This window comes from Scaptodrosophila lebanonensis, unplaced genomic scaffold (assembly GCF_003285725.1).
Source record: "Scaptodrosophila lebanonensis strain 11010-0011.00,11010-0021.00 unplaced genomic scaffold, SlebRS2 tig00000043-arrow-pilon, whole genome shotgun sequence".
In the NCBI taxonomy this organism is placed as follows: Eukaryota; Metazoa; Arthropoda; class Insecta; order Diptera; family Drosophilidae; genus Scaptodrosophila; species Scaptodrosophila lebanonensis.
The window spans coordinates 7,472,453-7,616,631 of NW_022060545.1; the positions used below are offsets into that span (position 1 = coordinate 7,472,453).

Sequence of the window (144,179 nt, forward strand, 5' to 3'; positions counted from 1 at the left end):
TCACAGAGAAACAATGTTGTTTACATTCCGCCATGCTTACAAATTCAGATCGAGAACAGTTCCAAACCACCCAGAATCCATCACTGCTGTAAATATGGAGGAGTATAAACTCATTTTCTATTTTTACGCATCTCAAAATGTAGCTTTAACTGTAAAAACAAAAGAAAAGTATAGAAGTAAATGCATACACACACACACACACACACACACACATACATACGAGTACATACATATTCAAAGAACTCATGCAAGCAAACAATTGAAATTTATGAAAAGTAAATAAAAAAGTGTCTTAGTCGCTATTAACATAAACAACAACAACAACAACAAACAAAAAAGAAGCAAGAAAGCAAAAGCAAAATAAGCCCTTAATTAAATATAGTGAAAAAAATTAAAATATATAAATAAACTACTTTAAGTTGTTAACGCTTATGTTTGAGAGTAAATTTTAAATTTGATAAAACATAAAACACATAAAATAAATAGTTTGTATACATACATATGCAAAAGAATTCTACAAGCACACACACACACATACATAACACAACACTCACACACACACATTAAAGGTACCTAGTGTAAAAGTGCAAGCAGAGAGCGGAAAGTTAAACAAAATGAGATGGAAATGAAACATATTTAAACGCAAGCTATTATATTAATACAAATTTAACTTATATACGATATACATCTCTATATATATATATATTATAAAAAATATATATATGTATACATATATTATGTGCTGTATGTGCAGCGGAGCACAGTCGTCGAAATGCAGACAAAATAAATTACAATAAAGAATTATATTGCATATTGTACGAAACGATTCATTCAATTGATTTATATTATTATCTCTTAACGTTATTTCGTTGATTTATTGCCGCCTGCCGGCAACCGTAGCACCGTTGCCGGTATTGCTGGCTAATTATTATGCAATTATTATTTAGCCGCCGCACGCGTTCATTTGCATACAATTGTCTTGCCACGTTCGAGTGCAAAGTGAAATTACATTGTGGTGATAATGGTGGTGGGGAGCCATCGACAACGATCGTGCACAGTGGGCTGACCATTGCAATTTGAAAGCGACGCTTAAATTCTCAAAATAATTTCAGAAGGCATTATCAAATCAATACAATCCTTGAGAAAAACTAATTCGGCGACAAATTTCTTTAAATGTTCTGTTTTTTATGGAATTACGGCTACTGACTAAAGCGTTTACTAATGAGATTGTAGAACTAGTGCCTCAAACAGCCGACCATTCATCTTTCTCTGCTCACGACAACATCTAAAAAGTAAAGAAAATTGGTCGAAAAAAAACGTATTCGCATTACAGATTAATAAGAGGCTCTCAACATTTCTAATGAATAGACTTAATACATTTTTATGCATTCTTTAATACTATGAGCTTGATTGTGACTAAAATTTTGGTCAAATATAAAACAAAAGTAATCGTTCAGATTTGGTTTCCTGCGATTTCTTCCCGTTTCTCAATTTCACATATTCTCACAATGAGAGTTATTTCCTTGAGTAGTAACGTATGACGTTAAAACCATCATGAATGAAGTATGACTAAAAAATATTAAAGTTACCATAAAACAGAACTTAAGTAAAGTTTAAAAATTAAAAACAAAATATTTATATATTAGGAGAATTCGGCTTACAGTACAGTCGATTGAGACCATTCAAAATATTGCACTGAAGGAATTAAAGACCTTCTCGGTTGGGGGCTGTAACAACAGTATGGCATATTGCTTGAACCGCTAGTTTTAGAAGGCAATAATTAAGATTTTCATAAAAATAGAATAAAAAATTGTTCTTTTGCTTAACCACACCGAATCAAAATTTGATCAAATGGTAAATGCTCCGATTGGTAGGATTAAAGACTATTGAGAATCGTGTAGATCAGAATTTTTCATCCGTTTAATATGATCCCCTTCATCAGTATGAGTTAATAAGAGCACCTTTGTTGAACCTTGCTGTTTTTAGTACTTTTGGTTTGAAAGAACAAGAGCGAACAATTGATGCGTTTTATAGCTCATTAAAGTGTCCATATGATACAAAGATATTTGAATACAATTTTGAAGAGTTTTGTGCCATTATTATCTTAAATGTTATTTAAATAAATTATTTACAGATTGGAAGACAATTTGTTGAAAGCGTTGAGATATAGGATAATTGATTTGCTCAAAGCTGGAGTTAGGTGATAGTTTTGTTTATCAATTCCTCTTTCTCTGTACTAATGTACTTTAAGCATCTGTATGACATCAGTCTCCTTCACCACATCCAGCATTTCATCAATAAACATTTTACGTTTGAATTCTCCCATTTCCACGCAACATCAATAAATATTTTCTAAATGAATATATATTTTTATAGCCTATTATATCGATGTAACTAATCAACAAAATTGTAGTCGATTTCATGCCGATGTGAAAAGGATCTAAAACCCCACTGTGCGGCAATCACGATGACGGCGTGCCCTTCACCAAAGCCGGTGTGCGGGAGCGTGGATTTTGGTTCCCACACAATCACCGGGTACGGGTACGGCGGTCACAATTGCAGACGGCACATGCGCTAGCTAGCAGGAACACCTGTTTGGTTCTGGGGGCACGCTCGTCGCTCAGCTGTATTCCAGCCAAGCTGCTGCTTTCGCTTCTAGAACAACACGACGTTGGCTTTAATATCGGCAACGTGTTCCTAATGCTTGATTTTTCGTTCTATGTTCTAAGTGAGAGGAAACTTGGATGAGGTAAGGGTAGGCGATAAAAGCAATTTATCGGCTTTAATTATAGTGACAATACATATGTATATACACATATGTATATAGCTGCAAACACACGTTGTTCAGAGACAAATTGATGTGCTTTCGCTTTGTTGTGAGCTCAATGGAACTGAGCGTAGGAAATATAAAAGGAGCGGAATGGGTTTGGCAAATTACCCGTGTGTTCCTCCCACATCTGCTCATATGCATGCAGGGCCTTTTTTTTAATGATTATAATGGTATAATATTTTTAATGAATTTCATTTTCATAATCATAATCTAAATCTTACTAAACAAAAATCTCCACAGAATCGTTTAACTTTTTTAGCTGGAGCTGAATTTTATTTGTTTGTGAATTGAAGTTGTTCTAAAGTTGTATGAAATAAATATACATTTACCATATTTTGAGTTAAAATTATTAGTTTTAAAAAAAGTAAAGATGGAAATTCATTTCCAGAAGTTTTTGAAATAAATATATATTTACCATATTGTGAGTTAAAAATATTACTTTTAAAAAAAGTTCAGATGGAAATTCATTTCCAGAAGTTATTGAAATAAATATATATTTACCATATTTTGAGTTTAAAAAAAGTTCAGTTGGTTCATTTGCAGAAGTTATTGAAAAAGTTCTATGCTGCATTGTTTGAAAATATTTCGAGACTAAAATAAAACAGAAAGAGAAATCACATTAAATAGTTTTTAAAATTTTAAGAAATATAATTTAGTTTAATTAATTAAGTAATTAGAATTCTTATAAAAACGATCTATCGTACAATACACTACCGTATCTGGTATTATGTTTTATGACTAATACTTCCCTTATCTCATATTTAAACTTTTCCCCTTACGAGTATAATACAAAATAAAAACTAACTTAATTTCTCGGCCCCTTTTGACTTCATTTGAGGGTTCAAGGCCGAGTTATTAAAATTACACGTTTTGAGTGCGCAAATCAATAAGTTTCCAATTTGAAATAAAGACCGCGCTTACTAATTACATTGTTAACTATAAAGCATTATTGTTATAGACATAAACACAAAAAAGCTTCAACTTTGATTAATGGTTATGGTAGCAAACGGTTATGGTCGAATGACAGGGTGTGGGGACAGCGAGGTGTTCAGATATCATCCGGTTTAGAATTCGCCCGCAGCAACAAGCAATCGCTTATCGATTACATGTTAATTAGTTTATTCACCAGCAATTTGTTAAAAAAAAACCAACAACAACAACAACGAAAAAGAGCTCGAAACGAAGCGATTTCAATATTTAAATTTATGCAAATGAAACAGAACTGCAACAATTAAACGAAATCAAGTCAAGCCGGCGAATAATTTAAGCATATATTACGTGAAATTTAAATTCAAACATAATAAATTTCAATATTGTTAATTGAATGCCGGCAGTTGCGCATTGTTTGGACAGCGCGAATTTTTTATAATTTTTATTTTTGTTTAAAAATATATAAATAAAAATGTTTATATACCTAACTATTAGGCATGTTATTGACATTCAAACGTTTGCCAGATGAATTTAAAATATTTGCAATTTAATTAAAGAATAATAAGTTTAGTCATCAAGTATTTGAAATTCATTCTCTCAGGGCAGCAGCATTCTAAAATAATATTTACTTAGCCTCCGATTTAGATTTATGCGTTTTTAGTTGCATAATTTACGAGCTCGGCAACAAATCGGCACAACAAAACATAATAATCATGTATGGGAGTGAACAAAATAGTATTGTGCGTCGTCGTTACGTTTGTGACCAAAAAGGTCAGGCAATTGTAATTGTTGTTGCTGTTGTTGTTGTTGCTGTTGCTTTTGCTATTCTATATACATAGTTGTAGCTAATAATTATTGTTTTACAAACATTATAATGAGCACGTTAGGTTCGATTTTTATTGATTTCGTGTGGAGTTAATAGCGGCACAATTGTAAATCAAGGAAAATGTGTGCATGGCATGCAACGAGTTTGTTTCTTAAGTCTTTCGTATTAGTCAGCATTGCTTTTGCTGAGCTTTGCTTGGCCGACCGTGCTTTTACTTTCTAAATTTAAATTGCACACATATTACAAGAACTTTGACTCAGTTGACACATACGAGCGCAGTAATATGGCTTAGACTTCCGTTTGTGATTCAACCGCATATCTCCGTTCAATTAATGAGCAACAAATCAAATTAACGGCGCTTAAAAATAGCAAGCAACGGCAGAGGTAAAGTCTTTGGCAACTCCCTTGGCGCAAGTGCATTGAACCCGAATTGAAAGTATTGCGGCAAAGACAAGCAGCGCGTGACCTTAGGTGTCAATATTGGTCTTTTGTTTAATTGGATACATTACTCGTATACAAACATAAATTGATTTAATATATAGTATAGCGGGCGCGGCCTGAACTTGGCTCTGGTCAGCGGCATTTGATTGAGCGCAACAAATTTGTATAACTTCGAATAAATGTTTGCTCACAAGTACTTAACCCCCAATAGCAACCGACTAATTTGAATTGCAGTCGAATTGAAGATTAAGTAGCGCCTTCTGACAACATTTCTGCCATATTGAACAAAAGTATCCTTTTAGTCCTAAACTTAGTTGTAAAAGCTTATTATTTATTGCATGTTTTCAGTGCAATTCAATCTCAATTCTCGTCCACCTTAGATTGCACGTTGAAGTAGTAGTTGATTGAAAACATTATGTACCCGAATCAAGAACATTGATTGAAACATTAAAAAATATATTGTTTGGGTTAAATTTGTTGCTTGAGTTTTTAATTGTGTTTTAATACTTCTTGAAATGTAAAAAATAAATTTCAAACATCTAAATTTTTAAACGAATTTTCATCATTATAAGCTAATGAAAATTATAAAATATGAATACAAGCTTTAAGCTTAGATCCTGAATCTCAAAAATATATATAGGAAAAATGAAATATTGATATAATGCATTAAAGTTTGTGGTGAAATAGAAAAGTTATTAAAATTCCGTAATAGCAGTAATTATTATTAAGATTTCAGTTAAAAAACTAATTAAGATGAAATTGAGCACGGACTTATATTATTGTCCCAACTATAATACATATATATATATGACATAATCAATGGATACGATTGATTTCTAGAATTTCTGAATTACTTAAATTTATTTATATTTTCCCTTATAAAGTTTTTTCTTCTACCTGTCAATAAATCGAAAAATGTACTTACAATTTTTGTAAATTTTAAAGTGTATTTCTTGCTCATACTTTGTTCTTCTAATATACTTGTATAAACTTTAAATTGATGATGCTATAGAAGGATAAAAAACAGTATTGCATATATATATGAAAGAAAGTAATGCATGGTTGTTTTGGAAACTCCTTAATTACAAGCCGTTAGTTCGGTTTTTGTAGTGTTGAGTATTATATTTGTTGCGACGCAAGGCTAATTGCATGCCAACAAATTAAAGTAATTTTTTGTTAAGTTTATATTGTTATATTTGCAGTGAAATCGAAGGGAAAAAACCAAAAAGGTAGAAAGCGACTATGCGTAAGGTGATGATTTTATAACTGAGGAAAAAAGAGAGCAACGGAATATTTTTTTGCAATAATTAGAAGCGTCAATTCAAAACGACAGATTGTTTTCGACTTTTGGCAATTATAGAAAAATTGAATAGTATGATAAACCCGCCAGCGCTCATTGTTGTCTAAATATACTTCGTTTTTAATTAAAGTGCAACTAATTATCTTATTAGTTAGCTAAATTTAATAGCTAATTATTAACTTGTAAATCGAATGTGAGAAAATCTAAAATATTCATATACTATGCGTCTATGTACAATATCATGTAAAGAAATTTTACTTTTCAAGAGCCCAAAATGAATAGAAAAACGAGAACAATTCGACCAATCACAATTTCAATTTAAATAAATAAAATACAAATTAAGGACATGGTGGATGAAAAGTAGAAAGTTGTTAATTATTCGTTGCATTGTTAATTGCATTGCCATCTGCTTGGTTGCCCAACACATGTCGGTTTTACATAAGTCGCTGGTATGTTGTGCACTTTGTTTAATGAATGTAGTGCTTGAGTGCTATTCTAGATGGCATTATGATTATCATTAACTTTAAGAGACAAGCGCACAAACGGCACGTAGTCCAGTGAACGCTTTACAATGCCCTCAAGAATCAAGAACTTAGCATAACTACATAATCTACGAGAAGGCAATACAAGAGCTTTACAATAATTTGCTGAATAACACATTTATACTTATCATATTCGCTGCTGTTGCGTCGTTTCCGACTCCAACATACACATACATACATACATGAATATAAATATTTTTGTTTTCATAATTAAAAGACTTAAGCAACGAACTTGACTTCCTGCACGGAGCGCGCCGCGCGCTCAAGTTCATTGGAATTTTTGTTGTGGTTGGTGTTAAGTTTAAGCACAAATACACACACACACACACACACAAACACACACATACATACATACGCACGCACAAGTGTTGCGAGAACGACAAATTTAAATTTAGAATGCATTACATATTGCATTACATAAATGAAAAATTAATGAGCAGCACAAGTGGATCGCCGCCTCCGATCCGATGATCTCTCGTCCAAACGACGTCCATTCGATACTTGTGCTAATTAGCCGCACTTTCCACTTGGCCCAAGTCTAGTGTAAATAACGCAGCTGGTCTACCCTCTCAACGATGGCAACAGCAATCAGTCTATCGTTTTGTGCTAATGAAACTGTTAGCTGATCTTATGAGCAGCTGCACTATAAAATTTTAATTAATGATTATAATATCGCAACAGTAGCGGCGCGAAACGGCCCATAACGAAAATTGTTATGATGTTTATTATAACGCCTCTTAGAAAGTGCTTGACCTTGACGTCAATGTGTTGACTAAGCGCGTAATTAGACGGGCGATCGTTAATTTGCGAGCTTTGCTCTGCTCTGCTCTGCTCTGCTCATGCTAATATATTTTGATATTTTTTCAAATTTAAATTATAGAATATTTAACGCCAAACTTTGGTTCTTGTTTAATTTATGGTCAATAGCCAACATCTAGAAGTGACAACAAATTCTAAGATATAAATTATAAACAAATATTTACATATTCGTTTGCAAACAGTAGCTTATCAAGAAGTTGACGCGTTAAATGGAGCACGCTGACTATGCATATTATTGAGTTGCCAAATAAATAAATAAATAATAGAATTATAATAAAGTATATAAAATCGTTTAAGGGCAGATTAACACACATACTTTATAATCGCACATACGAACGTCATGGAAACCAGTTTGAAGAACATAAGATCAAAAATCCCAAATCTAAACACATTTAGCACGCACATCTCGTGGCCATTGAACGTGGACTAGGAAATAGTTACTTCAGAATTATGCTAATCACCATAGACCACAAAACACTACATGGAATGGCCCACAAAACAGAACCCAAGCCTCAACGCTGTAGCTGCCTGTACCAGTCGCATCTTTACAACAACAACCCTGCCTGTCCAGCAGGGTGACCGCTTTTAAGCATTTTTAATTTTTTTTTTTAATTTAGAGCAGATGTACGCAATCCTGGACAACGGGTTTTCAAAAGACAGTTCAAAGACCCGCAAAGGTTGCAAAAAATAACATTGCATTGAATTCAAATTAAATGTGTGGTTAGTAAGTGCTATGAAACATATGTATATGTATAAAGCCAACTGGTTCTGAATACCTCAATGCATTGATTTACGTATTTGCAAAAGTTTAAGTGAACTTAAATTCAAATTTGTAATGTTAGTAGCAAATAACATTAGAATATATATGCCTTTTTATGCCCTACCCTTCACTAAAATATTACTAAGAAGGATGTTAGTTTACATATCTGTCCGTTTGTTCATTCTGCATCAAACACTACTCTTCCCATGTTTATAAACCATTTTCACCGATGCTTTGTTCTGGTTTTAATTAAATATATATAGTTATAGTTATATATATATAGTTATTGAATTCTATATTATGTATAGAATATTGGATTATAAAAGTATATTGTGTTCTTTGTAAATAATCATTCCAATCTTTAACCAAATTTTTTCTTTATTTGCAACCAAAATTGGTTCAGGCCAAAATACATGTTCTATAATTATTCAAACGAAAAATGCATTATAATCCAAAGGAAACCCCAATAAGTTGAAAGGTAACTAAAGCTAAATAAATAAATTGATTGAAAGTAGCTTCAAATGCATTCCATCTGACAGATAACTCAAATTTATACAAAATAGTGTTAGGAAAATATCATTATTAATATATAAATGTGTTAAAGAGAAGAGCAATTTGAGTTTTTTCTAATTCTGTATATTTAATTTTACAAGTATCGTTCAGAAAACAACAATAAAAATGCTATGGTATTCAAGTATACGTATGTACAAGTATATTCATTTTTGATTCGAATATAATTTTATAGATGAAATTATTCAACCTTTCTTTTCACTTTTTTGGTTGCGTCACTAGTCTATAGATTCTGCCTAACATGTAAGTCGTCAATACTTCTTTAAGAACAGACCGCATACGAACAGGGACTTTGTCATCTTTCCTACCAGTGGAAATATTCCGACTACGTGAAGGTCCACAAATCTCAATGAGTTGAAGGGTACTAAATAAATCAAATGGTCAGCCATCGTACAACTCTAGTCAACCGCATGAAATTTTGGAATTAAAATGAATTATTCAAGATCCTTCTTTGTTCATCGATCATGACCAACAATCCACTTCTAAGCCCATCATTTGCACAAATAGAAGGACTTCTGTATAGTATAGCTCTGGCAGCTATCAGTTTTGACGCGACGCCTGCTGCTAGGGTGTGAATTAAAACCGCCTGCCTAAGTGCTTATGCTATTAAGTAAGCTATTAAATTAGCACAGCATTTATTTAAAAACAAATCTGTGTATTTGTGACAGAAATTGTTGGTCACCCTGCTGACAAGCCTAACCGCAGCATTTCCGATCTTAAAATTCTGTTGTAATTAGCGCCATAAGTCAAAATGTTCTGAATGATGACGCCAATGCGTGTCTTGAATGCAAATCAACGAAAAGGAGAGGTGGAGAGATCAAAGAGGTAACAGAAAAACCCCAATGTAAGTGGGAAACTTTTGAAAGTATAACGCAGCGCACGACCATGACTCAGTTCTCCAATTAGTCAGTTAGTTAGTCAACATGCCACTGCCACTATTTGACGCAAGTGCGTCGGGGAAGTCCCAAAGATGCAGCACTTCATGGGAGTGAACCACTTGTAGTCTGTATTCCGCGATATTTGGCAAGGCGTGGTGATGATATTAGCTTGGTTAACAGATATTAGCAAGAAATGAGATAATGTAGCCTTCCGTTAATTTGCGATATATATATTTTTAAAGCGCTTGTTTGGTCATAAATTAAAGCTGTGTGAAATACAAGCATTTTTATTGCTGTCACACGCATTAAAAGCCACTTGAAAAATGAAAAGCACACGACGATATGCGTATGTGTTTGTCTGTCTGTATATTTGCGTGTTTGATGGCGTGTGGTGGGTGCTGTTGGGGTTTGTTTATTTCAACTGTCAATTGCAGTTGCTGTCTAGTGATTTTTGATGGCACACACCCACAAACACGCACACACATACATGTACCTGGCTAATCAAATGGGGTCAAGTGCTTGTTTGGTTGGAAAAACGATGCTGGCCCTGCTCGTCTGTTGGCATCCAGGAAGACAACTACTTGAAACTTGAGGCATGTACAATTGTCGTTTGGCCTGTCATAAACACAAGGTTTATGCACAATTCGGTTGTGTTGTTTTTAGTAATTCGCTTGAATATTGGATTTAAAAATTTATAGCAAGTGCATTTAAAACATTTCGGCACTTTTTGCTTTTCATTTTTTGCAAGTTTTAATTTTAACTTTCTTTGTTTGTAGAGCTACAAACTGGTTTGAATTTGTTAACTGCAAACTGCAAAACGATTTTTATCTGGTGCTGGCTGTGCTTTTAATGACAATATGATAACAACACAAATACTTACATATATGTGTATGGTAGGTACGTACACACCTATACACTCGCACATATCCACACGGTACATTTTTCGGGGGCTCGCTTTACAACTGTTGGTGATTAAGGGGCTGGTTTATTTTTGGAGAGACACGCCTCGGAAATTTTTTGCTTAATGCATGCAAAGTAAGGCAAAAACATTAACAGAAAAGCAGCAAAGAAAAAAGAAAGGTAGAAAGGTATCAAGAAAAAAACGAACAAAATAAATAAAAATAAAATCCTTGCAATTTTGCAATGAAACATTTCTGGGTATTCAAAGAAAAAACCCCCCAAAAAGAAACAGATTGTTGTTATTTGTTTGTCCACTTGTTTGCTTGTTTGTTTTTCTCACCTGTGCAGTGTGACGCGCATGCGTGACATTGTTGTGATTTTTTGGGGTCGCGTTTGGCGCACGTGACGCAAAAGTCAAAACAAAAAGCACATTGCGCCGCTATTTGCATATTCAAATAAGTATACCCACATTTTTTACTACAGCAAATTAAAAGTAAGAAATAAAAAACACAAAAAACAAAACACACACAAAAAACAAAACAAAAAACCAACTGCGTCAGCTGGCATTTCATTCATCTTCGACCGCCAAGCTGCCAAGCTGCCAAGCCGCCAAGCCGCCAAGCCGCCGATCTCACAGATTCAGTGATTCAGTCATGAAACGAGTTCGCGCGCCACCTTAGTGGCGACTATGGAGGGGAGTGGGGCGGTTTTAGAAAGCGGCGAGCCGGCAGATACGTTCACAGCACAGCCTCGATGATGCGCCAACGCGTCACGTGTCTGCCTACCCAGTAATTCTGACTGAACAACATACATATATACTTGTAGTATGGGGTGGCTCCCCATTCTGGGGACGCCAACTCATCGCTGTTTCTACTGATGTTGGGAAAGCACTAATTAAATATTATAAAATAATTAGCACGAAATCGTTAAAACAAAAACGCTTATTATTATATTTTTTTTCTTGAACTTTTGTTGTAATTAATGCACATAATTGTTAGATTGTCTACGCCTAATTGCGTAGTTAATTGTAGAATGGAAAATATTTGCACTAAAAGCTTAAAAAATTGTATTATTAATTGCACTTAATTGAATTATGAATAATATTTGATTCATGGCAGTTCGCCCTACAATCCATCAATGCTCTGTCTCAGATGTTCTAGGAAACGATAGCCGAGGACAAGCCACAACTATAGATGTTAATACTCGTCAGTCAGCAGCGAAATGTGCAGGAAATAATTGCTGGAAAATTGTTGTTCTCCTATCGCAACAATGGGACTATAATAGGTGGATAAATGCTTGCAATATTTTATGAATGAATGTGAAAAGAAGCGCAAGGGTACGAGAGTTGAAATACGTGCATTAATAGAAAACTATAGATAATAGTTAAACGACTTACTATTTAACAAAACTTGATTGAAATGTTGAATTATTATATGTGTATATTCTAACCAAAATTATGGTTTGATTTTGAGTTGCTGAATGGGGGGGCTTTCTAAACTCATATACGAAACATTTTCAGATTAAATTTTAGTTTTTCTTTTAGCTATATCATCAACCATGAACAAAAAACTAAGCACTCTTAAAAAAAGTTCTTTGTCATGATATTAAAAAAATGATGTTTTCTAATTTAAAATTAAAGCACGCAATGATTGGTGCAATTGGTTGCAACAGAAAGAAGATTTGCCAGGCTGAACAAAAAGTTGCATTTGTTTGTCTGTATGAAAGCAAATATCACAGAAAATATTGCATCTGGAATAATTAAAATGGTACTGCATCCAAGGTAGAAAATTTCAAGTTTTTACTTATTCCTGTAAGTTAAATTATATATATGCATATTTTCAAAAATGTTAATGTTAGAATTATCAAATATATTAGCGAAGGAAAAATTTAGTTTTTCAAAATACAGAATTTCGTTTTCTTGCTATAAGCCTAACTTCACTTTTTCTTTCAAGTTTTCCCAACTTTTGCATTTGAATTTTGAAATTTAATTTGTTCTAGTAAAAGGAATATCAACAAACATTTTAAAAACTTTAAAAAATAACTGTTCTGTTAAGGTCATGAATTTCATTTTCTTGCTATAAGCTTAACTTACATTTTTCTTAAACATTTTTGAAATTAACGACCATATTTAAATTTTTTTCAAAATTGTTTGTTTCTTTCCAGAAACAAATGCCGAATTGGATAGAAAGTAAAAAGAATATCAATTTGAATTTAAAATAGCTCTAAAAAATAGATTTTTTGTTCAACTCATGAACTCACGATACACGTCCATGTGCTTTCCTTGGCATCCTAATTCGAAAAACGTGTACCTTTCAGTATAACTGCTGACCCCCCCAATTTGGCAAACCCAATAAATGCTGAATGCTCTAATGATTGATTGTGCCAAAAAGTTGCCATTAAACCTGTAACTGACCACAGATTGGACTACGTGACTGCTAGGTTGGCCTCTTTTTTGTCTGTCTATTTTGGATAGAACAAAGCGGTGTGGCACAGAAAACCCAAATCTAACAATTCAACCGAACTTCGTGTTACTGGAATTTTTTTTTTGTTCGTGAAATTTTTAATTATAGAACTTAATTTGTTGAAACGCTTTTTATCTTGATGATTGATCATTATTAGGTCTAAAAACCGAAAACTATAAAAACCTAATTCCGTCTTATGTAACCAAATTGAAAATTGCACAGCTCAGTGGCGAGCCGATAACCTTCAGGCCAAAATACGAGTAGATTCTCAAAGGAGTCATATAATTGTAGTTATTGTGGAGAACAATTAAACATTAAATGACGTTTTTTTGTCTTGTTCTATTTTTGTTGCTGCCTGCCCTGTTCATGAAACGTCAATAAAACACAATAAACAAACTGGTTGACCAAGTTGCAAGCGCCTAGTTGGCTGCTGGCCCATACAGAAGCTGCGATCAGTCAGCCGTTAAAGGTTCACGCCCAAGGACAAGGAAATCCCCTGGCACAGACCTAGAGCTTAGTGAATGGAATGGCCTGGTCCCGCATGCGTGCTATATGACATGAATCACGACTATAGCCAACATCGTGTCGATTGCTGCGGCCTAGTCTAAAACAATTTTGTGACTTCTAAAACCTTGGCTGTATGACTGTTTGCCTGTCTGGCTATCTGGCTATCTGGCTATCTTGCTGTCTGTCTCTCTGCTTGTGCCTCTGTCTTATATTTAATAACTTGAGTTTAGTATGTTTAAGCAAGCGACTCATACAATTAAATTTAAATAAAAAATAAAGAATTAAACAACAAATTATAAACGCTTTGCCTTAATTATGCAGCACACAAAGAACAATAATAGAAAATAATGTCGGAAGAAAAGTTGCACATATACGTGAAGGAACACGAAGTATGGAGATAAAGAATTGTAGACACAACATGCACGAATCAAACGATACTGGAAGTCCGTGTCTATGAGTGTGTGAAAAAAATAAAAAACAAATTCGAAGTCGATGGCTACACTTCCTAAACTGCGCGAAAATCGGAAGTAAAATTTACAGCAAAAGTGAATGTCACTTTTGGGCGTTAAGCATTTAAGAAGTATATATAGTATATGTATGTATATACAATTATGGCAATAATTGCACTTTTGAGTATTTGAGTCTATGTTTTGGGTAAACTTAAAAATTTCAAATACCTAAAATACTTGTCGGATATAAAAGAGCCTTTACCATATAGAAGTACATACATTTCAAGTGCCGAGTCCATCTGTAGTATTTAATTGTCTGTATAAAGCCATTATCTAGAAGCCGCCTAGTGTATAGGAATGTCTGTAAAAACAAGCTGACAAAACATTCCTTGATTTTACCTGACTGTTAATAAAAACAGTTCCCCATCTACTAACGTTTTATAAAGTATTTTAATTTTACAAGTAGGTTATGTTGCTTTGTATTTCTTGGTAGTTATTTCAAATTTTCATATTCTATACATTCCTCTTTAGCTAGTTTTAAATTTCAATTCTCGTGTTTCTTCCTATAATAATCTTATTAATTATTGCCTACCTATCTACCTACCTAATTATATCATTAGTCTCTACAAATTGGCAAAATTCCTCAAATTTAATTAGCTTAACTCTGACATTTCAAATGAACAATATCGGTCCCGTAAGATATTTTAAAACAATTTGTTTATATTATTGTATTATTATTGAAATGTGCTTCCTTTAGTTTTTAAATTACTATTATACTTTTGTTACTTTTATTCTAATGTCAGGAATTATGATGATGAAATGTTCTTTTTAAAAAATACTTATAGACTTTATAGTTAAAAATCCATAATATTACTTATGTGGCACAGAATTAGACCATTTAAATACAGGATTAAGCCCAATGCTAATAAGGTCTTTCGTTTGTCTCATTATAAAATAAGGTTGTAAATTGAAGCTTTTTATGAATTTGATTAAAAAGTACAATATTCTATTTTTGTTGTGCATTAGAATAAATGGTGTTTGCATAATTCTTTGAATACCAGTACCAGAATAAAACAGTTCAATTTTGAATTCAGCCAATGATGTGGCGTTTCATTTCCCATTCACCTAAGCTTTAAATACTTTTGTAATTCTATATAATATTAATATTATTAGAACGATTGTCAAAAAAACGTGTAAAATAACATTAGCGAGAAGCGTAGACTTACAAGTTCAAAGAATTTGTAAATGAAGTTAATTAAAAACTGAAATCATAACATTTAGAGGAAATTTTTAAGCAAATGTGAACATGCTTGTGAAAACCATTTTATAATTTGCTTTCAAATTAAAAATTTAATTCATATTTGTTTGTTGTTAACGAGAGTCGTGTTTGTGTGTAATTTTCCCTTTGTTGGGGTTATTCCTATGCCTTATGCCTTTATTATTATGCACTAAGGGTTATTACTACCTAAGTGCATAAAATATGGGTCTGCTGGATGCCAGACAGATGTATCGTGAATTTTATTATAGAATTTAATATCTTAATTCATATAACACTCACACACACACACTCATACAGATAAATGCATGCGCACACTGAGACAAACAAGCTACACGAGTAGCTCATTACGCGCCAAGTCTCGTTAATAGTTGTAGTTAGTAATAGTATCTTAAATTTGATCTACAAATTTGATCAATTGCATTACGAGCTGCTTTTTGCTGTTTCATTGCAAGGATGACCAGATTTTTTTCAGTTTTATTCTCTCGTGCAAGTACAAGTGCAATTTGCACGCTCCGTATGTAGATCAATGGCAAACGCTTGAGCGACTGCCATAGATGCTGAATTTGGTTAAAAAAAAACTAATCAAAGTGTCATTCAAATAATTGAATCGGCTAAGTAAGCAGCGGCAGCGGCAGCAGCCAAGAGCTCTAAATTGAGTGACTGAAGTCAACCTCGTTGCAGTTGTTATCAAATCACAGGAATATTTAATAAGTCGGCTTGCTAAATCAAAGTCGTACAGTTGCCAGCTGGCAAGTGAGTTATAAAATGCATATGAAAAATGCAAATACATAAATGCCTTTGGCCAGATGTGCTGCGCTGTGGGTTGTTAGGATGGAAGGCTATACTAAGTAGCTGGCTATGTATGTAACAGACAGTAGGGGTACATATACAATCAGCAGTGATGTCTGATAAGTCTGTCCATGCGACTGACTGTCCGCCTGTATGAGCCTCGACAATTTTTAATTCATAATGCCTAGGGATCCAAAACTTGGCAAATAGACTTTGACTTATCTACACGTAAACCAAGCTTATAAGTGTTAACATGCCTCTATATAGTTGCCAGAAAAACGATTTGAATACAAATAATTTGCTATAAAAAAATTTGATTGCTTATCATGAATTCAGGACCAAATTTTGTATTCATAAGTTTCGTGTAGTGCCCCACTATTTTCTATAGTTGCGCTAAAATCAATGCAATATAGCTGCCATAGAAGTTATGTTCTTAAGTAAGACTAATTTTTTTAATCACGAAATATTCTCTATATTCTCAAGAAGCAACTATTTGGGCTTTTCCTAATATTCATTTTGTTTTATAAAATTTATAGTGAAGGAAGGTGACTAATAATTAAAGTGTATACAAGAATCAAGCGCCACTATTTATGCATTCTACTAGATTTTTGTTTTGACTGCCAGACAATTATGCGAATCAGTTGCTCCATTTAATTTGTAACGCTTACGCATGCAAATGCATTTAATAAGCTTTTAATGTTAATTACCGAACGATATGTGCTGTTTATGGTGCTAATGCTAATGTTAGTAATAGCCTAGTAATGTTAGTAACGCCTACTTAACGCCCATTTCCTGTTTTTGCTAAACACATAACTCAAGGTATGCGATATCGTAATAGATCACACAGCATGCGTGGCTGACTTTCACTTAAGCACTTGATCAAGATCCTTCTAAGTTCTAAGCATCCGTCAGCGTATCCGTAATTGGAGCAAATACTCGTATGTGTTTGCAAACACAAATAGTTATACAATTCAAAATCTTTATGAATGACTAAATGTGCCGTACTGTCGATCAATCGGTCAAAAGGGGGAAAATCCGAAACAAAACAAATCAATTTACAAAGCAACTTAATAAAGACACATTAGCAGCACTTAAGGCAATGACAATGACAGCGGCTAACGCGCGCGCGCGCTCGAGTTCTCCATTGTTGTTATTGTTGTTGTATTTAAATACAGCGAACGTCACATGGGGCGTATGCGCAATGTTTGTGCTTTTTCCTCTATGTTTTGGTTTTTTCTCTTCATTTTTCTATAATGTTGCAAAGTTGCCTAAATTCATTTCACATCTGCGGCTTATGCTAAGCAAATTAAATAAATACCCAAATGGAGTGACGCGCATGCGCACGCGCAAAACTCCCAATAGCAGCAGCAATAACAATAACAATAACACGGCCAGCTGTACGATAATTCTAGCTCAGAGCAGAGCAGAGCAGAGGTGAGCAGAGCAGAGCAGCGCAGCCGCCGCCTCGTCACCGCGCCGCGCCACGCCGCACTTGAACTTGGTACGACTAAAACCCCACTACATTGCCCCCAAAGCGCTTGCGTCTGTGGTGAGAGGAAACCCCAGTGGGCAACAACAATATGTGCATGCATGTGTGTTGGTTTTTGCTCTCGCCGTCGTGGACCGGCCGGAGCAACTACGTCACATGCGAAAACCTGTCGTCGTCGCTGACGCTGACGTTGACGTCTCGGTTCGGCCGAAGCTCCGGCAACGGGTATTTAAGCGCTCGCCTCCGAACACAGAGCACTCATTGATTCGCTATCATTCGCTCCAAAGACTTGCCAGACATTTTGTTGGTTTAAGTAGTTGTGCTGCTGTTTGTTGTAATTAAATATTAGCTGAAGGATAATACTCTACTCCCAAGTTTGAATTCGAAAAGTTTAGTATTCAAAGAAAAAAGTTTATTTATCTTAACAACAAAGTTTCGAGTTCGTGGAAAGAAAAGGATAATTTAAAAAAAAAAATCTGTGCTTTTCCCTGCCGTGAGAAACAAGAGAGTAGTTCCAGTATTCCCCCGGAGCCAGCTAAATTCTAGACGCAAACAGCCGTTTCAGGAGCATTTCAGCACACATAAGCAGTGAAAGTGCATAACGTTCGAGTGCTTAGTGCAAAGTATTAAAGCGAAAAACAACAAGTAAACAAATAGTAAACAAGTGTTTAGTAAACACATTGTATAAATTTTTGATTTAAAAAACAACCACAAAACAAAACACACAAAACAAAATGATGGCCGTCGCTGCTGCCCAAAAGAACCGCGAGATGTTCGCTATCAAGAAATCCTACAGTATTGAGGTGAGTAAAGAAATGTTTGGAATTAAACTTTTTATCACGGTCTACGTGACTCTGTTGCCCACACCATATTTTCAAAACCAGTCCGCCCCTCCCCCCCACCAAAAAAAAAAAAAAAAAAAAAATAGTCAAACAATACAAATTCAAAAACATTGTCAACATCATCCAAACGATGAGATGGCAAAATTTTGTCGCTTTTATGTGTGGCCTTTTGCCAAAGATGACCCAAAATTGCCAATAATTCACACTTCATTTTCACACCCAAGAACAAAGTGGGTAGCAAACATAACAAGAGGTGTTACAACAACAACAATAGCAACAGCAGCAACAAAGTTAACAGACAGCAACTCAAATAAAACGGCTGTTATAAATTATTATTATTTAACAAATACACGTCGAGCGCCAGAGAGTGAAAGTGTTGTGCTTGCTGGCTGCCTTCATGCCTGCCTGCCTGCCTGTCTGTCTGTCCACCTGTCCACCTGTCTGCCTGCCTGCCCGCCCTGCTGGGTTGGCTGAGACCCTCTGGGTCTCTGGGTCTCTGGCTGCCTGCAACTTGCACAAAGACGCGCCTTATTGTTGACCCACACGGCTACCACGATTGTTTATGTTGTGTGTCTGAGGCCAAAAAAAAAAACAAAACAAAAACATATATGAATTCAATAAAAATGATTCAATGCGGCGCATATCTTTCATCAGACTACCACCACCAACAACAACAACAACAGTTTCACTTGTTGTTGCCGCTTATGCTGCAACAGGTGCCCAAGGCGATGGCATCTTCCATTGGTATTTGGAGCACCGTTAAATCTTCCCAGTTGCAACTCACAGATTCTACCCAACTCTGCCAAAGAAAACTTTCAACCTGTCTATGATATCATAAATTATACACACAATTAAAGCAAAATCATTCATTTATGTGCTGTTGACAATACCATCAAGTTTGTGAATAGAGGCAGCCGCCGCCAACTGATCTGAGCATTGTTCAGAGCTCAACGCTTTCACGCAACCAATAAATAATAGACAACAAAAAATAAATACAACAAATACATAAGTATATGCGAAGAAGTTGTAAAATTATGCAATTCAAATATTATGCAATAATCAGAGGCGGGGGCACGTGTAGCTCCTAGCAGCTTTAAAGCTGAAGGTCAAGGCAACAAGTCTTCTGTGTATGTCTGTTTCTAATATCCGGCGCATATCCTGCACATCCGCCTTTGTCGCTGGCAGTTGAACTGAACTTTGTCAACTTCTTTATTTTGTAGAATGGCTATCCATCCCGTCGCCGCTCGCTGGTCGATGATGCACGCTTCGAGACCCTCGTGGTCAAGCAGACCAAACAAACCGTGCTGGAGGAGGCGCGCAACAAGGCAAATGGTAAGCTTAGCGACTAAGAAAATAAATCCAACTATAGTATAGGAAAAATTGAAGTGAGATTTTAAAGGAAGGCCATTTAGGGCTTCCCAGTATTTTACGAAATTTAATTTGCATTTCCTTTGGTTTTTAATTTGCCTCATTTCGTGATCTATTATTTGCATTATTTTAAATTTTTATTTTGTTTTATTTTCATTTAATAGATGCCTCCTTGGAGGAATGCATTCAGCAAGCCAAGGGCGAGCACATTCCCGCCGAGCAAAATGTTGAGCTGCAGGATGAGCAGCCCAACTTTGAGAACTTGCCAGCCGAGGAAGAATATGTTGCAGGTGCTTATCATTTATAATTTACTATTTGTGTTGTATTATTATTGTCTTTATTTTATATTTTATTTATATATTCTTTGTTTGCTTCTTCTGTGTTTCGTTTGTTTTAGTTGATGAAATTGAAAGTGAAGTCGCTGTTGAGTCCGAAGCTCAGCAAAGTGGCGACGAGCAGCCACACAAGAACGGTAAGCCACTAAATATAAGCATAATAATCATACTTCTGTGAGTGGTTGGGTGGTGTGGCCTGCACTAAGTACCTACTTAAGTTTGAAGAGCTTTGAAAAGCGTGCGACATTGATTTAAGTGCTTAATATGATAAAGTGCCAGCACTCAAATGTGTGTGGGTGTAGCCTTTTAGGCGCACTGCCATCCACACGCACACACACACACGCAGGCACGCTACGAGCATAGCAAATGGCGCATTTCCCTTGCCACATTCATTTTTTACGCTCGACTTAAGCGCCACAATGAAATGAAATGCGTTTGCATGGCAACCCTAAGACTTTTCCCACATCACGACTTCAGATCTTGGCTGCAATTTTGCGCCTTATGGCTTACGTGACTGCACACACACATACGCACACATATAACTTATGGGTGACTTTATAAGCATCTTGAAATGATTTGACATTTGGCATGACAATCTCGCAAATATTTCGCTTACAGATTACGGCATCACCGAGGATGAAATTGTATTGGCCAATGCTGTCTCGGAATCCGCAGAGGCGGAGGCTGCCATGCAGAGCGCCGCCTTGGTGGTGCGTCTCAAGGAGGGCATCTCCTCGTTGGGTCGCATCCTCAAGGCCATCGAGACCTTCCACGGCACCGTTCAGCATGTGGAGTCGCGCCAATCGCGCGTTCAGGGCGTCGATCACGATGTGCTCATCAAGCTGGACATGACGCGTGGCAATCTGTTGCAGCTCATCCGTTCGCTGCGTCAAACGGGCTCCTTCAGCAGCATTAACTTGCTGGCCGATAACAACATTAGTGTGAAGGCACCATGGTTCCCCAAGCATGCCTCCGAGCTGGACAACTGCAACCATTTGATGACCAAGTATGAGCCCGATTTGGACATGAACCATCCCGGTTTTGCCGACAAGGTCTATCGTCAGCGTCGCAAGGAAATTGCCGAAATCGCTTTCGCCTACAAATACGGCGATCCCATCCCCTACATCACCTACTCTGACGTTGAAGTGAAGACCTGGCGTTCGGTGTTCCGCACTGTGCAGGATTTGGCGCCCAAGCATGCCTGTGCCGAGTATCGTGCTGCTTTCCAGAAGTTGCAGGATGAACAGATCTTTGTGGATAATCGCCTGCCGCAATTGCAGGAAATGTCCGACTTTTTGCGTCGCAACACGGGCTTCACTTTGCGCCCGGCAGCTGGTCTTTTGACCGCCCGCGACTTTCTCGCCTCTCTGGCCTTCCGCATCTTCCAGAGCACACAGTATGTGCGTCATGTGAACTCTCCATACCACACACCCGAACCGTAAGTAGTCGTCCCAGCCTATTATTCATATTTCAACTGTCACTTCAAAGCAAGGCTAATTTCATTTGCTGCCTCGCTCTCGGGTCTGCTTTGCTCCTGCCACTTCCTGTGCGACGTTCAACTTTGCGTAATTGGCCGCCCTTGACGCACTTCCGTGCCAAAAGGCAGAAAATGTGGCCAAAGGCAGCATCAACTTTTATTGTGCGCCAAATTAGTTTAACATCGTCCTGGGCACACAATGGCAGAGCGAAGTGGAGCTTCCTTTTTAGCAGCATGCTTTTGCCAATTACCGCGACTGTAATTGTTTTATTCTAACCTTTTTCCCCCTCCCCTCCCTCTTCTACTTGCAGTGATTGCATTCATGAGCTGTTGGGTCATATGCCACTGCTGGCCGATCCAAGCTTTGCACAATTCTCGCAGGAGATTGGTTTGGCCTCTCTGGGTGCCTCTGATGAAGAAATCGAAAAGCTATCCACGGTGAGTAGCGTGTTAGAGTTTAATTGAATTGTAGTTTCATTTAATGAGCTCTTAATGGCTTCCGTTCAGTGTTGGTCTGTTGGCCAGTTGGCTTGTTGGCCAGTTGGCTAGTTGGCTAGCAGCTGTTGGCCTCTAGTCGAGCCAAGTTTAAATGGCGTCAAGTTCGTGCAACGTGCATTGCATTTACTTGACTTGCTTGTGCAGTGAATTGTCACATTTTCATGGCCAGCAATTCACTTTGAATTGTACTCGCACTTAGAAAATGTCAAAGTCAAAGGCAGTATAACTCATTGTTCTTTGTTCTCTGTTCTCTCTCTCTCTCTCCCTCTGTATTTGAATTTAAAGGTCTACTGGTTCACTGTTGAGTTCGGTCTCTGCAAGGAACACGGTCAGATCAAGGCCTATGGTGCTGGTCTGCTCTCCTCATATGGCGAGCTCTTGCACGCCATTAGCGACAAGTGCGAGCATCGCGCCTTCGAGCCCGCCTCCACTGCTGTGCAACCGTATCAGGATCAGGAATATCAGCCCATTTATTATGTGGCCGAGAGCTTTGAGGATGCCAAAGACAAGTTCCGTCGCTGGGTCTCCACCATGTCGCGTCCATTTGAGGTGCGCTTCAATCCACACACCGAGCGCGTTGAGATACTCGACTCTGTCGACAAACTGGAGACTCTGGTGCAGCAAATGAACACGGAGATTTTGCATCTGACAAATGCCATCTCGAAATTGCGACGCCCGTTCTAAGAAGCAATTTCCAAAGCAAATCGAGAGAGAGCCAATCACAATCTACAGGAGCAACTACAGGTGCAACGGTCTCATTAAATACAAATTAATTTTAAATTGACATACCATACAAAAAAAAAAAAAACACACACATACAAACATAAAAAAAACACGACCTCCCCACCACTCACACACATATACAGCGAACCAGCAATCCAAAATTAAGGCACCGCATTGATAATTTTTGTTTCAATTTTTTTTTCGCTTTTTATTTGTTTTCTGTTTTTGGTTTATTTTTAAACAAAGTAGTTTCTTTTAATTCGATTCTCCTCATACAATTGGTAAAAAATATATATTTATTGTTTTCGTCTTTAGTTGATCTTAACTACTATGCCACACCATTATTTTCATTTATTTATCACCCCAACTATTATTGGACCAAAAAATCGTTAGACTCTAAGTGATGTGAAAACAAAGCGTAAGCAAAGCAAAGCAAACTTAAGTAAGAGCTGCAAAGTTCGAAAAAAATGCACGCAAAAAAAAAAAAAACTAAATGAAAAGAAATGGAAAATGGAAAGCACATTTTACACAATTTACATAACATAACCACTTGTATACTCAACCACAGATTGTTTTTGTATTATTTTTTCTAAATATTTGCCTAGATTATACATTCATGCGCGATACCTGGTTGTCGTTCGTTTTGTATATATGTTCGTAATCGTAAATAGCTATGTGAGAACCACTTTGTATTGCCTAACTAAATGTTTTAGAGAGAATTTATCGAAAGTTTTTTCTTGTACAATAACTGCAACGACAATATTATTATTGTGTACTATTATTATTATATTATTATATTATATAAAAATGCTTATGACTATTATGTATTGTATTGTAGGTATGTAGAGTTTAAATTCTATTATTTTATTTAAGTTTTGTGTATTAATAAAATATAAAATGCAATTAAAAACAATTTTTTCGTTTTCTCATTTACTTAACTTACAGCTTTTTTTTATGATTAAGAAAGATATTCAAAGCATGTTTTTGCTTAAATTACTTTCAATATCGTGATTATTCTTTCTCATCTTTTTGATTTTTCAAAAGGTTTAATATAAATTAATTTGCTTCATTTTTTTTTTTAAATCATTTTTGCGCTCTACAATTCAGGCACTTCAACTTTGTAATCGTTTGAAAATGTTTATTTCATGGCTCTTTTTGATCTTACAATTTTGCCATTTAAGCTTACATGCTATAATTATTCCAGTTTTTTTGGGAAATTTTTTAATTTAATTTAAAGGTTGCCTTTTTAGCAAACGTTAATCAAAGTTATTCAATTTTATTATTTTCCATTTGTATGAAATGCCTTTAAATTTTGTACAGATTAATTGTTTCAAGCTTAACTTGCAAGTTATTACATTTTAAGTCTGAATCTGTTTAATACTAGTAAAAATTGTGACATAACGAGGGAAAATAGTTGCTTTAAAAATAATATGAATATATCAAAAATGTGTAAAAGAAAATGTTGAATGCATTTTGTTAAAGCAATTGTGCATAAAAAATATCAAAAAGGTTAAAAAATGCAAATAAAACTTAACCAAAACCATTTAAATAAATGTACTCTATATATACATTCATTTATTTAATATTGTAGAAATCGTAAAGTGAGTTTAAGCAGAAGCTTTGATACTCTGGAAAATGCTATCCGAACCATTTTAAAAATATATTGATATCTCGAGTGGTTTGCTTCTCAGTCCGACCAAAACTACAAGTCTATAAAAAGTATGAATTGAATTGTGTGTATACATTTTCAAAGAATATGGTAAACGTTGGGATCAAAGAAAGAATATATATTGTGAATATAAGTATATGTAGTACCAATTTTATTGCTGTTGTTAATCACATGTTCTAAGCTAATCAAATGTTAACACACTTATGTCTTACTGAACAATTTTAACTCGCATATTGTATTCTTGTATTCGTATTATCGACTCTATTTATAAAGCGCTATAAATAGCCAGTTATGTGTGTGTGTTAAGGCAGCAATATGAATCAGTCCAACATCCGTTGTAGCTGCAAGAAATGTTAACAATTACAAAAAATATATATATGTATACATTTATTCTTAACTATGGGAACTACCACAAGCATTACTGCATAAATAAAGTTAACTTCGGTCTAAAAACAATAAAAAACAGAAGCCGTCGCTGACGTGTTCGCATTTCAATTTAACTGGCAATTACATTTTGTGCTTATGTTTAAGCCAAACTGCTACTAGAATTTATTGGCCACAAAGACAGCATTGACAATGAGCTTGACTGTGGCTGTGGACTGGGCTTAAGAGATCCTGTAAGTGTGTCTGTTATATTTTTTTTTTTTTTGCTTGTGATGGTGATTGAAATGCGATACTTTTTCTGATTTGGTTTTTTTTTTTGAATTATGTATTTCATATGGTAATTTATTTTAATTAGTGCTGCTTTAATTAGCCTTAATTACATTTGAGCTGGCGCTGTTACTGCTGCTATAATTAGTTTCTAACGAACTGTTTGAACGTTCTAAAGTACAGAATTTAGTTTCGTATTTAGCTGAAATGTGGAGAATAGTCGAAACGATGTATACTTGTATTATTTACAAGTATGTATATCTGTAGTTGGTTGATATTCATATTCGTACGAGTATCTTACAGCAGCTGTGCATTTACATGACCTACCTAAGACGGACTATTTTGCAATTAATATTATCGCATACACCTGAGCGCATTTATCATACACTAATCACAACAAAAGCAACAACAATTCTGATATAATAATTGTCTGTGAATTGAATGTGTTAAGCGTCTGGGCATAGACATGCACAGCTGATCGGAGCTGGCGAAGTGTGTGAATTTTTTGTTTGTAACATGTGTTTATGTCTATTTTTGTATAACGACGACTACGCCCACATTCGAGATCAATTAAAATGTTATTTATTAGAACTTAAATGCAGGCTTAATTGTTTGATGAATAAAACAGGCTTCTAAACAGCTGAGGCATTTACGGCCAACACTCGATCGCTCGATTGTTGCCGAGCCATTTCTTGGCCGATTTGGGTCAACTTTTTAAATAAACATGCCTAAGTGGTGCCTGTATAGTATGTACAATATTATGTGCTAATATTTGCACTTGATTTAATTGCGAACTGAGGCGTAGTACCGGCCCAGCCAATAATACTCATAATGGAGTACGTGCCGTCCGTCAGCGATGCGCAATATCTGCCTCTAATTAAAAGCTTAAGAATAATGTTGTCTTCATTTGTTTTTGTTGTTGTTGTTGTTGTTATTGTTGTTAACACATTAGCCAAGGCCATTGAGCAAGTGGGTTAGGGTTGGTGTTAAGTGCAGCAAAGCAGCGGAAATGCTGTTGTTGGCCATTTTTCGGAGTTTGTTGAACTGCTGACTGACATTTTTAATGGCCGGAAGCCAATTGCACTTTGCAATTAAACACTTTTTAATAATTGTTGAATGCTCTCATATTTTTTCGCAGCCCAAACAAGTTTCATTTACAACCAGAACTACACACACTCACACACACTTACACACATTAACAATAAACTTCAATGCACGTTGACTATTGTTTTTTTTTTTTTTTTGGCTAATTAAAAGCATATAAAAAGCCAAGGTTGGTTGGCCGGCTCGGCTTGGCTTGGCCTGGCTTAGCTCGGCCTGGCAGCAGCCTAAAAGACTTAACTAGAACACGTTCATTGGCGGCTGCTGGTATTTCTCTAATCGACAATATCAAAGTCAATGACTTACACTGCTCCGACTTTGGCCAATTTGCTTGGCATTTTGGCCAATTAATTGCATGTTTTAAACTTGTGCTTGAACTTTTCACGAAATTTGATCAAATTGTATATAGATTGGGCGTTTTTCCATTTGTAGTCTATTTGGGTTGCTCTTTTCAATTGAATTTTTTTTTATAAACGCGCGTTGGCCAAACCGTTGGTCGCACAGACTGGATCAGAGTGTGAACAGCCTGCGCACCTGTTGCAAATTCTAATTTAAATATTCCAAGTGCCCGGCGATTTTAATTGCATAGCTTTCGTTGTCTGTAATGTTTATGCTCGTTCGACTAATTAGACCATAAACTGGTTCGCTTTGGGGCGTTGGGGCAGGCTGATTAGCATGTCCATGTCAACCCACAGTTGTCTTAAATATTTGTTTTTTCCTCTTATTTTTACTTACTAGTATTTATTATAAATACATATTCATAAAGATTGTACAGCAGGTGTTTGTGAGTGGTGTTGTTTGGACATTAATATTTATTATCTAAGATGTTTGTTTGAAGAAAGGGCGAGCAATAGCAACCTGAGGGTGTGCTACTTTGTAATACTACAAGTATATATGTAAATGGACTTGACGCTCTCCAATTTAATTTAACTAGAAGGATATGTCAATATATTTCATATTTTTTATTGCCGGGGTGTTGAGAAAAGATGTCTTCTGTCGGGATAAGTTGTAAAAACTGCTACGCTCTATTCCTTGCAATAAACAAATACTGTTTTAAAAGGCTTCGAAACAAACAAATAAAATTTGGCTTATTAAAAGTATATACAATTTTTATTTAAATCAAACTTTTTGTTATTGCTGAAAATTTCTTTTATTTTTGAAAACCAAATTTCGCGTTTTTAAGAAATTTTTGGATTTTGTAGTTCGACTTTGTAGTATACGAGTATTTAGACCAAAAAGTACTCTAAATAGAAAAATCTTGGGATTTACTTTACTTATGCGTTTAAAAAGACGGTCAGTTATAGCTATTCTCCATTCATACTTAGTTCTACATAGCTCTTGAAAATTGTTCTAAAAGAACACGTTGTCCGCATTAATGTAATTATTTAAACACATTAGTTTAATTCAATTAGTTATTAAATAGCTCCTTTCAAATTCCAAATGGTATCTTGGAATTTTTGTAAGTGATTTTCTAGATCATTTGCAGACATCAATATTTCATTTTATTCAATTCGTATAAACTGATTTATTTATTTTTTGATCTGCAGGTAGACCTTTCTTTTGAGTTGACCTTCGGTAAATGAAATTGTATATTTGTGTCATTTAGTGGCATGTGCTGTTAAGTGCATTTCAGAGCATTTATAGTCGACCATAATTAAATGTTATTACCGTACCATTTTACTTGGACAATTACATAAAGGCATAGGCAGGCAGTCGGCCAGCTGCCGTATGCGGGTAATCAGTTCGGTTCAACAACTCGATCATCTGACACCTGGGCAGGCTAAGGGCATAAATTGCTGCTTAGTTGGATGGTGACGACTGCAACGACTTTCAATCATAAATATATTTTAGAATTTTAAATTGTGCGACTAATTAAACGTGGAGAAACCTGTGAGATTTCATGCCCAAGCTGTTGCTGTCTGTCCCAGTCGTGCATAATTAAAAAAAGTGTGCAAATATTTTCCCATTGATATCGTATATAGTACATTCTATATACTAGTACAATGTACAATTTGTTGCTTTGGCAACAGGTGAGCTGCTGGCACGCCGCACAGTCTAAGCGTCTGCTCAGCTGATGGCCTAATGGGGCGTATGAGTGCTGTTTGTGCAATAGGCAAGTCATTAATATTGCAGTTGTTTTTTCAATGCCTCTAGATATTTTAAAACAATAATAAGCTCATTATTTCTATTTGTATGTGGAACAGTTAAGTAGTCATCCAATGCAAATATTTTGATTTTAGTTCACCAAATAGTGGGACACGAGCAGCAACAAATTTTAAACCGTAATAGTAACAAGAGCTGATGCAATATCCTCAATACGAGTATACTGAGCCGATTTCATATGTTTTTCTTTAATTTTGTTCATTTTTGTTGTTGTCATGCTAGCCAACAAAGTGTTGGCGGAAAGTAAAGTACAAATATTTGAGAAATCTGCTAACTCTACTTTGAGTTTTAACAACATTTGCACGCCTCACTGGTTGCTCAGCCAGCAGGCCGACTGATTGACTGGCTAATTGACTGGCTGACGGGCTCGAACTTTGTTTACTTTGGCTAAATAAATGTCACTCCATACGCACGTGCAGGAAGTTAGTTGTCGTTTCTTCATTAATGGGGAAATAGTCTTAACTAATATTAAGAGGATTTTCAATTTATAGTTCCACACACAGAGCCGGAAAATAAAAGATAAATAAATACCATTACTTCTCTACTTTGATAAAATTGAACAATAATAATTAAATACAAATAGTTGCAAATTTTTGACATTTTACTTAGCCAGAAAACATAACCAAAGCTTGAACTATATTTCTCAGTCTAATAATAGCCACAAACGCTAACTAACATTCTAATTTCCGTATAACGAAAAGCTGTTATTCAATTAAAATTAAATTTCAATTGCGTGCCATTGCAAAACTATGACTTAGTGCAGACATTTAATATTCCTTTAAGTAATGTTAACAATAAATATTACTAATGTTGATTCTTACGCTAATCGTTACTATGATAAGGTCTGCTGATTTTGATAAATCGTAAGAAAATCTTGATGGATTATAGCTAACTTAAACCTATCAGAATGATAAGGGTTAAGCAAAAAACTCGTGGTACGAAAAGTAGGACTTCTAAATTTAAATTTTAATAAGATTCCTATATCAGCTTTTAAAAACAATATGTGGAGTTGTTTTTAATGAAAACTCAGATTATTTCAATTTTTTCACCGATCGATTCCTTGAAAGCTATTTTAAATAATGAGGCTACATAGAATTTGCAAATAATTTTATATGCATGTGGATAAGACGATTCTACGTACCGTGTTTGGTGTCTCTATACCTTTTGCGTTTATATCTTATTATGTGTCCTTTAACTTTTCGAGATCAGGGCACAAATAGCGAAATCATAAAATGATCAAATGTGGGAAAACCCATAAATTACAGAAAACATATTACACATTATAAGTGAGGGGAGAAGAATACACCCAAACAAGCGTTCTTAAACGCTAAAATAATTCGTTACAATGTCCACTGTAATTAATAAATTCTGTTAAAGTTATAATTAAAGTGTATGTCCAATTGCCGATAAAATTGCTGCCAACATAATTATTGAACACATCGTCAAAATAATGAAAAGTGGAATGAACACACCATACACACCTAATCCTAAGTCGATTTCGATTTGTATTTGTTATAGTTGCAAAAAATGAAATCTGCTGCCCTCCATTAGGTTCAAACATGAAACAAAATTATGTTAATACAACTATTATTAGTTTAATAGGAACTTAAAAACAAGAACTAACTATTTTAAATCGAAATGCTTGTTATCAATAAAGTCTCTTGTTGTATTACTTTCGAAAAGTTCAGTACGTACACATTGTCCCGACGCCACCTAGCGTTCATTTTTAAAAACAAACTTGCAAAAGCTCTACAAAAAGCGTTTGCGCTGCCAGACAGTACAGTGCCTGCAAAAATTATCATACCACCAACACGATTGAGAAATATTGAAATAACAACGCGAGAATCTTTGTCATAAAAAAATGTACATTTATTTATTAACACAAACACATCTCGTTTCAGTCTTTTGGCAAATTGCTGTCGCTCTTTCCCCTACTATAGGGTCGTGCTCCGCCCAGCATGCGCTCCAACAAGCTCTGCTTGGACTTGCGCTTTGAGGCGAGCACCTCCTTGCACAGCTCGTTGAACACATCGGCCACTTGGTCCACATGATCTGCCGCCGAGACTTCGCTGAACTTGCACTCAAAGTCTTTGGCCAATATTTCGCCCTCGTCGCGGCTCACCTGGCGCAGGTGCACCATGTCCACCTTATTGGCGCACAGCTGCACGGGCGTGTCTGACTGTAGATCGGATTTGGCACGGCGTATATAGTTAAAGCTTTTGCGATCCGTTATGGAGTAGACTAGCAGCAGGCCATCGGCCCACTGCACCAGCTCGGCAGCATTGGGATATTCATCGTCAGCCTGAAAGGGTCGGGGAAATGTAGAAAAGAAATTTATTATCAGCTGGAATTTTATGGAGCTACATTTAATTTTAATTTGTTATAAAATAATTCGAATTTACAGCTTTGCTTTGATTTGGGAATTTAAACAAATCTGTCGAAAACGCGTTGAGTAAATTGGAAAATAATAGCATTTATGGGAATATTTTCCAGAACAGTGATAGTAAAATAAATTCGTTATAATTAGTTGTTGAAAATTGGATAACTAAAAAGAAAGAAAATAGAAAAATACCATAAATCAATTATGAAAACCAAATATGTATATAAAAATAAAAGACATGTTCAATTTAATAAAAAAATGTTCAAATTAATAAAATTATTAAATTGAATTTAAATATAATAGTTGAACACACACAATCAATGTATAAAACAGTTCATCCTGTCAGATTGGCGATCAATGCTATGTGTTAGGAAGTTTTAATTTGGAGAAATTTATACATTGTAGTCTTAGCAAGATTCTTTAGCAAAAACAAAATTATAATTGTTATGTTATTAGTTCTTTACAAAATGAATAACGGTTTGAATACATCTCACAGATATGGCTTTCAAAAATTCTTCCCTAGGATTAGATTCTCTCAATGTTCTATTTATTTACTGATTATTATTTATTTATTTATATTATTTTTAAAATTTCACGATTAACTATTTTTATGGTGACAGTTATATTATTGTATTCATTTATTAATCAACCTTGAAATTTGTTCTGTTAGGTTCAACAAGTCGATTAGATATTGGGAAATTGGGAGAAATCTCTGAAAGTGTTTTGTTAATAACACATGCAAATACTTTTATGTAAGCACTAGCTAGATCAACATATATTCAGCGAAGAATATAGAAGACTATAGCCTGGGTTGATTTCATTTCAGCTGTTCCTAATATTAATATAAAATCGCTGTGTTTGTAAAATGTTCCCATCTCCTAATAACTAATTACTTTTTTAAAATGGTTGGGTAGACTCCCACGGTCGTGTTTGCTAAGCGACAGCGCTGAATTGTGTTTAATATTAAAAACGATCTAGCTATTAGTCTTACCTTTGGACATGTGTCGAGTATTTCGAAAAGGACTGGCTCACCATCCACCATAGCCTCATGCTTGTAGCGATTCTCTGTCTGATGATCGTACTCGCCAATGTAGCGTTTCGTTAAGAAACGGACAATTAAAGCTGCAATTAAATGAAGCACATTAAGAACGATAATTAATGTAAAGCCATTTGCCTAACATGGAGTTTAATTTTGCGTCTATCAGAGGCCGGCATCAGGTGTAAACTGAAAAACGCCCACGCTTAGGCCCAAAGCTAAAGGGCAGCTGCCAAACAACCCCGGGCTTCTGGCTCTCAATGCAAATGTGGGTCAGCACTTAAGCGAGCGTTAAGCGAGCGCTAGACCCGACAATCATATTTAGCGAAGGGGAGGGAAAAACTCATATGCAGTTGCCAGCGTTTGGCGCGACAGTTAAAAATGCAAAGGACAACAGGACCGAGCGCCGAGCACCGAGCACCGAGCATGCTACAACAGCTCTAGGCCGCGTGCAGGTGGAAAACTCGTGTGGGGTTAATAAACTCAAAAGCGGACGGACGACACAACTACAAAAACAACAACGTGCGTGTTTAAAACAAACAAAAAACAATACAAAAAAGGGCAAGCAGTGCGGGTGAAGGGGTAGTGAGTGGGATTGTAGGCCCGGTTGGGGGTGTGCTTTGGTCATTTCATATGCAAGTGCTTTGAACTCGCGTGCTGGGAAATGCGAAATGTGCGGACGTGTGTCTGTGTGTGTGTGTGTGTGTGTGTGTGTGTGTGTGGCCGCCGCCTCTTGGTTGCCTTGGCATTCTTGGCTTTGGTTTTTCCTTTTACGCGTAAATTGACATTTTCATCATTTATTTTCATAGCGCCACTTCTGTTTTTTGTTCCTTCATTTTTGTTTTGGCCGCATTTAATTTATGTTCTCGAAACTTTTTATATATTTTCACGAGGTCAGCGTTTAAATATTTCTTCAATTTGACGATGGCTGCCTGGTGGGCGTTTTAGTTATCTCACACATTTGGGCGAGATTGGCGGCTGCATGACATTAATATATATTGTACATAGCAACAAATATTTCATATGTCTGAATGTTTTTCAGAATGGTCTGTGGTTTTTTATATTCGTGAAATCTTGATCTCATTTTAATCGATCTTCTGCATTTATCTGAAGACATTGAATAAACACATTTTGATTATCGCAGCTGGATATTGATGGCTTTATAAAAAGAGTGCTTCAAGATAGGAATGGTCTGCCACTCACTACTTTCGACTATGGTTAGAATGGATCATGGGCTTCAGATATTTTAAAATTACTTAAACATTCAAAAAATATGGAGTGTCAACATAAGAAACGAGCTTTATATAATAATTTGTTAATTATGTCTCCTATATGTGGGCGAAATTAATTTGGCCGAATTTATAGCCCAGACCTAATAAACAAAAATTAAGAATTAACTGCTTTATTGAAGAACAAGAAAATAAGAAGTTCCCCAACATATTCGACAAATTATTTTTTCCGGACATATTTAGGGAAACTTTTACTAAGAGAAGATGCGACATATGTTTATACTCAGAACATACTTGTATGTGTATACTATAAGTATATAGTAATTATTACGATTGTGGAAATATTGGCCCATCGCCTTACAGTGCAGATATTGTGGCTAATACACAAGTCATTACTCTAAGCTTTAAGTTTGTCTTTACAAGGCAATATTAGCATTGATCTTAAGGTTCGGCATTCAAAAGTACGTATTCAAATCATTTAGATATTTAAAGAAATATGCATGGAATAGAAGCAATCAGATTAATAAATGTTAAAATATCAAAAGCTGATGGCAACTTTTTCCTCTCCTTTATATAATTAATTGTAGAATTCAATTCGGGTACATGGAAATTCTATATGTTCTGACTAATCGAAAACTACAAGTATGTTTTATAAAAAACAATTCTAAATGCATATAAACAAAGTAGTTCGTCTTACGAGTATACCCAATATTGTGTATCAAATATTATTTGTTTTTATGATATGAAAAGTGCAATTGAAATTTCTGAAAATCAAGTTCGAACACTTATGATTGTTTGAATTAACCATAGGAAGACTCAGCTTTTCAAATATATATATATTTTCAGTTTCGAAAAAAGTCTATAGACTTGGTCATTTCTTTCTATCATTACAAATCATTCTTTTAAATAACCACAGGCTTTCTCTGCATTTGTTGATGGATTGTTTTGATGACTTTCTATTTCTGACGTCACTGTTTTATAAGAATAATAATAAAAAAAATAATAAACACCTGCCAAGGCGTAACATAGTTTGTCTGAAATCTCTTTTTCAGCCCTTCGATCTAATTATAAGTTGCATTTATTTTATTCATGAGCCTGCCTGCAGAGGCATAAATGCAAATGTAGGTCATTGTCATGTCGTATAGGCTGCCATAACCCATCGGCCAGCTTCTCGGCATTTTCCACAATATTTTTTTTATTAGTCTAGCATATTTTCTAGTCATATTTCATGCGTTCTCTACCCCGATCGCTCTGGCGTGTGCTCACACAATTTTTTTGCTCCTCAAAAATATTCATTTTTTCTGCTTCTGCATACGGAAAATGGGTTTGTGTGGCCAGCGTTCACATGTGTAGTCGATTGCGGGGATATACGGCGGGCAGGTGACAATGCCATGCACTCTGAATTAATATCAACTTGATGGCCGAGCATCCGGGGTGCTTACAAAATACTACAAATTAAAATGGCCAAGTTGGGCCTCGACGTGGTACGTGATAGCTGACAGGGAACATCAATTTGCGTTAAGACCGCTGCCCTTTCTGTGTGTGTGTGTATCTTTCAGATGAAATGTGTGGGCTGGAAATTCCTTAATAGTTTCTCGATAAGTTCGAGTGCGTGATCTAGATGCTTTGGGATCTTTAGGTGCAGTCATAAATAGTATAAAGGCAACTTTTGGGGCTGTTATTTGCTTGTCAAATAGAATGTGTGTGGAATTTGACTTTCGATGCGTTGTGCGATTAAAACGCAAGGCAAGAGGCAAGTAGCTGAGTGGCAAAGTATGTAGATGCTTTTGGCAGCGGCATCTACAATATATGTACATACATACATACATATACATAGTACACAGATACGTATATGCCACTTTATAAACAAAACAAACAAAAGTCTAAATATATACACACGGCACGGCGCGTCGATTGCTCAACTAATTTGCTGTTGCTCATTGAAGTCATTGTCTGGGCATTGGTTGGGGCATTGTTTTATTTGGAGTACGTGCTGCTTACCGCTCTTTCCAACACTGGGCGCTCCAATCACCGCAATTTTCAACTCTGTCAGCGTCGATTTCTTACGCCGAATACCGCGCGTCGTCATCTTGCGAATTCAACGAATTTTCCACGGCAGGCTGTGGCCACTTTTTCTATATATGCAATATATTTATTTATTTTTTTCTATAGTCTATAGTCTATCGTATGTACTATATACTTGTGTATATTCATATGTTATACAAGTATGTATATATGTATATCTGCATATATCTGTAGTCTTTGCTGTTTATCTATTTCACTTTTAATTATATTCCTTTGAACGCTTTGTTTTGGTTTTTGTTTTTTTTTGGTCAGCAATTCATTTCAATGTCAAAACAAGCGTAAAGAATGCGTTTAAAATTACATATTCTAGTATTTTGTATTTGCCAGATACTTTAATTTGTTTCCCGTATCTAACATTCTGTCTTGTGTGTGCCTGTTTTTATAATTACTATTTGCTTTTTAATGTTTTGTTCACCATTTATTTGTGAACTAAATACTTTTTTATACTTTATTTCTTTTGCACTCTGGCATATATATGTATATATATGTATCTGTATATATGTATTTACGTAGATAGCAATTTAAACGCGCACTGCACTTTTGCCATGTGTACATTGGCTTTATTTATTTATTTCAACCATAACTTTTGGCGTATCTCTGGCTGTCTTCTTGTTGTTGTCTTTAATTTGTACACTGACCGGACCGAATCGCAACGAACCGCCCGCCCGCATGCTATTTGTGCGGCCAACAAATTTGTACTAAAAACAAATCTGTGCTACGAAATGCGGCGCACGATCCGTTTGCGCCGATCGTTCTCCTTTTAGCCATGCTGACAGAGCGTAAGGCGCGCCAACAACAAATATTTCAATATAAATAGCACAGAGTGTGCTCTCCAGACACACTGCGAGTAGTGTGAGAAAATTGGGAGCATTTTCCAAGGGTTAAAGTTAAGCCGCCAGCAATTGGATAGATGATGTCGGCATATCTTTTGAGCTAATCGGGCCAAAGTTGCCGTTGTCGTTGGGCATTAGACCGAAATAGCTGTACTGATTGATACATTTGACTGTTGCTGCACATCTGAGGTGGAAGTTGTTGGCTCATCACATAACTTAAGTGTACGTTGTCTGGCGGCTTTGGGGCAAATGGCTCCACATGACTTGCCGTGCCGAGCAACTGTAAATGCCGATTGAAATTTAATGGAAACAGCTGTGCAACTGTTTCTGGTCGGCCATCACAATTTTAATTACACAAATATTTAATGCAAATTCCCATTTGCAGCTGCGTCCATCAAAATATTTATTCAAAATAATGTAAATATGAAATGACCAAAACTAAATGGTGGGTGGTCATAAGTTCCGGTTTGCCTATCATAATAAAACATGTAATAATGTCAATGAAACTCTAGACAGCATATCAATCATTGAGTTACTATTGCAGTGCAACCCTCGACACGCATTTATTTTACTCGATGTACGTGTGTTTGCGTGTATGTGTCTGTGTATGTGTGTATCTGTGCTTAAGTGCCTGCGGGGGTGTGTCTGCGCTTAAGGGTTGAAAGGCGGTCGGCCTGCAAGCCGGAAAATCTTTTCACTTAAAGCACTACTGTATTTTCACGCAAGCACCTCAAAGTATGCAACGCAATTTTTGACAATGCTAAGTCACACTAGTGGCCAACATAATGCGCACAATGTCAAACAATCTACCGCCTGCACACTGGTACTAAATACAATTTTTGCTTTTATATAAATTTGCAAAAATATAAATATAGACCTGCAACATTTATAAAAATTGATTTAAACTGTACACGAGTCTCGCTCAATTATCAGAACGAAAAAATGAATAACATCGTTTTATTTATACAGTTAAGAAAAATGTATTAAAAATGTATTTTTTTTTCATTAAATACAACAACATTTGCTGTTTATTTTCAACATTTTCTAATTATTTTTTAAAGCAAATAATATGTGCTTCGTGTTAAAGTCGTTGAAATTCTAGAGCTTCTCAAGTAGGTACATATTTATAGTTGTTACTATTCTATTATCTGGGAGATATTATAAATTATTTATTTTAATTTTTTTTAAATCTTTAATAAATAAGTAATCTAATTTCTAACAAAAAAAATAAAATTCGATTTGGCACCAGTGTGGCCAGGCTGGCTGTCTGACTGAGTGGCTGACTGGTTGCTTTAGCCACTGCCGTCGTTGCTGTAGTCGCCGTCGATGTCTAGCCCTGCTGCTTGAAGCACACACTTCGTTTAGTTTTCATTCAGACGGCGAAGCGTTTGGTACGCGCACGCGGCAACGAATCCGAACCAAAACGTCCCACGAGCGACAGCGACCCGCGCGCCAACCAACAACAGTGAAGTTTTGTTAGTTGTTGTTGTTGTTGGCAGCTGCCGGCGACGGCGAAAAAAAGAGATACATATAAATATAAATAAAAACAAAAACAACAACGCTTTTGAAGAAGGCAGCGCGCGCGCGCTTTTCGGTCTGTTACTGTGTTTTATTCGAAATATATTTATACAAGTATTTTTGTAGAATTTACTTTTAGAAAACGTTTCTAAATATTTCTCTATTTGCTTGTTGTTTTTGCTATATCTGCTGCTATTGCTGTTATTGTTATTGCTCTTCTTATTGTGCTTGGCAGTGTTGAATTTAAATATATTCACTAATTTAACCGAAAATGAAGAAGAATTAGAAAATTCCATGTGACAGTTGTACGCAGGTTTCTCGAGTGTGGACGTTGTTGTACTTAGAAGAGGAAGCGGAAGAAGTAGAAGAAGAAGAAGAAGAGGAGGAAACAAGTGCGCGTGTGTTGTGCTGTGCGAGAATAATAAATAGAAGAAACGGGACCATATAAATAGATATACATAATGAACCAATTATGAAATGATGCCATGTAAATAATTGATGAATGGTGATTGAATTAGAAGAAATTTGTCTCTTAAATGGATCATTCATACAACGGAATCTGATCGAGCAGCTAAATGATGAACAAATTATTAAAGCAAACATTTACTATTTGTTCAAAATATACTATACATATATTAATAGAGTCATCAAAATGATGAAAATATGTACAATATTTTGGATTTGCACCGGTTCTATCAAGAATGTGGTGGTTTCAAACATTTAAAATATACATATCGAGTGAGCAAATGGAATTTTCTGGGCTTAACTGTTATTTGTTTTATATATATTTATATAAATATATTGATATATATAGTTTAACTTAAAAGTAATATTCATAATTAATAACTGCGCTACCAGCATGCTACAGATTTCAAGGAGTTTTCGAGTTGGGATCGTACTTGAAAAAAGATGAATTTCTTTCTACTTTTACATCCGAATTGTAGTTGTAGTAAAATTTGATCAAGTGTGGGATAGAGATCTAAATAAGCTATAAATTTCAAAATTCGAATATTCTAAATCAAAGAATTAGTGAAGACAGCGAATCTTTCTCAGTATATGATTTTATTAAAAAGTGTGAATCGAAATATTCAAGTAAAATATTCCTAAAATATCAGTTAATGAAAAACGAAGCATTTCAAATGTCTGATGTGGAACGAGTATAAAATCTGAGAATTCAATTAATATAATAATAAAGATTAATTATATAGTACTTGGTTCATTCCTAAGTTTTAAAATGAAAGAAATGCTCTGAGCTCTAAATACATAAATAGTAAGTCTAAAATGTTTAGTAAATAAATTCCATTTACTCCCAATCATTATTGCTCTTTAGAATGGCATTGAAAGTCCATTATAAGTAATTACCTCTAAGGGGTATAAGCTAACCGCTAAGTTTCAAAGAACTATAAAATAATGGCAGACACATTCAAAATGAATGCCACTCTCAAAATTGTGATGTCATCGGCGGTCAATCAACGGACGACGACGACGACGACGGCCAACGAAACTAAAAGCGAGCATGATGATGTGACTGGAAAAGGCCAGAGAGACGAAAAAAAGCGAGTCAAGTAGAAGAAACATCACTGACTTGGTGACTCAGTTTGGGTTTTCACTTTTGCGAGGGTCGGGCACGTGTTGCATCTGCTTGAAGGATGTACGCAGTATGTTTAGGGAGGTAGGAAGGGAGTTAGGGAGGTAGGTAGATGGTTACCTAAACAAACAGCAGCCAGCGTAATGCGAATGAAGTCATCAGTCAGTGTGGGAAGCAACAGAAAAGCATGAATAAACGAAATGTATATGTGTGGAAAAGCCGTTACGGGTTAAATTACGGAAAAATGCAATGCAGTTGGCGACACTCTGACGTCCTTCGTCTGTACATTTATAGCCTGCGAGCTAGTTCGCTTCATTTGTCCCTGGCATAATGCATTGCCCGCACCTCCCCAACCACGGCCACAATCGCAGCCACTTTCCGCTTATTTTTCCACACTATGCGCGGGTAATTTAATCATCCGGGCGCACAAATTAAACTATATTGACGCAGCGCTTAGTGATACAGTGCAAGGATACGCGTAACCTTGGTGACAGGCGCTCACAACTAAGCGCTGCGTGTGGCACTCCCCCAGCCAGTCCTCCTTCCTTGCATCAGAAAATGTGCACGAAAGCGACGTTAAACAAATTGTTGTAGTTTTGTTTTTATTGGCGTCCTTTTTTTTGCCGTTGACGTCGCCGTCTGTTGCGTGTGGCGCCCGTTCGTCGCGTCTGTTGCATGTGCCACTCAAGTGGCAACTTTGTGTTTATGTTGCATCATTGCCAAGTGGTTTTGCATGCGCCATTCTCGAGTTTCTGTTTCTATACGTATCTGTATCTGTGTCTGTGTGTGTGTGTGTTTGTTTGTTTGTGTATTTATGACACAGTTCTGTGCAGTTGCCATTTTGGTGACCCCGAGCATTGATTCGTCATTTATCTTCAAGACTCGCGGTTGCTTACAAATTAAGTAATTTATTTGCACACCGTAGCCGGCGCCTAGACAAAGGTGCCGGCATAAACAATGGGCCATAAAGTAGCATTAGAAATAATGGTAAGCCGACGCGTCTGCTACAATTCCATTGCATGCCCCGACAGGGTGGCAACAACATGCCAATACACAGCAGCATAAAAGCATAAAAGTAAAAGCAACCCCTTTTGCGGCACCCCTCGGATGGTGTTGCAATAAAAGAAAATTGGAATTAAAGCAAGCCACTATAGAGTATGCCCATCAATCAAATGGCCTAAAATAAAATCTACGCAGCACACGGCAAGACGTTAGAAGAATATTTGCTAAAAGAAATTGTAGAAACCACCCTGCCGCCGTGTCGCAATGTGTCAAAAACCACCCTTACAGACAATGGTGAATGAAACCACCCCGAAACAAAAGCCAAACAACAGACCTAACTTTAAGATACTTTTGATGTTGACGTGTATGGCTGCTGTCTACCTCGGTTTTTGGGGCAAAACTTAAATGTACACCCGCAATGTCTGAAGCTTGAACTTGAATTCGCAGAAAAAACGGTAGAAGCTGCCGATCCACATAAAAACTGGACAAACAACTTCAGGCATACGAGAATAGCAGGCAACATCGAAATTAAAAAAAAGACATTCTAATGGCAAACAATGGACCGGCACACACATACACACACACAGATACAAATACACAAAGGCTACAGAGAGTGGCGGACAAGGTTTCAAAGTATGAAGTAAGCATATGAAGTAAGCGAATCGATATGGTTGAGAGAGGTGTACAGTGGAGCAGATGATAATAAAAATGTTAGGCAGTCGGAACGAGCTTGCTTGCCGGAAAGCATTCGACTGTGGCCACTGTATGATGTCATCAGCGGCGTCATCATTATCATTAACAGCAACAACATCATCATCATCGTCATTATCATCATCACTAACATTGGATACATTAGCTCAACAGACGGTGGCAGTCAGCTCCGAAACGAACCAACGACAAAATCATATTAGATATATTTGTATATGTGCTGATTTTTCAAAGAAATGTTTACATTTCTATATGCTGGGGGTCGACAGTTTGTGCGCGTCTGTCCGCACATCTGTTAATGATTTTTCTTTTTTTATATTTTAATACTAAAGTATATATCCCCGTTTTTTCGTTCTTTATTTTCGAATTTTGAGAAACTTGGCATGTCTGGGACATAAACAGCATTAAACAACAGTCGAAATGTGCAAAAAGAAAATAAAAGGCGAATGGAGAAAAGGAAACGCAACAATGTCTTCACATAAAGCGTCCCATTGTTGCGATCCATAAATTATTATGCCCTTAGAACAGCTTTTTTGTAAACTTGCTATCAACGAAACTTTTTATAGAGCCGCTTTTTTCTATCATGGCTATGCGAAAAGCAACCTGTACAGTTTCTAGTTCTCCTTTGTTCAAGTCTCATGCTTCAGCATTTATTGGTGAGTTCAAGATCTGCACATGCTCGTTCAGGGCGATTCTGGGGGATAATGAATTCACCTCCAATGAATACTTGGGAAAAATATACGTCAAAAGGATTGCTCAGATAAAGTCTATGGAAAAAGTGCTTCAAATGTATTAACTGTAAAAAAATTTGAATAAAATGTTAAGAGAAGTTTGTTTTCCATTCCTGAATAGTACCTCAGATTTTCAACTGATTGAAAATCAAACTAAAGATGGTTGAAAACTTTGTTTAGTTTTAGGAATCGATGGCAACTAGTTTTGGTATTACAACATTTTCCAAAATTTGCAATCTAAGAACTTATAAAATCATTACACAAATAAACTTTCTGAATATAATAATTAATTGTAAGAAGATATCAAATTACTTGTTAGCACATTTCCTGACTACAACATTCTATTGAGTTTAAAAATAAGTCCAATTTATTGATGAAAATTTGGTGGTACCTTTTAGCACACTCCTTCGTGAAATTTGATAAGAAGCAAGTTTCTCACATTTCATAAATCATTTTAAATGGCGCACATATGCTTCTGAACTCTAGGTAAGACACCCACGCAATAGTTGGACCGCACCCTTATGTCATACATTAAATCAGTGATTTGCCCGGTGACTCGTACTGTGCGATGTTGTAATAATTTTTGCGTGCATTTTCATCTCCCCAAGAAATTTGTATAGTATTTATGTATTAATTTTTGTTTTTCTTTTGGGTATGTGTGTCAAAGCTTTCTGCGGTCTTTGCTCAAGAATTTGATGACTCAGTTGCGACGCCAACTCGCCTGCAGACACAACAAGCAGATATATGTATACTCGTACATACGACATGTATGTAGATGCCAGAGTTTTTGGCTATTTTGGTAACTGCCTTAGACACTCTTTTCTGCTCAGTACGTACGCTTCTCTGACACAGCGAGAAAAGTTAGGCGGCCTGAAACTAGGACAAACTTTTTTGGTTTCTGTTTTGATTATGCGAGACGCTGGCTGTTGGTGGGATTTAGGCAGCTTCGGCTATCGCATCTCATTGTCGACTGTGGCAGTTAAATTGGCAACGCATTGGCATAAAATTCAATGCCAAGTTGTCAGACAGCCGCCAAAAAAAAAAAACGAGCCTTTAAAGTTCATGGCGCCAGGCCGGAGCGCGTTGTCAATTTAATGTGACAGCAAAGTCAATGCTGGGTGTTAAACAAAAGCCCATAACACCAACAATGCCTGAGCGACCAGTATCGTGCAACAATGGATTTCTGCCTCTCGGTCTTTTATATTTGTAGTCAAAGCAAATCTCGGGCATTAAGTTGAACATGCAATGCAACAAAAGGCATCATGGCAGAGTTTGGAGCTATCGTTTTCCTGTTTATCTTTGGCCAGACTCTGCTCTCTGACTGAATGGCCGACTGACAGGCGAACGTCAAAGCTAACTTGTAGCTACAAATGTATCTTTCTATCTGCTGCGAACACGTTCAAGTTCGTGTCGCCAGTCAGCCAGCCAGTAAGCCAGCCAGCCAGCCACCCAGTCGACCAGCGTCTGTGACTCCTTTAAGTGCCGAGTTTGGTTCTTGCTGCCATTTCAAGTTGATGTTGTGTGGCAATGACACAGACCGACAGACGACAGTCGTCTGACGACTAGCTGGAAATGTTGCACTTGGAAAATTTTGTGATGTGCTCGAAATCTGATATCTATAAAATATTTTTGATTGTTTATGATTTCTTGCAATTGGTATTGAATTTCAAATGCATTTCCAACTTTTAATTTGGTAATAGCTTTCGATTTTCAACTTATTGACTTTATCAATTAATTTCTATTGAAACAAGGCAGGCTCTCTAAAGCCAAATTTGCGAAAAGTATTTCAATTGAATAATACAATGAATTTGTATTATTAAATGGATATCTGTACACTGAGGCCAGTGTTCTTTTTTTTGCGTATTCTCTACCAAGAATGTCGATTATAAAGTAGTTGACAAGATTCTACGATCCTAACTTTTTTCTAGTTATGTACTTATTTCTTAAGAGTAAAAGATTTGGCATTATGATGTGTTGATGATTGTACAAATAATCCTGTATTGAAAGTAAGTCTCAAATACTTTGATGGTGATCTGAGAAGACGGCATTATATAATTTGCTTTTATAGTAATTGTAAAGGGATAGACATTTTCAATAAGGCAGTTTGACTTCATGAATGATGTGGTTATGGGAACTTTAAGGTATTCAACTATTTCTTCAAATTTAACTTCCAAAGCCCTACCAACAAAACCACAAACTTATTCTAACTACAAGTATTCTAACTGCATTTTTTCGGATTTAAATTGCAAAAATTGTGGAATACATGTTTCAAACAGATTTTGAAGCTTCGATAATTTCATTTGCAGCTTTGTTGGAGTTTAGAGTATAACTGCCCTGTTTTTTTGTTAAGTGTATAAACATGCGAAAATGCATTTGTCGCACGCAGCGCCATTCGGGCGATAGCTTCTTTTTGTTGCTTTTATTTGTTTGTTGTACTTACTGTGTTCTCTGTTTTTTTGTTGTGTTGCATTGGAAATCGAGTTTGTGCAATGCCATGCCACAAAAACAATTTGAGGAAATGATTGCAATGCGTGACTAGCGTGAACGACTGCCTCTGTCGTGGTCGTCGTGTCAGCGCCGTTGGGTGACCATTCCAGCTAGAGACTAGAAATATCAGTTATCTGTCGGTTCATGTCTTACTCAGAAACGGTGGCAAAAGGTTCATTGTCGTAGGTTGTTGTTTGTTTGTGGCTGATTTTGATTTGCAGTTGCTCAAACGCAAAGACTTACATATATGGTGAAGCAGTCCCCGCACACCCCCCTTTCCATAATCGTATACTCGTAGTATTGTGGATGGCCCAATGTCTAATGCTTTTTTGGGCGAAGAGCAATTAACGCACTGCCACTACTGCCTAATTAACTGCCAATTGAACAATTAATTTTCAATTAAACTCACAGCTGCGTTGACGTTGACGCAACGGAAATACAAAGTAGTTTATCGATTATCGTTTGTGTACGAACTTACGAAATACAAATCCAAGTATTTCGGGCAGTTCAAAAGTTGGGGCCTGGGTGGGCGGCAACATTGCTGCACTTTCGTCACGTTTCAATTGCATGCAAATTACGGGGCTACTATATGCAAATCAAAAATTGTGAATTGTGTGTCCCTCAGCTAAAAGCTGAATCAGCATTCATGACTATGATATCATAACAATGACTTCATAGTTTTGCCAACTATCTCTAAATGTTTGCCCTGATTGTTGAGGAGGAGGTAAAAGTTTGTGTCAACCATTGCTGCACTTTGATTCTATATATATTATATATGTATGTATTTACCATATACGCTAAATAGTAGCTGCTAAAATGCTTTTAAATATAGCACAAAACGTAAATGATGTCATCGACGCAAGCGACGTGCGTTTGCTCTACATACATGTACATATATATAAATACTTGTATATATGTACAGCATAGTTCGTTGCTATAGATACGAATTTGGGGTCACGACACTAATGAGTGGAAGCTCAAATGAATTTTGACAGCTTAATGTTGTGTGTTATATTGAGGCTGACCGAAAGCAATTGAGAATTAAATGAAAATATTTGCAATACATTTTTTTCCATTCCATTTTTAGCCGGTTTCAATTAAAGAAATTACTTTTTTTTTTTTGTGACGGTGTGTGTGTCTGTCCAGGTCGACAGCTGACTGGCAGACGCATGCCCAGACGCAAACAGACAGCCGAGTTGGGGGCTTGTAAACAAACACGAGTGAAATCGATGCATGTGGCAGCAACAAGTTGCAAGTTGCCAGCGTTGCGAGGCACTAAAGTGCAGTTGTCTGTCCACCTCCTTCGCCACAGGCACCCAACAGGCTTTGGCTAAATCAAAACAAATTTAATTTGTATATTGGTTTACCTAATTCTTTTTCGAAACTACTGCCTCTGTGTGTTTGTGTTGTTTTTTCTTTTCTTTTTCATTTTGTGACGCGACCAATTTTCACATATTGTGGCTTGGCAGTCCTAAAAATACCAAACACTTTGGGGGGACCCTACATTTTTTAAAAGCGAAGTCAATTTGCTCTTTGTTTTTTAAAATATTTTGTATGCATAAATCCTTAAATCATACACAAAATACTTCAGTCAATCTGAATTGTCATAAATTCTTTTTTTTTTTTTAAAAGAGAAACTCTTCACATCCAATTTTATAAACTCTTTTATAGATACTATATAATCTAGATTTTGCCTATAAAAATAACTTTTTTTACTCCAATAACAAAGCCTTCTTTTAATTTAAGCATGTAATATAATTGATCAAACAATCAAATATTTGCAACTATTAACTTGGAGTAATTAACTGAAACAAAACAATGACTGAATCAAATGATAAAAAAAAAACGTTTGAATAAATGAAATTATATATAAATGCCACTAATTGAGAACAAATCAGTAATATTTAAAATACTCAACTGCATTGAATAGCCTCTTTAATAATGATTATAATTTCCATGTTTTGTCGAAACCCAATTGGCCAGTCCATTTGAAGTAGCTAAGATAACGATCCAAGTTCAAAAACAGTGCTTTGTGGGAAAATAGTTCTATTTTAAGACACCATTAGGGCGTGCTGCCAATCAATAAACACAAACACAACTACTATAAATAATTGTTTCTAAAATACAGAACAGCTGAAATGTATTCATTAATTTGTTGTAGCTGGGAGAATTAAATCTCCAATTACTTTTCACATATGTACTTGTAAGTTTGACATCACATTAAATGATACAGTTTTTCGGAGAAAATGTTCATGCCTAGTTCATATATTTTCAGGATATAGACGTCATGTTATAGGAACAAATGTACTATAATATTACTTAAGATAAATGGAACTTTTGGCATGGAATTGTTGATATCTTTCTGCTTTTGATCTGATATGAATTTTTCTCATTTGTAATATTAATATATTGATGTATGATGGTGATTTTTTTTCTAAAAGAAATTAATTTTTGTATGCCACATATTTATGCCATAAAAGCAATATACCCGTTTTCAGATTAGGAAGAGTATAAAACTAGTTGATGCTATTTTTTTTACTATTCTCTATTGTTGCCAAGGCTTTAGTAAACAATTTGCTGATCAAAAAGCTTATTTTGATTTGGTTTTCAATTTAAATGTTTTTTGCCGTCTGCAATACATTTGTTTTATTCTTCATTGTTTTTGTTTGTGTTGGTTTTGCTGTTCGTTTTTTTTTCGTCTGTCAGAAAACCAGCACTAACTATATTTTAATTTACAACATTCATGTCGTACGTATTTTGCAATCAAGTTTTAGTTTACAGTTTCCCTGGAAACATGTGCTCCCAATATCCAAGCATATACTATATACAGAGATAGATATATATGCGTATGTGCTTTTAAAATAATGTTGTTGGCATTCAGGCATGGATAGACACATCTATTTTGGTGTCACTGACGAAACTACATATTTTGCTATAAAATATTTTTGAAAAAATATTTAAACATCGTAATGGCGCGCCATATCTGCTCTGTTTAGCATATCACTCACTAACTAGTAGTACTATAGAGAGAATATACTCGCATGTATAGTATGCATGTATTTATATATCTTTGTTTGGTTGCATGTTTATATCGGCCCTTCAGAATGTTTGTGTGCTCGTGTGTTTGAGGGACTTGCGTGTTGTTGCTCTATAAATTGCTCAATCCCGGCATTGTGCTACATTTGCACATACTCGTAAATTTTCCTCGAAATTTTATGAATTCTATACCAAACACAACACAACACAGCAACAGTAGCAGTAACAACAACAACTACAACTACAACAGAAATATACACGTATAGAGCATTTCCCATGCACTTGCCTGCCGTTGACCCAATTCCATGCAGAACGACGCCGTGTCTAATTAATTAGTCGACACACACACACACACACACACAGTGAAGTAGTGGGGGTATCACCCATGGACCTCACCCCCAATTTGTCTGCACTATTACAAATTCTCATATGCGAGCTGGCCATAGGTGATTAAAACGCCTGCATGCCTGGGGAATCTGCCTGAAGGCCCGGGGAATTCTGACAGCCTGCTCCGGCTGGTTCGCGTGCCTTAGGGCGTGTCTCTCTTTTGTTCACTTGGCGTTTGGCGGTTGGCGGTTGGCGACTGATGAGTGCATTCGCCACGGGGTGCACGTCTTGATCTAGAATGTTTATAGTTTAACTAAATGCGTTTTTGAGTGCATTAAGCGCACTATAAAAAAGATGCTAAGTAGTTTTTAATTTAAGGCTATTATCAGCGGGGGAGAAACTGCATTTTTCAGGTCGTTGGGGTGTGTAGAAGAGCTTAAGACATTATTTATGCGTGTAAGCAGAAGCTTACAAGAGAATTTGCCTATTTAGAATGGGATATTTAAAAAAATTACCTCATAAACCTGTAAAGCTACTGTTTCGCTGCATTCCTAACAACTTGTCAACCGCTTTACAGCTACTTATTCTGTTGACTTGTTTGGATTGCATGTGCAAATGAGTCAGCAGCTATAGTGAATCGCTAATATAGAGAAGTATTCAAAAATAAATAGCATTTTACAAAAATAAAATTTCATAATGTCTCTTTTATTACATTCCTTGGATATCAAAAGATTTCGACAAATTTCTTGATGAAATGTAAAATTTGAAAATTTATAACCATTAGTTGGTTGTTAAATATTTTGACGTTGATTTCAATACAAATGCACATTTTTTTCACCAAAAAAATAATTTTTTTTTTCAAATTAATTATTTTACGGTTTTTCCAATGAATTATATATTTGCGCGAAATTCTAGAAATGCAGCTCGAAATGGCAAAGTAGAAAAAAAATAAATTTAATAGGGAAATTAAAAAACAATCTGTAGGCAGCTCATATAACTAAAAAATTGCAAATGAAAATTTATAAATGGGTAACTTTAAGACATTTTGTAAAAGTGAACAAAATATTTCAATTTAATACGAAATTTTTCGAGACAAAAATTATACATTGACAGTTCATAGCTAAAGTTCCTTATATAAAATTGGCCTTCGGGTTTTTTATGATTGTCATTTGGAACAAATTTGGTTAATTAATTTTTAAATAATTTCAACAATTTGTAACTCTTGGTAAAATCTTACGTTTTAAGAAACAATACATTTTAAAAAACTTTCATTAATAATTATTATTAGCCGGCAGATTTTACATCGAAAATATTTGCAAACTAATAATAATATTTCATTTCTCAATGACCTAATAATTTAAATTTAAAAATGACTAATTTTATGAAAGCACTTCATAGTAAAATGTAGTGTAGATTAACATATAGATAGTGTACGAATCTCAAAAATATAAACACAACCTTATCTGTTCTTCAATTATGAAAAACTCTCAGTATATTTGAAGCACATACTATGTATTCGAGTTGAATGCGTATTTATGTTATAAAATAAGCATTCATATAACCATTGAACTAAATTTTATTATCAATTATTAAAATGTATATTTATGCATTGTGTGCCATAAAATTCGACTTATTGTTTAAACAATTTATAGAAGCTGGACTGTAGAACAACTTACCTTTTATACATTTTTGTCGTTAAAGCTATGAATGGTATTTTGTATATAATTGTGTTATGCACATTGTACATAAAGTATACTATGTACTTGTATATGAGTTTATGTAAAGGCGTTAAATGAATGAAGGCATGTGTGTACTGCCATTCAGACAATTAATAAGCAAAATGTATAGATTTTAAATGCAAATGCCAATAAAAATACTTTATGCACCGTTTTAATGGGGCTGCCAGTCGATGCAAATGAAAAGCTTCACATTATTGCACAACAATATCTGGCATGAGTCTTAACGGAAATGGACACAATAAAGTCGAAGGTTTGGCGAGGCTCATTAGCTGGCTGGCCACCAACGAGGCGGGCAGCACGCCCAAGCAACAAAAACAACCACAACAATTGACACACACACACACACCTCACCTACAGATGCATTTAAATATGTGTCTGTGTCTGTGTGTGTGGCTTGACATATTCATCAATAACTCACGGGTTTTCTATGCGCAGATTTATGACTCTGTACGGTACTCTTGGATCGTTATTGTTGTTGCTGTTGAGTGGGCAGATGAAGAAAAAAAAAACAAACAACAACAACAACAAAATTAAATGCAATTGTTGTAAGCTAATAAAAATAAAACAACAGGTACGTGCTCGCAAAGTAAACAGCGACAAAAACAGAAAAGCGTTGCCGCCGCTTTAATAAGAACTTCAATTAAATGTTCAATTTTATGAGGCAGTTGAGTTAAAAATGCCAAATTATTTATGAGCCGCCAGCCCTATATGTCACGTACCAAAATCATAATCGAATAATGGTTCTATTGTTGTTGTTGTTGTTGTATGTTAACTGTGGCTGTGTAATCAAAAATTGCGTTTCAGAAATTAGAGGCTGGCATGAGCTGTCAAATAACATTCCGATTGCGCACTTCTATTTCCCCATAACGTGCTATCCAGACTTTAAAGTGTAGTGCAAATGTCAAAGGTGCCGACACAAATGTCAGTAAATGCCTTCGATAAATTTAAAATAAACAAAACACATGCAAATCACAAAAAAAAACACAACCCAACGAGCAAAGTGCACACACAGTTTTCTAATTTCTGTGTTTTGTTTGGCTTTTGAATTCGTTTTGCATTTAAATTTTCTTTTTGGTTTTTTGAATATTATTGAAATGAGGGAGGGGTTCGTCACGGAAACCCGGCCAAAATAATAATGAACGCAATACGTGTGTATCATTGAGAAGTTTATTGAAGACTAACTATGCGTGGTTAGTTTTACATTATGCGTTTGCCATCTTCTTCGTGTGACAAACGCTGCATAGAGAAAAACATATGTTGTGTGATCGTACATGCGTGCATTGATATAAGTACATACATCGATATACATTTTTTCAACACCCTTCCTCAATGCAAGCATGTTTACAAATTCATTTCAAACTTAACATATTTCTGAATTCAACATGCTTTTGCTTAGGCAAATTTTTCGTTAGTATATCAGCTATCATAATATTTGTCGCAGCATACTTCAATTCAATTTGACCCTCGCTTAAAAATGGTATCTGATATCCACGTGCTTGGTTCGTGAATGATGCACAGGATTTTTCGCCAACTGCTGAGCGCTCAGATTGTCGCCGTACACCACAGTCGGTGTGTCTGCCGTGCCGCAGCCAATTTCGATGATGAGCCGTCTCATGGCTATCGCCTCCTTGCATGCAGTAGACAGTGCCATATACTCAGCCTCTGTACTGCTGAGTGCCACACTGCGTTGCTTCTCCGATTTCCAAGAAATCGGTCCTCCAGATAGGAAATATACGTAGCCCGTATACGACTTGCGGTCAGTTTTATCACCGCCCCAATCTGCATCTACGTAACCAGAGAAAGGTTGGCCGCACTTGCTGTAGTAGAGCTTCATCTCAATTGTAGACACCAGATAACGTAGAATATGTTTAACAGCTGCAAGATGCTCAGAATGAGGATCCTTGTTCCTCTGTGCCAGCTTCGCTACCGAGTGTAAAATATCTGGTCTAGTTGTTAGGGCCAGCCACATCAGCTCGCCCACTATCGATTGATACAGTGCCGGTTCCACCTTTTGACAGTCCGTACTCTCGCACGCCACCTGATGGCCTGCCTCCAAAGGTGTCGCTGCCGGTCTGCAATTTTCGATGTTGTGTCGATGCAATATTTCCTTGATATATTGCGAATGGCTTAAGGTAATGCCACCAACTTCACCATCCCGCTGAATCTCCATGCCGAGAAACAGCTGTATAGGACCCTTGTCGACACATTCAAAAGCTCTAGATATAGCAGCTTTAATGTTGATTAAATCCGATTTTGACTGACATGCTACAAGAAGATCGTCAACATATACCAGAATTAGAGACAGATTACCTTCTTCGCGCTGTTTATATAAACAAGGCTCATTGTCGCATGGAATAAAGCCCATATCTTGCAGGACATGGTCAAGCTTGGAATTCCATTCCCTTCCTGACTGCTTCAGTCCATAGATCGCTTTCTTCAACAGCAGGACTTGACTTGGATGACTTCCATCTATGTACCCTTGTGGTTGCTTCATATATATGGTGTCTTTCAAGTCGCTGTTCAGATATGCCGTGCATACGTCCATTTGGTGCAAATATAGGTTTAGCTCAGCCGCCAATGCCAGAATGAACCGGAAACTCTCCATTCGGCATACAGGTGAGAATGTTTCCAGGTAGTTAATACCATACTGCTGCGAGCATCCTTTGGCAACTAAACGTGCCTTAAAACGTTCTATGCCACCGCATGCATCTCGCTTCAAATTGAAAACCCATTTGCAGCCAATTGCTCGCTGATTTCTTGGTAAATCTGCAAGCGCCCAGGTTTCATTCGCCCTCAAAGAATCGTATTCTTTCTTCATTGCCTCGCGCCAGTAAGATGCATGTGTACTCTCCATTGCCTCCTCATAGGATAATGGCACAACGACATCGCTTGTGACCATAGCGCTAAGTACGTTGAACTGCTTTTTCGGGCGACCAGGTCTACCCGTCCTTAGCAATCTTGGTCTGCCGGGTCCAACCCGCACACCACGATCCTCTTGAGCAGGTGCATCTTCAGCACTTTCGAATGCATCGCCGCTGTCGACATCTGTACTGGAACTTTCTGCATCGCTGTTGTCGTCTTTGTTGTTATCAGAGCCATCGTCGTTGATGTCATTCAAATTAATCTCCGGTGCCACGGAGTCTTTGGTACCAAAATTTTCTTGAATCAGCACATCAAACGTTGCTGGTTCACTTCTAGTTTGTGCCTCTTCGCCAAGTTCATCGAACAGAACGTCCCGTTTTTCGACTATTTGCTTCGATTCTGGATCATATAAACGATATCCTTTTGCTTGCCTCGAGTACCCGACCATACGGTACTCTTTGCCTTTTGGTTGAAACTTGCCCTTCGCATGACCTTTGTCGAGTGCTACTGCAACGGAACCAAAAACTTTTAAGTGGCTTATTGATGGTTTCTTACCAGTCCACGCTTCCATCGGTGTCATATCTGTCAGCGCCCTTGTATGCGACCGATTTCGCAAATACGCTGCAGTGTTTATAGCCTCAGCCCACAGCGCCTTGCAAAGTTTGGACTCCACCAACAAACACCTCGCCATTTCCACTAGGGTACGGTTAGCTCGCTCTGCAACTCCGTTCTGTTGCGGTGTGTATGCAACGGTCAGCTGACGTGCAATACCATGTTGTGTAAGGAATGCATCAAACCTTTTGTTAACATATTCGCGCCCATTGTCGCTACGAATACATTTAAGCTTCTTGCCGGTTTGACGCTCCACAAGATTCTTGTACTCAACGAACTTTTCAAATGCTTCATCCTTGGATTTTAAAAAGTACACGAATATACGCCTAGAGAAATCATCAATGAAAGTCAAGAAATATCTGGATCCGCCAAATGAACATGTTTCAAATGGCCCACATACGTCCGTATGAACCAGCTCCAGTATTTCATTTGTCCGACTTTCGGCAGCTTTTGGGAAGGGATGAACGTGAATCTTGCTCACCATGCACGTTTTGCATTGTTTCTCCGACGAAAACTCAGCCGCTTCCACACCTCGTACCATGCCTTTCTTTGTCATTTCCGACAAACTTGCGTAATTTAAATGGCCGTATCTTCTATGCCACAAGACTCCATCGGCTTGCACGGCAGCATAACATTGGTTTAATTTGTCTTCAAACATGTACAAATTGCCAACTTTGCTTACTTCCAGTATGCAGTCACCATTTTGAATTATTTTGGCTTTTGCCGGGCCAAAATTAACCAAACATTTGTTTTCAACAGCTCGATTTACAGAAACGAAATTGCCCGTCAGCTGCGGTACATACAGAACGTCGATCAGCTTAAGTGCATATAAACCACCGTTTAATGCCACTTCTCCTTTTCCTTCTGCTTGCAAAAAACCGCCATTTGCCAAACCTATCATTTCTGAATGTTTCTCAAAACTTGTAAACATTTCTCTCTGACAACACATATGACTCGTTGCGCCGCTGTCCAAACACCATTTCGTTCGATGAAAACTACCTGCGTCCAACGCATTTAGTAAGCTGAAGTGTTTCTGATCTCTTTCTTTTATATTTCTGCTCTCTTTGTGCACGCTTGCACTGCGGCAATTCGCCTTGAAATGTCCCCTTTCGCCGCATTTGAAGCAAACACCGTTTGATTGTTTCTTCTTTGAGGCGCCTTTCGCATAAGTGTGCGATTTTTGAACAATTGTGAATGCCGTTGCATTTTCATATTCCTTGTCTGTTTCTATTGACCTTCGTTCACCCTCTTCTTTGAGCTTTATACTTAGAGTGTCGAATTGCGGTAAATCATCGCGCGTCTCGATAGCAACAACGAAATTTTCGTATTCTGATGGAAGGCTGGAAAGCAGAATAATAGCACGTAGCTCATCATTTATCTCAATTCCCACAGAAGCTAGCTGGTCCAATACTTCATTAAACGTATTTAAATAATTGGAAATGCTCTGTCCTTGTGCCATCCGCAAGCTTAGTAACTTTTTATAAAGTGATACTTTGCGCACAGGTCCACTGGGCTGGTGAACTTCTTGCAATTTTATCCAAGCTTCACTTGCTGTCTGGCTATTTTTTATATAACCCAATTGCGATGGTTTTACACTCAATGTGATAGTTGCAAGGGCCTTTTGATCCAAGGCTCTCCACTTGGCATCCTCAGCACTTTCCGCAACCACTTCACCAGAGGCCACGCCCCATAGCTCCGCATGGATCAATACACTGCGCATTTGTATTTTCCATGACTCATAGTTCTTTTCTTCCAGTTTCTCGATCTGGTATAATGCACTCATTTTGTATTGTTTCTTTTGCACGTTGCAAACACAAAATCTTCACAAACACTTTATTATTAATGTCTCAGAGTTCGTAACTCAAACATTTGTCGACGCGTTCACTAACAGGCCATTGCCTGGGCCCATAACCTATTGAAATGAGGGAGGGGTTCGTCACGGAAACCCGGCCAAAATAATAATGAACGCAATACGTGTGTATCATTGAGAAGTTTATTGAAGACTAACTATGCGTGGTTAGTTTTACATTATGCGTTTGCCATCTTCTTCGTGTGACAAACGCTGCATAGAGAAAAACATATGTTGTGTGATCGTACATGCGTGCATTGATATAAGTACATACATCGATATACATTTTTTCAACAAATATATTTACTTGTTTATTTGTTTTGTGTGCGCTCGCGCGAATTTGAAATGGAAAATTTGTTTAAACGTTAATGTTGCGTTCAGTTGCGTATCAACAATTAGCGGGCCAATGACTTTAACAATAATACAAATACATGCAGTAGAAGCTATTTGGTTGGTTGGGTTAATATTTGCGGGACAACGTGTACAAGTAATTACAAATTAGCCTGTAGCTATTCGAATAGCAATACAAGTTTTCTAAAAAAAATGTAAAGTCAATAATTGTGGCAAAAAAAATAAAAAGAATATAAATAATTTTGGTAAGAAATTCTGTTCCGGTTTCCCAAAGGAAGTCAAAACAGTCATGGCTGGTTATATTTTAACAATAGATTGGATAAGAGCCTACAAATTTTATGACATTGAATATATCATCAGATAAAAGCTAAGCTTCCAAATAACACTCTTTTAAATGTAAACTGTTTTCTATACCTACCAATAAGACTAAACTCACTTCAATTCAGTCCGTAGAACTGAATGTCTGTCAAAGTTATTGTTTAACTGGTAGGGTTAAATAATTTCGACTGATTGAAAATTGTATCTGTACATTCATTTGTCGTACTATTCTCGAGATATATTTTGGAAATGAACATTTTTGAAATTTTGTCCTTAATATGTTAAATTTTGCATGACTATAAAAGTTTTTACTACCGTACTATTCTCGAGATACATTTTGGAAATGAACATTTTTGAAATTTTGTCGTTAATATTATGTTAAATTTTGCATGACTATAAAAGTTTCTAAGACTTTGTCCACCTGGTGAGCCTTATTTATAAAATTGCTCATCTTCATAGGCTCTACTGTAGACAAACACTTTTACCTCTCTAGCTAATCTCTGTCTAGCTTTTGTCTGCATTTTTGTATCTGCCCAACACACAAACAGACACTTGTTATTAGCCACAACCCACAATCGTGTTAGCGCTCGCCCATGTTAAACAACTGAAAAATAGTAGTTGACACAGTTTGTACGGCCGTACAATTTATGCATTTTAAATGTTAATTAAACGTCAGCAGCACAGCGCAGCGTCATGAATAGCAGTGTGACCAGAGCTTTGGCGGTTGCTTACCGGCTTGATAGCTGACTGCATTTTCTCCCATTCATAAATTTTAACTGGCTTCATTGCGGCTTTCCATTGATTGAATTTGCCGTTTGCTGTTCGCCGTCGCTGTAGGCGCGTTACGCATAATTAAACGTGCGGCATTTCATGCGCCGCATTGTCTGACTAACTCGTGCGCACCCAAAAAGCAATTGACCCACAATGGGCGGTAATTGTCGAAAAGACGAACAGTTGAGGCGCGCAGGCGCAGGCGCAGCAAAGCGCAACGTGATGGCGTCACTCTGGCATCAAAAATTGACGATTAGCCGAAGAGACGTCGCACCTATCTGTTTATAAGCGCTACGAAGTGCTAAGAGACATTTGGCAAGCGGCTAGTGGCCAGGCCTTGAGCAAATGCGCAAAAATGCCAAAACAATTAGCATGCGACATAGATACTCGCAAATAGAAAACCACAAAGTTGTTCGGTCTGCCTTTGGCCTTATCACAAAATGACTTAAAAAAATTGCTCGGGAATTATGTGGGAATTGAACGATTAACAACAAAAGTACACGTCTACTAACTAGCTCCAAGCTCAGAGAAAAAATATGAAAATTCATTTGGTACTGTTAGTTTAAAAAATTTCAATTTTATTTTGTTCGAAAGAGTATATCAAACGTTGACAGTTTTGTGGTTGCTGGCTCTGCAACATAATCTAAGCTAGAAATTTTACTAAAATTCTCAAGTGCCGTGTATATAAACGATATCGATTGATGATTGATGATGTTTAATATGCATGATTAATAAAATATTGTAAGCATTAAAAACAAAAATATATTTTTGTTATTTTTAAAAGTACTTTTCTGATATATTCCAATACCTTACAGTTAAAAGATTCAACGAAAAATAACATAAAACTGTAACTGCTTTGATGCCATTTTCATTGGATTTTTTCTTTCGGTGTTTGCAGTCCCCAACATTGCGTACGACAATTTTTGTTGCTGTTGTTCAGTTGTTGTCATTAAATTTCTATTTTCGGCTGCCAGTTCGGTGCCTTCCCGTAATTACCGCCAGCGCCGCTTGACATTCCCCACAATTCTCACAGAGTTGCGGAGCGCTGGCCACAGTCACAGCGGCAGCCAAGCGGAAAAGTTGCAAGCGCGCGTGTGGCACGTAGAGACGAAAAGGAAATATATATTACGAGTACATGCAAGACACTCTACAATCGACAAAAACTATATTCTCCATAAAAAAAAGTATTTGGTTTTTGCTTTCCATTTATAGGAATTGCGTATGTTCGATTAATAATCGCTCAAAAAAAAAAAATAAAACTAATTCATCAAGCCCGGCGAAAACTGCTCAAGAACAGTATTTTATGTTATCTTCTTCAGTTTCTTTTTTGTATATTATCATTAACACAACCACCGCGAAATTGTTTGTTAATGATAATGACACTTTGGGGGCATTGGACTAGTGGCTCGTCATTTTATGGTCATTGCCTGAATTCTTTCAATTACTATTTGTCTTCGGCAATGAGGTGAAGAAGGTACGTACTCGTACATTGGAAAAATATAAATGTGGTTCTGATTGTAAACAATTGCGTTCTTTTTTCACACTTTCAGAAATTCATGAATCTTGTCTAGCGAACAGTTATTAAATGATTAAATGATTGCAATAGGATGTTTCTTTCGCTAAATATCTAATATCTTGTAAATGGGATTGAGTTGGAGATTAGCTGTCAGTGGTCAATGAAAATATTTTAAAATTTCCATGGCAGCAAGATTTTGGGCAATATTTCTCATTGATCTTTTATGCTTGCCGCCTCAATATCAAAACATTTATCTAAACACTGTTTTCTTGACCTCGAACAACGTCGAACAACAAAAATATAAACATTTTTTACAATGATATTAATATTTTATCCGAAAACAGTCAATAAATTTATGTGCTCTTTATAAAAGCCTAGATGAGACTGGAAATAAAATACCTGTATAAAGGGTGTATTTATTGTTACTGATATTAATATTACATTTCAATTGTAAAATTGTATATTTACTTAATCTGATCAAACTGCTCTTTAAGAAAAGGGAAATTTAATATTTAACATAATGTATGGCAACTGTTGTTGTTGCTATGTTGTTCCCTTTTTTATTTTCTCTATTTTCTTTCTAATTATTTAAAAAAATAATTAGTCTGCTGTTTTCTTTCTCTTTTGTGAGACATTACCCTAAAAACACTTGCGAGATCGAAATAGATAAATAACTAATAAACAATTTATTTTACATATTTTTGATATAGAAACCTAACCTTTGATTCTGATCATTTAATTAAATATATTTGGAATTTCTATAAAAAATCGTCCGTACATTTAAAACAATATGACTTAAAATGGGTGTCTGAGTAACATTTTGCTTATATTTTTATTTACTATATCATATCAGATTATTTACGTCATTCGTTTGCGTTTTTTCTCTCTTTAAAAAATGATGTTGACAATAAGATAAATGTGTAGAGCAATTTGAGTAAAAACTTTTATTTCTTGTCTGGTGTGTAGCAGAAATAGCTACACTAATTGTCAAATGCCGGCAGTCGGCAATGGCGACTGTGGCAGCTTTAGTGGCACGCTATGGAAGTGCCACAGCGGCAACAAAATGGCAGTAAAACTTTACCTTAGGTCATAAATAAGCGGACTGTGTCATACACAATGGCCATATGGGGCAGCGCCAGTGTAGGGTGTGTATGAGTGTGCGTGTGTTTGTCATCTCCATATGTAGTTTGGGTGTGCGTGCGTTGCGTTGTCGTTAGATTCGTAATTTTTGTTGTTGTTGTTTTTTTTTGTTTTTTTTTTTGCTTTTAGATTTGGAGCTTAAATACGCGTTGTGCTTTTTTATACTAATTTGAATTTGGACGCGACGTCTCTCTTTGCCAGAGCAACAATTTATAGCTACATTGCTACATTGTTGTTGTAATTTATTTGTTGTTGCTTTGTTAGTTGTCGGCTTACGTCATGCTTTGTTAGTTGTAGCCTTTTGTTTGGCCCAAAACTTTTTATTTCGCCGCTGATGTTGCTGCCTCCCTGCCTGCCTGCTTGCCTGACTGCCTGCGTCTGACCTTTTTCTATTACATACATACATACATACATACATACATATATGTTTAATTTCAATGTTGTTACTGCTGTCGCTGATGCAGAGATAAGCTGGCTGTAATAAACTTTTAGCATTTGATTTGTTACTCTATTTGGTTGTAATTTGTTACATATACACATACAGTAGACTGGAGCAGAGATAATGCAATGAGGCTGGGCTGAAGCGCCGTTTGTTATCAGTGTGCGTCATTTAAGGGCGTCATATTTGTCACTCTGGTACATAACATTTAAATTTATTGATCATGTTCCCAGATTTTGATTCATGGCCTCTTTTATTTACACTTCAATTACCAGCAGTCGCTGCCGCCCCCTCAAATTTGTTCGACCTTGTGCAAGGCCACAAAGCATTAAATGCTTAATATACCATTATCGATTTGCCCAAAACCAAAGTATAAATAAGACATAAGCACAAACATCGAGGTGAATTATGTACACATGCATATACACACTTGCAAACAAAGCAAAAAAGTGTGGCCTTGTGACAGCAACAACAACAAACGAGTCGATTAGCTGTTCGCTTTTTAATCCCTTTGCTTGTTCGATTTTGTAATTTTGCAGACGCCACAAGCTCTTTAGCTTTATAGCTCTCCAGCTGGTTCAGCTGTCCAGCTGTCCAGCTGTCATTTACATACCACAGCTGCCTTGTCTTGTTATCGCCCATTTGCTATCTCGTTCTATATGGTATATGATACCCTTTACTACAAATGCAAAGAATATACTGAGCATAGAAAACATTTTAAGCTGAAGAATGAGGTACATTTGAATTTATTCAACATATTCCATTTGTCTGCCCATCTGTTCGTATCTTGGCTGATATTTTGGGAGACTGGGCTATAAAAAGCAGCAATGCATTGAATAATTTAGCAAAAAATGAAGTTTTAATAAAAATAATTTTTTGAGTAAAAGCAAAGTAGGACGTTTTGCAAAAAAATGAATGAAGCTGTCTTTTATGGATATTTGCGAAAAAATCAAGTTACAACAATGTAGACACTTCTTGTAAAAATTTATTGGTTGTTATATTAACGCACTTCAATGCTATTGATTTGTAATTAAATAAGTTTCTTGTGTGCTTTTTGAAGGTATATCCATATCTTGGCATTTGGTGTGCAGAAACATTATTACCAAGAACAGCATTTTATCAAATTCGTTTTGAATTTGGTATGCGAGATTTAAAGATATTTAAACTATAAACGTTTATCAATTTTTTCAAGCGATATATTTTTGATTCTATTAAGACATTTGTTTCCAAACTTAACATTTAACTTCTGTGCAACAATTTGGTTCAGTAAGTCCTTTATTTATATTAGAAAATTCCATACATTTGTTTTAATTTATTATTATTATTTTAAAGTACATTGAAGGGCATATAATTTTGAATGCAGCCCAAAGAGTACTTCTTGATATTTTTGAAATATTTTTTAAAATTTATTTATTGTATTTTTGTGGGGGCGTTACTTGCCGGCTAATCTAAGCGCGCTCAGGCAGTGAGCCTATTCTGCATTTACGCTTCTGCGACCGTGGCTGGTGATGTAATTTGCCTGCTGACAGCTTAAACAACCGGTTTGAGCAGCGACCGGCTGCAGAAGCACACACATACCCGTACACCACATGTTTATAAATCTTGTTTTCATTCTGCGACGCAAACAAAACGGCAACAAAGTAACGTTGAAAAATAGAAGCCACCACAAGTTGCAAAGGCAATCACTTTCGCTTTCCATTCAGCTCTTGAAATGATAACATTGGAGTTCTCTTCTCGTACAATTGTGCAGCAGCTCCGTTTCATTGTCAATGTCTGTATTATGAGCGAACAGGCGTAGATGCTCAAGATGAAGCATCAACAAAGCACAACGAGTTGCAGCCTCAAGGCGAATGCAATTGATGCGTTGTCTGGCATTTGTTGCACAGATTTTCCCGCTCCACTCGTCCAAAGGGAGCAACAACGTCTTTTTGCATTTAAGTGGCGGCACGCAAATTGCAAAATTCAAGTCGTTTGAGTCGCCCTTTTGCTTGATTTCCGTGGTGTGGGTGTAGCCTGACAAGGCATTAAATTGAAGCACTTTACTTACTTCACTAGCCCTGCTTCAAATGCATTTACAGTGGAAAGTGCTCGAGAAGGCCAAAAAAGGGACAAAGTTTAAGATATGTTTAAAATTAAACTTTCTATTATACCAGCTGTTATTAAGCATATGTGTAGTTAACACTTTTTATCTAAATCTACTACACCACGAATGTTCACCTCATAAATACATAAAGCTGTACATAAAGCTGATCACTAATCAATACGAACTTAAAAGCGAGTAAGCAAGCACAAGAAATAGCTTAATATATTTTAATTATTTAAACTGATTTAACACTCATATGTACAACTTGATCAGTTTTTTTTTAAATATTTACACAATATATTTTCTTAAGAAATTGTTAAGAGGCGCTCAACGTAGTTAAGCAGTATGCACTGTAGATATTATGAAGCAATTTGTTTGTGGTGCGTTGAGTGCTGTGTGGTTTAATGCACTGTCTAGTAGTTGCATTAAGTATACGCAGCGTATGATGCTGCTATTTGCAATCTAAACAGAAGCGACTCAACCCAGACCCAGACCATGTGCCCCTTTGTGCTACATTGTTATTGTAGCTGCTGCTGTTGTTGTTGTTGTTGTTATTGTTGTTGGAAATGCCTATCAAAACAACAACAGCAACATTGACAGCAATAAAAACTTTACACTTGCTAATGATTAAAGCGATTGCATTGACAATTTCGTTGACAGTTAATTTAAATTTATGTCTATGGCTGCGACCGACGCACAGCAACAATATATATTACATTATAATTGTTGTTGCTGCTGCTGTTGTTGTTATTGTTGTTGTTGTGGCTATTATTGTTGTAGGCCATTGTAAGTGAGGCTGCTGTTGCCGCTGTTGTTATTGTGTACAATTATTGTATTATTTTGGCGCTGCTGTGCAACCGTGCGTATGTGTTATATGTATATGTTTGTGTATGTGTGTTTGTGTGTGTGTGTGCGTCTATTGCCTATTGACACTTGTTTATTTTTGACACCCTTTTGGCATTGTTGCTGGCCTGCAATCGATATATGTATATATATATATATGCGTATGTATGTGTAAATATATTTGGGTGATATAGATGCCAGACATAGTTAAACGGTTTCTGTTTGTTTTGTGCGTTGCCATTGGCCGACAACGCTATTGACACTTGTGATTAGCATTGAATAGGTCGTTTAATGTTTACTGACATTTGTAACAATTTAAATACCGCGCTGTGGTCGCAGCTGTCACCAAGATGGTATGAGAATATCACTTACCGCCTGCAAGGTGTACCCTGACTCTTTTCTGGCATTTGTGGTTGGAGTCTGTGGTGTCGAATTTAATTGGCGCCCCGGCGACTGAGTGTCTATGTTCCCCCTCTCATACAAGTAAGACAGAGCGCTGTAGGCGTTGGTTTGTGGGAAAGGAAATGCTTTATGCTGTTGTGCAACAATCTCAACTAATATCCAAATTCATTAACTTTTTTCTCTCATTTTTTTGCAGATTGTGTCGAGCTAATATGAATAACTGAACAACAGAAAACCCAAAACGAATACCATACAGAGCAACAAATGAAACTTGTATACAAATTGAACAAAAAGTGCAAAAGAAAATTTACGAATCCTGCCAGCAATTAAGTGTGTACCAAGTGTGGTGTTAGCTACCACAACGAGTATCGAGTTATTTACATAATTATCGCAGTGTAGTTTGTAGCTAAAAGTAATTTAAAACGAAAATGGGGTTCGCTAGCCATAAGCCACGCGTCAATAAGACGCTGATATCTCTAAAGGTGGTGATGTTCTTTGTCATCAGCGGTAAGTGTAACAATAATTTAATTGCTAAAATGAAATAAATTAATATTGCTTTTGAAATTACACAAAAAATCACTTTTTTTTATTGAAAGCATATTTATTTGTCTGTTTATATTAATATATAGTATTTGAATGAAAAATAACCTCAACTCTATTTCTTTCTAGGCATCACTGCCCTACATGTGCTGCATGCGACAAAGCCTTTGCTGTTGGGCCTCAATTTCGATGAGTACCGCACCATCAGCATCATTGCGCCCTTCGTCTCCATACTGGGTCCCCTGGTAGCAGGTCCATTGGCCGATCGGCTAGCGGCACGCAATCCAAATAACTTTGGCCGTAATCTGCGTTACCTGATTGCCTTCTGCTTGCTTCTCTCTGCCCTCATCTTCGGTTGTCTCTTCGCCATACCCGAAGTATCGCGAGAGGCTGCCCATCGACCGGCTGTAAGCTTCGCCTGTGATTCCAGCGGCGCAGTGATTTTTCAGGAACGCTGCAGCGACAATGCCACGTGCCATCACTGGGAGGAAAGGGTGGGATCCCTAAACCTGACACGCTGCACATACAGCTGCCAGAATCCCAAACAGTATGAGAATATGTACACCCCTTGGCTTGAATCAGTGCCTTCGCCACCACCCTCCACGGAGCTGAGTTCGGAATTCGATTACGATGAGGATCCCATCAGTGCGACGACGGAGAGTTTGCGCAGCAAGCGCTCTGTTGAGTTAGTGGATGGAGCAGACAGCGCTGGCGCGGAGCTTCTTAGTGCGGAGGTACAACGTGCTACTCGCCAGATTAAATCGGCACCACAGAAGGTGTATGTGGAGCCACCGCATCTGTGCATTACGCAGAAAAACGACAAGGGCGAGGAGATCGTTAAGCATTGTCACGTTTACACATCCGATACACCCAGCATTGTGGTCGAGTCGGTGATGAGGGCAGCAATTAAAGAGGAAAACGATACACAAAGCAATGGCTGGTGTCTTTATCCCTTGGGTGAGTCACACACACACACACACTGGAAGGGATTTAAATAAATCTCAATTTACATTGTGCTCTGTTTTCAGATGGCTTCCAGTGCAATATTCCCCTGCAGCAGGCTAACTATATGAAGGATTTGAAAAGAGGCAGTGAATGCAAGCCAATGATTGAGTGTCAGGTTTTAAGTCCGTATGACCTCAAGGGCAGCATCTTGAAAGACAGCGAGTGCATTAGGGTAAGGTTCTATATATAAATGTTATCTCTAGTATCTATAGTGCCGAAAATTTCAATAGATTTTACTCGTATGCTATCCATAACTTGTGGAGTAGATGATGGCTTAACAAAATATTTTCTTAAGACAAATTAAATGTCTAATTACAAGTTTAAGAATTTTAAATATCGAAACAACTTGTCGAAATTTGCAATTAGATTAAAAGTTTTCGGTATCGGGCCTTTCCAGGGCTTCCATTATCTACGGAAACTTGCACTTCCACCCGTTATCATCGTCTAGATTTATTTTATTTAGTAAGTTGAGATTTCATATACAAGTACATAGTTCGCAATTACTTGAAATTAAAATAAGAGTTGTAGAATACGAAGCGTTACTATGCAGAAATGTTGACTATATTTTTACGTTTTGTTTATACAAGTATGTCATATGCTAACCACTTGTTACTACTTTTTCATCTGCAGACCAACGGCAGCGTGGAAGCAACCTGGGGCGGATATTTGTCCATACGCTTACTGGGTGACATTTTCCCAATGGCGGCCCTAACGCTGCTCAATACCGCCATTGTGATTGCTGTGCGCGAGACTTCGGAGGGACGTGGTGAGGTCTGTCGCCAGTATGTGTGGGGTGCCATCGGCTATGTGCTGCTCTTCTCACCCTTCGATCTACTGTTCATACAAAACGAACCCAATCATGATGCCGCTTTGGTTGCCCTGATACTTGTAATTATTTGCTTCATAATTGGTGCCCTTGTTCTTTTGTTCGCCAATCAAATGCCACTGAGTCCACCGGAATGGTGGTGGCATACCAAGACTGGCATGTTGGTTGTACCGATGTCTGCCATACGTCGCTACAGTCCCGAAATTATTTTGGTTACGCTTGTGTCCATTCTGTTTGGCATTTTTTGGAGCAGCATACACAGCTTCCTGCGCTGGACATTCACGGATGTCTATGCTGCAAGCTTCTCGGGTGTGATACTCGTGCTGGTCCTCTTCTTCAATGTGGACAAGTTCATCGAGTATTGCGGTCATTCGAACATCTTTATTGCCGGCTTTGCCATTTTCATCATACGTTTTACGGCATTAAGTGGCGAGGATACGCAATGGCTTACTGTTGTCATGGAGGCCATTGAGCCGGCGGTGATTGGAGTTGTTTGGATTACCATTATCCTTTACTTGCGTCACGCCATGCCGCGAAAGTTGACGGCCACTGGACAGGCCATTGGAGTGTTGGCCTTCTTTGGACTAGGTGAGATGAAACTGTTCATAAGTACATTAGTTCATTATATTAATGATTGTTGACATCTTTTTGTAGGTAAGGGCTTTGGCGCTTTGATTGGCTTGGCTCATGATGATAGACACCCCACGGTCGAGTCACAATGCATCTACCAATGGCTGGCCATTATTGCCTGCCTTGTGGCGCTCATCTACTTTGTCATCTACAATTTGATTTTGGCGCCACGCTGCACGGCCAAGCCGCAACATGCCGAAGAGCTCATCTCTGGATCAGCCTCGCAAAACTTCAGCAATACAGCAGCTGGCAACGGAGCAGGCGGTATTGGAAACGGCGCCGGCGCCGGCGCTGGAGCCTCACTGAATGGCAATGGCAGCTATTCCCCACTGCGCGTCTATCACAACGAGCGGGGGAAGAAGGGACAATTTAGATACTAAAAAACTTATAAATGCAAGTGGGAGGCAATTTTTTGTTGCATTGCATACATTTTCCTCTTTTATTTTGACTCGAATCAGCCTGTCGACCATCGGCAGGGCCTGCAATCCCACAGAGCTGCCACTGCCTGTTGAGTGGGGGCCATAGATGTACGCTAATTGCTAGTAGTTTGTAATTTGGCACGACCTTTAAAGACGTGGACTCTCGAATTAAAGGCATGAAATATTTATTGAACTCCTGCAAACTGTGACTGGTCCCTGCAATCAATATATGTTTAAGTTTATGCTTAAGTTTTTGTAAAGTTGATCAAAAATTAAAGCTAAATCCGCGAGTTTCATTTGTTCAGCAAGTCAACAAAATTGTAATTCTCGATTCAAGTATTTCTTTGCACATCCCTTAAAAAGTAGCTATAAAGTTGAACAATTCCTTATCTTTACATGCCAATGAGTTGAGGGCTCCCGTCTTTTTAGTGCTTAGTGTAGTGCACTGAGAACAACAAGAAAAAAGGGACGTTTTTTATTAATTGTAGATTTTATTTGATTTGTTATTTAATGCCAATTGCAAGAGTTCATAATTTTAATTTAAATATGTAATTAAGTGAAAATATAATTAAAATGGCAACATTAAACCTGCTGGACATTTAACTGCATGCAATTTTGTATTTAACCCAAAAACAAAAACAACAAAACTACTGCCCAACATGTTAATAACAACAACAAAAACAATGCCCAAAACTACTTCCCATCACCCGTTTTTTTTTTTTTTTTTTCATTTTAAATTAAAGGCATACAATTTTAATGAGATATTTGCGTGATTTTTTAACTGAGCATAATACACAATGCATGATGGGTGTGTAACAAAAGCCGAAATGTAATTATACAACACAATTAATGGTAAATAAATGTTTCGAAATTAAGCGTAATTCGAGCCCAAAAGGTTGTTTCATTATTACAAGATTGTGCTCATAAAATTCAATGGAGCTGAAAACATATTTTCATAACAATAGGGTTTACTGAAATTTTTTAACGTTGGAAATACTTCACTGCTGTAAGCTAAAAACGGTAAAATAATTCTGAAAAACTTACTAAAACTGCGTATAAATAGATTTTTTTTCCAAAAGTAATATTATTTTCTTACCATATGAATTGTTTGTGAATTTGAGTAATTTTGATCAGTACAAATACAATTTAATACTAGAAATGATCTCCTTTAGTTGAACATTTATTGAAATATCATAATTTCTGCACCTTAACCAGCAATCGGTTTGATTTCTTTAATATAAATCGCGTGACCGGATTTTGGGACAATTGCTTGAAGACACATAAAATTTGACTAGATATTTATAGAGAATTTAGACAAAATCCAAGGTCCTTTTGCTACAATACCAGGCAGACATCGCGTACAGTGTCTGATTTTTTCCTTTACGATTGAAAACAAACCCGCTCGTTTCTAAAATACTTATTATCTTAACACTCCGAATCGTTCGAGCGCCCTCTTTCGTCAGCTTCAGACTTCAGCCTTACTGTGAAAAAGCTTGTGAAAGTTTCGTGGCACCGTTGAGATTTAAATTGCAAAAGCACACACAATTCCCGCTTGAGCTTTGACCCTCTAAGCTTTGCTGCTACCATAATTGAAGACTTACATAAAAGTTCAAATACTCGCCCGTCGTTCTGCTTAATTATTTGCAGATTTCTCGCACGATTTGCAATTTATGAGCCCAATGAATTGCATTTACCCAAAGCAAGTTGAGTAAATATTTTGAAAGCACTTGCCGGCGATATGCGGCACTTTAGTTTCATGGGACGACAGATATGCCCCCAAGCATACATGTACATATGTACATATATCTATATTCGAGTCGATATCCATATATGTATGTAGGGTGGGGACCAGCAGACAGATGAGTAAATGAGCCACAGGGCGCGCACACTTGACCCAACGCCCAGTTAATAGCCAAAAACCCGTGGCGTCATTCTCTCAATGGCATCGGTTGAGCAGATTGTGAAGGAGAACGGGGAGGCAGCGGAATATTGCCGAAAGGACAATATGCACTAAAGCGAGCGTTAACTGAAAGTAAATAAAGGCACACACACACACGCACACTCGTACATACATATACATATACATGTACATATGTACATGGATGTGCGTACTTATGTATCTATAGCTATTTACTTTTGTGTACATATTTAGTTGCATAAAAGGAGTAATAAGAGTGGATTTTATGATGCGACACAAAGAGCGGCAAGACGCTGCTGCCGCGTCTTGGCCAAGCTGGCCTTTGAAGCCACAACACCCACACACACGCAGACACACATGCGTGTGCCTCAATGTAGTTGGGTGTGTGTCAAAGTGACAATAAGCCACTTAAGGCAGCGCGCACTTCATTAGTTTTCTTTATTGATATTTTCACAACGACAACACACACACACAGACAGACGACAGCAGCGCATTTATGAGAAATATGTGTGTGCGTGCATGTGCATGTTTGTGCCTGTGAGCATTTGTTATTAAAGGTTTAAGCATCTACTTGTTCAACACTATACAGCATTGGCTCCACTACTTCAATGTTGTGTCTAAGTGTTTGTCTTTGCGTTTGATGATTTAATAAAAATGATGGTTGATTTTTATTGTACGAGGTATGTTTCATATCTGTCTGAATTTGTCGTTATTTAGTTATATGATTGAAAATGTCAATTACCTACAGCCTTTTAAAGGTATTCTTTGATAAATGATCAATTTATTCGTCTTACATTGGTCAACAGCGCTTATTTGTATGAGGATATGATCCGCGCTGTGAGAGTGAGGTCGAAAGGTACACATTTTTATGCTTTTTATTAATTTATGTTTTTCATCCTACATTGGCACTTCAGTAATTAATTCATGAATTCTTATACTAACTAGGCTTTTATTTGATAATCAGCTTCCTTATTTCTTAATAAACATAATAGTCTTATTGCAGTCTTAAAAATGGAAATTCATCGAAAGTGTGAATCGTATATAGATTATCTGATAGCCTTTACAAAACATCGCGAACATCCGGACTTTGTCTTCATAAGAAACACTTATGTATGTACATGCAATTGTTGAGCGGGTCGGAGCTTCCATTAATGTTTAATGTTTAAGGTTTAATGCGTTTAATTATTTAATTGGATTATATGTCGTAAGATAAATGTAATCTTTTATACTTTCCATAGAATTCGCATAGATATAAAAGAAAACTCCGCCTCGACAGGATAAAAGGCATGTCTTATTAATGACGGCCCACACCCTAAATTGAACATCAGACAGACCTCGGATTTGTTGTGTTCTTGGTTCGAGGCTGAGGGAATTAAGCAAACACTGAACAGCTGAGGGCATGCAGTATACGAGTATTACGAGCGAGTATGGCTGCAAGCAATTCATTTAAATGCATTGCATTAAATAGACAGGCAGATGCAGCTACGAACGATGGACCACAAGGCGTATGTGTTATTAAGTGGAGGGCCACATGCCATCATGAACCAAACAGCTGAAGCAGAATAACAACAACAGCCACGCAAAGAAGAAATAGAAGATTGAGAGGAAAAGGAGGATGTGGAGGAAGTAGATGTCTTAGCAATTAGGCAGCAGCGTGAAGCAAAACAAAAGCTGCGCTTGTCAGCTGAAGCAGAAGGCCGGCGGACCAATGGAATTGTAGGAAACGGGCGACGCGGAGGGAGGGGCGGCACCAAAACAAAATTATTGTCACTTGGCAGCCCGTGGCAGTAACACAGAGAGATAGAGAGACATAGTAGGCCAAAGGCTGTGTGGTGTGATGCGTTGTGGTGCGGTGGTGCAATGTGATGATGTGGTGGTGCAGTGGGTTGGCGCTTGTGCCCTATGAAAAATTGCTGTCATTTGCACAGCATAAAAATAGAAGTATGCACACATACACAGAGCAAAGCCGGCGACACACACACACACGGACACACACACGGACACGCACACCACAGACTGCTAACCATAAGTTAACGGAAATCCACACAACCACATGGCCACATGCAGGCGACAGTTCGTAGGGTGCCATGTAATGGAGGTACTGGTGAGGGCGTGAAGGGAGGGGTGCACTGTTAAGGACCATGCGGGTGTCGGCTGCAGTCGCGCAAAGCACTTGTGAAAAATAACTTTGCACATCGTTGGATTTTGTGAGCAATTTTCTTTAGTTTTTGTTTGTTTTTTCGCTTTTTTTTTTATATATATACATATATATAATGTTGCCGCTGTTGATGCTGCCGCCTGCCTGTGTGCCTTTCTTTACTTTTAATTTTGTTTGTAAAGAAAACTCATTTTCATCACAAGTTGAAGTTGGGACTGCGTTTGTCTTTTGTGCGACGCGCAGAAAGTTGCGCTTCATGTAATTATTTTGATCATTTGCATAGGAAATATTTCTGTCAGACAAAGCGGCAAAACCGCCCAACCACAGCCACAACCACAGCCACTACTCCAGCCGCCGCAGTGAACCACAAAGCCATCCAGCCACCCAGTCACCCAGCCACGACATGTAAACGACTTTTGTTTGTGCAACTTACTGCAGTTATTACTCATACGCCACATGTGTCTTTAAGCATGCATGACTTTAAGCAAGCAGGCAACCAGAGAGACAGACAGACTGAAAGACAAACAGACAAACAGACATTGATAGCATTATCGTCATCAGCATCATCACCACAAGCAGCATCATTAGAAGAAGCGGTTAAGGGCAGCAGTTAGTGGCACACAAGAAAAAAAACTCAGAAATAACTCTAGTGGGTAATATGACAAAATAATTGTTGTTATTAAGTGCTGTGGTATTGCTGTTAAACACAAAGTATTATGAAGAGTGGAAATATATCTAATGGCATGTTTCTTTCTCCAGTCTATTTTTGTTTGAAATATATTATATACATATTTATTAATATGATTAAAAAATATTTTGGAGCTAATAATATTATATTTTACAAAACGGTTTAATGCATTTTTCAGGCAATTGCAAGTATTCTTGGATCCGTTTCTTATACTGCGACATATACAAGTATGTACCACAAATCGTCGAAGATCTGACAAGAAAAAAGTAGAAAACTGTTTAAAGAAAACTATTTCAAAACATAAATTGGATAAATTTGATGCTATAAGGCACTTATTGAAGTGCAACCAACGAGAATTCAGCGATAAACATCAATCCATCCATTGTTGGTTTTAATTATGATGTCATTTAATGTGACTCAAAATACTTATAGAATTTTTTTTTTTTCAAGTGCAGCAGCAGCCGCAACATGAAGGGACAACTAAGAATATTATATACTCGTATTTAAGTATCCTTAGAGATTGAGTTCCAAATACAATTTCGATACTTATGATAAGACCATGATATTTCAGTTATGATGATCATCTTCAGATACTTCTTCAGATGGTTTTTTTTGCGCTGTGCAGCAGTAAAGAAAGGCAGTAAGATGTGTCATATCCACCTACCTCTATTTTTATTTCGCTTTACTCTGCTTAGAAATTTATGAGCTTGTCTGCACCTTTTCAGCTGAATTTGTGCGCACGTGTGAAAATTGTTTTGCGACACGCAACACGACCAACAATTGCAGCAGCAGTTACAGCAACAGTAGCAGCAACAGTAGCAGCAACAGCAACAGCGACAGCAACAACAACAGAAAGGTAAAAAATGTGGCCGCTGTGGTATCTGTGTATGTGTCTCCTCTTCGGTCGACATTCTGTGGCATCCGTGTTGATGACGTTGGCGGCACATTTGTTATTGTCGCATATTGTGTCATAATTTCAGCGTGCAAATCTGCACGGATGCACAATTTAATCCTTATGAAATTGTTGCCGTTGCCCCTTGCATAAACATTTCTCTTTTCCAGGCAGAACGACCATGCGCTGATTTGTGATATTTGCCGGGGCACGTGCATTCTGTGTGATTTGCAAATAAGTACGAGTGTGCTGTAAAAAGTGGACACAGGAGCTTAAGCTATGCATAAAGTACGCACATTTTTTCCACAATTTGACAAAAATAAACCAGCCTTCCCCAATGCTAATAAAAATATGTTAAAAATGAGCCAATGGAAAAAAGGCGGTGAAAGAACATTTCACTTAAAACTCATTTTCAATGGGAATTTATTTTTATTTTTATACGCTCACTGGACAGTTTTTGTTGAACGCACAAGCGTTGGCGGAAATAAATGAATTTCATTGCACACTCTTGTGGGCTTTCGATGAATTGCGGCAATTATTCATTTACACAATAATTGACAATGAAGCGCATGAAGAAGAAATGTGAAGACCGGCTGTGCAACGGTTGTTTGTTTGTTTGTGTGTGTGTGTGATTTTGTTCAATACTGTCAATCGTTAGAGAAATAAATACTTCAAAATTAAATCCTTATTTACTACAAAAGTGTTTGCCCCTTAAACGGACGTTGTTATTGAATTATGTAGTAGAGTAGAGTGAGTTGTTAAATGTTGGATATTGTACGATTACTGCTACCAAATATATTAATGGAAGAATCGTCGCTGAATAAAGTACATATTCCATTTGAATTTATTACAAATTAAGCTTTTGATGTTAACAAATCAAGCTTAAAGTACATCCTTTCTAATAAAAAAAGAATAATCGAAATCGGCACATACTTCATACAAATTTAAGACTCATTTGGTTTTCTCATGGATGCCATTGTCACAGAACTGGACCAAATTTAAATAGGACCACAAGGGAAGCACCAACTATCAAATAAAAAATGAAATCTATCACCCAGTCGAAAGCTCCTCCTTTTTCTATTAAAGACGGTTGAAAAAAGAATCAATATCTAAACTATAGAACTACTTTTATGATTTCATAAATGATATTCTTTTGATATCTATATAAAATCTGCAAGTATTAAGGCGTTTCCCCAAGACGTGGCTTTAAAAACTGAACATTTGCATGTCAAGTCTTATAAATAATCAAAGAAACAGAAACAAATAGGTGGGCATCTCAAGAGTGTGAAAGAAATGAACTTTTAATTATATTTATAACGCAGTGAAATGTTTATTGTACTTGAATTAAAATCTCTTTTATATGAGTTTTACGATGAGGCCGAAATGTAACCCCTTTTTTTGTAGCATTATCTGCGCTTCTCACGGACAACTTCAAATAGCTGTCATGTCTGCCCCATGAACATTTTCTAAACATCATGTCTCGTTACTTATAAGTATGCATGTAGGTATGTCTTTGCCTTCAGGGCAACCCGTTTCCACTCAACCCACCACAATCACACCCATACAAACATAGACACACACATACGCCCATCTACATGCCCCGAAAAGCCCTAGCTTCTTTATAACAAATTGGGTTGGCCATATAATAGGTATACACACAGCATGCGCTAGGCTTGGGTCCCCCCTTCAGCTTTTCACTAGTATCATTTACTTGCGCCAAGAGCGTTGGGTTTTTCATTAGCAGCCAGCCACGTTGACAGGCTCCAAAAGCGGAAGTCCTTTGTTTTTAGGCGCAAAACTTTGCTAATTACTGTGAAAATTTTCGCAACCTGCACGAAGTTCGTTTCAAAAATTTTTTTTTTTTCTTTTTTTTTTTGCGTTTTTTTTCCATTTTTGGTGCCTTGTGTGTTTTTTGTTGCCCCTAAAAATAGACAAAAAAGTGAATTGTTTGTGTGTGTGAGCACGGCAAGGTAAAAGCGCTTTCGCACGTTACTAGTTGCTATTCGCCTTCGGGCGTACGATTTATACTTCCATATATGTACACATAGAACATTTTTCACATAGATCTTTTTTAATTGGTTGTGCATCAGGTTTCTTAGATTTCAGTTTGATTTGATTATTTGATGAACCTCCTTTCCTAAAGGCAGCTACAAAATGTACCATTTCTGAGGGAATTTATTTTCGTAGAGAAATATTTCATTGTTTTAATTGTATGTGATGAAATGTTAGGGCATTTTACTTCAATGTGATTGAATGTCACTTCAATAAGCATCAAAATTAAATCGGCCTGCCAACATTCACCTTTCTGTCTCAACTTTGGGGACATTGCTAACAATATTATAAACAAACATATATGTTTATTGATTTCTTGTTGATTTGATTTGGCCTTCTTTTGTGAGGTTAGTTGTGTACTTTATATGTGGCTCTTTATTTTTAATAACCAGATGGATTTCAGTTTAAAGAAGTTTATTGTTAAGCATATTTATCTGCTATAATATTTTAGCTCATTATGACATCGAGTAACTTAACAAGCGTTCGTTATTACTGAAATTTAGCAATTACTGTTGACTAAAAATATTTCTATCGATCATTAAGAAAACAAGTATAAAGAGTGTCGTAAAACTGAAGACACACGAATATACGTAGATATAAGTGCATTTGTTCAATAAAGTTTTAATATCCTTAATTGCGCTAACAACTGAACCTTTTGGTCACTGGCTCTCTTATACTGTATTTTCGCTATTTTTAAAGTAAATTCTTTTTCAATTAATTTGTAAACTGTGTACAAAAACGTAATATGTTTGGGCTTAATTCTGGCTTATTAATTTTTTTTAGCAGAAAGGATTTTCCTAACAACATATAGAAAATGCAGGATTTCGGTTAGTGTATTTGTACACCTGCCTGTTGTGTGCCTTCAATTTAAGGTGTCGACTTTTTGTTTGTTCGAGTATGTGAAAAGCATCCAGCAGAAGACAAACGAAGATGACAACAATGTGCCGGCTGTCTTTAATTTGCAGGCGCTTTTTACAATTAATGAAAACGCGCTTTTGTTTGCTAGCCGCCCGCCGCCCTACACACAATTTCGAGGCCCAGGCCCAGGCCCAAGCTCAGGCCCAGTCCCTGCTCAAAAATTTCTGCGTTATGCCGCCATGATGCATACAATTAACACTTTAATAAATTACAAAATTCATTTTACTCTTTATGCTCTCAATTAGGTGGGTGGTGTGGGATTGGAAAGAGGGCAGGTCAATGCGTTTGGCCAGCAATCGACCCAACTGACCACTATGGGTGGAGGCACTGGCCACCATTGTCGTCTTTTGTCATTATGCATTATATTAAATTTTTAATTGGCCATGTGCATGGTCAATCTGCTGCTGATGCTGATGCTGCTGCTGCTGCTGCTACTGGCCAAGAGCCGGTTGGCAATCAGCTGGAATGCCGCATCGACAATGGCAGCGACCGTCGAGAGCAGCAGCGTGGGGTGGGAGCAGGGTGGCTTCATTGTCGACGTCGTCGTGGTCGTTGTCGACGTCTGGCGGACTGAATAATTAAACTTGTAAAACTTTACGTCTCATGAAGAGCGAAAAATTAAATGCACAACTGTGCGACGTATTGGATTTAAGCGTTGAAATTAACATTTTGAGCGTGTGTGCTTCGTCGAGTTTCGAGTTGCAGCAGCAGCAGCGGCAAATAAATAAATTTGATTTAATCAGACATTACTCATACGCCACGTTGTGCGTGGTCAGCAGCATTTATTAGCCAGCATTGCCACCGTTGCCTCTCAATCTCAAGAACTCCTTGCTAAGTTGCGCTTGCATTGCGATTTTCGCTTACCACTGCAATTTCAGGATCAAAGGATAAGCGTCGCAGTGGGGCGTGGCTTTGCCGGAACGTATGTAGCTGTGTGGGGATGCTATTATGGTCTGAGTTGGGGATGAGAATTGGGAGTCCGGACGACGCTTGCATTCAAAAGCGCACAAATCGCATTTTCTTTAGTGAGAGAGAAAATGTTGCTTCATTTGTGCTGCGAATTGTATAGAAAATGTTTGAATGGATTTTTGTATGTTGCGTAGGTAGTCACGCAACTGCAGACACACGGCCACCGGCAAAAGGGTAAAGTATAGATCGGGGGGACGGGCAAATTGCATGTGGAAAATTAAATAAAAGCGCAAAGCCATAAATGCAATTTAGCTGCAGCAGCTTGAGAGCTACCTCTTTACTTTCTACTTACTTTGTACTCGTCTTTGGTTGTGTGGCGGTGGTTGAGCTTCCGATAAAAGGAGACATCAATTGATTTAAGTTCTTAGTTAGATGTGTTACTCAAACATCTTTTGCAGCATGCTAAGGCTTATGCTTGCATTTCGAGCAAATTGTTTTTTCCACATCCACTTTGGTAAATGTGATAATCCAATGACGAAAAATCAAATAAAATAATTGAATATGAAATTTGTAAAATCTAATAAATCGCATTTATTTGTATTTTTCTTTACCTTTTGAATACTAAAAACAAATCGAGCCGATTGAATAAAGTGCTATTAAAATTTACCTCTGTAAGTAGTCAGGCAAATATTTGTAGCTTGTTTATTCAGCATAATATTTGCAAGCTTCGGTAATATTTACAAACGGGTAAATAAAAACATTAACAAAATTGTACAAGTGGTACCTGAATATTCTCCAATTCCTATTCTCCCACAATGCCACTCTGGATATCCAAGAAACTTGTTTCCAATTGAATTAATAGCAATAGATCCCCAACCACAAAAATTGCGAGGTGCACGCGAAAATTGTGTCTATATTCATGAAATTCATGAAATAAGGCAACTAAACTCAGAGAAAGGACTTTTAAATAAGAGTGTGAAAAAAAATTGTTTGATAAAAATCATTTTGTCATTTCAAACGGTTCCAAATAATAATAGTGATTCTGTTATTTCATTTTAAACGAGTACCTGTTTAGCATCTTAAAATAGTTAAACAAATATATCTCAACTGAATCTCACTATTTTGGTAGAAATGTTATCCTCAATAGATTGTTATTTTATTGTTGTTTAAAATACTATACATCTTACAAATAAAAAAATTACAACAAAAAGGACGTCGAAGAAGTCTATTTGCATTGTGTCTTCGTTTATGAAATGTAATTAAGATTATTTGTTAATGAGAAACATATGAACACATTAGTTTTATTTTTAATTACAATTCTTGTTCACAAACTGAATTAATTTCAATTATGTATTTCCACATATCTTCTTTTGGGTTTTACGAAAATTGCATATAATTTTGAAAATTTTATTTTTGGTTTTATTAATATTACCTTAAATAGTCCAGTGTCAACATTTTTTACGCTGCAGAAGCGGTAAGCACAGAAGCCTAACTTTAAATACATATACCATTTACAAATATAAAAAGTAATATAAAATATTTAATTTTAATTTAATTTTCAATGTTAAAATAAAATTGTATTCAAACAGCAAAAGTAATAAACAGAACTGGGCAACAATTTGAGTGAAATTACACTTCTGTAAATACCCACTTCTTGTCCATTTGACATATCGAACAAAGTTTCATGCTGGATGCATTTGTTGCCAGACATAGTATGTTGCTAGGAATAAGTAACTTTTTCCAACAATTTGACTTACTGTTTGGAGTTTCTTTTTTTTTTTTTGTTGCCATCATTATTTCGAACCACTTGCAAAGTATTCCAAATTGGCGCCACTTACGTGTAATTGCGCATAAATGCTAATAATGCTTACGGCTACCGGTAACTGACCAGCGGGGCTCAACAGCTCAGCAGCAACAAAAACAACAACAACAACAACAAACTGCAATTGGATAAATCGAAGAGTCATCATTGCTTACTTTACTTATATTGCGACTATGATGGGGATTGTATGGGCAGGAACGTTTATTTATGAATCATTTTATTGTCGGATTTTATTTGCAGTTGGACGTTGAGCGTTGAGCGCTAAGAGCTTAGAACGTTGAGTTTCTATGCCAATAAGCAGCTTAACGGAAGTTGTAATGCTGTAAATTTAGATTTCCGGCCGCAACTGCAACGCCCAGCAGTCAGCAGACAGGCAGTCAGAGCGGGTCTTATGGTTGGCAACATTTGTGGCCAGAACCAAAAACTTTTGCCACAATTTCATTGAAAAGAAGTTTCAACTCTTTTATTTGCTTTGCCTTAGTTTTGTTGGTACTGTTGCTGTCGCTTGTATTTTTGTGAAAGGTAAGCATAAAGTTTGTTTGTATAAGCCAAAAAACCGCAACTCAAGCGAAACCTGTGACCAATTTGCAACATTCGTCGCCAGCACGTATACACAGAGTCGTACATAAAAATTGAAAAATATTCTCGGCAAATAAATAGAAATAAATAGGCGTCGTCTTGTTCGCCAGGTAATTGGTTAGATTGCCTGGCTGGGCCATTCACAGAACAGCAGCTTATAAGTCTGCAGCATTGCTTTTCCCTTTTGCCTTTTGCCTTTGAGTCAGTGCCCAAATGTCTGTCATTAATCACGCACTAATGTCGTTTGCTACATGAACTGCCAGATAGAGCGAGCGGCCTCCGATTCCTACTCCTACTCCTAGTCCAAGACCAAGCCGGAGATGGAAATGGAGAGCCACAGCCACAGCCAAAGCAACAGCAACAGTCACAGCTTCACACACACAAACACAAATCTGTCAAGCACACTAATGACCTGTGCTTTACACATGTAACTCATGTCTGCCCGATATGGCAGCGGCCTACACACCAACACACCCACACATAGACACACAATAGCACAATAGCAGGAGTTGGAGGACAACGACAACGACGATGGCATCGCTGGTCAACGTCTGCTGCACTGCACGTTCCACTTCACATTCACAATCACATTCACATGCAACGTGTTTCATCTTTTCCTGCCACACGTCTCGCACTCGTTGCTCTAACGTTTTTTATCGATAAACTGCAATCAATTTTTACAAATGGGATTATTTTCTCGCCCGCTCATTCCCCCACATACACGTAATCGAATGAATGAACCACGGCACAGTGTGAAATTTTACCAATCTAGATGGACACAAAACTGTTTCTTCTACTTGTATGCATGCATTCATTCATATGGACGCAAGCCTAACTGGTCAAGATTAAGTTAATTTAATGGACAGTTTGGGTCTAAGTCTAATACATGTATGATATATGTATATTATTGAAAACAGCACATTTATTATTATGAGAGACCAAAGTGTTACACTTTAACATTATATTATATAGATTTGCATGCAAGTTTTTAATCGAAGAATGATAACGATTTAGTATATTTGTTCAGATAGTCTTCCTTTTAGTTCAACACAATTTTCCCAGCGAAGTTACTTTGTATGTAAAGGTTAGTGCTTTCTTCCAATAAGGTTAGTTCCTTCCTTCATATCAAACAAAAAATGTGTGGAACTCTCCTAGTTAATACCTAAACAGTTGAGAAAGTCTGAAAACAATAACAAGATCTTGTCGATAACGCATCCAATTGACTCTGAAACCAACACCAAACCCCTACTTTTGTTTTCAATAGTTTTCACAGAGCAATGTTCGAGAAATCTCCTGATGGCGTACATCGTCAGTAACTGCTGAAATCAATTCGGTTTGTTTTTTCTTACAAATTAGTTTTTTTAATTATTGTTAGTTAAAAACCAGACAGGTCCACCAATGATATATCCGAATACATATGTACATCAGCTGACATTGATAGCTGATTAGGAATAAACTAGTATTCGAATAATTGAAGAGTTGTACTGCAAATATTTTGGTTAATTACCTTTATCTTTTAAATTTTGTTTTAAAAGATTTCTGTTAATTTCCCCATTGTGCATCGATAGAACAGGCTAACGAATTGTAATTTGTTTTCTCTCGTGCATTTGTTATTGTTCTAGTTGGTAGGTGGGCAGGCAGCCAAGCAAGCAGCAGTCGCAGTTCCATGTAGTTGCCGAATAGAGTCTTAGTATAGTCATAGCATTATCTTATATCTACACTTGCAGTGACACACACCACACACACACACACAAAACCAAATACATACACGTGTGCTGCAGGTAGAGCATGCAATGCAAAGCAGCTTTCGATAGAGATTTATGTTTGTTGGTAGTTTTGCTCATAAAAATGCATTTTTATTGCTTTAGCTGCTGTTTCTGCCCCTGCTCCTGCTCCGGCCCCTGCTTCTGGCTTTGTCCTTCTCTCTGTTTTCTGTCGCCCATTTTGGGTTTGAATATTGAGTTAGCTTTGTGGGTGTTTGTGTGTGAGAGTTTGTGGGCGCTGTGTAATGCGCCAAAAAGGTAAGAGCAGCGCAAAAAGGTATGCAGCATTTTTTTGTCGTCGCGCATCGTAAAAAACTGTAATCAGCAAAATAAATAGCGCCATAAAATAAGTTTCTATCTTTTATTGCAGCCGAAATAAAAATTAAGCATAAGATCCGTTCGTTTGGCAACAAAAGCTACAACAAAAATAATACAACAGCAAATAAAATAACTCACTGAGCTTCCAGAGATGGTTATATAATTTGCGCCTAATGGCCTCCAGTCTCAGCCAGGATGCCGAGTTGTGCGCTTGTGTAATGGGTTTTTAATACTTTTTTGCCTGTCATTTGGCATCCATAATTCAATGAAATTAATTTCGTTTAATTGTTGTCGCTTTAACAATTGCACAATGCTGGTAACGACAACGGCAATGGCCGACAATAAATTTCATTAAAACCAAACGCGTGCTCAGACAAAGGCTCAATGCGCAAAAACCAGAGAAATTAAAAATAAAAAATGTGGTAAAGAGTATTGTACAATTTATCATAAATATTTTTGTAATTGATAATGCTGCCGCTTGGCGGCTTTTGAGGCATCGACTAGACACTGCCACCAATGCGCGCCATGTTGATTAATTACCACAATGACACAACACAACAACAAACTGAACAACAGTAGCAACACACAAAAAAACAAATACAACAACAACAACAATTATAGGAGCAAAATAATGCAAAGTTATCGCAATGAAATATTTTTGAAAAAATACATCAGCGAGGCAGAAGGGGTTTCAGTGCAATTTTTTTTGTGTTTATTTTTTTTTGTTGTTATTGCGTTGCGTGACATGATTTATGAGTAAGCCTTTTAAAGCAACAATTATTATTTTTTTTTTTTTGTTTAACTCATTCCCTTGCTATCGTGTTCTTTCTTACTGTCTTCCAACTCACACTTGTTGTGGCAAACTTCAAATTAAAAAGCTTTCAACATTTGCGCTTTGATTTCCACGCTTGCTTTTGCTGCCTGTTGTTGTTGTTCTTGTTGTTTGTCTAATTAAAAAAGGAAAAACTTTTGCGGCTGGCAGCCAAATTAAATTATGTTTAATTTAACTTTATGGCCAGGTCTTTTAAGCCAAACAATTTGTGTTGACTTGGCCTTCAAAGTAGTCGCACAGTCACAGCCACAGCCACAGCTACAGCCATAGCTGCGGGCTGTGCACAAATTTGTATGCAATGGCCCACATTGTAAAGCGAGGTTTTTGTTGCGCGCACTTACTTTAAGTTTGTTTTATATGGCTAAAGTTTTCAATTGTCTCTCATTCTCTAACTCTCCCTCCATCCCTTTCCCCTTGGCTCCGTCATTATAGTGCCCAAGTTGCACAAAAAGTCAAACTGCGCGCCAATTTTCGAGGTAGTCAAACGCATCGTTATGGCCACCGCACAAATTATACCCACAGACACACACCAACACACACACATACACACACTCATACACACATATAGAAACGAACTGAGCACGAAGAAAAAAAGTCCATCAAACGCTCTGAATTTGTCAACGGAACAATGACAAAATTTACCAGAGTGCTCAGTCAACTTGGCTTCGGTTTTGGTTTGAAGTTAACGCGGCGTATGCGCAATTTGTGACAAGTTGCCCTTTGAGCGAACTTTCTTTGGACATTGTTTCAAGGTTTCAAGGTTTTCAGTGAACTTTCCTGACATTTTGTTGCGCAACATTTTGCGTGGAGTGGTGTTTGTTAAAAAGTTGATCCAGTGGTTTAGACTTTAAGTGCAGCAGTTATTTGTCGAAAATGATGATTATGGATTGTGGGCAAGAGAGGCGTCGGGTATGTGGCAAGTGGCATGGGGCACGAGGCGAAGCAAACAAATGAAACAGAGCGCATTTTATGCTTTTAGTTTGGCATGTGCGGGCATTCCGTTGAGGTTTGTTTGTTGGTTATATCAAATTAGGAAAGTTCTTGGTAGTACAAAACGAATCCACAACGATTTTGTTTATTTTGAAAGAGAATTGTGAATGATATTAATAGTCTTAATGTCCGTTTAATGTTTACGGTTTCAGTTGATTGGCGATGATTTGCAATTTATATTTTTCAGTTTTTCAGTACTATAAACGACATTTTTTGGAGCGAAAATTGAAAAAGAAAATTGTATTTGCCATTCCGGAACACATCATTTGCCTTTGGCCAGTTCTAAGAAAGAATACTCTCTTGGACTGACAAACGGTTGCAATCTACATTTGAGTTTTAATTGAAAACAGATTTTGATTGTGAATTTTTAAATGGAAAACAAACATTTGTTTTAATCACAGCTTACCTTTCTTATCACACCATAAATATTGTGATATGCTTAAAAGAGCTTAAACAATAGTATCGATAATCATGGAAAGTTTGACAATACCTTTTTGCACTAATTTAATGATAACGGTAAGAGCAAAAGAAAAATCACCTTAAATATATGTATTATTAATAATGAAAAAAAAACAGGAAAAAACAGAAAGAAAAACAAGCCTTAAATTTATGTATTAATAATATTAATCCTATAAAATAGGTTAAGTAGGTTATAAACATCACTATTCATTTTATCTAAGAAAATTGCATACTTTGTAACTAGTACATTAATTTATAAGAAATCTTCTTGTCGTACTAGGAATTAATAAACAAACAAATACAAATACAATATTTTTAGCAACAAAAAAAAAAAAGACGCAATGACCCCTTTTTATTTATTTTTAAATTCTTAGAATTCCTCAACAATATAAACTAAAGTGTAGTAAAGGAAAAATTTGGGGAATGTGTAAAGACTTCTTCAAAAAGAAATAATAATTATCAACTTAGACGCAGATTTTTCTTTTTTCTCGCTTCGACTGCGACTTGTAAAACTTTAAAGATTCAGATCGCAAATCAAAATCATTATACAGTAATACATATGTATATATTTTTTTCTCAGTCGGTTCGAGTCGAGCTATTCAAATTCGCATTAATTCCTAATGTTCGCAGCAATGCGGTGCTTCTAATCCTCTTTTTATATACCATGCTTAACAAGGCTAGTATTTAGTTGCTCATGAAATGGAGAGGCTTCAATTAAACAGCCGCAAGCAACACAGAACGTTAGTTCTCTCATTTCCCAATAACATTTTAGCAGCTGTCGGTTTTATGGCGCGTGACTTTTACGACAGCGGTTCCCATAGAGTACGAGATACTGAGGGTTATGGTGATAGCCAGTTACCCATCATTCGACAAGCGTCACCCGGAGCGATTTTCGGAAATCGGTTTTAATTGCCAACTAAAATAAAATGGCGCTGAATTGTTTGCCAACAATAAGTGCAACAAAGCCAACAAATGCAAACGAAAAGTGCCACAAATTTTGGCAACGAAAACGCATAAACCAAGCGCTCACATAAAAATAGTTTTATTTTAATGTTTCAGCAGCAGCAACAACAACAAGTCGAGCAGCAATCGCTACAACAATTTGGCCATGTTATTGATGTCAGTGTGTGTGTATGTGTGTTTAAGCGTTTGAGTGCTGCATTTTATTACATTTCGTATTAAGCCCAACTACAGACGAATATAATCACACAACCCCCCACCCACCCACACACACACAACACATACACAACACTCACACATGCACGCCCACACATAAAACCAATTTTAATATTGCATACAAAGCAACTTGATTGGTTTTTTCTCTCTGCTCTTGTTTTCGATTGCAACTCACTTAAAAATTAAACACGCAACCAGTGATATGAAATTTGCAACAACGCGCAAAACTTTTTAAATGCATTCGCTTTGCATTTACTTATTTCGCAATCAGCAAGAAGACGTCGCGCCGGCAGCGCATTGTGGATTAGATGTCTCAAATTTTGGGCAGGAGTAGTTCATACCCACACATACAAAAATGCTTTGAATGTGTGAGAAATTGCTAATAAGTCCTTTTTGTTAATCAAACATAAAAAGCCTCAAGACATTATTTTTCGAAATGTTTAAATATACTTTATTAATTATTATTCGATTATTGCAAGTAATTGCTTCTAAAACGGTTCGATTGTGGGCCGAATGTACTCTTTAAAATTTGTTCGCAAGGAGCTTAAGTTAGAATGGATGCTTTAGTTTTCTGTACCTTATAAAACATACGTTTGATTATCATAAACTAGATTTGGAATCAATTTATTTTTCTTACTCATAGTATTATTATGTGATCTTTCAATGTTTTAACTTACAAAGAAAAGATGCACTCCAAAATGATTAATACTTGTATAATCAACAAAAAATACTTCAGTCTGAATAGAAGAATCGTTCTCAATATGCAAAACGAATAATAATTGTTTCATTTATAAAATTTTCACTAAATAACTATGGAGTCTTAAAACATACATCAACACTAACTAGAAGAGTAAAAGCTGTTGTTGCCGGCGATGCTAAAACTATAGTATATTGCAAAATCTATACATTTTTCGCCAGAAATATAAACCTGGAATCCCATTGTTTGACAGGGTCGAGTATCACAAAAAAATTATAAAACTTTCTTAGCGATTTGCCGTGAAAAGAGCGCCAGTAAACGAAAAAAGAAAATGTACCACGAAAACTTTACTCTATTGCACTTTACATGGCATGTTATGCTTTTTATTAAAAGTTCGCTTCCAAAGTTTAATATTATTATCAATTTGCCGCACACTGCGAAGTTTTGTACTGCATCGCCTGGAAATTGCTTGCAATTTGCCGCAGGCGAGCAAAAAGGACCAGACCAGGGGGCAGGGGGCATGGGGAGAAAGGGCGGACAGGTGGGCCAGCGACCAAATCAAGTTTTTTATATCGCTGTGGCCACGGCAATGGCAACGGCAACGGCGCGGTGACGGCAAAATATTATTACACATTCGGCCAACTGCATAAATTATGGCTTAACCACAAGTAATTAAATGCCATGTAACATACGAGAGAGCAAGCGACTTGGCTTTTTTGCACGTTTAAATTTCGCTCAGGTATGCCCTGGCAATGGCGGCTAAAAGTACGAAAACGAGTGAGTGCAGGAAAATTCTGCAGCTTGTTAATGAGTGGCAAGCATTTGCCGCGGTTTGCAAACGCTTGTACTTGTAGTTGTTATTGTTGCTACTTCTGTTGATGATGCTTTGTTGCTTTTGCTCGTGCTGCTGTTGCTGTTGCTGTTGTTTCTGTTGCTGTTGCTGTTGTGGTTGCCATGCGCCTTGTTGCGCATAATTAGAATTTCATGTGAGAGCCGTGTCGCACGCGTGTTTGTAATTAATTTGCACAACGGCCAAGCGGGCAAAAGTGTTGCACACAAACGGCTACACGCAACGCATTTTGCCTTTCGTAAGTGCCGCACGTCTCCCTACACACACACACTCGCCCCGGCACTACATATAGTATGTGTATGTGTGCATGTGAGTGCATGAGTGTGTTTGCGATACGCTAATATCAATATCATATGTTTATTTATTGAGACCCCTGGCATCCAACTCCACATACATGTATTTACTCTACTACGCTCTGCAGTCGTCTCTTAGTTTTTGCTCGCATATTTAATTAATAATCCGTTTTTGTTGTATGTATTTTTTGTCTTTCCACAGCACTGAACTCAAAGAAATGTTTAAAAAAACATTGAATAGTCAAAATGCACCGTGAGTGGGGAATAATTAATTAATTTTCGAATGTTAATATAGAACAAATATTGGAAATGATTGGACCATCAACTTCGTTGACATTTCCAATACAATGACCGCAAATGGCTGCCATGTCAAAACTATAAAGTGTTTTTTGGGACATTTTTCCTACGAAGAAAAAAAAACCAGTTCTGCAAATGATTTAATTTGATGTGCTCATCGGTTTGTAAGCAGGTAGATGAAATTATATTTGATCGGCTATTGCAGCATCAATTTGAATCATTATTTTCCTTCTTCTAGTCAAAGCATCAAATTATTTCTTTTTAAGAATAAATATTCCCCTGCTCCAAAAGTTCATATTCAAAATATTGAAGTAAGGTTTATCAAATTGTACAATTTAATTACAAAATTAAAAATGCATACAAATTTTATCACCTCATGTTGCTTTAAATCATATCAAAAGGGGAAAGATAAGACTTCAAAGAAATAGCTATAATTTCAATGAAAGCCATTACTTAATTAATTATTGAACTTTTCAAGTATTTCTGTTCGAATACTATGTGTACATTGTTGCAAACATTTAATTGCTTTCTAGTCATTTATTCTTATTCTCAGATAACTAATCATGATCTGTAAGGCGTACAATAAAAGTGTACTCGAAGCAAGTTACGAATATTATGCACACATTATAATTCACTTAAGCGTCGCATATAAATCTTTTGTTAATGTGCTTCAATTGAACTCCCATCCCTGCCCGATTTTAATGGTCGACATTAAGTATCAGCAGTTGGCCAACTCTATTGTATACCATTTTGTCAATTTTTATTTCCAATTCATTTGCTTTGCTTTTGGGCATTACGAAATTGCATTGGCCAGCCAGTGAAGTCGGTTCGCCCAGTTGCGAAATAAACTGCAAATAATTGCACACAAAGAATTTCATAAACTATTGCTGACTGCAACAAGCAACAATAAAATCAACAACAACAATAGCAACAACAACGACAGTAATAAGAATAGTGAGGGGCAGGCACAGCAAAGCTATAAACATAGATAGTGCTTGCTTGCTATAGTCGTTGTTGTTCTAGTTGTTGCGGTTGTTGTTGTTGTTGTTATAGTTGTTGTATTCGTAGTTGACGCTTTGCCATTGCCGGCTTGCACTAAATTTTCAAGTGTCAAACTAATGGCCTAAGAAATACTTTATAGCAAAATTTTAAACAATATAAAATCCGTAAAACCCAATTCCAAATGCCAAGCCCTAAACTCAATTCAATAAAATATCTATTGTGTGCAGCCGAATCCTGTATCTGTATCTGTGACTGTGTCTGTGTCTGTGTCTGACTGCCTGCCACTTGGTCCGCTCTGTCCCATACGATTGTGCGATTGTATGAAAGTGTGTGCGTGTGTGTATGCGCATCATTCATCCGGCGGCCATATTGAGGCAACATATCCGGCGACAGGATCCCAAGACAAGAAAATTTCATGCTATGCTTTGTACGCTTCCGCACGCTGTTTCTGCTCGTTTTGCTCTGCCCACATTGTTGTAGTTGTTGTTGTTGCTGTTGTTGTTGCTGTTGTTGTTGCTGTTCTTATATTTTATTTCATGCCAACAGCACTGTTTAATTACACACAAAAGACAACACACTCACTCATACACACACAGACACACACACAAACACTATTACTACACTAACACGCACACGACAGATACATTGAGAGAGACACATTGATGGCGAACATAGATACAACATAGCGTCAAGTTTTCCCATATCTATGTATGTTTGTGTACATATGTGTGTGTGTGTTGGTGTGCGCTTGCATTTTTGTATGTACAAGTGTATATGTGTGTTGTGTTGGACCTATCTGTGTGCATCAGGTAATGACGCTGCCCTTGCCTGCTTGCTTGCAATTTATATTTTCTGTTGCTGCCGCTCTTGCTGCTGTCTCTACTACACTTGAAAAAATGCATATTTCATTCAAAATTCAGGGAATGAACAGCTTAAATTTATGAATATTTAGTATGGTAGAAATTAAGGCAGCTTGAAATTAAATGCATTTATTTCTACAGACTGTAGTTTTGCGGTCGAATATCTTGGACTTATGGTAGCGAAAGGATTAACAGATTAGATGGATAATGTTGTTTGTTTGTCGATGAAGTTAAACAAACAACACTATCGATCTAATCGGAATTATTGACATTGATACATTTTTGGAAGAAAATGCTTTACAAGCTCATTGAGCTATTACAATATATCATCAAACTTCTTCCATCGCCTTGCTCTTATTCAGACGTCAGGTTATCAGTTTACAATTATAGTTCTGTAATTCTAAATTCTTCGTAATTCAAAATGTGAAAGGCTTTAAGATCGTCCAGTTCTTATACAGAACAAACACTTTCTGGCGAAAATACTGAATTATATATTTCGTTTGAACGCCACAAGTCTTCCTCTGACTGCATTGAGCGGCAACCTGAAATCCGAGCTACCAGCACCCCTTTCGGCTGCCTGCCAGCCTTCAGCCTTCAGTGTGCCCGCCTCCATCCGCAACGCTGCAATTAAGTTCGAGTGCAAAACAAAAGCCATGTTGTTTGATATCAGCCATGTTTCTTTTTTGGTGTTGTTGTTGTTGTTGTGTATTCTCGCTCTGGTTGGCATTTTTTGCCAATGCCATTGTGGTGCTGCCTTTATGAGACATCATTTTACAGCATTATAGCAAAAGCATCGTCGACTGATGAATGTTTACAGCAATAAACAAAAACAAACATACACAAATAATGACTATATGTAATAATAACTGATTAAAGACTCTGTTGACATATGGGTGGGATTACACAGCGCTTTCCTATTTAATAATGACTCAATATGTATGGTTGGCCATGACATTTCGGGCTCTACACTCCTATATAGATGATGTGTGTATGTGTGAGTGCGAAGCAAAGTGTGTGCTCTGTATGGTTGTAGTTGCTCTTTAGCCTCTGGTTACGTGACGTGCTTGCATAATCATATGGCGACACTTCCTATATAGACTATATCAATACAGCACCACATAAATAATAATTATTTTGATTTTATGACAGTACACGTTGAGCTCGTGTGTGCTTTCTGGATCCGGGAGGGGGGAGGAGAGGAGAAGGGAGGAATATGGGGCTTTGGCTATACAGCCAAGTTCAGTGAGTGTGCAAACCACTCATTATTGTTCCATACATATTGTAATTTCAATTTGCACGCCCCAGCGATTTGTTGTCAATTTGACTTTCACTTGACTGCAGCCAGGGCGCATCTTTCAATCATCAAATTACTTAATCCCTAAATTTGAGCTTCCCAGTGCTTTACTAAACTAATTTATTTTAGTTGCATTTAAGCATAACGTTGAAAAAGTCTGCCAATTTATAAGAGAATGTCTTAATGAAAGTGTTATGTTCCTTCAACACGACATTGCTCTTCGTTAGCTAAGAGAAATGTGAAATATAAAGCCAAATCTCCCAAAGATGGGAATAACTTCTTGTTATGACGGAAATGCATGTTCACGGTGCCTATAATTTTCGCACTTATTAAGTCGTTAGAATACCTCAGCAAAGAAATTTTTAATGTCCTACTTACTGCACATTAGCATTAAATAAATTACTCTGAGGTGGCTCGAAATTCTTATTTCTGGAATGTGTCGGTTTTTGTGTGGTTTCCGAGCAAGTTAAATAAATCTATGTCTTATAAAAGAATTTGTATTGGCCCAACAAATTTTACAGACTTTTTAATGCCACAATACTTGTATTGTGTGTCGCAAAACTCTAATAACTTGCAACTCTAATTTAAAACACCTTTGATATCCCCGTTGAGAGATAAGCACACAATGTTATCTAGTATTGAAGTACTACTTGGTAAGCCCTCCTGATAACTTATTGAATATTTCAGCACTGCTAGGCGCTTAAAATTAATAGATGTTTCATCTAACTTCTCATTATTATTTATGACATATACATTGTAATCGTAAAAATGTACATATGTTAGATAGGCAAGAGATGAGAGTTATGGAGTATGGGGTTATAAGGAAATGGTAATCCTCTGCAAAAAATGTTGCAATATTAAGTCGACCACACGTTCATTATTATGACGCACTATTTCACCTTAAAATGGATCTGAGTTGGATTTGTTAAACTTTTTTCATTGATCTTATGCATAAATTATTTTTTAAATGCATCGTGCATTATTTAATTGAAATTTGAAACAAAAGTAGACTATTGTGTATGAATTATGTGTGCAAAGTTTGGTTAATATAACATTTGAAATGTGGACGGTATTGACGAAAATCTGTAGCGTGGAAAGGGGGGGGGGGATTCCAAAAAATAAAATAAACTCGTCTACTTTTTACCCTACGGGTACAGGGTATAAAAACGATAGTTTGCAATTTCAATTTAAAATATAAATTACCTAAATAAGTAGACTTTAATATTATACTTGTATACGAGTACTTGGTTGTAAATGCCAATATCGTTTTGTTTTCAAGAGCCATACAACATACATATGTCCAAGTGGTGGTGTTAACACGCTGATTGATTGCCAAAAAATATAACTTTGATATGCATGTATTTTGAACAAATTTGAGCATTGTTGAACAAGTTGTTGAACAAGGTTTTTTTTCTGTGTTAATTAAATAATGCAAATATTTAACGTAAATAACACATTTAAGTACTCGGTGTTAGTTTTGCAGTCACTCCAAGCATGTTTATTGAATTTTTCATGCAATCTATTCAGCTTTCTGCTAACATTTAGTAAGTTTTTAGAATTGATGAATAAATTTGTTCATTTGTTTTATGGAAACCTAATATGTATTAATTATTGCAACGTGTTAGCAAGACTTGAAGGCTTGAAGAGAAACTGTAAAATCGACCATGAACTTTGATCGTGTGCGTTTAGAAAGTGTTTATATTTAAGCATAAGGCAAACTTTTGTGCAATGAACTTGAAACAAAGCGAACATTTTGAAAATGATTGCATAATTTACAAGAAATGAAATGAATGAAAACATAATAAGAAACTCTTTTCGACAGTCTCTTTCCAACAGCCAATACTTTGTACTTCCAGATATCTATTACTTATTTGAAATGTTCATTTGCATTCATCTTTTTGTGAATGTACTATATACTTATTGTATATTTTAATATCCAGCAACTTAGTTTTTGTTCATTTTCCAATTAACTTGATACTCTGTATATTGCAATGGCATTAATAACAAGTAATTGGCTTAGCAAGATGATTTATGAAACAGTGGGACGTTGGCGTGGCTTTCAGGAACTTAATTGCACATCGAAGATAAGATAACTTGTTTAATCAAATGAAAATCGTATAATCAAAAGGAAATTGTTAGCATACTGCCAGTTGTTCCAACAACAGTCTTATAATAGGTGGAGTAAGTGACAAGAGAAAATATTGTTTTGTGTGTTAGTTTTTTGACAGGCGCTCAGCTCTAACGTATACCATGAAATAATTTACTTAATTCAAAATATAGCTACTCAGTCTCTCTGCGCATGCAAAGTTAATCGCTTAACAATTATGTAGTCCAGTAATGAATTTATGAAATTACCACAGTATGGCGCTTTTATGTTGATTTCTGATCGCAAAAAAGCATTTTGGCGTGTGCTCTTTTGATATGCTTCCATCATTTGATGCCACACATATTTAACTTATTTCCGTTCACGCAACGCTTTTTCCTATTTTGAATTTCAATTTTCTTGCCATTTTCAATTTCATTTCAATTTCAGAACGCACAAAACCAAAACCAAACCCAAACACGCGCCCAATGAATACCCATTGCATATTGATGCGTTGTCATTTTAGTTTTTGGCATGGCATTATTTTAGGCGCCGATGGACAGTTTTAATGCCTCATTGCCGCGGGCGCAGCTGTCCAAGCATATTCGGTCAAATATTTTATGCAAATAACTGTAAAATGTGTAATTAAAATGAACAATGAAAAATGTAAAATGCATTTCGTGCAATGCATCGTGAATAGGCATGACCAAAAATTTGTCGACCCCAAATACTGAAATATGTATGTGCGAGCATTTGCTTCTAATATATGTGTGTGTGTGTGTGTGTGGCCAATTGAAGTGATGCCTGTCAGCGCTATACGCGTAACTGTAACTGACATAAGCTGTGGGCGAAAATACCTAAGTTTTGATAATTGCGCTGGCCAGGGTTTGAAATGTAGCAGATGAAAAGAGAAATAAACATATATGTACTATATACCGCGCACCACAGGACGTATGATTGACAGCAACTTGCCGCAAGTTTTTTGGCGCTTAAAGCGACAACAACAGCAACAATAGGACCAACAAATACGAGCTTATGTTTGCGACATGGACGAGTGGTAAAGTTTGTCGTCCATTTGTTTTATACTTAAACTAAAGCACTAATTTATTAGGGCCACGTGTAATGCTGGCAATTATTGAAAGCGTGAGACAAATAAAAATATATGGCAAAATGCTGCGCCAATATCCACACACACACATACATACATACATAAACGCAGACACTGTCCTATACATATAGAATGTGTATGTATGTGTATATGTTTATGGTATATGGCAGCCAACAAATTGTACTTGCCCGGCACGTTCTTGGCCAACAAATCACAAGCAATTATAGAAATTTAAGAAGCAATAGCTTGGCGCGGTAGTCGGACAGTGGCAGTGGGCAGTGCGCGGTGGTGGGGGTGGGAGGGAGAACAACGCTATAAGGATGTCGAGAACTAGAATGGTTAGACTAGGCCAAGCCAACAGCTGCTGCTGACACAAACACAAACTCCAACATAGACATAAAACACGACTTACACAACATATTTGTTTAGTCGCTGGCCAATAAAAACAACAAAAACTACAACAAAAACAAAGCAGAGGCAATCTAGCAAAAATGGCAAAAATAATCACAAGAAAGAAACAGGACCAGAAGCAAAGTCCACGGCCGTACGAACGAATGAACGGACAAGCGAGCGAAGAAGCGAGCAAGCGAAAAGATTCTGCGGCAGCTAAATCGAAAATGGTTATAGATAAACGTTTAATATAACGTGACAGCTAAATTGTATTTGTTGTTTAGTCGGGCTAAACTTTTGTGGTTCGGTAAAATTGAGTGCTGCTTTCTGCGATTCTAGGCGTAAGTGACAACGACAGCCTCAGCCTCAGTCTCAGACCCGGTCCCGGTCCCAGCCTCAGCCTTACAGCTTTGGTTCAAACTGAAAATCGTAGGCTTAGACCGAAGTTCTTGTCAAAATGTCAGGCGGTCAGGCAAGCTTGTTTGGTTTACATTTATAATCACTTTATTGTTAAATGTACATGAGCGATTATCGCCGTGTTCTACATATTTGTGTTCATTACAAGAGATTAGTGCTGCAATCGTTTTGTAATCCGTTGTGAGCACATTGCACAGTGTCGCGTTTGCGATTCACTCACTCGATATATATACATATACACACACATATATACATATGTGCGTCTGCTCTATAAACTACATTCATTTGCATAATTGCACTCAAGCATGTTTAATTTGTATTTATTGCATTATTACGCATATCAACGTACCACAAAATGTAACGCGCCACCATTCTGAACCTGCTCTCTGACGGTGATGCTGCTAATGAGGTTGATGAGGTTGATGAGGATGATGATGACGATGATGATGTTGCTGCGCATGGCGGATATTACTGCGGTGGCAAATGTCCATTGTCCAAATGCCGTGAGAATTACTGTATGAGCTGCGCTATTTAAGCTAAATATATGTTTATGAGGCATTTATAAGCTTCGCGTCGAATCCTCCCATTAAAGGGAATGACAAAAATCGCTTTACAAACTATTAATAATGTCCACGTACTTATGCAAAATCAAAGTAAAAATTGTCGTGCTTTCAACCCATTAGCATTCAACTTTTAACTTCATCTATACAGTCTGCAAAGTAGGTAGCAAAAAGTGGAGAAAACGAAATTTACTTTGACTTTTCACAACAACAAAAGTTTGTGGTATAAAAACTAAAAGTTTTAGGTCTTTGCGTCTCGCAGCCTTTTTCAATAAATTTGTGCCAAACAGTTTCGCTTCTTATTTATTTTTTCATCATTTTTTATGAGCTTTAATATTTCAACTTTATGCTTTGATCCAAACAAATAGTAAAATATGTTTCGCAGTACTTTTTTTAAGAGTACATCTACTATAAAATACTATAGTATCATGTGCATTGTCGTTCATAAAATTTATTGTTTTCAATGAAACGGCAGCTTTGGCAACAAAATTACTTTTTAAGCCCCAAATGTGAAACTTTTATTAAATGGGTACGTAACAGTTTAAAAGAGCAAAATAAAATACCACTTACATATGCTAGGGGCCATAAATATAATTTTAAACTTGAAAATAATAATAAAAAATATTGGTGTCATAAATGAAAAGTGTACTTCGTCATCGAATAGTAAAGTTGTGTTTTCAGTTACTAGCAAAGCTGCTGAGCTCATAAGAATGTGGAATGTATATTTGCATTTATTGAAATAATAAAACTGTTTGTGCCACTTGACATAACATGCTGTACTATTTACGATTGTGTTCAAAATTGCTGCAGAAAACAGATATTAAAAATATGTCTAAAAAAATAAATAAAAAAGTTGCACTTTTTTTTTTCTTGAATTAACTTCAAATTAAAACTTTAACAAAGAACTTAGATGATTACAAATTGTACTTGGCTGAAAAGTCGAAGACTTCTTATCACATCGGCTTAAATTACAATAAACACATTATCACGCTTATAAACATTTAACATTTAGCTTTAATTTAATAGAAAATGTGTCTTTAAAGCATAGAAATAAATGCTAGAACATTTAAAATTTGTTCACACACTTATCCTCATTTCCAATCAGTGTCACGACTGCCAAGAAATGGAGAGAAAAAGAAAGCAAATGGCAGCATAAGCGAAAAATTTATCACTGTCTTTAGCATGCATTAGGCATTCTATGGGGCATTCATTTGTGTGCCACATGCGTGTTAAGCTGCCTACATCGCTGCCCAATGCCAATGCCTAAATTATGAGGCAGCTTAGTGCGGTGCACATCCGTTTTGGTGCTCATTGAAGTTATGGTCATGGCCGGTTAGGGTTTGCTTCTTTTTGCACCTGCTTCAGCTGCCCGAGCTGCCAACTAGCTGTCGTCTCTCCTTCCGCCTAATTCCGGCTCTGTTGCCAACAATACCAGTATTAATTTATAGCAAACTACACTCGAACTATATGTACTTATCTGTGTGTACTGTGTGCGTATATATGTAAAGTTTCTTCTCTCTCTCTCTCTCTCTCTTACCCGCCGCGTCAAGTGGCCAACATAAATGCATATAAAATTCCTGTTAATTATTTAATTAAAACTTTTATCAGTGTACGCACACGCACGCTGTCCAACAATCCAGAGACGGCAATCTGCGCGTGCTTCTGCTTCTGCTCCTGCTCCATCCCAGCCCATCTCCCCGTAGCCATCTACAACTGCTGCACGCTTGGTGCTGATTCGCATTGTTTTTGTTGTGTTCTTGTTGCGATTGCAAAGGCAACACACAGTGAGTTTCCTTTTGAATTTCCATGCAAATACTTTGCAAAAACTTTGTACGTTTGGCACGGATAAACTGCAAGTTTTTATCAACTTCTTGTTGCTGTTGTTGCCGCTCCTGTTGCTGATGCTGCTCCTGCTACTGCTACGGCTATTGCTATTGCTATTGCTTGTTGTTGCCAGTCCTTGAGCACATTTTGCAGAGTGCGATTGCATTGAAGTTTTTGCCGTTATAATTGTTGATATTGCCCGCTTTTAAGCAACAAACTCGTCTAAATTAAATTACGATGGGCACCTTAGCCAATGAATGCAAAAGTTTTCCGTAACCCCACCCACCCAGAGATACCTTAGTTCATAATTAACGCCTCCCATTTGCTGACATTCGCTCAAAGCAGCAACTGACTTGCCAAGATTGATGGCCATGATTTATCTTAGCGCTACTGCTGATGCCACTGCTGCCAACTGACGGCCTTTTGTTTGTGTTGAGCATTTTAAAATATACTCAAGAGCTTCATTAATTTTCACTGTCGAGCTGCTCAAGTTTAGTCAACAGACGCACACACACACACACCAACACACACACACACACATACACTTATATACATATATATATATATATATATATATAGTATATGAGTTGCTGGCACTCTATTGCTCATACGCCACATCAGCCATAAACGTTGTGTGGCTTGGGTACGCGAGCTTCTTTGTTTTTGGTTTTGGTACAAAGTACAAACATAAGTGAGCAATTAAAACCTCATTAGCATTTAAAATTGCTGCACAAATTATGCAAAGCTGAAAAATCCCGCCAACCGCACGAATTGCCGCAAATATACACGCATGAGTGTGTATGGTTGGAGGAGAGGGGTGTGTTTTGTGGCAAATTTCTAAGGAGTGTTTATTAAGTAGGCAAATGTTTATCAAGCGCACAAATCTTTCCTTGCAAGCCATACCACATCAGACCACAGAGTCCTGGGAATTGGTGGGCAGGCACACTTTCTTTCTTCTTTCTCTAAACACACACCACACTCATACACACACCCACCCGCGTACATTCTTCATTAATAACCGAAACGAAAGTGCACATAAATATTCTTCACAGCACATTTTCTACTCCGCGTGTAACTTTTCAACTTTTTATTAAATTTTTGTGCCGCCACCATCGTCGTCCTTGCATGCAACAATCAATTACGGCGCTTCCTTTTTATGCGCTCCGACATTTATGGTTATTGTTTGGCAGCAGCAAACAAACCAAGAAAACGCAAAAGAGAGCGCGGCTGAGACAGAGAGCTCAAAGTTATTTTTATTATAATCATTTTGGTTTTTTTTTCTGCGCTCTCTGGGCTCGCCATCTTGCAAAATGCATACATACTCGTATTTTCTTCCTTTTATTTGGGCCTCAGCATGCTAACTGGGTAGAGCGACCAAAATGATTGCAAGAGTTAAAATTAAAAGCAAATGTAAAATCATATTTCTATGTGTAAACTTTAGCCTACTCTACGTGCCTCCCACTTTTCGCCGCCGCTGCTGCCCTTATTGCTGGAACAGTCCGTGCCGAAGTGAAACAAAAGTTTTTTAATAAAATGTTTGCTTTCATAACGCAAAACTTTTCGCACGGCAAGGCAAATGGTCGGCTGGAAAGGAAAAAAAAATCCGAGCCCAACACGCAATAGCGAAAAAGGTAATCGAGTATGAAAATTGAAATCGAAGTTGTTGCTCAAAACAATGCGTTGCCCAACAGCAACAGATTTAACAACAACAACATCGCCAGCACCACAACTTTCCAGCCAAGGTAACTGTGTGCAGAAAACGAGTGGCGGCAGTGCAGGAACAACAACACCATCAGTTACATTCAAAAGAAAAACATTGAAGTCTGCCAGTTCATACACACAAAGAAAATGAAGGGTAAAAATATTATTAACTTTCTTCAGCATTTACTGTACATTTAACACAGCCACATGCCGGCTCATTAGGTGCTTCCCATTTCTTTATTTATCTGCCCATCTGCAAGTGCCTAAAGCAAGTGCTTTTTTCAAAGAAATCCAAAAGAACAAATCTTCATTAGAACTTAAACACCTAAAATTAATAAGTCAAATTTTGTGAAGAACATTTTATGTGATTGATTCAACATTAAAGTAAATTATCACACAAATAGCTATAGATAAACACGTATATAGTATTTTTAAAGGAAATTGTCATTTGGACTTCTACATTGGACATCTGCTTTGTCAGCCAACGTCGTTAAAAATATTCTTTATTTTATTTAATTTTTTTTTGTCGTTATAGGTAGTTGGACACAGGGAAAAAGGGTGTCAGTCATTTTAATTTATTAAACAAATAATAAATAAAAGGTGCATTCCAGAGCTGATAGAATATATTTTGGCAAAATTAATTCATTCGCTCTCTTTTCATGGGTAAATGCAATTGGTGAGTATTTGTTTGTTAAAATGCGATTTTCAGTCAATTTGCATCACATTAAATGCGTTTTCTATTAACTCTTTAATAAATAACAACATAGTTATAAGACGTTGTTTGATGAAGAAAAAACTGCTGGTTGCTTATATAAACATATGTATTTTCTAACCTTTTTAGCATGGCCCTATGCCTTTCTTCTTAAGGTTTCAAATTATTTTCCGCTATTGGCTTATATATGTTGTTAGTTGTAGTAGTTATGTTGTTGCTTTGTGTGCCATAATTAAAATCTGTGTAGCTTAATTGTAATTATTTGCTTTATGTGAAAAGATTGAATGAATTCTATAATCGCATATTTTGTTCTAGCGCAAATTAAATTTGTTTCCTTTATTAGATTAGATTTCAAATGATTTTATCAAACATATCTGATTTCATATTAACAGAATAGTTGTCCTAAGAATTTATATGTAAATGTATAAATATCTATGTTTTAAAATCTTGCAATGTCCCTGTTTTAATTCAAAATACTTGTTCTTTTTTTTTTGATAAACTGCAAAGTGATATTACTAATTCATATGTGTATCTTCTGAATAATTATATGTAAATTATACACAAATTTAAGCCTTACAAATACTTCTACTTAAAATATGAATATATATTAAATATGTTCGTTTAAATTTTCATTGAAATTCGTTGTATTAACAATGTAAAATGTCTGCACCCGATTGATCCAAAACTGAAATTTTGCGAGTGTGCCCCACACGGCGTATGCGTGTTTTGTTGTTACAGCTGCCCATGAATGGCTATAACGGTGTGTATTGGTATTGCCGTGAAACGACAAAACTAAACTAAACAACGCCAGGAGGCATCAAGGCACACACAAATTTGAAGTTCCATTGTCAATTGCAGCCATCGAGGCCGTTACTGCCGTCAATTTTCATTGGAAAAATCGAAAATTGTGAGTTGCCTTGAAGTTCATTTAATTTTATCGCTGCTGAGTGTGCCAGCAGTTTACTAAATTTGATAAATTTTTATCACTTGGGGGCAGTTTTAGGCACACGGCAGCCAAGACTTGGCCGTTTTGGGGAGTATTCGCTAAACTACAAGGCGCGTCGCCATCGTCCGTGGCGCAGATTGAAAATTTATTACATTTTTATTGCTTTAATGTGGGCGATAATCGAAAATTTATTTAAAAGTGCGAAGTTGTCAAAGATACCCGCAGGCGTGTGCATCTCTATATACTTATATGTATGTATGTATGTCTGTCTGTTTGTGTGAGGGTATTTAGAGTGGTGGTTGGATTTGATTTGTGGCGCCCGAACCGAACTTTGGCGGAGATTTCAGTGCAGCTTTTTAAATGTTTAATACGAACTGTGTTCAATTGTGGGCCAGCATAAAGCTAGCCACGTTACAAGCAGCTTTGCATGCATAATTAACACGTTGAAACCAAAACCGAAACCTGTGGCAAAGAAGGTAACGGCATTACGAATATAAAGGCCAACTGGCTCTGTGGGCTCTTCTAATGCGGTACCCGAGGATTAAGGACTAACATTAAGGCGATTGTGCGGCCGTAGTTTAAACTTTAAGGTATATACAGCCTCTCTAATCTATTTAAATTTTAATGCACGTTTATAATTCGAAGCGAATGTGCAAGCTTAGAAACGAGATAAAGAAAGCGCTCCTGCTAATCATAAAAGAATTTATTCAATGCTGCTACTGCTTAGTGCTTTTGAATGGTCTTCTTTTAAAATCATTGTGGCGTGCGAGTTAAAGTGGAAAACTTTAGCATTTGTTTTCCGGTCGGAGGATGCACACATGTGGTTTATTGAATATAAAATGAGTGGAATATGGATACTTGCGTTGAGTTCAACGATAACGCATTGCAAAGCGACTTAAAGATGAAAAGTCAAACATACATTTTTTTGAATTAGTAGTCATATGTTTAGAAAAAGGTATCGATAGCTTAAATAAAAGTTTCATAAAAATGAAAAATGTTGAAATTATTTGTCTATTTTTTTAAAACAGCAGTCGCTCAAATAATTATTGCTTTGTTTTAAAATATATTTTGTGACAAACAAAGGGAAAAAACTATTTTGCACGTAATCGTAATATGTTTAAAGTTAAAATTTTAAAAAATAAATCTTCTGTGCTAAAAAATTTATTTTCTAAAATCAGACCAGAATAAATTAATAATTGTTGACAATGATGTGTAGCGAAAATTCTATTAATTAACTTATTTATAGAAAATGTAAATAAAACTGCATAAGCAAGTAACAACATTTTCCAAATTGATAAAAGCTTATTACAATATTTCGATTAATTATTAGTCAATCCGTTTATAAAATTGAATATAAATACATTTATTTACATTTGAATATAATGCATTTAGTTCAATTGAGGCTCACATAACTTTTTGTGAACAATTAATGGTCGATATTATTATCATTGATAAAATAAATGAAAAGTACAAATTATTGAAATTAATCGGATAAAGTTGCTATAACAACAGTAGAAAGATTATGAATTTAAAATTATATTGGCTCGCACGGTAAATGGAGTTCCATTTGCTATTTTTAGTAAAAAGATAAAAGTAGTAAGTGAAGTATTAATTGCAGAAATGGAATATGGCTATAAGATCCTTAATAGTGTTCTTTTATAATTTTTAAACGCGAATCAAGATCGGTTCTTATCTAATAAGAAGAGAAAGAATGATCATTAGTTTATAAGTCAGTTCTCCTTCATGCTCAGAAGTCAGGAGTCATTATCAAAAATTTCAATGTTGACTTTATTTTGTGTCAGTTTTTCATCTGTATTCGTTATTATGTTAGCTTGGTCCATGAATCATGCGAGTATCGCTTTCTGGAGTAGCTCTCTAGCAGCTTAGGTTCAATCGACACTCGTACTCAATGTTACAAACTAGCCAACCGCTGCAATATGCCGGAATTTATGCATGTGGCTTTAGCGTTCAAATCACCATGGAATTGTGTTGTAGTAGAAAACAACAACAAAATATGCCAAAAAACAAAAAACTGAAACAACTTTGCTATTCAAACATTTGTGTTAAACTGCAGGTAACCAACTGCAAATAAGTTGCTAACAAACGGCAGACAACGGGCCATGTGAGCCCCCATGTGAGTGGATCTGAGAGCGTACATATATACTATACGTAAGTTTGTACGTACTAACTGTGTGTGTGTGTGTGTGTGCGTTAACGTTGTAAGCCGCTTACGCTGAGCCAAAAATTTTTGTTTGTATTTGAAATTTTAAGCCGCAAAATGGCGCATGTGTGTAGGCGAAAACATACAGGCTCACAAACACTCACACAAATATATATACACACATATTTATATATATGCACGCACATACAAATAAACACACAGACTTGGAGTGAAATGACCAGCCACATTGCGCATACGCCACCGAACGCTAAGCAGCGTTGGCCAAGCGAAAAACAAATGCGAAATGTGGGCAAATATGCAATTATTACAAAAGTTTATTGCATTCATTAAACAAATATTATAATTTCATGGCAAGTAGAGAGAGCATTACATCGGCTTTGCATTTTGAATATGCTTCATAGCATTTGAATTATTAATTGCTGAGCACTGGCCCCAAGGGATGAGGGCGGGAGCAGCAAAAGTTAAATTAAACGCATTTTAATTTAAATAAATATAAATACAAATATTTATTATAAATGCGCATTATACATATTACATACATATATCTGAACGAGTATGTTTAACAATGACTATAGCAGCAGCAGGCAGCTCGGTAAAGAATGTGACTTGCATTTGTTTTTGTTTGATTATTGCTACATTAATTACATTTTTTTGTGCATTTTACATTATTTGCTTGGCGCATACGCTCTATCTATATATGTATATAAATAATAATATTTTTTTTGGTTGGATTTTTGTTTTTTTTATTGCATATTTGTTGTCAGATATATTTTATTTTTTATGCGCGTCGATGGCAGCAGCTGCTAACAAAATAAAGCATTTAAATTCATAACATGCGAGCACAATGACGAGATGACGAGAACGATGCTGCCAGGAGCAGAATTGACACATTCAATTTGGCATCAATTTAGCTGCGTTGCCAGCTGCAACAAATTACCAAGAGATTTACTTTGCATATAGTAGTACCCGTACACAGGCAGAGGCAGACAACACAGATACACACACACTGGCACTCACACGAAAACACGATACGCACTGACACTGACTCTCACATGCATAAATGCAGATATGAACAAAAATTGCAGCTGCTGCAAAGTTGGTCATCAGCTTTTGCTTTTAGTGGCGCAACTTTGCTGCAATTTAAGTTTGTCTGGCCATTTGGTCTGTGCAGGAGCTCGACTTGATTTCATTTTGAAGTTGTCGTTGTCAAATGCAAAAACTTTTTCCCAAGCTAATGCTGCTCGTTTGATGTCAAAGTCGAACCGATTGGGATTGACTGTGCAATGTCGGCAATGCATTTTTGATCGCAGCCACGACGGGAACATCTTCGTTTCAACCTCTTAAGAATTTCTATCACTTTTTACACAAACACGCACACATACAGACAAAGCGTAATTTTACGCTTGCAATTAAAAAAGTTTATTATAATACCCTTTAGGCTATAAGGTATAGTAAGATAGAAGTGTGCACTAAGAACTATGAAATGCGCTCTTGTATTTGTAGAAAGAAATATCAACTTTAAAGGAATTTCTGAATACGAAATTTCTTCATACTTGTATTGTTATAATCAAAAAAAAAAAAAAAAATAATAAATAAAAAATAAAGTCTATAAATTATATATTACGAAAGTATATATTGGATGTAATATACATTTAGTTCCAGGTTATTATTTCAATTTATTTTTGTTTTAATAAATACACTAAATAAAAAAGATTTTAATAAAATAGCTTTCATAGGCGACTCAAACGAGCTAATATACCAGCAAATACATCACAAGTGGAGTGCCAAAAAAGTGGAAAATATCGTATAAAATTGTCTGGGGAAAAATATGGATATCGATTATGGATAGTATAATCGCAGAATAGAAAAAATAAGATCACAATAAATTTCGAAAGCTTATTAACAAGTCTATAATAGGCAGAGAGAAGCCTGGTAGACTTGATGTTATAGATATGCACTTATTATGAGCATTTATGTCTGTTTACTTGTATATGTTATACTTATAACAATCAAAACTATTTCTTTTACTACAATATATTTTATGTTAATTTCAGTAGTATTTGCATATCAATAATAAATATAATTATGGCTTATTTATGCACAACTTATTCAAAAACCTGTTTGCAGTTTGCTGATTGTTGGTGGTTTAGTTTAAGGGTATGCAAGAGTCGGTCGCCCACTGATTTAGAATTCAGTCCGGTTTCTTTTTTAATTCGTGTCGCCTTCTTACAAGCGCATTAATTCTTTGCATCGCATAACTAATGATTTAATTTGTCTTGGGCGCTTGGTAGTCCGTTTCTATTTCCTTCTTTTTCTAATTTTTTTTGTTCTACTCCCTCCGCTCTCATTAGCAACTTAAAAAATGATTATTTGCAATGCAAATGGCTGCAACGAGCTGCAAAATGTTCAGCCTGAATATGAAATGCCTTCCATCTGCATGAGAAATGTAGCAATTATGTTGAAAGCGTCAGTGCGAATGAATTCTTAAAGCAAAAACTAAAGCTATTGCATTAGTGTGTAGCTTTAAGCCAAATGCAAAGCCCAATTGAAAATAAATATGTGTTTGTGTGGGTGCGCCTGGCATATAAAGTTGAAATTAGCATGCCAACTAAGTACCTGGACTGAATGTCTGTATGTCTGTCTGTCTGCCAGCCTGCCTGCTTGCCTGCCTAACTGGTTGCCTGTTTTGGCTGCCTGCCTGTTAGATAACGTTCAGGCAACTGGCCAAAAACTAAACGCCAAAAAATTTAACGGGCGTACAAACAAAAACGTTCGGATGCGCTGCATTTTAATGCGCAGGTAGGACGGCCAGAGGAACAATGCAAATATATGCGCATCGGATATACATATTTTTCAGCACATTGTTCAGTAAAATGGGCTATTTCATAATAAGCAGTTATAGCAAATGTAACAGTTACTGCTCTTGCTATTTCTGTTATGCCGGGCCCAAGCGGTCAGCTTAACAGCTCAACTTTTTGTTTTTAAAGTCATAATAACAGTCATAATAGACAGCAACTAGATGCGCAAAGCACATAAATTGAAATACAGCTCCCTTTGCACACATTTGTTAAAAAAAAAAACAAAACAAAAACAACAGCAGCAACTAGGGGCAACAAAAATGTGGCACAGAACAAGCGCTAAGCAGCGCTCAGTGGCTGAGAAGCGTTGAGCGACGACCCAGAACGGCAAGCATGTAACATTTTTCACTGCCTACTTCGCGGCGCTGCTGCCCATAATGTCATTTAATTAAACGCCAGAGAGCAGTTGCTGCCCAGTCGTCGTTGTTGTTGTTGTTGCTGTTGCCGCTGCTACAACTGCTGAGGGTCAGCGTTGGCGGCTAAACGGTTAACCAAACTTGGGACCAACGTTTGTGGAATTGTGGAGTGACAACAGCGGCACATAATTTGGCCAGGGCAATGAGGCTTTCCCGCTCGTCCTGCGGCCTTATGTCCTTATCCAGTTCTGCCTGCCTGCCTGGCTGGCTGCTTGCTTGCTGGTTTGCTGGCTTGCTTGCCAGCAATTTATGTTCATTTGCATAGATATTAAAAATTGTTAGGAAGTCATTAGTAGGCATCAGTCAAATGACGCACCCTGCATATAAATTAAGCATAATTTTATTATAAGAAACCAGCGCCCAACAAGGTCACTCTTCAATGAATGTGGTGTGGTGTCGGCGCGGACAGGGCCGTGCTTCAGGAGGTGTGTGGAGGAGTGCGTATTACGAGCTTGCCATTTCATCTGTTGACAAACGTTACGTTGCGAAACGTGTGCTTGGGGCGTGTTAATTATTAGTTTTAATTGCGTTTTGTTTTGGTCGGGTTTGCTGCTGCTACTGTGCCATCAAGTTATTGAAGCGCACCGAGCACCCGAAATTGGAAAGCTTGCTATAAATAGTTTGCAAAGCGTAACCGAGACAAATAGCCCCAAATATTTTATATTACATTTAAATATGCAATATATGTATGTACAGTATTTTTGAGAGGGTCGTATAGGAATAAATTGACAGGTTTTTGCATTTTTATCATGATTTTCAAAGTACTTATATGTTTCGAACATTTTTGCAATATAATTAAGCCCGTCAATGAGTTTAGATTCACGATTTTTCCTAAAATTAAATCACATTTAAATCTGTCTTACGACTGTCATAAATGGAAAAACATCTGTATGTCAAATTTTTCCTTCCTCGCAATTTCTTCCATCCAAAAGTAAAAAGCGAATTAAAGATTAATCAATGTTCCAATTTTCAAATTTATTAGACAAATATGAAGAATACCCTGCACCCTATGAATTAGATAGTTCATAATATTGGTTTTATTTAACAGATGTCAGTAGATAATTATTAGTTTTTATGATATGAATTGTATATTGGGGCTTGAACAAAATTGTAGTTTTATTTTTTGTTGTTTTATGTTTTATATAGTAAAGTTTGTTATATAAAGTTAATATTTCCATTGGTCGAACCTCGTTCATATAGCATTTAGTTGAGCGTATGAAACCAAATTGTATGCGGTGATAGTCAAAAGCAGAAATATTTTGCGCACTTTTGCAAATTTCACAATGGCTGGCCAGCAGATGGGCTCCTGAACTAACCCAAATCCAAGCCCCAACCCCAATCCAAAACCCAACCACTTCCCTCACTCACATACATACTGGCACTAACAACCTCATGGCCACAGAGTTTGACTTTGCTTTTTGTTGAAAAATAGCACCCGAAAATTGTGTGCAATTAAATACTTTAAACCATAATGTATTTTTCACAAGTTGAGCAATGTTGACCATTTGGCTGCGGATGTGGTTGATGGGTTGCCTGAGGGTTCCCATAGACAACCTCTTTCTCGCATCTGCATGGCATGGTTTGTAGTCAAAACGTAAATTACATGAGGAACAACAAAGAAAACTCATTTGTATTCGACAGCCACACACTCTCACTCATACACAAACACAAATACACGTGTGTATGTGTGTGAGTGTGTGCAAGAGGAGAATACTATAAAACAAGTGGCCCTTGGGTGCAAACCGAGCTATGGCTTAAGAATGGTTTGGCTCTCTGTCCGAAAGTCAAAAGTCTAACCGCACGCAATTTTATTAAATTTTTTGTAGCACACACACACACACCCATACACCAATACACACAGACACTTAAACATCACTTGTGTTGTGGCTGTTGTTATTGTTGTTGTTGGAGTTACTTTTAGCTGCTTATCCAAATTTTAATTGCATTTTTATGCGGCATGGCTACTGAGATTCTACCGAGTATCCGCGTCTGTCGGCTTATCTATTTTATTGTACATTTTTGTTATAGCTGCCGCACAATTCCACAACACCAGCTACGACGACAACAATAACAATACCAGCATCAGCAATTCAGTGTATTTCTTTTTAGCTGTTTTGCCGAACGCTTTTCAACTGCACAGACTTTTCCGCGCACGTCCGTCGTTGTTGTTGTTGTTGTTGTCGGCTATTCCTGTTCTCCGGCTATAGCTTCGATTCCAAATGCTACTTCCGCCTTTCGATATTAAATGGTGCGCGTAATTAGATTTTAAATTTATTGTGCGCTGTGCTGGTATTTATTTTGTCTGCTTTTTGCGCATAACAATGCAAAAGTTGCAATAAATAAATAAATTACGTAAATTCAAAGACGGCGATACAAGGTACCAGGATCCTAGAAGCAACTTAGGCGCCGCGCGAATATTGGAATTTTCTGCTGAGGCTGTGTGTGTTCGGCACCTTTGATTATTTAGTTTGGCCAAGTTTTGTAGAGAATAAAAGGCAATAATGTCTATTGAGTTACCAACAATTTTTATATCTTAGGGTCTTTTTCTTCAATTGATGTTGCGTATAGTATGTTTTTTCTTCATGTTCCCCTCCTAGACTATAAAAATCTGTAATAATGTAATACATTTAAAGGGTTTTGAAGCATGTGAGCTATTCTAACGATAGTTTGGAACACAAATACTTTAGTGCAATCAATTTAGGCAGCTTCAGGCATTAGACAATCATAACAGCAGGCTTACAAATGTGAAAGGAAAATAAATGAAGCTCTCATGGTAATGATTGGGCTTCCCGCCGACCACTGCATGATTCTTATTCCACCACCAAAATAGATGAATAGGTTTCAAATTCTTTACATTTGAAGAAATATTTTTGCCTAAATGTTGTTCATATTAAGTCCACCTACTACACATATAAAGAAATAATGTAAGCAACATATCGTGTGCTCAGAGATATATTTAAAATCATTTACGTAACTCTTTCTATTGGGCCGTTGACAAGAATGTGTGGGATAAAAAAGAAGAAGAAACTAATCATTATAGTCCAATCAAATTTTTGTATAATTCTGTATTATGTTTAAAAGGATGGGTTTGAGGAAGGGGGGTCTGAGCAATTAGTTTTATTAACTAGATAATTCATTTTTTCATTTCACCAACAATATTTGTGCTTACAACATAGCATAAAAAAGGATTCCACTCTTGTGCTTTAAGCTTAAGGCTTTTAAATGCCAAATGCTAAATAGTATCTGTTTTTTTTTGTATTCATTTATTTATTTCCTTATTTACATGTATATATTTATTGTATAAATATATATAAATACTTTCAGAAAATTAGAATAATATCTAATTACACCTTCGAATAATTGGAAAACTTTGATGTGCTATTCAGGCAGCAATGCTATAAGATGACCCCAAAATTTGCTTGTTCGTTGAACTTTTCTACGTCTAATAATGGAACGAAACAATAAGTAAGCTTTGAAACTTACACTGCACATTGCTTCAATTGATCATCAATCACATAAGTATATTTTCGTACGTAAGCAATGAACATTACTATTATTGGAAGCTGTCAAACAATACGTCAAACATATTATAATAGCTATTAGTAAATAGGAACAAATAAGCAATCTCTAAGGTCTTCATCATCGAGTCACCTGACTGCTCAATGTACTTAAGTACGAGTATGTACATATGTACTTATGGAAGTAAATATGAACTTTTTTGTATTGCTCTTGGCTTGCTCTGATTGCTGCTTGACTGCTGGCCTGGCAGTTGCTCTGCAAAATCACTGACAGCTGACACAGCACGCTACAAGCTATCTGCCAACCTCCCACTCCTGACATAAAAGAATCATATTACAAGCACACACACACACCCACACACGCCCACACACACATGCACCTTCCGGTGTGCATATGTCCATAAATAATAATAAATGTACGCATGTAGTTTGGCTACCAAAGCGTGAGTAATGAGCGCTTAATAAGGCGTCAGTCGCATATTTTAAATAGCTGAGCACACAACGGAATAACGCCTGAGTGTATGTTTCATAATTTACATATGTGAACATATTTATGCTCATTAAATATGCGCAAATAAGTGCAACTATTTGTGTGTGTGTGTGTGTGTAGCTGTTACTGTCCTATATATGCGTATGTGTATTGCGTATGTGTGTGCATTTTGGAAATTTAATAAATCACTGGCGGCGTTAAAAATGAGCTGCCATCGCCTGGCAGTTGGTCGCCGCAGCTGCCACTCAACTCAGGCTCAGGATCTCCGGATTGTGTGTGGCAGAGTTTCGTTTATATGTGTACATATGTATAGGTGTATACATGTGTATACATTAGTCCACTGGGTGGCTTGTCTTGTTTACACATGTTCAAAAAGCAAATGAGCCGTAAAACGCTGATAATGCAACAAACTGACAATTGACGTTTCAACACGTGTGTCAAAAAGCAACCCGCTCCGCCCTCCACGCACCCGCATATCCCTAACATGATCCCTTAAAATGCACATAAATTATGTTTTCAGCTTAATATACTGTCTGCACTACAACATATATTCTTCATTGTTATTATTATTGAGTCAATTAATGTAACGTGGGAAAAGAAACAAAACTGTCTTATATATACAAGTACACATACATAGAAAGTGTAATACAGAAATGGAGGCCTTTCTAGCAGTGTACGTCAGAATGAACTCTGATTGGACTATGCAAACTAAAGATGACAAGTTTTGCATTGGCACTGATTTCCCTATAAGGCTGAATTAGGAGCTGCAAGTATATTTCTAAGCAACTGAAACATCCAAAGTCTGATGACTTTATCAAAAGGACCTAAGCATAAGAATTATAATCCCTTAAATGTGTCATGTGCACAAATTGAATGAAATATTGTAAAATATTATACATATTTTAATTTGTGTGAAATTAATGTCTGTCTATAGTATAGGAACAAAATGTAATTAAAGGAATCTATAGTAGTCTTTCATAAGGTAATTAAAGTTAAGTAGGTTTTTAATTAAATTTTCTTCAAAACACACACACACAATAGAGCCTATCATAGCCTAGTACCACAGTGTCCAATCAATTGTACGTATATTGTTTCGACATCTTGTCATGCATGAAGGATCTGTGCTTCTGTTTGGAGCACTGTCCGCCTTTGTTGCACATTTCAATGCACACTCCTTCCTGGTCGAAAAGCCACAACTCTGTTTTTCATATTATGCCACCACGTTACCGATAGAGTCATTTCACTTTGAGTCTTCGCCAGTCGGCTCTGTGTGTCCGTTGGTTTGTCCGTCTGCCTGCTTGGAATTGTGTTACTCGGCAACATTAAACAAGTAAAAAAGCTAATGTCGGGTGTCCCGACTTTGAAATACTCTGTACATATGTTTACAATAATTATAGAAAATAAAAAAATTAAGAAAATAAAAAAAAAAATTTGATCGATTTTACCTCTCTCGGTATTCGAACTCACGTAAAGGGTGTATAATTGCACATTTACATAGCAATTGCGTCTGTGTGAGTGTATGTATGCCTATGCGCATCAATTCGTGTCTGTGTAAGCATTTTCGCAGTCAACCAAACAGCAACATCAACAACAGCCGCGGGCAGCGCTTGAGCAGCGCTGCAGCAGCGCTGCATCAGCAAATATATTTATGGCTATAACTTCTTGTTAAATCGGTCTATCATAATGAAATTTGGCATACGGACACATAATAACCAACTGGGGGTATTTCCAAAATTTTAGTTCGAAATTCCAAGAATTACGGGAGTTACGATTTGCGGGGTAGAGGGGGGAGGGAGGGGAATTCCAAAATATACATTTTCTGCGTATTCACATAAGGCATCTGGGACTAAAATTTGGTGTTCCTAGGTCTTATAGTCTCCGAGATATAGGCGATTATACGAATGGAAAATCGGGAAAACCCCCATAGGGGGGAAGTGGGGGGGGGGGGGAAATCAAAAAAATAAAACAAACTCGTATAGAATACACACATAACGCATCTTTGTGCAAAATTTGGTGTCTCTATCTCTTATAGTCTCTGAGATCCAGGTGTTCATACGGACGGACAGACGGACAGACGGACAGACGGACAGACAGACAGACAGGGCTAGATCGACTCGTCTCGTCATGCTGATCAAGAATATATATACTTTGTGGGGTCTGCCACGCCTCCTTCTGCCTGTTACATTTTTCAGCTCCCGCAAACCTAATATACTCTTGTACATTTCATGTACAGAGTATAAAAATATGCCAATGGTAACAATAAACAGCCGTTGGCAAGTGAAAACAATGCTCACTCTGCAACTACCAACAACTTCACGGCACATTCTGATACATATTTACACTCACACACACACACATATTTACTTGCTAGTGATGTTAATTAATATCGATGGGTAATATTTTGACACTGACGATTTATTGAATGACTCCCAACATATCTATAAATACAGAATAGACATGTGTATGTATCGCACTATGCCCAATATTTAGTTCTGATTAAAATTAGGAGCCAAACATCGAATAGACATAGGTTTTAAGCAACAAAGAAAATAGTAGACATTTTTGAATTTGAATTGAATGCTTTCACATAACAACAAACGTTCGTTATAAAAATAAGAGTATTAAAAGTATATTAAGAGTATAGTTTTCTTATTTATTATATCTTCATTAAAATGGTGCCAAAACAAAAACTGCATACAAAGTAGAAAAACCAAGCGCATTTTAACAAAAAAAAAAAAAAAAAAAAAACTGAAGAGGTAAGTACAAGTACTTATAAGTCAGTGGGTTGTTTTGTCGATACAGCTTAGAACACTTAGATATATTTCCATTACTTCAATGCTATCACAACAAGTGGGTGGCTGCGCACCATCGCTCCAGCTATTGTAACCTAACTTGAATGCGAGGAGGGTAGTTGTCCATTAAATACGAATAAAAACGGCTCGATCGCTGCAAAAATGCCTAAAATTGTTCTACCAGGAGTACAATACGAAATTTATATTATTTTTTAATTTCAGGTTGAACAATTATTTATCAAATACAACACAATGTGAGTAATAATAATAAGCTCAGATAAGCTGCTTCGACAGCTCACAGTAAACTTTTTTTGTCATTTTCTAAACTTATGTTTTGGCAATAATATGATTGATGTGAATGCTAACCATATCTCTGCAGTACAATCCATCGGCTGAATACCATTATTTCTGCTCAGAGCATCTATATTGACAATCACCGATGTTTCTTCAGTTCAATTAGCACATCACTAACAAGTATGCCACTGAATGGCAAGTCAAATGATGCGCGTGTGTTGTCGATTTCGTTGCGCCATTTTGCAATAAAATGAACAAAATGCCTCTGCCGGCATCTGTCGATGCCTGGGCGATGGAAAAATGTTACAGTATGCGTGTGTGTGCTCGTGCAACAATGGCGAAAAATCTGTAACGGAAACCACAGCTGAGTGCACTGAGCGCAACAGCGTCTCAATAATGCAGACAATAAAATTTTAACGTAAATGTTGCGTAATTAAATGTGTTGGTGTGGCCGTTGCTCAATATACATACGTACTTGTACATACGAGTATACTATAGTATAGTATAAGATGGAATTGTTTTTGCACTATATGGAGCGTGTGCTTCTCAATGATTTTCCTTTAATAATTCAATAGGGGACACTATGAGATCTTATCTAAGAATTGTTATATAATTAACTCTCTGTCTCTTCATCATACAGAATTGTCCATTGAAACACTTATTTACTAAAAAACTGGTTATATTTGGGTGATGGACTCAAAAAAAAATAAAAAATTATGCAAATATTTGTTTCAGTATTTAGGGTTATTGCTTTTCTACTCCTAACACGAAACTTTGTTGGAAACTTTTTAGGATATTTTATGTGTGTTGTTAATACTTAGAATAAGGAATTAATTGTACTTTCACAAATAATACAATTGCATTTGCTTTACTAAATATTTAATTAAAGCAGTAAACGAAATTTTGTACGTTTCTAAGAATGGTCTTGAATGTTCAACTGGTAGAGTTGAAACTTAACTTATGAAATCATTTGCTTCCAATTAATATATTGAATCTGCAACCTCTTGTAAAAATAATTATCGGAGTTTCCGGCTAGAATCCATTAATTGGACCAGCAATATCGCAATATAAAACGCATGAAATCATTTGTTTCCAATTAATACAAGTATATTGAATCTGTAAAAATAAATTTCGAAAGTTTGTAGCTAGATTCCATAAATTGGACCAGCAATATCGAATCTTTTGCCAAATATGCCATCTTCCATTTCAATGAAATATATTCAATGCTGAAACAATTTTCAATCAAAAGTGATTATCCCTTGCTCTTTAATTACAGTTTGGGGTATAATGAGCATTGAAATTAAACAAAGAAATTAATTGTATCTATAATTACGAAAATATTATAAAGTTTTGAATTTCAAGCGCTCATACTGAAAAGGTCACCCACGCAGAAGAACTTAGTCGACTCTCGTTTGAACGCACTTTACAGTTGATGCGCTAATTGCAGCACTAAGAGCCTGGCTATTAGTGGTTAGCGGAATGCTTAGCATACTTTGTGGCGCCACGGCTGCCTCAACCGCAAAATGAGCTGCGGCTCTGTTGGCAAACACTCTCGCAAACAAATAAATACACACGCACAAGCAAATATATTGATTAAGTTGTCAAAACTTGTGCTGCTTATTAATGTGCGCCCATCAGTTGAAAAAGCGCGGGTAATAATTCAATTTATCTGCCCCACGACCTGTGTTCCCTTCGGGGGCGTCAGTTCAATTTTGAAGTGCATAGCTTTCAGAATCCATCTATCCATCATGAAACCACTAAACCTGCTCAACCGGTGCACAATTTTATCGCTGCGTGTTACTTTGTTTATCAGTCAATTGATGGGCGGAACAACTTTTACCTACGATACGAAGATTCGAAAATTTCGAAAATCGGTCTGGCTGCAATCCCATGCTATGATTTTCACGCTCCTCCTCTTCTTCATTGTTATATTTGTAGTAAGCCTGAAAGGCCTATTTGCATATTTAGGAATTATTGTTCGGATTATCTGCGAGTGCATTGTATTGCTAATGGTGCGATGCCACGTTCATCGCTATAGTGACCAGTGTGTGCGGTTGCTGAACGAAATGCAGGAGATGGTGCACCAACTGATCGTCCTGGCCAAGCATCCTAACATATTTCGGGTTTCTCACTTGCTGCTGCTTCTGCTCACACTCCAGAGCATGCTTCGCTCTCTGATGATGCTAGTATATTCCCACGCCAGATTTGGCTTTATCTTCTTCTGCTTCAGCACATCGTTACTGTTCGCCTTCCTGCTGCAGGTCAGTATCAATATTTGCCTCTTCATTGTGCTGATCGCCTGCTATGAGGAGCTCCAACAGTGCACGCGTCGCATATCGAACGATGTCCGTACCCTACGCCAGGCCCAGGTCTTAGAGGGTGGCCAGCTTCTGGTGCTTGTGGAACAGTTGCGTGGCATTACCGAAGAACTGATCCGATTGCGCATGTGCATCTTTCGCATTACCACAAAGTTAATCAAACACTATCGTTTTCATTGGCTGTGGACGATTCTGTACTGGCTCACTGTCTCCCAGACCGACACATTGACTCCAGTCAGTGGCGAAGAAATTATATATAAGCAGATAGTTGCTTTACTAAATATAGCATTCTACTGCACTATCTTTGAGATTTTCGTGTGGAAATCGAAACTGTCACGTAGTTTTTGGAATTTCCATCTCACGAATTATCATGTGGGATTTGATCGGACGGTAAGTATGAAAGAGTTTTGAAATTATAAATTTAAAATTTCAGTCAAGCTAAAAATTACCTTTCTACCTGTTCATTTTCATTTGTGTACGCATTTTCCCAAAAAACAAAATTATGTCTTTTTATTAGCTTTGTATTATCTCTGTAAAATTTCTAGAAATGTTTTTGGCCATTTGTTCCTCTGTTCATCAGTTTGTAGGCATTAATGAAAATATATTGGAAATGGAATGCTAGGGCTACAAAAATATAGTTCCATCTTTTCTTATTTCAACAAGTTTGTTGTTTTTTGCTGGTTATATTACATACAATTTTGGATGGGCAACAGAAGATTCTTATTTTAGTAAAAAGTACTGGTTTTATAGGGTTTTCTCTAGAAATAAAAAACAAAGTCATTCTCAGAAGTATGTAATAATCCAGAGACTAACAAAAAGATCTTATTAAACTATTTGGTTTCGGCTAACAATAATTTACAAATTTGCTTGAAAATAAATGAGTGTCTTTTTTATTTTTCCGGTACAGATCGACGAGTTGCTACATTTGGAGTTTGTCGAGGACATTAAAATTTCAGTCTATGGTATAAGATTGGATATGAAATTTCTCTTCAAGATCGTATCAATATACATACTGTGCATATTTGTGGACATCAAGGCCAACCAAGAGCGACTGCCTCTTCAGATATCAAATTAAAGTCAAGTTTTTCCAATGAATCTATTGATATTTTTGTCATTATTTCGGCTGTCATGTTTTATGTCTATTCCAATTTCGCAGAAGTCGAAGCTGACTTGTAAGTGTGTGAGATGAAAGATACTTTGGCAGCAATTACTCTTCTTTTTCATTGTGCTACAACAACTACAACAAGAAGAACAACAGCAATGCGCCCCGTGCTCCTGAAACAAGCTTCATAATATTTTTACTTTTATGGCAGCAACATAAAGAGACGACAGCTATGGCAATAGCGAATGCGAGTACGACAGCAACAGGAACATCATTATCAACGCCAGAAACGCACCCCACACAAACACTTGGACCACCCCTAGACCTTCCCCGTAGCTGCTCGATGGTCGTAAAAGCGACAGCGACGCATGGAAAAAAAGAAGCTAAGTGTCAGTGCGTAAATTTGTTGCCCGTTCCACTCTCTGGCCGGCTCGCTAACTCAAGTGTCCAGCCATTTTGTGTCATAAAATTAACGCTTTATATGAATGAAAGCATAAGGCGCTCGATTTTATCGTAGGCCAACGACACGGACGATGAAGAAGATGGCGACGCAGGCGACTCATAAGCGCATAAAAAGTTTTGAGTTGAGCTGAGACGCTGCCATGAGAATGGGTGTCTAAAGATGTTGAATGAGTGTCTAATTATTTACGTGAAGCATGAATGATGGCTAGACGGTGAGAAAAAAGAGTGAGCAAGTGAGCGAACGGTCGAATGAGCAAGCCGTCCCATTGATGGATGAGTGCTTAAAGTTACTGAATGAGTCACTAATTTATGAAATGAAATGTTTGAGTTATGACAGGACTTTACCTAAATCGCTATTGAAACCAGAAAGATTATTACAGTCGAGCAAGCCAGACAGTGATATACTCCTCGGGTTACCTCCGCTTAGCAGAATCAAAATAGAAGACGAGATTAGTAACAAATAATAATTAATAACTTTTCTTAGAGTTGACCGATGTTGATGAAATTTAAAGCAGAGATGGAGAATTACACATTAACTTAATCTGCACAGTAATGCAGCTATGCAAGTTGTGCAAATTGAATAGCTTTGCAGTTGAGGAAAATAATATTAAATAATGGTTCATTATTGTTTATACTGTTTATACTTTGCGAAAAATTGAATAAACATGTTTATAGCCTTTGACTAATAATTCTAACAATAAAATCAAATAATACAATTTGTACACAAATCTATTTCTATGAAGATATTAATTATTACTATCAAAGCGCAAGAGGTAAGAATATTGTTGGGGTATTGTATAAAAACCCCAAACATTTTTTATCAAAACAGAGTTTTCGATTTTTGAATGGAATTCTATGGAATTAAAAAATATGTAAGGCATTGTTTCAATGGAACTTCGGTACATGTGAGGCTATATGAAAAGCTAATAGGCATTACATTATGTAACGATATTGTGACCTACTGAAAGCTATTTTTCGAAGAGTGACTGAGGCTGGGGTCACATATCTAAGTGCCTACGATTTTAGTGTCTCTCCTTCTACATATAATAGGCCTTTTAGTTTGGTTTTAATGCCAGACATCTACACACACTTGAAGTAAAGTTTACGAAGTGCGACAAAAATTTTCTTAACATCCTGTTGGAAATTTATTGCTTCCACGTCAACTCATATTGAAGGACTCGTTGAACATTTTTGTACCTCTGCCGCACACACAAACATGCTTTTGACCAAGCACCTCAAGAATGTTGACAGCGAACCGGAGATGCTCACAACGCGCTCTAACTCAAGTGGTAGCCTAAAGGATAGCTCGGATAGTGATGTGCACCAGCAATTAATTAAAGAGATCGATTTGCGTTTGAAGCATCCCCTCGAGCATACATGGACATTGTGGTATCTGGAGAATGATCGCACCAAGGCTTGGGAGGAGATGCAAAATGAAATAACCAGCTTTGACATGGTCGAGGATTTTTGGAGTCTATACAATCACATCAAGCCGCCATCCGAGATTAAAATTGGTAGCGATTACTCGCTTTTTAAAAAGGGAATACTGTGAGTGAAGGGTTCACAAATTTTGCTTAGCTGTTATTGGTAGCTTTTTCTTTCTCATAGGCCCATGTGGGAAGACGATGCGAACAAGTTTGGTGGCCGCTGGGTCATTACGCTTAGTCGCAACTGTAAGCAGGAACTGGACAAGCTCTGGCTAGATGTGGTAAGTCAATGGCATGGGGCTTACTTTCTGTTATCTATGGCATGTCAATTGATTGCAAATGTCCGCTGACAGATTCTGATTCTGATTGGTGAGGCCTTTGAGCACACCGATGAAGTCTGCGGTGCTGTTATCAACATACGCGGCAAGAGCAACAAAATTTGTAAGTACGCTGTCCCAGCTCTCTATCCCCACCTCTATTGCCTGTCAATCATGCTTGGTATTTTGTGGCCTGTGTTTAGCTATTTGGACTACCAATGGGCACAACGAGCTGGCCGTCATGAAGATTGGACACAAGCTGCGCGACTTGCTGACTCTACCGCCGCACAATCTCCACTACCAGCTGCACAAGGATTCGATGAGCAAGCAGGGTTCGCTCATCAAAGCGGTTTACAGCGTGTAAGCCCCCGTTTGGTGGCCGTTTGTTTTGCCATGGCAACATCTGCCCAACGGTTACCCACCATTTACCACCCTCAACCCATCTATATATAAATCTATTACTCTCGTGGCCGCGCAGTTGTTGCCATGAGCGCGTTTATTCCAAAAATGTAAAAAAAAAAATTGAAACGAAAATGGGTTTGCGATTCCTGGCATGTTACAATTTTGTAGCAAGGCGCAATAAAGTGCCGCATTTGAAAAGCAGCATCACAGCAGCTATGTTTTGGGTATTGACAAAGTGCCATTTTAAATATTTAGCAGCTTCATTTAGGGCATTACGCATTAGGGCTCGACGACTAATTGGCCAAGCTTGAAACGCTGCGCTGGACTTTTGAACATACTAAACTAAAGACTGCGTCCTTTTAAATTTTTGGGCGCATGAAATTTTATGCAAACATATGCCCGGTACTAGAGGACAAATATATGCGCAGCATATACGAGTAAGCCGCAACTATTGCCGAAGTGCGCACTACAGTGACTGCAAAAGATAAACGTCCACTTGGTCCACTGCTTCTGCAACGCAGCGACGTGCAACGCTTCGCGTTGTCCTGCGCCCAAACAAAAGGGTCAACGACGCTGCGCCGCTGCTGCAAGAGACAACAATGGCGTCGAGTGGCAAGTGGCGAGCGTCGGCCGTCGAGCTCCCAACAGCGTAAATTGAAACAATTGAATTTTGATGAAAAGCTAAGCGTGGCAAAGACCAAGGGCCAAAAAATTGCTACCATTTGTTGGCAATGCGTGTAGCTATTATGTATGTGCGTTCGTGAGTGGATGTGCTGTTTAAAATTCACATACATAGAAAGGATAATAAAAAACGCTATCTTTGGCAGGCCAAAAGCTCCACGAGTTAGCAATCGACAGAGCAGCCGAACCAATTCTCATCATCCTCTTTAAATTTCTTCGGTCGATTTTATGATAAAAATGTGTGCTTTATATTTTCTAAATTTATACGAAGACTTCCTCTGGGGCACGAAAGTATCTCGCTTTAATAAAATGACAGCCATTAGCCTGACATGCTTCGAAAATTGGAGGTTCAATTCAAATAAAATAACAATTGAATTTGATAAAATAAGCTAAAAAAAGGAACCGACCACTGCTAATGTTGCGCTCATCAGATAACTGATAGGTGTAGCGTCGCTTGTAGCCTATAGGTTACATAGTTTTCTCTTCGCCACCTATTGGTCATTTGGAAAACGATAGCCTTTCAAGGGCCAACATGAAAAGTAAATTATCACCAAATGGCGCCTTTCACTGACGCTCTGTTAAAAGTTTTCTTTAGTGCCAACGACAATAGACTAGGTCTTCTTAGTTTGAACGTTATTCAAACCAGAAGTGGCAAGCATTAAGCAAGCAAAAATTGAAATTAGGCCAGGTACCTGTATCAGCTGTTTAACGCAACAAACTTTTCCTTGAACATCCATTCGATCGGCCGCAGTTCCCAGAAGGAGGAATAGGCAAACAAAAGAAGAGAACGACCTACTTCCAGGCTAGCTTTCCCGTCCACTCTACACCAGCAAGCTCCCGTTTTAGCTGGGAGTGCTAAAACGCGGGCTGTAGCGATCTAACGTCGACGGGGGTCGCTGCTTTACTTTAATCCGCAGAGGCGCTTAAATTCGGTACAGAAAAATTCTAAAATAAGCAAATAAGCAAAGGAAAAAAGAAAAACGAAAAAATTCAGGTCATAGGGCAGTGGAGCGAAGAAGTATGCCGGCGGAAAAATAGTTTTCTAAAACTAGCCTAAGTTTTTTTATATGTTATTTTAACCAAATTGGTGGCAAAATTGTATTTTATGTATAATTTTCATTTGTTCTAATTGTTAAGCCGCCTTTACTTCATGCATTTTTTCCCCTTGCCTTATTCCGTAATTCGGAAGGCACAATTTTTTTTAGTGAGAACGAGAGAGCGATCATTGGTGCTCTCTCTCGCGCTTGTAGGTTTTTTTTTTGTTTTCGCGCTCTTTTTCCAGCGCGGTGTCTTCTTATTACAGATGTGTTCCAGACAGAAAGCGCTTTCTGCGTGGGATCAGCAGCACAGCCGTAAGTAGACAGCTGATTATTTATTCCTTGTATTTATGCATTTTTCGAGAAATAGGGCATTGGAAACTCAATTACATACCCACTGAAGAAACTTTTTTTTTCTACGCCACTGAGCGGTTATTTAATATATTTTTCTGTCAAGCAGTATTTATTTATATTTTACAAGTTATAGTTTTTAGATTTTGTAATTTTTCATATATTATTTTGTCGTCTTCTTGATTTTGTTAATGCTCCATTTTCTTTTATTACTCTCTTTTTCATTTTCGTTTAAATAAATTATAATGTATTGCTAATTAACCAATTTTTTTGATTTCACTCCGAACCCAATGCCTTCGTAAGTTTTAGTTTGCAGCGTAAGGGATCATTGTTAATATTCTTTTTTTGTTGTTGTGGCTTTTAGAAATGACCAAGGTAGGGAGGGTGTAATCAGACTCGCCAACATCTGAGTTCTGATCACGTGTGTGCAGTTTAGTGTAGCTGCAAGTCCGTCCAAAGTCAGTTTGCCGTTTGCAGTTGTCCATTGCCAACGAGCCAGAGCGGAAACCCTAAGCGTGCCGCTCCTACGCATGTCGACTACCAAGTCCCATATCACTCTGTAACCGTTACATAGAGCATTTAACAAATTTGCTGTAATGCAATTTTTCATAATATTTATTATTTATTTGAGGAACTCATAGTTTTTATTTATTTGTTATATTTCCAAAGATTCAGATTTAAAGGGAAAAGGCAGTTTGGTTGAGAGCAGGTGAAAATGCTCATTATAAATTACGCATAAAACTCGCATTGTCAGTTGCACATTTGTCAAGAAAAATGGGATGCTTTTTTGAAAGATTTAAGCTAAAATAATATAAAGGCTACAACAACCAAATGATATCCTTGAGTAAAAAGTGTTCACAAGGATAGGATATACACGTATATAATACTCTATTAGTTCAATTAATTTTTAACTCCAATGATTTTAAAAATACTAGGTGTTTTGGTTTTTGTTTCTGACATTCCATCTAGTTTGATTTTGCCCGTTAAATTCGTTTGTGGCTTTTTTTTGTTAATAATAAAAATGAATATTTTTACTACCATTTTAACCATTAGTCATTTTTTGTAAGGTAAGCTGTTTTGCGCCCTTTTATTTAAACGCAACGATGTAATTTGTTCACCATTAGATTGTAATACTATACAAGTATACTCGTACAAGTGAAAATAAGTCGAAGATGCGACCTTTTATGGATATAGCGCGAACAAAGGTGTCACTCATGCGTTGTTGTTGTTGTTCTATGCCATCTTTAAGCAGCCACAAAGTTTAACTACTACATTTCAATCAACATTCAAATGGTGACAGTACGTGCCGCCATCGTCATCGTCTATATCGTCTCCATCGTTGCTATTATCGTCATCGTCACAACCAGCAGTCAACTTCATTATGAGCAACTTTAACGTCATTGAGTTTTATAGCCCAGCCCAGCACAGCCCAGCCCAGCCCAGGAAGAGCAACAGCAACAGCAACAGCAGGTGGAGCACAGCAGCAGCTATCAGCCCAGGTAACCAGAAGCTAGACAGTCAGCCAGCCAGGCAGCAGCCAGGCAGGCAGTCAGGACACCACCATCTGCGTAGCTTACATAGAGCTGTTAAGCCAAAACCGCATTCAAACCGCACACGTCCCACATGGCATGCAGCTGCCGACTGGTAGCTAGCTGGTAGCTGGTTAAGTTTGTGTGGGGTCGGGTCGGGTTGGGCTGGGTTGGGTTGGGTGCTTCGCGCCTTTGACATATTGCCAGGCCACCTGTCTCGCCCCATTCACACAAAACGCAACGACACGGCAACACGACAACGAAATTTACCGCAAACTTTTTGCCTTTAGACGAAAATTTACAAATTAGTTGCTCGAAACGTGACATGGAACATTTTAAGTTACTTTTGCAACATTTGCCACTGTGTTCGCTCTTGGCGTGTTGCAAATGCCGCTACATGGCTTGCAATTGCTGTTGGCTTCCGCTTGCCGATTGCAGTTTTTGTCCCCCAAAAGTTTTTGTTTCAACATGCGACTTAATTAGAAAATAAATAAATTAAGTTGCCATTAGTTGCGTATAATAATAATAGGTCGAAAAGAGGTATCGCAGACGACGAACATTTTTTTGCCCCAATTTTGTTCAAAATGTGCATTTTTATCGATTGCAGTCAAAGTTACTCGATGTCTGCTCATAAATTTTGCATTTGCTGCAATGCCAAACCAACACATACACATATATATACATACACACTCACACTCACAGAAATGGACTTAAGCAAACACTTACATGCATATATCGAATATAGCTTGCTGTTCGGTTGTTTGTCTTCAGAACGGCCATGTTTGCATGTATGCAAGAGGCCATTGATTATGTGGTATGTGTGAGTGTGTATGAGTGTGTGTTAGTGTGTGTATATTGGCATGTGTGTTAAATCGAAGTTGAACTCAACCGCAAGCAAGCAGACATTGCCGCTCGTGGCCATAACTGCCATTACATGCGCGCTGCAATGAGATTCCTGTGGCCAAGATTTGTGGCTGCTAAAGCTACTGTTCGAACAATTTATTGGCTTTGGGTGCAGTTGTAGACCAGCCTATCAAAATTCAATAAAATATGTGTGCAGAGGCCGCGTGCTTGGCCAAGCAAAGATTCCCCCACCCTCTTCACAACCATCTAACATAATTTTGCAGCGATTGCAACATGCCAGTTAAGCTACCTTAAGGTGTAAATGAAGGTAAGAGAAGTTTACCCAAAACGTGTGTGCAGATATTTGTAAGCAAATGCTGTAGTAATAGCTCCTACTATAGGTATTTGTACGATTCAGACATTGTATAGTCTTGCAAGCAATAAATTGTCTTTCGTTACATATACATTCACGTAAGCTAATAAATGGATAAAATTAGTTATGGGCTTTCAATATATCCACAAATTCTGCACGATAGAATTCAAGGGCACGATTCTAATGGTAAGGCACAGCGTATTATTATAATATTTTTCAGTCTTTCTATCAATAAGACTAAGAAGGATTGACTAAGCCTTAACTCTATTGCGTTTAATTTTAATTGAAAATATTGTGTGATGGAAGATTCAAATCTATAATAATAGTGAATAATAAGCTTACACCTATTTCTAAGAACTTAATCAACATCAATTGTAAGCGGAGGGTACTTCACCAAAATATTATTCAGCCATGAAGGATGACTTTCAAACGATAAGGCTGAGCATTCATTAGACCATTGGCTTCCAATTTTTTCATATACGTTTTGCTCATCTGGCTAAGACTACAAGAATTTTACGTAGCTGCTTCCTTTTGCTATACGTAAAAAAATTAATTATTATTGTTAAACCTTATTTTTGCCTCGTTATTTTTTCAACTATTTTTTCGTGCCTTCTTGTTTGCAGAACAAAACAGGGTGAAGGCCTTGAACATTTTTTTCAGCTTTTGTTTGGCAGTTTTACGTAATATTCTACAAATTATTTTTCTGTTTTTTCGTGTAATACTACATTCAATTTATTGCAAAAAACTCAATATACATTTGCTACGTCAACAATCGAAATTAAATTTACTTCGCAAATATTTTCCGTATAAATGTAAGCAGAACAGCAAAAAAGTTACAATAAAAAAAAAAAACAGAAAATACGAGCAAAGTGCTTTCTTTTAAATCCAGGATGTATATAAATGCTTCCATTTTCCCACTCACACAGTTCTACTTCATTTTTTGAAGCCGAAAGTTTCAACGAATTAATTTCATTCCAATAGCAATTATTTCATACCCATGTTTAAAACGTCGTATATTTATAATGACTCATAAGTATAAAATTAATCTGGCTCTAAGCCACTGATAAATTTAAGCCTGCTATCCGATAAGTGGGTAATGCCACACCTACCTACTGGAATTTGTCATTATTATTGCAGCTTAGGAACAATTGACATTTGGTTCGCTTTTAAGGAGCTTGTGACCATTGCATACCTGCATGGGATTTAATTCATAACCGTCTATTTTCGCCGCAGCTTAACACTCAACACAAAAATCTCAAAAAGCTGACTAGCGCAAATTTATATCACCACTTTTCATTTACTACACTCCAGTTTAGTTTTTATTGCCGTGCCAGCTGGACCCACCCACATGCCTCTGGCTGGGGCAGTGCTTTGTTTATTTTGTGTATTGTTGTGTGGCACTACTATACAAACACACTCGCACATACTCACATACTCACTCACTCAGACACTTGCACATACTATAGTACACAGACTCACATTATTTTGCGCACACACTACACAACATAAAAATAAATTGCACTTCTGACACTTGAATACAGCCAGCGCGCAATAGTTGAGCTCGTGTTCTCTTTCTTGTTTTTTTTTTATTTCTGGGGGGAGAGTATAGGAGGTATTGGGGGTTGGTTTTTTTTCGGACTAACCCGCTGCTTTAGCCCTATGGCCATTGCTAACTGGACGCCTGGCTGGCTGCTGGCTGGCTAGCTGACTGGTGGAAACAGCGACACATGATTAAGTGGAGTTTGCGGTTCGTTTTTCGCATGTTTCTGTTTCTGTTTGTGAGTGTGTTGGGAATACGCATGTAAATCTATTTCAGTGTACATTATCGTCGTCCAGTTGAAGCTTAACTTTTATCATATAATAAAATGTAATTTTCCAACTCGTAATTCTCTGGTAATTAGAATTTATAGCAAACTTAATCGTTTTTGGCAGACAGCCGCAACACCAGCAAACAAAAAGAAACACAAGCTCACGGGGGTGTCAGATACGTACTATATATAGATATGTAGGTTTATATATGTGTGTGTGTCTGTGTGTGTGCGTGAAGTTCCTATTAGGCATGCCTGACGTATTTTCCATTAATTTGCACTGTTTTAACCCATGGAATTTCATAAAGCACATTGCATATGCACAACAGCAGAAAGGTATGCTACATTTCTTGTTTTTATATTTTTCGCTCTACTTTTGAAAATATTTTTGCAACTGCTGTGAAAGAGATAATATTATTAATATACACGGCATTACACCTGCCTCAAACACACGACTGAAATATTAATTTACAAATTCCAAAATAATTCAAACGTCTTGTGTACCCATCCCCTTATAGACCGCCTACCCCTCCTAGCTCACCTAGAACACCAAACATTTGCAATGCTACACAAATTTTTATTATGAATTAATATGAATTTATGGGCGGACGAACCGAAAATACTTGAGAGACCCAACCCAGCCACAAGGCATGCCAGGCATCGTGCCTCAACCTTGGTGGGCCTATTTCCATACCCATTCCTCCCACCCCCAGTTTGTGTTAGCGTCCTTGCTTCAATATTTTTGAGTTTACCTTAAAATGAACAGGACAATCAGACATGCGGGCGTTGGTCGCGTTGACTTCGACGTCGACGTCGACGTCGTTCTCGTCGGTGTCTTCGTAAAAGATATTTGTCTACAAATATTATTGCTATTCAAAATTTGTAGTACTGCCTTGCGTTGGGTTTCGTTCAAGAAATTCTTTTAGGCAAATATGCAGCACAAATGCTTTACCCAGGTCTTGACTGCTCAAATTGCTCCTCCCATGGCTGCTACTGCTCCTGTTTCTTCGTCAGCTGCTGCCTCAGTTCGACTCAACTTGGACTTGCACCTAGGACATAAAAATCTATGCGCCTTTTATGCCAGCCATATCTGCTGTTGGTGTTGCCTTTCCTCTCTGCTGTGCGCCTGTGTGTGCTCGGTGTATATATTTCTTAATATTTTGCTTCATAAATATGTAAATATGCCAAACGAATGGCCAAAAGGAAACAAAGCGGCTAAGAAAAACTTTTCTGCTGGTAGTTATCTTTGCTAAATTTTCTATTTGTGCCCAGTTGGAGTTTGAGCCATGACCGAACAAAATGCACTTTGTAAGCAATTCGAGGCGGTCTTCATACGAGTAGATGCCGCGTTCAACCATAAAGGCAACTATATAAAACCGCACAACGGGGTATTAAGCACAATGTTGGTCAAAAAAGATTTTAGCAAGCTAAAATACACATAACATAAAGACAAAGACTGAAGGAAACTTAATGAAATAAAGCACTCGCTTAGCAAGCCACACATACCGGCGGCGAGCTAAACGATCCAGTCGAATGAGCCAGAGAGCCAGCCAGAGAGCGGAGTGGAGCTGAGCTTAAGCATAAGCATAAGAAGTCAGTCATGAAAAGCGTACGTGAGCAATGAAAAGCTCGCAAACACTTTATTATAGGGGATGATGGGTGGCGGGTGACGGGTGAAGGACGCGAGCATCAAAATGCTACGCGCTGCGTATACGTAATAAGTTGCCATCTCATTACTCATACGCCCCGTCATTCGCCTAACGCCACGCCAGATAAAGACTAAAGACAAAAGCACACCGAAGGGCAATGCACATAATGGTTCGTCTCATTTCTGCTTGTCCACCACCCAGCCCCGAGCCCCCGAGCCAGCCAGCCTGCGAGCGTGCGTGCGTGCGTGCGTGCGTTAGCCTCTGGTAGGAAAGTCGGAGAGAGCGGCTCGTACCGAAGGTGTTTTGGTATTTTAAACATGTGCCCGGCAGCTAATGCATAGTTTATGGGCCTATCACTGTGCTGGCTGGTCAACTGAAGTGTTAGCCACCGAATATGGTGCCAGATTTGATGATGGTCTGTTTGTGGCTGTTGGTCAGCACTAAAATAAGACAAACCCATATACATATAGTCACTCGTACACTCGTACATACTCGTACATGCCAGTAGATAGGTCAAAGTTTAAACAAAGTTTTGTTGTTTACTGTACACTTTGTCTCTGCATTTTAATTTCACACACAATCAATTTGTGTTTATTAGCTCATTATAAACATTTTAGTTGGGTAAGTGAGCGGCCCATCGGGCATGGGAGGTAGGTGTAGAGTGTAGGGTGTAGGGTGTAGAGTGTGGAGTATCGGATGCCACTGTATAAACCCATAATACGCTCTGGTGACACACTTAGCAGTCCATACACGTTCAGTTGAGCGCCTCAAATGGCGTACACTTAATTTGTGTATTCAACGAAGCAAATCATTGACCGACCGCAACGCACTCTCAACGTATAAAGCAAAGAAAGCAAAACACGGCGCAGCAATCTTTGGGGAATTTTACAATTTCAAGTAAAAGCGAAACGTGCACAAAATGGCTAAAGAATTATGAGGCCAAAGGAGATTTAGTGTCGTGGACCCGGTTAATGGCACCCTGGCTGACAGCTGGGACAGTTGGGACACTCAAGTCTGAGCCTCGTACAAACAAATTGTATAATTTGTTAACAAAAACCAAGAGCGAAACCAAAACCAAAACCGAAGCCGAAATCGAAACACAAACGCAAACTACAAAGTGAACTAATTTGTAGGTGTTGAAAGGGTTTCTGAAACCGCAGGGCTTTGATGTGCGGCTGCTCCTGCAAAGGGTTGACACTAAGCGTAAAAAGGTGGGATAATCAAATCAATGAGCGGCAGACAACAGACAAAGAGGTTTATTCGTTCATTCGTTTGTTTATTTACTTGCTTGTGGTGAGCTGAGTCGACGAGTTGAGGATCGAGGGTCGACGCATTAGACATGCCGTGCACATAGCGGACAGATTGGACTTATGGATAAACATAGAGCACAAACACAAACACAAACATAAACACGCACCCACACAAGCTCACTTCCACAAACATCGAGAGCCTCTCAAAGTGACAGCGCAGTTATGACAGCAATAACAGACCCCTGGGCGCCGCACAATTGAAGCCAACGTCTTCTTGACCAAGTATGCTCAAGTTGCTTATTAACTGCTCAAACGGCTTGACATAATTTAACTAGGTGTGCTACCCAGCAGTATAGATACATAGAGCCACCGCGCCACACAGCCACAGAAACTTAGGGCTTGGCACAAATAAAGCCGTAGATAAAAAATAATGAATTCAACGCATTTTCACCTGATAGCTTGATGGCCCTTGTGGATGTATCCCTTAGGCAACATGGATGCTAACAAAGCGAGTTGAGTGGATGCCGTTAAAGATTAAAGTGCTGCTTGGACTCACGAAATTGGTTTAATGGAGTCCAGCAGAAACCTTCTTTAAAATGGAATAGCTCATCAAGTCCAGCTACTGTTATGAATCCAATGGGAGCATTCTAAATGCGAATGAAACAATAATATTAAAACAGCATAATTTTTGTGTGTTACATTTATCTAAACAGTTATTAGTAACGTTGATGCGAAATAAATCAAAAATTCGTCTGCTGTTATTTGAATTAAATTATTATTGTTTTTTAGAATTCATTACAATGTTCATAGGTCAATAACTGCAGTTGAGATGCTATGAATATTCTAACTTAATACGTATTCATTTTATCTAAATTTGAGATGGGTTTTTGAGAAACACATAAGAAGAATGAAAATATTAAATAGTTCACAAAAACTCAATATGATTCGTATAAATTGCTTCTATTTATGAACTATTCAAAATAATTGTGATTCAACAGTTGACTGTCACTTTCTAAAAAAGCTTTGTATGTTTTTATTTTATTTTTAATTAGATTACGTTCGAAAGCCATAACTCGTATGGAACTTTTATAATTAATGAGAATTAGAAGATTATAATAACATCTTCCACGTTTATACTTTCCGTAACATGATTCAAAAAAGGATAGAAATTGGATAGCAATTCTGCCTTATAGCTTAAACGAATACTACTTATTCTGAAGTATGAAATTTTAATATCAAATAATTGTAATATTTTGTTAATTTTCAAGGGAAAAGCTCACAAATCAATTTTACAAGATTCCGTCCCCTACAGTACATTTACATTTCATAATCTAACTGATGACATAGTTACTGTGATTGTTCCGCCACGATTGAGATAAGGTCGTACTAAGTAAATGGAAATCATTTATGCAATTTTTTTTTTGGTTTTTTTTTTGTGTTGCTCGGCCCAACTGTCAACTTGAGTTTTCAGCCGCTGCTCATATTTTTTAATAAGTATGCAAATAGGCGCGCTAGCACGTCGACAAAACATGGCGCTCAACATGGCGCTCGTGTTTGGTGTTGTTTTGTTTTAAATTTCACTTAATTTGAATTTTGGCCAAGTTGCGTCTAGACAGCTTAAAAGCGCTGATTATGAGAAACTCATAGGCGCGCTCCCGTCAACATCAGAGTGTTACAGTCGCCTAACAAAATGCTGTCAAAGGAACTGGAATGGGAAAAGGCAATCTCACGATATCATAACGCCATTCTATAACTTCAGGCAAATTGTACATGCGCATTTAATTTTAGCGCAAGAAAAATGATTAAACAATACAAAAGTTTGGCGTCTTAGGAGAACTTCTGAGAATTAATAACATAAAGGAAATGCAAACAAAAACTGAAAACGAGCAACTTGAAGCTGCTTATTATTTTTTTTAATATGAATAACAAAAATATAACTTATAAATTCATTATAATGGTAGTGAAGTAAAAATGCCCACACAGTATTGCTTTGTATGCTCTAATGCCCTTAAAGGAAGGACATCTAAGCAACAGGCATTGATTGTAGATATTTGCTTGTGAGTCCCTAATGTGGCGTATGCGTTTGCAATTCTTCTTGTTCTCTTGTTATCGAATTCATAGGTATCTTATAGCCATATCAGTTGTCAATCTATATATTTATTTTAATAATTTAGTTATTGCTTTTTACATTATTCATGAATAAACTGCAACCATGCCAATAGCTGTATATTTTAAAAGTAACTGTAACAAATATGAATTTTCTCTTTTCCACTTTAAATTTTTGAAAAGGTTCAACATAATGAAACAATGTAGTTATAACTTATAACTTTTTAAGAAGTAAATTACTTAAAATAGTTGCAATCGTTGAGATTAAAACTCATAAATATTAGTGGGCTTCCAAAGTTACTCTATACTCGAAGTTTATTTCTCAAGTTAAAGCATTCATTCAGAGCACCTTTTCTTTTCTTATTGAGTTTGACTAGAATTCACTTTTTGATTGGTTTTTAAGACAAGCTCTTAGGTTATTTGGCATTATTAATGAAATAAAAGCTCGAACTTTGATTTCGCAAGGGCTATGACAGACATAGAGACAGGCATAGAGAGAAACACTTACTTCGCGAGAACGCCACGCCCTGAAAGCTTCAAAACAATGTCATGATATTCTGCTCTAAGGCAAGACAGAGCATGAAACAACAACGCAGACACACACTGACATAAATTTTATAACGTTATCTTTTGTGTTGTTTGCAAGTGGCAAAGCAAATTGAATTTGCTGCACTTCAGCGGCAGTGGCGTCGACATGAAAAATAGCGCCAAAGCAAAATGAAGATGTGGCGGATAGCGATAAAGTGCTGCAATTTGCTGCAAAGGCAACTTACTGAAGCTGGCCAAGTACATACCATTGGCCACCATACCTCACCACACAAACACTCCGCCCACTACCTGAAGCCACAGCATAGCCACGGGGCATTTTGAAATGGAAAATATAAGGAAAACCAGAGAGAAAAGCAACGCTATATTAACTTAATTACTGCACATGGCGTGCATAATTTGCTACCTATGCATGCTTTTGCAAATTGCATTTATTTATATATCTCCGGCCGGTGGGCATCTGAAGCAAAGAATGGTCCGCAATGGTCCTCTGCTTACATGCTGTTGGGAACGAGCCTTGCGGGCCGAGGGCCAAAAGGCGGCGATGCGATGGCGGCTTACTTAAGCTAAAAGCTTTTGTGTATAAATTTTAATTAAAATGCAACGTTTAAATGCACTGTGCATGCGGCTCATCTTACTGTTGTTTTTGCTGTTCATATTGCTGTTGTTCTTGTTATTGCCGCCGTTGCGTAATGCTGACCAGGCCACAGGGCAGTTGGGGCTTTATTCTCTTTGTCGCCAAACGCAAGCAGCGCATTCGTTTTTATTGTAGAAGTATGCTTTTGTGAGCTTTAGCAATCAGAGAACTAGAGATGATCGTGAAAATTAAAAATAAAATAAAACTCAGGTGCTAAATGATGTGAAAACTGCGTGAAGTGGCGAAAATTCAAGAAATGCGAATAATGATAATTATTAATACAATGTCGCTTTTTTTTAAATTATAATTCTTTCCAATTATTTAAATTTATTTCAATTGAAAATATATTTTATATAATTTAATTTGTCATTCACTAGATAAATTCCTATCTAAATTAGACCATGAATCAGATTATAGATGACCTGGCCTAGGTGGCTGGACAAATTAGGTCTCCCCAACGGGTCAGTATCGATATTAGATTTATCATAAGTTTATATTACACAATTAATTAAATATTTTATATATAATGTTGTAATCAAAGCTATAGGGATATACATTATAATTATAATTAAAAAGATACTCACCTTAATTGCAAGATGCTTATGTAATTTGGGTGACTTAAATAGTATTATATTTAAGTAATTAATGACGATATAACAATATATCAAGTCCAAAGATTTTTAAAGAAATTGTAGTACAATAAATACCATGCATTTTGCTTACAAATATATTCAACAAGTCAGATCCCTTAGCTCGTAACTGTATAATCTTGGCTTTATGAACATGTCACAAATAAATGTTTATCACGCGTACATCTCTAAAACCAACAGACAAGGAACGATTCGGGTGGGTGGAAATGGATCTGCAGAGGCATGGCCAACAAGCATGCATGTAAGTTGTATTTAAAGCAGGCGCATAAACTAGCGTTAAGAACAAATTAATGGCATTCATTTATGCCAGAGAAGGCGCTCTTGTCTTTGTTCTTTCATTTAATAACTTAACAAAAATGCATTGCCTACTTTGCGGCGCAGCGCTAATTTGTATTTAGTAATTGAAAATGGGCTCCGCGGACGATGGGGGATGGCTGTGTGCCCGACATTTTGCAATGGTACTTGAAAATCTGCACTGTAATCAGCACTACTTAAAGCCAATTAGCCGCAAATATGAGCGCTCAGACGAGAGCTTAACGGAATCAAAGGCCCCCGCAAACATTTCACAGACCCATACCCATACCCATGCCCGTGCCCATAACCATGCCCATGCCCAGACCCAGAGCGAGACCCCAAACTATAGTCCTGCCTGATTGCCATCAGCTTGTCGGTCGCCATTGTCGGCAATGGCGCATGAAGCAGGTTTTGTTGGCACGCCTTTTTGGGCACGGTTGCGGTTAGCTGGCGATTTTGTGATACGCTCATTGTGTAAACGTCGAAATGTGGGTTGCTCTCAATCTGTGGGTGGATGTGTATGTGCGCTGTAAATAATTGGCAACATTTGTGCCACACACGCGCTCTCGCATACACACTCATACGGATAGGTGTAGAGCAGCTCCGAAAATTGCACAACGAAATGAAATTTGCAAACTTACAAAAGGTGTTGACAATTATTTGCATAACAAAGCGCAACGCAGCGCTGTACGCTCAAAATAAATATATGTATATACAAGTATATCCATACGTATATGTAGTAAGAGCGCGAAAATTCAAATATTTGCTACAAATATTTTGTAGCCAAATTTTACAAAATCAACAACGTGGCTTTAACTTTAAGCTGACCAAATTAGTCAAGTTACATTCTGCCTGTCAAAAGTTTTGCTTTCTATCTTTTTTCTCTTTAGCTAGTGAGTGTGCGTTTGTTGTTGGACTAAATCTGCACAAAGGACGGCTGAAAAGTGTTTGATGTGTTGTGGCTAGCAATGGTTTGGTGTGCGAGTGGGAGGATCAACTTTCATGCAGGTAGCTGGTAGCCATGAAAACCACAAAAAGAGCGCTGCTGATTAAAGACGCCCCAGAGACTCTGCCGCAAAAGTAAAAATAGCAGCACACGTGCCAAAACACACGAAGGAATTCACGCGCAGACAGGACAGGACAGGGCAGGACGGACAGTTCGACATAGGCGCAATAGAACAGCACAAAAATACATATTGGCAGATTAATGGCTTGTTGCGTTAAGTGATTCAATTTGGTTTATATAGAGAGCATTGGAAACAAAACCGACATCCAATTCTATGTGATGGTCTCTGTTCTGTCGCAAACTTTTTGGCCACATTGTTAATTACATAACATTAAAAGTTATAATCTGAGCCAGCCAAAGCGGCAAGTGCAATTTTTCAGACAACTAGCCAAGTCGCCTGCTGAGATTTTCTCCGGCACTTGGCTAATGGCACTAACCGCAGACGGTCTAAAATTTGCCTTACACAATTGCCAATTTGGCGCACAAAACTATGGCAACAACAGCAACTAGGAACACACCTACATTGCAAAAGGAGAGCAGTAGGAGGAGAAGGAGGAGCCACGTTGTCGCACGTTTATGGCCCAACGAAATTTTTGAGTAACAACTTTGCTGCGTGACACGAATGCTGAGGCACTTATAAAATTGTGAGACGCAACCGTCGAGCTTGGCATGTGATCAGCAATGTTGTTGTTGCTGCTACTGCCGCTGCTGTTGATGATGATTGGGGGCATGATGATGAGCATGACGATGAGTTGGCATAGAGTGGAGCACAAAAGTCTAGGGCAGAGTGTTGGGTGCAGCACACTAAAATTTAAATTGCGCAAAAAGGGTTCACGAGTGCTAAAAAATTGCCTGCTTCTGCATGGTGACATTTTTTAGGTGCCACTATGTATTTGATAAATTAGCCTAAAATGTATGGGTCGGTCAGGTCCACAGAAAGATGGGTTCAGCTTGTGGCTGACTCTTTAAAGCTGAGTGCTTTTTAATTTGCCCATGCACACGCACATTCTCATACTCTACCCGTTGAGACTGGAATATGATGCTATACTTTTAGGAATCTATGTCAGACGTGGAAGGTGGATAGGCGGCAGATTTCATACGAAATATATTATTTCGTTAATCTAGAGAGAATAACATTACTTTCAAGCTCCTTTTGTATTTGGTTGTCTTTCTGCCTATTAGTCTGATTTTAAGAAATAATAGTTCTGGGAAAATCAATCAATTATTACAAACTTTATTATATTTTGAGTAAATAGCTGCTGCATTTTTGTGTTTGTTAACGTGGCTCTTGATATCCGCAAATTTCAATCAAATTTCAGCACTATATTATAATTGGTATGGACAATCGCGGCAGAAATCATGCTTAATACCAACCAAACAAAAATAAAGGAAAAAAAAAATGATTTTAAATCCATCTACAAGAAAAATCAACACAAAGATATACGTGAAAATGCTTGAAAAGTGGTTGGAAAATGTTCGGGAAGCTATGCCTCGATTTCAGTGGTGATGAGTGATTCTTTTAGAAGTGACTGCATGAAGGACTGAACTTAAGTTAGCTTAAAGTTAAAGTTTCAAGTGTAGAAGATGCGCACCCCAGCTGCCAATTTATCAGGATGGTCTTTGTTGTGAGGCTCGTACTTTGCACTGAAGTTGACAAATTTGACACGCTTATTTACACATTGCCACATAGCTCATACATTGGCTGTTTGTTAACCCATCAGCGGCAGTCGTGACAAAAGGCTCAAATCTGTCACATTCAAAACACGTGAGAGAGCACATCATTTATTTTGCGGGCCTGAAAATGTTGTAAATGTTGCGGTATTTTATTTGTCTTGTCCTAGGTGTGTGCGTGCAGCGCCGAATGACGCACGCAATTGGAATTTCCAAATGCAATTTTTTATTTATTCTTCTACTCCTCTTTTTACACTTTTTATATCTATTTTCGGTCGTTTCTGCTTGCCACAATCAAATTGGCTTTGATAAAACAAATTACTTTCGTCGAGCCTGTAAATTTGTTATGCGTATTTATTTTTGTATATGTATTAACTGTGTGTGTGTGTGTGTGTGTGTGTGTGCGGCCAACACTTTGACGCGTGCCTGGCTTTGCATATTTTATGTTTATGACTGTATTAAACGCTATACAGCACAAGCTACGCACTTAGAATTAGCTTATAGGCCCGCAGCTGTCAGTCTTGCAGCATTTGCAGCTCTTTACTTAGTCCGCTTATTGGCTTTATGGACAATGAGCATTCCATTGATCGTCTTAGGTTCAATTTGTAACGAGTTAGTTACATAATGCAATGCAATTGGTCTACAAAGCTAAACTGTGCAATGCGAGCCATACAGTCAGCAATATGCAACACAAACACACATAAGCACACAAGAACACAATTTGAAGCATTAGGGAGGTCAATGCTGATAGCCAGCTTCTTGATTCGAAGAGTATTGCACATCTACATATATTCATTTACAAGAGAACAGGGGAAAATGTTCACAAAGAAACTTCTTCACTTCTACACATTTCATTCATTGGAAATTTTTCCATTTCTGCAATGACATTCAATTTAATTAGCTCTCTCCCATTTTATTAGATCTCTTAATTGATTGTATAAACGTGTTGGATATTTAAAAAGCTGATGGATTAAATTGAATTTTGAACAGGTTTTTGTGAAGCTCTTCCAATTACAGACAAGTAATGCACATTCACAATTACTGATTTCATAAAGTGCTAAGAGGAGTTGCGACTATTCGACGAATTTGAAAAACACTTCAGCAGTTCTAATTTATATTAGATAATGCCTTTGTCCAATATTCAGTAACAGAAAAGCTAACCGAGCTTTAAGTTACCTCCCTTCTGAAGCAAATCCAGTCTGATTTAAAGAGATTATATGGTAATACAATTTTAAGGTTGCTACAAAATATTAAGGCCATTTTTATTTAATCTGCAAACTGTTTTTGCTTTCCAAAACTTGCATTTCTGTATTAAAAGTTATATTGTTAATTGAGCTGCAGTGCATCGTTTATAAAGTACAGAAGGGATTTGGAGAGCAGAACATTAAGAAACTCTAAAAAATTAAATTGATACTGTGAAAAGGTAAGCGGCAGGGTTCCTTTTAAATATATCATGGTCTATCAGAAATTCGAAAAGTTACAGGTACTTTCGACCTGTTGTTATGGAATTACGTTACTTATGTACAATTAAAAATTTCCTGCATTTGCTTTCCACCTTTTTATCTAGTATTGCTTTATATGTAAATGAACGATGGTAGTCCGCCTTTACCCAAGCGAAGTAATGCTGAATGCGGAGCGTAATTAAATTACATTCGTTGTGTACACAAATGCCTTTTTGCAGTTCCTTGGAGACATAAAGTGGAAAGGATTTCCAATTAAATAAATAATATTAAGAATGAAGGAATGAATAAAACATAAGTAGCTATAAATATTTCTTGAATCAAATTGGCTCTTAAAAATACCGTTTAAAAACGCTTTCATACAGAATTAATTTGAAAAGTTTGCATAACATTCTTTTGGGGTAAGCCACACTTTGTAAGCCAAGAAGCATCTACTCTCAAAACAATGCCGTGAAACTTAATATTTGCTCTGCTCACGCCAGTCTTAATCTAAATTACTCGCTGTACCATCTTGCTCATCATTCACTTAGCCAAAGTCATGCTAATACAAGCTTTTACTTTGGCAAAATCCAACTTAAGTTGACAAGTTGGCAACAACCCCACCCGGCCCACTGCTGACCCAGTTGCCCGTGTGCACACCACTAAGCAGGACCTGCCAGTGCTGGAAGGACTGTGAGTATTGTGGGTACAGGCTGCCATTTTGCATTTCACACTTCGCACATGCCACGCATTTGGCTGACCTACATTGCACACCGCTATGCTAATGCCACCCGGGCTGTGGACTCACCTAAGCTGCTTGCATGCCATCGATTTGCATTACAAACTGTACGAGTATTGTCTAAGGTGAGGCAAGCTGCTTTAAGCTGTCCTCGAGCATCTGCTCGTAGAGGTAAACGTGTAAACTGCTGAAATTGTGCCAAATACTAATACTACGAGTACTGCTATATACTATACGAGTAGTAGGATGATGATGATGATTTTTAATAAGTGATGGCAGTGACAATGATAATGACGCTGACATTGACGCCACCGCTGACGCCGACGATCTTAGCTGTGTGGCTGCATGCTGAAAACTGGCGTCATGTTGCTGAATCTTTATGCCCCAAAGTGCTTACTTACGATACACTCTAAGCCACTTAACGTGAGTCAGCAAAGCGAATCTCATTAACAGGCTTTAATTTTGAAAACACACTTAAGTACATAGCAGCAGAACCAGTGGAGACAGCGGCAACAGGCGGCGGCAGGACGAGAGAGGACACCCGCACAACCCTCATCAGTTTGTAGACATCAGGCCGGCGCCTCATCATCATCTGGGCCAGCGCACCTCTTGCCTCTGCCTCTACCTCTGCCTCTGCCTCTAGCCTAGTCAACATCATTTAGTAGTCTACTTAACTCGTCTGAGTATACTCGTGGCATCAGAAGCAACAGCTTGAGCAGCCGTTTGAGTTTCCTTTTGAAGCCGGCATCGTCGACATCTACGTCTACGGTGGTGAAGACGATGGCTATGGCGACGGAGACGGCGACGGCGACGGTGATGGCGGCGACAGCATTTGTTGCTCAGTTGTCCTGCCGTGTGTTCTGTGTTGCTCAGTTAATGATGCAAAGTTCACAGGTACTGCCACCCATTGCCTTTCCTGACCAGCCCAGCCCAACTCTGCCCGCCTGCCTGCCTGTCTGTCTGTCTGCCTGTCTGTCAGTTTGCTTGGGTGCTTGTCTTGTCTTCTCCTGGCCAACTGAAAATGCTGGTAGTGACAAAGCACAAAAAAAGGCGCATCCAAAACAAAGACTACAAGAACAGGCCAATTAATTCGACTGACCCACAGTGGTACCGCTGCATTTAAAAAAATCGTTGGAAGTAATAGATTATACATTTAAATACAACTAAGTTCTGAAAATAAATATGAATAGTCATTTGTACATTGTTGGAATAGTCTACAGTTCAAATATTTATAAACTCATTACAAACAATTATAATATAAAAATGTGCATAAAAAATGTTACTTTTTCACATATTTAATACTTTGATTTCCTTCAACACTGACCTCGTAATTCTACAAGCACAATGACTTTTTCAGTCATAATTGAATGTAGCCATAATAATATATATGTTATAACAGAAATATCCAACTTTAAAGTTGGTTTTTAATCATTCCCTGAAAAGTTATTTTAGCTTCAATGCTATTTATTAACATGCATATTCACATTCATAACTGATGCCCAGTTTGTGTTTATCTGATTATGCTATTTAAGGATATTAATCACAAAGCAAGACAAACTGAAATTGATTGTTCTTGATTGCAATTGGGATCCACTGTGCGATTGTTGGCTTGCCTGGCAAGTTAACTGGTTGCTTTGAGTCCTGCCTGGTTGCCTGTCTGGCAGTAAATAAAAAGATTTCTCTCCATTACAAAGAATTGTCGAAATGTAAGTTGAAGTTTCTTTCAGTTTTTTGTACGTGCCCTTCTTTTGTGTGTGTTTTCTAAGCGGACAAGCAATTATAAAATTTCCTTGACATTTTAAATGAAATTTCGTTTATTTGTCTTGGCAGATTTTTTGCGCGTGCCGCTTTAAAAAAATATTTTTGCATGCCTCTTAGGCAGTACCTACACCTACAGACATTGGCCCGCCTCTCAGTGCCTAATCTAATCATTGTCACGTATGCAGCAGCAGTAGCAGTAGCAGCAAATGCTCTGGGCAATATTTGTTTTACATCAGGAAATTAATCACAAACACATGCGAGGACCATTGCGACTGAGGGTAGAGGACCAAGGCCGAAGGATAAACGACCGACGACCGCGGCTCTTGCGACAATTTCGTAATGAAAATTTCAATTTATGTTAGCCTGAGGCTATGAAATTTTTGCCAGCCGCTTTGTTCATCTGCTTTCTGGATGCGATATACTTGTATGTATATAGCCTGCATCTTTGAGGTCGAGGTCTTTAATTTCCGTTCGCACAAAAATAAATAATAAATATGCATGTGCAGCTAGGCAGCTGGAAAATTCATATATAATTGTGTTCTGCACATTAAAAATGCTGCTCCTGACCAGCACGAGCCCAGAAGTAGAGGAATGGAAACCCAAGCATTAAGTAAGATATGTTTGCGTGAAAAACATTAACGATATATTTAATAATGCTCACGAAACACATTTTTTTGCGGATAAAGAAACAATTTGTAGTGTTTTTTAATTTTAATATGATAAAATTAAATAAAATTAAAAAAAAGATAAATATTTTAACTTTGCTCTAATTATTCCTACTAATCTATGCAAATATTAATTGGCATATTTTTAATATCTCTTTCGGGCAATCTTGTTTAGCAGCAGGATCAGTACTTAGTGCATTCTCTAATATATCTTTAATTCAAATAAAAATGTTTGAAATTATTGTTGCTGACTTACATTTGAAGTAATAATAAATCCTCCTACCAATGGTGAGTTTGTTTAAATACTTAAATTTTGGTAGTTTCATGAAATTTATTATGTTCGTGTCTGGTGCCCCTTTCTTTTGTCTTTTATAATCACGCACGATTTAACTTACATCGCTGTTCCAAGTCCATTGGCAGCTCGTGTGTAAAAATTACTATGAAAATTGCGGGCCATGTTGAAACATTTGTAGAAGAAGAGAAGAACCCGCAGCCGACTTGAAGCTGGCATGTGAAAAGGCACTAAAAGCCTACTTAAGTGGCATCAACTGGCAGGCGGGAGTAGCTCGTGCCTGAGTTCGGACCCGCATAGGGCGAAGGTCAAGCGCCTGCCGTCACATTTCTATTTGCCTTTTGTCTTAGTCCAGTCCAGGCCAGGCCTGCCGAGCCCGGCAGCGTGCGAACTTTTTGTTGCCTTTTTCTGATGCTGCATAAACAGCAAAAACGAAGGCAAAGGCAGTTAAAGCGGTAGCGGCAACGGCAGCGGCACTGGTCGCAAGTGGCTAGACTTTATTTTCACTTTTATGTTTTTTAAACGAATCCACTTAAAACGTTTTACAGCCGCGTCTTTGATGTCGGCCCCAAATCCACAACTTAGCTCGAGTGACTAAAAGAGCGGGCCAGTGACTGAACGACCAGTCGGTGCTCGGTCCTGGTCGGGTGACTGTTGAGCCATTGCATGGAATGCGTCTCAGTTGAGTGCTTGATTTGGTCCCTTTTCGATTTGACGATGGCATATCTTAAATATTTATTTTATGGCCGCCAAACACGTCAATGCTGCACCATAATTAGGGCAGCATGCTTGATATTTTTATTCTCACACCGCTAATCATTCAACTAGCCAGCTTAGCCCTAAAAAATATTTTCTTACTGCTTATTTGACATGTAGCATATCCTTCTGCACTACTTGTATTACATCTACATTTGTGAGAGAGATTTTTGCTTAAATTGTTATAATTCTAAATTTTAAAATTGTGGTTTGATTTATTAATATATAATAATTTTGTAGTAGAATGCGTAATACCCATGTTCATGGCCCACAATTTGAGCTCGTCTGCTCATGCTGATCTCATATGTATGTACCTATTAGTTTCACGTGCGGCCCATTTTCCTTCAGGGTGTTATAAGCTTACACACAGTCGTCATGTAGTACATATGTTTGAAAGGCAAACATCCTGCACAAGCTCGTCAACTTTATTACAGATGGTTTCTGAATATGTATGAAAACTATGATTTGACTATGATTTGAAAATAAAAGTAGCTTTTCTCTATTAAATTATCTTATTTTATGATACTTTTTTGATATAAAGTTGCCAGTAAGATAAACTCTAAATTAAATGGAAAATGCAATAATAATATACAAATTTACGTAATCAGCTAGATGTTTCCTTATAGTGTTAGCTGCCAATCCATCAGATACTTGGCAGTTGAGCTGCTGCAGAATGCATTAATAATGTTCCATCACTCGCACACACACCCGCATTGTACGTTAAGTAAAGTTTAATTTACCTACACATGTCTATGGTATACTTAATGTTATTAGTCGCACAGCATTTGTGGGTTAAATGAATTTCCATTGTTTGTTGGCTGATAATTTGCATTCTGAGGGCCCAACCCAGAAACCATGCCCTGATTTGCACAACTCAATTGTTCAACCTAATTAGAACATGAGATGCTATTTAGCTGAGGTACACATGCACACTCACATACACATCGCACGCAAACACACTCGCGTATATGAAGGGCAGACATTCAGTCACACAGGCAGAAAACTGAGACAAGAATTGTATAAATGAATTTGAATTGTTCAGTGTCGTATTTTGTAGACATTGTTGGGTTGGGGACTAAGCTGAAGTGTGGGGAACACCCGCTACCGCCAGCCAATTCGTGGAGGCGTTTGCCATTTAGGCATAACAACATCAATGTGCCACAAAAGACGCGCATACACCCAATCGCACAATCGCACAGACATTTACAATAGCAACAGAGACGATGATGGCGACACATAATAGGCAACAAATTACAGTCCTTTACTATCAATTTTCATTGATTTTGTCAATTGGTTGCCACCGAAGTCAGGCAGCTTTCTATTTGCATAAAACACGCTGATATGTAAAGCATTTTGCTTTAAAATTGTGTACAAAGTCATGAATAGACCGAAATGAAATTTGTTTAACAGCCACTGGGCGAACATAACAGAGCTGTACTTCAGTCGTCCTCTGTTATGTTAAGCCTTGCCTGCTGCATGCTGCCTGCGTCGCCCCTTGTTTGTGGGTCGTAAGGTTGGCTGACATGCGCGCACCCCTAAAAACTGTACCCAGTTGCTTACAGATCTGGCAATCCAACATAATGTTACGCGGACTGTTATGTTATTGAACAGTAAGCAAGCTCCCAGTTCAATGCATACGTGTGTACATATGTGTGTGTGTTGAGCTGCTATTTATTAACAGCAGCCATGCGGGAAACAGACGATTTAAGAGGCTGTTGAAATAAAAATTAATTTTACATACTTGTAGTTAATGAAATTGCAGTTTTAATTACATTTTTATATTGATTACGAATTGAATAAATTGAGAGGCAATTTATTAATTGTCTCCTGTTGTGCGAATTGTATGACGTAAATAAATATTATACATATAAATTATATCTACCCGCAATATAAATGTGAATACTTAAATGATACAATGCACATTTTCATTCTGTATCGATGCAAATAGGATATACGTGAAATTGCTGTAGGATATTTTCTTATGGTTCAGTGGTCTCTTTGACCTAGGAATAAATGGTATATTGCAGTGCAATGTTTATTTATTTAAATATAAGCTCGAATATTTGTTTTTATGCAAATATTTATTGATTTCATTTAGCCATAGCAGTTTATAATAATTAATTATGATGAATGGCAATTGTATATAATTTCTAGTGGACTAGTAGACAAACTGAAAAAACAAGTGACTTATCTCTATCGAAGCTAATTTAAAGTTATATTCAAAGAATATAAAATCTTAAAATGTATTCCTAACTATCTTACTCAAAATTTAATTTATCAATAGTCAAAGCCACCGGTTCATATTTTGTTTTTGTACTGGTACAGGTTATGATTGCTTAATATTTTTAATATATTTAAAACAGCATATGAATAATATATATTATGTAGTGTAGCATTCGACTAGTTTAGTGATTAAAAATGGTGTATAGCAGGAGAATGAGGAGTGTGTCCAAAAGGAATTAAGAATACATACGTTTAATAAGGTAGTCATTCTGAATACAAACTACAGCAAGTTTATTTTAATGGTATGTCATTATAGTGGTTATTATTACATTTAATCTAATAGTATATTGCCAAATCGCATTTGAACGGGTTGCTGCTAGTTCATTCTGAAATGTCGAACTACAAGCAACGAAACTATAAACGTTTCTATACTATTTCCGCTTTATTTCCCTACATTGTTTGTCGCCTATGTCAACTTTGTAGAGTCAAAATGTCGATGACTAATAATATTAAACATTTAGAATATTGTAAAGCAGACAAGTTTAACATTCGCGGAATCCTTAACGTTTTAAAAATACTACTACTGGTCAGTAATGCCATATTCTGCGCTATATATGGACTTGGGCTCTACTCGATATATGAAAAGAGCAGCTACTCGTTTCAAGTTTTAGTTACACTATTATATTTGCTAATATTGCTTGTGTATAATTTGTGGGGTCTGATGCATATGGTATACATTACCCACAGTGCGAAGTACAGTTTTGAAATTGTGAAGCTTGTAAATGAAATGTGCTATATTTCTGTTGAAATGAATCGCAGCTTCGGTCTGCCTTACTATTGTGAACTACGGCTATGTATGATTTTCGCTTTTCATATTGGAGTCTTTATTCTAATTCTCATAAATTGTTACTACGAACTATTTTTTCGTGCCTTTTTCATCTTGCATATTTTGTTATACAAGTACTGTTTTTTTGCATACTTTCTTTACCAGCTTTTGCTTTTAAACTGGTATAAGACCTTAATCACCGTTTTGAAAGGCTGTACGAAACCAACAGTAAAAAAATCATTGTATCGTCCGATGGGTCAATTCTATAAGATGTACTTTCGCATCGCAACTCTTCATAGACGGGTCTCCAAGCTTTGGTGCCGATTATCTTTGGTACTCTTTTTTGCATTTTTTCTGGCCGCTGATAGAGGCTGGTACACCTTTACTTGCATGATTAATGAAAATAAGTCGATTAGCCATAAATTCCGCATTGTCGTTAAATATATGGGCCATTTACTAATGCCCCTTATAAACATCTATCTGGTGTCCTCGTGCAACAATCGTATAGAGTATTACGAGCGCGTAATTCAAGAGCATATTTTCCTAATTGGTTTGCTGAATGTGACGCGAAAATCATTTACTAGCTTCCTTAACTATAACGTAAGTTTCACTGCAAGATTCTATTTCAAGTATTCGTTAAGATCTTTGTGTTGCAGGATAGTTGCATGCAAAGCCTACAACATGCTTCTCCAATACGGAATTCAATGTTTACAGCAAATCTGATATGTAACCATGCCTTTGTTCTAAGAATAACACTATACTTATTCCAATACATATTTATAACATTTTTCGCACTGTAATAGTCAGTTTATTTTACATTTCCTACAATTACTAACCTAATAAATATAAATTGTTTGGCAACGACCCGTGGACATTTTAGTTTATTAATAAAAACTAGGTAGGTACCACAATCGTTTTATTTTGATACGTATACATCTATATGAATTGTTGCCATTAATAACATTACTACCGTGTGCTTAGTCTAATATAAACAATATATCTTCGATGGGGCAAAGCAATTGACCTAATTTCGGTTTCAGTACTCTCTACAATGTCAAAACGGAAGCAACGAAATTTTAAGCGTTTCTACATCATAACCGCTTTGTTCTTTTTTATAACCTGCAGCCTATGTCAGCTTTATAAGCTTAGGCTATCGACGAAGAATAAAGTAAATCGTCTTAAATACTTCAAAAGTAAAAAGTACTACTTCCGCGTTATATTTAACTTTTTCAAAGTAATAGTTCTGATAGCTGATTATAAATTCTATGGCGTTTCTTTAATAATATTCCTACCGATGATTAAGGGGGATAACGGAACAAACCCGGTAATGTTTCAGCTGTGTTACATCCTCATGATGTATGTGCACTATTGGGGAGGTCTCATGCGTATGATATATCTTACCCATAGTGAGTCGCACAGTAGAGAAATAGTAGCTGCTGTAAATGAAACGTGCAATATTTCAATTGAAATAAGTAGAACCTATAATCTTCCTTATTTCATTGAACTCCGGGTATTCACCATTTTCGGTGTGCATTTAATAATATTTATAATATTGCTTATCAATTTCTTTACTGACTTCGTTTTTCGTGTATTTATATTCATGCACATTGTGCTCTTCGAGTTCTGCTTCTTCGCTTACTTTATTTATCAACTACTGCTCTTGAATTGGTATAAGAGCTTTATAACTGTTTTAAATGACTATATACACAAATCATCGGTTCGAGAAAGGAATTATCGTCCGATTGGTAAATTTTTCGAGTTCTACTTTCGCATCACAAAGCTGCACAGACGTATCTCCGAACTTTGGTGCCGATTTTCTTTGGATCTCCTTCTGGCTATACTAACAAGTACAATTCGTGGCTCGATCACACTTGGTTGTATGATCTATGGCAGAGAGTCAGTGAGTTACAAATTCCAACTTATCGCCACTAGGTATATGGGCCATATACTAATGCCAATAATTAATATATTTTTGTTGGCTTCATGCAACGATCGCATTGAGCAGATTTACCTGGTTGGTTTGGTGAATGTGACCCGAAAATCATTCATAAGATTGCT

The 144,179-nt window shown here is 37.1% G+C and overlaps 5 protein-coding genes across 5 annotated transcripts; 4 read left to right on the forward strand and 1 right to left on the reverse strand.

The window, feature by feature from the left end:
* Positions 1–18,152: 18,152 nt before the first annotated feature.
* On the forward strand, positions 18,153–23,840 carry LOC115622129 (tyrosine 3-monooxygenase). Its single transcript, XM_030515982.1, has 7 exons — positions 18,153–18,574; positions 19,834–19,945; positions 20,146–20,271; positions 20,379–20,453; positions 20,935–21,754; positions 22,105–22,231; positions 22,577–23,840. Exons 1-7 carry the CDS (start codon positions 18,506–18,508, stop codon positions 22,973–22,975), a joined length of 1,728 nt encoding a protein of 575 aa, XP_030371842.1. The 5' UTR covers positions 18,153–18,505; the 3' UTR covers positions 22,976–23,840.
* Positions 23,841–30,495: 6,655 nt separating this feature from the next.
* LOC115623059 (ras-related and estrogen-regulated growth inhibitor) lies at positions 30,496–35,440 on the reverse strand. The gene is made up of 3 exons (XM_030517238.1): positions 35,245–35,440; positions 31,970–32,100; positions 30,496–30,900 (listed from the first exon to the last, which is right to left on the reverse strand). Exons 1-3 carry the CDS (start codon positions 35,330–35,332, stop codon positions 30,496–30,498), a joined length of 624 nt encoding a protein of 207 aa, XP_030373098.1. The 5' UTR covers positions 35,333–35,440.
* Positions 35,441–37,557: 2,117 nt separating this feature from the next.
* On the forward strand, positions 37,558–66,784 carry LOC115622712. The gene is made up of 6 exons (XM_030516743.1): positions 37,558–37,755; positions 62,680–62,990; positions 63,153–63,980; positions 64,052–64,200; positions 64,659–65,442; positions 65,509–66,784. Exons 2-6 carry the CDS (start codon positions 62,912–62,914, stop codon positions 65,862–65,864), a joined length of 2,196 nt encoding a protein of 731 aa, XP_030372603.1. The 5' UTR covers positions 37,558–37,755; positions 62,680–62,911; the 3' UTR covers positions 65,865–66,784.
* Positions 66,785–112,709: 45,925 nt separating this feature from the next.
* LOC115622372 (uncharacterized protein CG32395) lies at positions 112,710–114,354 on the forward strand. The gene is made up of 2 exons (XM_030516294.1): positions 112,710–113,669; positions 114,187–114,354. The coding sequence occupies exons 1-2, from the start codon at positions 112,710–112,712 to the stop codon at positions 114,352–114,354; spliced, it is 1,128 nt and encodes a 375-aa protein (XP_030372154.1).
* A 1,598-nt stretch (positions 114,355–115,952) lies between these two features.
* LOC115622861 (eukaryotic translation initiation factor 4E1) lies at positions 115,953–117,191 on the forward strand. The gene is made up of 4 exons (XM_030516945.1): positions 115,953–116,391; positions 116,452–116,551; positions 116,624–116,711; positions 116,791–117,191. The coding sequence occupies exons 1-4, from the start codon at positions 116,060–116,062 to the stop codon at positions 116,949–116,951; spliced, it is 681 nt and encodes a 226-aa protein (XP_030372805.1). The 5' UTR covers positions 115,953–116,059; the 3' UTR covers positions 116,952–117,191.
* Positions 117,192–144,179: the final 26,988 nt, after the last annotated feature.

What these genes read in the sequence shown, in the direction of transcription:
- LOC115622861 (XM_030516945.1), top strand. Translation starts at nt 116,060, where the DNA reads ATGCTTTTGACCAAGCACCTCAAGAATGTTGACAGCGAACCGGAGATG. An exon ending in CTTTTTAAAAAGGGAATACT is followed by an intron (nt 116,392 to 116,451) that starts GTGAGTGAAGGG and finishes TCTTTCTCATAG; the next exon opens with GCCCATGTGGGAAGACGATG. An exon ending in ACAAGCTCTGGCTAGATGTG is followed by an intron (nt 116,552 to 116,623) that starts GTAAGTCAATGG and finishes GTCCGCTGACAG; the next exon opens with ATTCTGATTCTGATTGGTGA.
- LOC115622712 (XM_030516743.1), top strand. Translation starts at nt 62,912, where the DNA reads ATGGGGTTCGCTAGCCATAAGCCACGCGTCAATAAGACGCTGATATCT. An exon ending in CTGGTGTCTTTATCCCTTGG is followed by an intron (nt 63,981 to 64,051) that starts GTGAGTCACACA and finishes CTCTGTTTTCAG; the next exon opens with ATGGCTTCCAGTGCAATATT. An exon ending in GTTGGCCTTCTTTGGACTAG is followed by an intron (nt 65,443 to 65,508) that starts GTGAGATGAAAC and finishes ATCTTTTTGTAG; the next exon opens with GTAAGGGCTTTGGCGCTTTG.
- LOC115622372 (XM_030516294.1), top strand. Translation starts at nt 112,710, where the DNA reads ATGAAACCACTAAACCTGCTCAACCGGTGCACAATTTTATCGCTGCGT. An exon ending in ATGTGGGATTTGATCGGACG is followed by an intron (nt 113,670 to 114,186) that starts GTAAGTATGAAA and finishes TTTCCGGTACAG; the next exon opens with ATCGACGAGTTGCTACATTT.
- LOC115622129 (XM_030515982.1), top strand. Translation starts at nt 18,506, where the DNA reads ATGATGGCCGTCGCTGCTGCCCAAAAGAACCGCGAGATGTTCGCTATC. An exon ending in AGAAATCCTACAGTATTGAG is followed by an intron (nt 18,575 to 19,833) that starts GTGAGTAAAGAA and finishes TTTATTTTGTAG; the next exon opens with AATGGCTATCCATCCCGTCG. An exon ending in CCATACCACACACCCGAACC is followed by an intron (nt 21,755 to 22,104) that starts GTAAGTAGTCGT and finishes TTCTACTTGCAG; the next exon opens with TGATTGCATTCATGAGCTGT.
- LOC115623059 (XM_030517238.1), bottom strand. Translation starts at nt 35,332, where the DNA reads ATGACGACGCGCGGTATTCGGCGTAAGAAATCGACGCTGACAGAGTTG. An exon ending in GCCCAGTGTTGGAAAGAGCG is followed by an intron (nt 32,101 to 35,244) that starts GTAAGCAGCACG and finishes ATTTAATTGCAG; the next exon opens with CTTTAATTGTCCGTTTCTTA. An exon ending in TACTCGACACATGTCCAAAG is followed by an intron (nt 30,901 to 31,969) that starts GTAAGACTAATA and finishes CGACCCTTTCAG; the next exon opens with GCTGACGATGAATATCCCAA.